The sequence below is a fragment of the Erythrolamprus reginae genome, chromosome 5, assembly GCF_031021105.1.
Source record: "Erythrolamprus reginae isolate rEryReg1 chromosome 5, rEryReg1.hap1, whole genome shotgun sequence".
NCBI classification, from domain to species: domain Eukaryota; kingdom Metazoa; phylum Chordata; class Lepidosauria; order Squamata; family Dipsadidae; genus Erythrolamprus; species Erythrolamprus reginae.
In genome coordinates this window covers 111,709,074-111,843,993 of record NC_091954.1, presented here as the reverse complement: position 1 = coordinate 111,843,993, position 134,920 = coordinate 111,709,074, and the positions used below count along the sequence as shown (strand labels likewise).

At 43.3% G+C, this 134,920-nt stretch overlaps 3 protein-coding genes across 3 annotated transcripts; 2 read left to right on the top strand and 1 right to left on the bottom strand.

The window, feature by feature from the left end:
- The first annotated feature begins 20,386 nt into the window (after positions 1-20,386).
- Positions 20,387-31,689, top strand: THPO (thrombopoietin). Its single transcript, XM_070754247.1, has 6 exons — positions 20,387-20,400; positions 20,466-20,755; positions 23,988-24,115; positions 25,881-25,967; positions 27,217-27,381; positions 30,502-31,689. Exons 1-6 carry the CDS (start codon positions 20,387-20,389, stop codon positions 30,679-30,681), a joined length of 864 nt encoding a protein of 287 aa, XP_070610348.1. The 3' UTR covers positions 30,682-31,689.
- Positions 31,689-41,854, bottom strand: POLR2H (RNA polymerase II, I and III subunit H). Its single transcript, XM_070753739.1, has 5 exons — positions 41,322-41,854; positions 39,330-39,413; positions 36,462-36,555; positions 34,766-34,849; positions 31,689-32,916 (listed from the first exon to the last, which is right to left on the bottom strand). Exons 1-5 carry the CDS (start codon positions 41,392-41,394, stop codon positions 32,799-32,801), a joined length of 453 nt encoding a protein of 150 aa, XP_070609840.1. The 5' UTR covers positions 41,395-41,854; the 3' UTR covers positions 31,689-32,798.
- Positions 41,855-47,082: 5,228 nt separating this feature from the next.
- On the top strand, positions 47,083-94,095 carry LOC139168224 (major facilitator superfamily domain-containing protein 8-like). Its single transcript, XM_070753738.1, has 12 exons — positions 47,083-47,764; positions 65,575-65,760; positions 68,737-68,799; positions 70,891-71,010; positions 72,270-72,349; positions 73,346-73,655; positions 79,707-79,780; positions 82,043-82,126; positions 82,299-82,428; positions 84,850-84,972; positions 88,797-88,927; positions 93,422-94,095. The coding sequence occupies exons 1-12, from the start codon at positions 47,689-47,691 to the stop codon at positions 93,509-93,511; spliced, it is 1,467 nt and encodes a 488-aa protein (XP_070609839.1). The 5' UTR covers positions 47,083-47,688; the 3' UTR covers positions 93,512-94,095.
- The last annotated feature ends 40,825 nt before the right edge of the window (positions 94,096-134,920 follow it).

Here is a 134,920-nt window from a genome sequence, read left to right as displayed (position 1 = left end):
GCACAAATCCCAGCGGCCAATAGGGTCCCACAGAGTTGGCCTTCTCCGGGTCCCGTCGACTAAACAATGTTGTCTGGCGGGCCCCAGGGAAGAGCCTTCTCTGTGGTGGCCCCGGCCCTCTGGAATCAACTCCCCCCCAGAGATTAGAACTGCCCCCACCCTCCTTGTCTTTCGTAAATTGCTTAAGACCCACCTATACCGCCAGGCATGGGGGAATTGAAACATTTCCCCTAGGCTTATATAGTTTTATGTATTGCATACTTGTGTTGTATGGTTTTATATAATGGGCTTTTAGATATTTTTTCTTCTTTTAAATATTAGATTTGTTTACTGTATACTGTTTATTATTGTTGTGCGATAGATGATAGGTAGTTAGGTAGGTAGGTAAATAGATAGATAGATAGATAGATAGATGGATGGATGGATGGATGGATGGATGGATAGATGGATAGATAGATAGATAGATAGATAGATAGATGATAGGTAGGTAGGTAGGTAAGTAGGTAGGTAGATAGATAGATGATAGGTAGGTAAGTAGGTAGATAGATAGTTAGATAGATAGATAGATAGATGATAGGTAGGTAGGTAAGTAGATAGATAGATAGATAGATGATAGGTAGGTAGGTAAGTAGGTAGGTAGATAGATAGATGATAGGTAGGTAGGTAAGTAGGTAGGTAGATAGATAGATGATAGGTAGGTAAGTAGGTAGATAGATAGTTAGATAGATAGATAGATAGATGATAGGTAGGTAGGTAAGTAGATAGATAGATAGATAGATAGATGATAGGTAGGTAGGTAAGTAGGTAGGTAGATAGATAGATGATAGGTAGGTAAGTAGGTAGATAGATAGTTAGATAGATAGATAGATAGATGATAGGTAGGTAGGTAAGTAGATAGATAGATAGATAGATGATAGGTAGGTAGGTAAGTAGGTAGGTAGATAGATAGATGATAGGTAGGTAAGTAGGTAGATAGATAGTTAGATAGATAGATAGATAGATGATAGGTAGGTAGGTAAGTAGATAGATAGATAGATAGATGATAGGTAGGTAGGTAAGTAGGTAGGTAGATAGATAGATGATAGGTAGGTAAGTAGGTAGATAGATAGATAGATAGATAGATAGATAGATAGATAGATAGATAGATAGATAGATAGATAGTTTATTTGATTTTTTATGCCGCCCTTCTCCTTAGACTCAGGGCGGCTTACAACATGTTAGCAATAGCACTTTTAACAGAGCCAGCATATTACCAGAGCAGCAGCTATGTAGGATTAAGTTAACAACACTTGAAGCCCTTTTGTTTCAGTGGGCTGTCTACCTGTCTATCTGTCGCTACCTCCCTTTCTTCCCCATCTATTTGCCAGGAATTGAGAGGGCTGGATGCCATGATCTTAGCTTTCTTCGTTTTTAACATTCCAGCCAATTTTTGCACCTCTTCTTCAATTTTCTTCTTCTTCACTTATCTCAAGAGGCTATTTATTTCCTCTTCATTTTCAGCCATTAGAGGGCTATCCACTGCATATCCCAGGCCCTGATTTGGCCCCAGGAGACCCAGCTTCCAGGTTCAGAGGAGATCAAAGGAGCCAGCTGTTTCCCCATCATCTTGTCAACATCTCCAAGCCCCTTGTTGGTGTAGCCCAGGAAAGGGAGGAGAAAGCATGTTTGGCCAAAGGATTATTGAATGCATTAGAAAGGGAAGATTTAATGACACCGGCTATACATCCCCTGAAGGGTGTTTGAAAACCCGGGGTTCGCTAGCACCACCTCCCCGGGAGGGTGGCCTGCCACACAAGGAGGTCAGGAGATGGAGGGGAGCAAATATTTGCGGCAGGTTTCGCAGAGCGGTGAGAAAGAATCCCACTTCTTGGCCCAGCTGGTCTCCACATTACCCGCCCAGTGCAAACTGGTGTGCGGGGCTGAAGATCTAACAGTTTGTCCGCGATCTTTTATTGGGTTCGTTTATCTCGGTTCTCTGCTACTGGTGGAGACTCAGAGGTTCACAAGAAGAGGGAAACAAGCGAGGAAGGGCACACCCAACGGGGGCATCCAAAGCAGAGCCGATTTATTGGGCAAAGGACGCCATCGGATGCCACAAGAGCTGTCATCCTTCCGGTGTCTGTGTGTGTACAAAGAAAGACCATCTAAATATCAGTGGATTATCTTTTCACCTATCCCCTAATTGGTGGAATGACCACAAGAGGTCCCAAAGGCTATCTCTCTCTCTCTCTCTCTCTCCCCCTACCTACCTATCTTCTATCTATCTATCTTTCTATTTATCTATCTATCTATCTACCTACCTACCTATCTTCTATCTATCTATCTATCTATCTATCTATCTATCTATCTATCTATCTATCTACCTACCTACCTACCTACCTACCTACCTACTTATCTACCTATCTTATATCTATCTATCTTCTATCTATCTATCTATCTATCTATCTATCTATCTATCTATCTATCTACTTATCTACCTATCTTATATCTATCTATCTTATATCTATCTATCTATCTACCTACTTATCTACCTATCTTCTATCTATCTATCTTCTATCTATCTATCTATCTATCTTTCTATCTATCTATCTATCTATCTATCTATCTATCTACCTATCTTATATCTATCTATCTTATATCTATCTATCATATCTATCTATCTTCTATCTATCTATCTATCTACCTACCTACTTATCTACCTATCTTCTATCTATCTATCTTCTATCTATCTATCTTTCTATCTATCTATCTATCTATCTATCTATCTATCTATCTACCTACCTACCTACTTATCTACCTATCTTCTATCTATCTTCTATCTATCTATCTATCTATCTATCTATCTATCTATCTATCTATCTATCTATCTATCTATCTACCTACCTACCTACCTACCTACCTATCTTATATCTATCTATCTTCTATCTATCTATCTATCTATCTATCTATCTATCTATCTATCTATCTATCTATCTATCTACCTACCTACTTATCTACCTATCTTATATCTATCTATCTATCTATCTATCTATCTATCTATCTATCTATCTATCTATCTATCTATCTATCTATCTATCTATTATTTCTCTAACACTAGAAGGTTTAAAGGAGATGTTGGATAACCATTTGTGTGAATTAGTGTAGGGTTTGCAGCCTAAGCAGGGGGGTGGAGTAGAAGACCTCCATGATCCCTGTTGTTGTTGTTGTTGTTGTGTTTTTTTCTTCTTCTTCTTCTTCTTCTTCTTCTTCTTCTTCTTCTTCTTCTTCTTCTTCTTCTTCTTCTTCTTCCTCTTCCTCTTCCTCTTCTTCTTCCTCTTCTTCTCTTCTTCCTCTTCTTCCTCTTCTTCCTCTTCTTCCTCTTCTTCCTCTTCTTCCTCTTCTTCCTCTTCTTCCTCTTCTTCCTCTTCTTCCTCTTCTTCCTCTTCTTCCTCTTCTTCCTCTTCTTCCTCTTCTTCCTCTTCTTCCTCTTCTTCCTCTTCTTCCTCTTCTTCCTCTTCTTCTTCTTCTTCTTCTTCTTCTTCTTCTTCTTCTTCTTCTTCTTCTTCTTCTTCTTCTTCTTCTTCTTCTTCCATCCTAGCTTTCTCCCAGCAGGCACTTCCTTCACCAAGGAGGCCTCCCTGCTTGTCTGTCTGTTTGCTGAAAGATTAGCCTTTTGTTTCCCCACTTTGTCCAGCTTCAAAAGAACCTCCTTCTCCCACCCCCACCTCCCAGACCCCAGTTTCATCCTGACCTCCTGCAGGCACTGCTAATAGGTCTCCTTTAATGTCAGGATGATGACCCAGGGGTTTTGAAAAGGGGGGAGAGGGGGCAGACGGTCCAAAGAATTGGGGACAATACCAGAGGGATGGGTTCAGTGTCTGAAAACTTTAATTTGAATTCTTTAACAGTTTTTATTTTATTTATTTATTGGATTTCTATGCCGCCCCTCTCCGTAGACTCGGGGTGGCTAACAACAGCAATAAAACAGTATACAGTGTTCCCTCGATTTTCACGGGTTCGAACTTAGCGAAAAGTCTATACAACGGTTTTTCAAAAATATTAATTAAAAAATAATTTGCGGTTTTTCCCCCTATACCATGTTTTTTCCTGCCCGATGACGTCATATATTATCACCAAACTTTCATCCACCTTTAATAAATATTGTTTTTAATAAACTTTAATAAAGAAACATGGTGAGTAATAATCTAAAAGGTTGCTAAGGGAATGGGAAATTGCAATTTAGGGGTTTAAAGTGGTAATGGAAGGCCTGTGATACTGTTCATAGCCAAAAATAGTGTATTTAATTCCGCTACTTCGCGGAAATTCAAATTTCGCGGGCGGTCTCGGAACACATCCCCCGCGAAAATCGAGGGAACACTGTATAACAAAATCCAATACTAAAAACAGTTAAAAACCCATTATATAAAAACCAATCATACATACAGACATACCATGCATAAAATTGTAAAGGCCTAGGGGGAAAGAGTATCTCAATTCCCCCATGCCTGGTGGCAGAGGTGGGTTTTAAGCAGCTTTCGAAAGGCAAGGAGGGTGGGGGAAATTCTAATCTCTGTGGGGAGTTGGTTACAGAGGGCCGGGGCCGCCACAGAGAAGGCTCTTCCTCTGGGTCCCGCCAAGCGACATTGTTTGTTTGACTTGACCTGGAGAAGGCCCACTCTGTGGGACCTAACTGGTCGCTGGGATTCGTGCAGCAGAAGGCGGTCCCTGAGGTAATTTGGTCCGGTGCCATGATCCCACTGTATAGAGCGCTGCTGAGACCACATTTGGAATACTGTGTTCAGTTCTGGAGACCTCACCTACAAAAAGAGATTGACAAAATTGAACAGCTCCAAAAATAATGGAAGGTCTTAAGCATAAAACTGATTAGGAAAGACTTCATGAACTCCATCTGTATAGTCTGGAGGACAGAAGGGAAAGGAGTGACATGATCGAAACATTTAAATATGTTAAAGGGTTAAATAGGGGGCACAATCTGAGGTTAGTTGGGGGAAAGATCAGAAGCAACAGGAGAAAATATTATTTGACTAAGAGTAGTAGTTGCTTGGAACAAACTTCCAGCAGACGTGGTTGGTAAATCCACAGGAACTGATTTTAAAGATGCTTGGGATAAGCATATATCCATCCCAAGATAAAATACAGGAAATAGTATAAGGGCAGAATAGATGGACCATGAGGTCTTTTTCTGCCATCAATCTTTTACGTTTCTATGTTTATTTTTTTATTTTTAAATTTACTTCGCACATGCTGCAATTGATTTAACAGCTACCTCAGGAGGAGGTGTACAGACTCAAATAGGCAGGAGAATTATGGATTCGATGGGCAGAATGGATGTTGGGCTGATCCAATATCCAGAATTTTTTTGAAGGGAGGAAATAGTTATGATGAGTTTCTGTTCAATGCGTATAGTCAAGGTGTTCTGCCAGCGTGTTTCAACCACCCGTAATTACAGGGTAATTAGTCCAGGAAGACACACACCACACGATAAAAGGAAAACCCAAAAGTTTTTATAAACAGAAAAACAGAAACAGCTCCCTTTTTAAATGTCAAAGGGATTTTCTGGTACACACAAGGCACAGGTTAAATGCAATCCAATTGCTCACCCAATAACTGGGAAATTGAGTCCAATTCCAAAGTCCAGAGAGTCCACTCACAATCTTGAACAGCACAAAAACCACGATCTTGACAAAAACAATGAATCAGATAAACTGCCATGAGGCTAAAACGCCAGGTTGCACTTTTATCTGTAGCACTAATTACAGCAGCCCCACCCAACCACAGGTGGCCTCATTTTCTCTTGTAATAATCCTTCAGTTGTTGTCTCCTATGCATCACTCTACGCATGCATGGATGTGTCATTGATTCTTGTTCAGAATCCAAGGATGATACAGATGGTTGATCTCCTCCTGGGCTGTCTGCCAAACTCCCCTCTTCCCTGTCACTCACTCTTCCTTGGTCAGAGGAGGCTTTGTCGGCAGATTCCATCGGGAGCACAACAGGCCTGCAGCATGTGGATGTCTCCCCTACATCCACCTGCACATTCCTTGGGGCAGGAGCTGGGCCAGAGCTAACCACAACAGATCTCAGAGATCCGATCTTGTCCAATTTTTCCTCTTTTTCTTCTTCTCTTCCTCCTCTTCCTCCTCCTCTTCCTTCATTCCCTCCCCCTCTCCTTCTCTCACTCCTCTTTCTTTCCCTTCCTCCTCCACCTCCTCATTTAATGCTCCTTCCCCTTCCTTCTCCTCCTCCTCCTTCTTCCCCCTTCCTCCTCCTCCTCCTCTTCCTCCTCTTCTCCTCCTCCTCCTTCTTCCCCCCCTCCTCCTCCTCCTCCTTTAATGCTCCTTCCCCTTCCTCCTCCTCCTCCTCCTCCTTCTTCCCCCTTCCTCCTCCTCCACCTCCTCCTTTAATGCTCCTTCCCCTTCCTCCTCCTCCTCTCCTCTTCTCCTTCTTCCCCCTTCCTCCTCCTCCACCTCCTCCTCCTTTAATGCTCCTTCCCCTTCCTCCTCCTCTTCTCCTCTTCTCCTTCTCCTCCTTCCCCCTTCCTCCTCCTCTTCTCCTCTTCTCCTTCTCCTCCTTCCCCCTTCCTCCCCCTCCCTCCTCCTCTTCTCCTCCTCCTCCTCTTCTCCTCCTCCTCTTCTCCTCCTCCTCCTTCTTCCCCCCTTCTTCCCTTCCTCCTCCTCTCACTTCCACCTCACATAGTTGGCACTCCCCAGGATCTTTTAGCCCCCCTGCAAACAGAGTGCAAAGTGGTGCCATCCCATCAACAGAACAATCCCATCAGCAGGCCCACATTTGCTGCCTCTTTCTCCTGCCCCCCTCTCACCCCCACCCCCGGAAAAACAATCAGCCACAAAAGGGGACCAAACTATGCAGATTTCTTTTGTTTTTGCAAGGGAAATTCAACTCTGTGCGCTAATGTCTGGGTAGAGCCGATTTCCATGTAGAGATGCAAATTTGGAAGAGGGGTTTCCATGCCTGGCATGGGGTGGGCCATCCTGCAGGTGATGAATGGATTAAATAGAAGAGCCATTTATTTATTGTTTGTTAGTTTTGTCAAGTATATGTATTGATAGTATACAAGGATATAATAATATTTATATGCATGATACTAGTAAAAGAGAAACATGAGGACAGGGGATGGAAGGCACTCTGGTGCACTTATGCACGCCCCTTATTGACCTCTTAGGAATTGGAGAGGTCAACAGTGGACAGTCTAAGGGGTAAAGTTTTGCAGGTTAGGTGATGATACTACAGAGTCTGGCAGCGAGTTCCATGCATCAACTCCTTGGTTACTAAAGTCACATTTCTTGCAGTCGAGTTTAGACCTGTTTACTTCCCATCCCATCCCCAGTCCATTATATGCAGTTCTGTGTTAACAAAAACTTCAGAAGAAAAGGATTTAGGGGTAGTGATTTCTGACAGTCTCAAAATGGGTGAACAGTGCAGTCAGGCGGTAGGGAAAGCAAGAAGGATGCTTGGCTGCATAGCTAGAGGTATAACAAGCAGGAGAGAGGGAGATTATGATCCCGCTTTATAGAGCGCTGGTGAGACCACATTTGGAATCCTGTGTTCAGTTCTGGAGACCTCACCTACAAAAAGATATTGACAAAATTGAACGGGTCCAAAGACGGGCTACAAGAATGGTGGAAGGTCTTAAGCATAAAACTTATCAAGAAAGACTTCATGAACTCAATCTGTCTACTCTGGAGGACAGAAGGAAAAGGGGGGGACAGGATCGAACATTTAAATATGTTAAAGGGTTAAATAAGGTCCAGGAGGGAAGTGTTTTTGAATAGGAAAGTGAACACAAGAACAAGGGGACACAATCTGAAGTTAGTTGGGGAAAGATCAAAAGCAACATGACAAAATATTATTTACTGAAAGAGTGGTAGATCCTTGGAACAAACTCCCAGCAGACGTAGTTGGTAAATCCACAGGAACTGAATTTAAACATGCCTGGGATAAACATAGATCCATCCTAAGATAAAATACAGAAAATATGAAAATAGTATAAGGGCAGGACTAGATGGACCATGAGGTCTTTTTCTGCCGTCAGACTTCTATGTTTCTATGTGTACATTCTAGCAATTATAGTTTACTTATATAGCATACGTTGAGTGGGGAAGGAGAAAGGAAGGAAGGGAAAGGAAGGGAAGGATTTAGAAAGAAGGGAAAGAAATACAAGAGGAGGAGGGATAGAAAAATATTGCAAGAAAAGAGTAGTAAGAAGAGTGTGGGGGGCCAGCGTTGGAGCTGGGGCTTCCATGTTTTGCGGCCTGTGGTTTAGGCATATAGGTGGTATAGATTTTCCTGAAGTTTTATCCATATGTATTTGACGTAGTTGCTAGTGCCATCATTTATCAGTGATTTATAAATTTATTCATTCAGTTCTTTGTAGTACAAAATTTGTGTCAATCGATATTTGCAGTTTATCGTTTCAATTTGATATTACGATTCATGTCGTAGTTTACTGGTTTTACACGTTGTTTTAGTTGGGACTTTTTTCTTGATGAATAATTTTTAAGTAATTTCTTTTTTTTAACCAATGGTACCATTTGCCCCATGCTTTGTAGAAATCTGTCTCATCCTTATTTTGCAGTTCCATTGTTAGCTTGGACATTTCTGCACATTCCATTATTTTAATCAAAAGAGATAAAACGTAGTAGGTGAGTTCCATGCATCAACTACTCGGTTACTAAAGTTGTATTTCCTGCAGTCAAGTTTAGAGTGGTTTACTTCCCATCCCAACCCCAGTCCACTGTATACATTCCCCACCTCCTTAATTAGCTATTTCTCTCTTCATTTTAAGCTTCCGTTTATTGTCTGACTATTTTTAAACAATCCACTAAGATGATTTAGAACAACCAAAATGAACTAAATCCTGGAATATTTCACAAGATGAGTCCTCCGCTCCTCCGCTCGCAGTAAAATTCCTTATTCCACCAGATTTGAAATACTGCGATTAGACAATTTGCAACTATGTCGCCTCCGATCTGTAGTTCATAAAATCATATACCAAAATGTCCTTCCTGTTAATGATGACTTCACCTTCAACCACAGCAATACAGGAGCACTAATAGGTTCAATTAAATGTAAACTGTTCTAAACTCGACTGCAAACTTCAGCAACAGAGTGATCAATGCCTGGAATGCACTACCTGACTCTGTGGTTTCTTTCCCCAAACCTCCCAAAATATTGCCCCCCACAATGTGAGTCCTCATTTTACCCAACTCGGAAGGATGGGAGCCGAGTCAACCTTGGGCCGGTGGTGAGATTTGAACTGCTGAACTGCAGCTAGCAGTTAGCTGAAGTAGCCTGCAGCGCTGCACACTAACCACTGCGCCACCCCGGCTGGGAGAGATAGACTGGAAGGGACCTTGGAGTAGGGGTGAGCTCCACTTATCTTCACAGCTGGTTTGTATCTGGACAAGTTGCACAGGCCTTCAGTTCCCTTTGTGTTTTGTATCACTGCCCTGAGCTCAGATCAGGAGTGTAGCTGAAGCTAAAGAGAGGCCCATCAGCTTTCCATTAGCTGCTAATAGCTGCAGGCCATGCCGTTAGTTAAAGGGGTGTGTTTAGGAACCAGTAGAGAGGACCTGACTTTGTGGCCCACTGGTTAAATCTTCCTTAGTTGCACTTGAGGTCTCGCCTTGGAGGGGTGAAGTTGAGGCACGGAATTGGTCTTGATAAAGGAGAACATTTGTAGATTGAAAAGAGCGGATTCTTGGGTTTCTTCTGAGATTGGTTCTTTTCTTGCAAACGTTTCATGACCCAAATTTAAGCAACATCATCCATGCTGGGATTTGCTCATGTTTATATTCTGTTAGCATTGAAGATGTTACTTGGTTTGGGTCATGAAAAGATCTTAATTTTTAAGTGCTGTGCATCGATTCGATGATGGAAAATTGGGAGATTCTGGTATCCATCATGTAATCAATTAACCAATTTGTATAATAATAATAAAAACTATAACAATAACATATGCACCAAGACAAATTCCTTTTGTGTCCAATCACACTTTGTCAATAAAGAATTCTATTCTATTCTATTCTACTCTACTCTACTCTACTCTATTGTTATTGCTATTGTTATTGTTATTGTTATTCAATTCAATCCAATTTCAATTTATTCTATTTGTATGCCGCCCCGAGTCTTCGGAGAGGGGCGGCATACAAATCTAATCTAATAAATAAATTGAAATTGAATTGAATTGAATAGCAATAACAATAACAATAACAATAACAATAACAATAACAATAGCAATAGCAGTAGCAATAGCAATAGCAATAGCAATAACAATAACAATAACAATAACAACAACAGAGTCGGAAGAGACCTTGGAGGTCTTCTAGTCCAACCCCCTGCTTAGGTAAGGAAATCCTAGACCAGAGGTAGGCAAGGCTGGCTCTTCTATGACTTGTGGACTTCAATTCCCAGGATTCCTGAGCCAATCATACTAGCTCAGGAATTCTGGGAGTCGAAGTCCACGTGTCATAGAAGAGCCAACTTTGCCTACCCCCGCCCTAGATTCATTTCAGACAAACGGTTAGCGAACATCTTAAAAACTTCCAGTGTTGGAGCATTCATAACTTCTGGAGGCAAGCGGTTCCACTGATTAATTGTTCTAAATGTCAGGGAATTTTCTCCTTAGTTCTAAATTACTGATCTCCTTGTTTAGCTTCCACCTTTGCTTTTTGTTCTAACCTCAGGAGCTTTGGAGAATAGGTTGACTTCCTCTTCTTTGTGGCAATACAGATTAATAGTAGTGCAGACCTAGTAAATAGCTTGACACTGTCGAGGGAAGGTTATTTATTGAGTGATGGTTATTCTACAATAACCAAACAATGTTAATTAGCTAAACTCAAAGTTAATATTATTTTTCCCTGTCTCCAGAAAAAAAAAATTCCATGATAAAACCAAATCTGGGTGGTCTAAAGCCGAATCGATTAATTATTATTATTTTTGTAATTAAAGGAGTCCATTCTTGCCATCTCTTGTCAGCTTCATCTCTTTTTCCATACCATTCTTCCTTGATGAGGCTAGAGGAATTTTTCCATTTCTGTTTTGGGTGTGTGTGTGAATCACTGAGTCTGTCATCTGCACCTCTATAAGTGTCGGGTTGGGTTCTGCAACCCAACAAGACCGACACAGACTTCAGAGGAGAATCAGAACTGCAGAAAAAACAATGGCTGCCAACCTGCCTTCCATTGAGGACCTGTATACTGCAGGAGTCAAAAAGAGGGCAGTGAAAATATTTACTGACCCCTTGCATCCTGGACATAAACTGTTTCAATTCCTACCCTCAAAACATCACTACAGAGCACTACAAACCAAGACAACTAGACACAAGAACAGTTTTTTCCTGAACTCCATCACTCTGCTAAACAAATAATTTCCTCAACACTACTAAGTCTGCACTACTATTACTACTACTTTTTGTCATCATTCCTATCACCCATTTCCTCCCACTTATGACTGTAACTTGCTGTTTGTATCATTGAGATTTTTAGTAACATTGATTGTTTCTTCATTGCTTATTTGACCCCTATGATAATCATTAAGTGTTGTCCCCCATGATTCTTGACAAATGTATTTTTTTCTTTTATGTACACTGAGAGCATATGCACCAAGACAAATTCCTTGTGTGTCCAATCACACTTGGCCAATAAAAATTCTATTCTATTCTATTCTATATGCACCAAAGACAAACTCCTTGTGTGTCCAATCACACTTGGCCAATAAAAATTCTATTCTATTCTATATGCACCAAAGACAAATTCCTTGTGTGTCCAATCACACTTGGCCAATAAAAATTCTATTCTATTCTATATGCACCAAAGACAAATTCCTTGTGTGTCCAATCACACTTGGCCAATAAAAATTCTATTCTATTCTATATGCACCAAAGACAAATTCCTTGTGTGTCCAATCACACTTGGCCAATAAAAATTCTATTCTGTTCTATTCTATATGCACCAAAGACAAACTCCCTGTGTGTCCAATCACACTTGGCCAATAAAAATTCTATTCTATTCTATATAGAAACATAGAAACATAGAAGTCTGACGGCAGAAAAAGACCTCATGGTCCATCTAGTCTGCCCTTATACTATTTTCTGTATTTTATCTTAGGATGGATATATGTTTATCCCAGGCATGTTTAAATTCAGTTACTGTGGATTTATCTACCACGTCTGCTGGAAGTTTGTTCCAAGGATCTACTACTCTTTCAGTAAAATAATATTTTCTCACGTTGCTTTTGATCTTTCCCCCAACTAACCTCAGATTGTGTCCCCTTGTTCTTGTGTTCACTTTCCTATTAAAAATACTTCCCTCCTGGACCTTATTTAACCCTTTAATATATTTAAATGTTTCGATCATGTCCCCCTTTTTCCTTCTGTCCTCCAGACTATACAGATTGAGTTCATTAAGTCTTTCCTGATACGTTTTATGCTTAAGACCTTCCACCATATGCACCAAAGACAAATTCCTTGTGTGCCCAATCACACTTGGCCAATAAAAATTCTATTCTATTCTATATGCACCAAAGACAAATCCCAAAGACAGATCACACTTAAAGAATAAAGAATTCTGTTCTGTTCTGGTGGTGGAGGGAAGCTCCCAAATTTGGCTAGATGCAGGTGAATCTCACAAAAGGGTTTGTCTACATGAGAATGCTCCTCTCTCTGGGTGTATGTGTATATCTCTACATCTGATAAAAGAGGGAATAACCATCCAACAGGAGGGACTGACTGCTCTGCTTATTTGGTGCTTATCACTACATTAACCTGAAATTATTGCCCTGAATAGAACACATCAAGGCCATTTCCCCCACCCACCCCAATGTGGATTGACTCCATCCCTCAGCCCTGGGGGCTTTCCCCCACACCAGCCAAGGACTTGAAACCTTGATTCTGACACCTCCAGTTAAATGGAGGGTATAAATCCAATGCCCCCAGATCATTAACAGCTGTCTTTGCTTTTTCTCTCCAGGGGGCTGTGATGCCAATTAGTAGCCAATCAAGGGCTGCCAACTTTGGGATGGAAGAGGCAGCTGGACCTTAATTGCAGTTTGAGAGGCTGGCATTAACAGGTGATAAGGTGTGATTTATTTTCTGATTTTCAGAAAATGGTAGGGGGTGGGTAGGAGCTAAGAATATCCATTGTTAAAGGACTTTTAGTCTGGGAAAAGGGGGGGGAGAGTGATTGGGTGGGGGAGAGAAATAATAATAATAAGGGACCTTAGAGGTCTTCTAGTTCAACCCCTCTGCTGAGCAAATCCTATACCATTTTCAGACAATATAAATGATATTCAATTTATTCTATGCCTTAGTCCTTTAATAGCTGCCATTTAGTCCTTTAACAGCTGCCACTGACATATCCCCCAACTATCTTGGTTTGTGTATGGTTTGAATGGATTGTGTGATTATTTTACTATAAGGGTTTTTTAATTGATTTTAAAAAATATTGGATTTGTAGACTGTTAATTATTGTTGTGAGCCGCCCCAAGTCTTCGGAGAGGGGCGGCATACACATCTAATAAATTATTATTATTATTATTATTATTATTATTATTATTATTATTATCAGAAAATGGCAGTAGAATAGAATTCTTTATTGGCCAAGAGTGATTGCACACACAAGGAATTTGTCTTTGGTGCATAAGCTCTCAGTGTACATAAAAGAAAAAGATACATTGGTCAAGAATCATGGGGTACAACACTTAATGTTTGTCATAGGGGTCAAATAAGCAATGAGGAAACAATCAATATTAATAAAAATCTTAAGGATACAAGCAACAAGTTGCAGTCATACAGTCATAAGTGGGAAGAAATGGGTGATAGGAATGATGGGAAAAAACTAGTAGAAATAGAAGTGCAGACTTAGTAGATAGTTTGACAGTGTTGAGGGAATTATTTGTTTAGCAGAGTGATGGCGTTCGGGGAAAAACTGTTCTAGTACAACCCCTTGCTTAGGCAGGAAACCCTACACTACTTCAGACAGATGGTTATCCAACATCTGCTTAAAAACTTCAGTGTTGGGGCATTCACAACTTCCGGAGGCAAGCTGTTCCCCTGATCAACCATTCTGACTATCAGGAAATTTCTCTTTGGTTCTAAGTTACTTCTCTACTTGTTTAGTTTCCATCCATTGCTTCTTGTTCTACGCTCAGGTGCTTTGGAGAATAGGTTGACTCCCTCTTCTTTGTGGCAACCTCTGAGATACTGGAACACTGCTATCATGTCTCTCCTGGTCCTTCTTTTCATTAAAGTAGCCTTGCCCAGTTCCTGCAACCCTTCTTCATATGTTTTAGCCTCTTGTCCCCTAATCATCTTTGCTGCTCTTCTCTGCACTTTTTCTAGAGTCTCAACATCCTTTTTGCATCGTGGCAACCAAAACTGAATGCAATATTCCAAGTGTGGCCTCATCAAGGCCTTATAAAGTGGCATTAACACTTCACGTGATCTTGATTCTATCCCTCTGTTGATGCAGCCTAGAACTGTGTTGGATTTTTTGGCAGCTGCTGCACACAGCTGGCTCTATTTATATGGTTGTCCACTAGGACTCCAAGATCCCTCTCTCAGCTACTGCTATTGAGCAATGTACCACGTATTATTATTATTATTATTATTATTATTATTATTATTAATTAGATTTGTATGCCGCCCCTCTCTGTAGACTCGGGGCGGCTCACAGCACACAATAAGACAATTCATAACAAATCTAATAAATTTAAAAAACATTTTAAAAAAACCCATTATTAAACCAGACATACACACAGACACACCATACATAAATTATATAGGCCAGGGGGGGGAGGGGGAATGCCTCAATTCCCCCATGCCTAACGGCAGAGGTGAGTTTTAAGGAGTTTATGGAAGGCAAGGAGGGTGGGGGCAGTTCTAATCTCTGGGGGAAGCTGGTTCCAGAGAGTCGGGGCCGCCACAGAGAAGGCTCTTCCCCTGGGACCCACCAGATGACATTGTTTAGTTGACAGGATCCTGAGAAGGCCAACTCTGTGTGACCTAATCAGTCACTGGAATTCGTGCGGCAGAAGGCCATCCCAGAGATATACTATACATGTGCATTTTGTTTTTGTTGTCTAAATGTAGAACCTTACTTTTTTCACCATTGAATTTCATTTTGTTAGATAGTGCCCATTGTTTATGTTTGTCAAGTTTGTATTTGTCCCCTATGACAACCATTAAGTGGTGTACCTCATGATTCTTGACAAGCATATATGTTCTTTTATGTACATTGAGAGTATCTGCACCAAAGACAAATTCCTTGTGAGTCCAATCACACTTGGCCAATAAAGAATTCTATTCTATTCTAATAAGATTGGGGAACATTACAGTTTTCTAATTGAACCACAGCTGGAGGATTTTTAAAAAAAAATGAGAATGGAAAATGATTAAAGGAGTGCTTGCCTCAACTTTTCATGAAATCGCTGTGTGCAAATGGGAGCTTAATTTATTCAAGATTACGTTTCAATTTGAAAGGAAAATGCCCCTCGTTTAAACTGGAAAACGAATTTTGTATTTGCCAAAACAAGAAAACAAATGAACATAAGGAAAGTGTTTGATGGAATGATATACTTCAACTTTATATATATTTTTAATTTTTCCCTTCTTCTGTAAATGTATTAGTATTGTTATGTGTATGTGTTTCTCTTTCTTTTTTTGTTGCTGTTTGTATGTATGTTTTGTTTTCTTTTAAACTTTTAAATTTCAATAAAAATTATTTTCTAAAAAAATAAACTGGAACCAGTGATGGCCTCACTTGAAAAAAACTGTTCCTTTGCTGCCCTCTGCTGCCTGTCCTTTGGCACTGCAGATCAGATTAAACGTTTTGCTGCCTTGCCATGCAAGAAAGAGCAGGCTACAGGGAGTGCTCGATTTTAGCGACCGAAATTGGGATTTTCAACTCCCTTTGGTAAGGGATGCAGTGCCCCCTAGCTACCATGGATAGTTTCATGTATGGTTGGTTCGGTTGTGTGCTTGTTTTTTATAATAAGGGTTCTTTTAACATTAGATTTCTACGTTATGTATTGTTGTTGTGAGCCGCTCTGAGTCCTGGGAGATGGGTGGCATACAAATCTAATTTTTTATATTATTATTATTATTATTATTATTATTATTATTATTATTATTATTATTATTATTATTATTATTATTATTATTATAGAAACATAGAAACAAAGAAACATAGAAGTCTGACGGCAGAAAAAGACCTCAGGGTCCATCTAGTCTGCCCTTATTACTATTTCCTGTATTTAATCTTAGGATGGATCTAAGTTTATCCCAGGCATGTTTAAATTCAGTTCCTGTGGATTTACCACCCACGCCTGCTGGAAGTTTGTTCCAAGCATCTACTACTCTTTCAGTGAAATAATATTTTCTCATGTTGCTTTTGATCTTTCCCCCAACTAACTTCAGATTGTGTCCCCTTGTCCTTGTGTTCACTTTCCTATTGAAAACACTTCTCTCCTGGACCTTATTTAACCCTTTAACATATTTAAATGTTTTCGATCATGTCCCCCCTTTTCCTTCTGTCCTCCAGACTATACAGATTGAGTTCATGAAGTCTTTCCTGATACGTTTTATGCTTAAGACCTTCCACCATTCTTGTAGCCCGTCTTTGGACCCGTTCAATTTTGTCAATATCTTTTTTGTAGGTGAGGTCTCCAGAACTGAACACAGTATTATTCCAAATGTGGTCTCACCAGCACTCTATATAGCGGGATCACACTCTCCCTCTTCCTGCTTGTTATACCTCTAGCTATGCAGCCAAGCACCTTACTTGCTTTTCCTGTCACCTGACTGCACTGTTATTATTATATTGTTATTGTTATTGTTACTAATACTACCACGGTTCCATTGAAATCAATGTAACTTTTATATTTGTTAAATTCTCTTGCAGTCAGTTAGCCCAACGGTGAGCGGATCATGGCAAGTTGTTGCATTCTGTACGTACCTAAAGATTTGTATGACCGCCCGTCTTGAACGCAACTCTGGGCAGCTCACAACAATAAAACCAATAACAGTAGGATTTTAAAAAATATTATTATTATTATTGCTTCTTGTCCTGCCCTCAGGTGCTTTGGCGAATAGCCAAATAGGGTTAATGATAAGGAAGGTCAATCCTGAGCAGCTGAGCACCTGCCAGAATCCCTCCGGGTCATGTGAGAGGATATTCACCGGTCATAATGGGATTTCCGAGCAATGCATGGGCTTTGGCGTGAAATCAGCTTGTTTCCAGCTGCAGGAAGCTGGTTAGCGGCTCCATTCCTGTGAAGTTCTTTGGAAATTATGACCTAACAGTGGGTCGGCAAAGCTGGCTGAGGAATTCTGGGAGCTGGCGTCCACCTATCTTAGATTGCCAAAGTTGGAGATGACCAATAGGGGGTGTTCTGTCGAGCTCTCTGGTAGAATCCTCCCAAAAATGCACAGATACAATTTCAGACACACACACGTTTGAAAATTCAAAACAATGTTCTTTATACCGAAAATGCAAATAAACAGAGCACTCTTTTTGTATAGCAAAGAGCACTTGTCTCCAAACAAACTGGTAATTTGTACAAGTCCCTTATCAGTTCTGTGATACTTAGCTTGCAGCTGTGAGGCAATTCACAGTCCTTCTTCTTTCACAAAGTGACACACACTTTGCTCTGGGTTAGTTTCAAAGCGGGGAAAAATCAGCACACAAAAATCAAAGTCAGCAAAGCAGTCATGAAACACAACGATCAGATAATTCTCCACAATGGCCAAACCCACAGGCTGCTCTTTATAGCAGCCTCACTAATGACCACAGCCCCACCCAACCACAGGTGGCCTCATTTTCTTTGATAATAATCTCTCAGTTGTTGTTGCCTATGCATCGCTCTCCGCATGCGTGGCTGTATCATTAACTTTTGTTCTGAATCCAAGGAGGAGCTAGATAATTGATCTCCTTCTGAGCTGTCTGCCCCACTCTCCTCCTCCCTGTCACTCATGTCTTCTTGGTCAGAGGAGCCTTCATCAGCAGATTCCACCGGGGGCAAAACAGGCCTGCAGCATGTGGATGTCTCCCCCACATCCACAGTCCTTGGGGCAGGAGCTGGCCCAGAGCTAACCACAACAGGGGGGCTTTTCCGTGGACAGACGGATGCGCAGTCCCAGTTGGAAAAATTGGGATGCGCACTCAGCCCACATGAGATGTTGCTTCTGTCCGTGCGCAGGAAGCGAAATCTCATGTGCGGACGCTCGCATAGATTTTGGTGATTTTTCCCCATTTTTTTTTTACTTCCGTGCATGCGCGGAAGCAAAATGATCGAAACATTTAAATATATTAAAGGGTTAAATAAGGTCCAGGAGGAAAGTGTTTTTAATAGGAAAGTGAACACAAGAACAAGGGGACACAATCTGAAGTTAGTTGGGGGAAAGATCAAAAGCAACATGAGAAAATATTATTTTACTGAAAGAGTAGTAGATTCTTGGAACAAACTTCCAGCAGACGTGGTAGATAAATCCACAGTGACTGAATTTAAACATGCCTGGGATAAACATATATCCATCCTAAGGTAAAATACAGAAAATAGTATAAGGGCAGACTAGATGGACCATGAGGACTTTTTCTGCCGTCAGTCTTCTATGTTTCTATGTTTCTAAAAATATCGGCGAAAATTGCCAAACTCTCGCTTGCGGCATGTCCTCACACCAATGTCACTTTCAGCGCATGGACAGGAGCTGAATCTCAACTTGATGCATGCCCGCGCCCACACCAGCCAGTGAAGGACGGCATTTTTTTTTTTACTACTGCACTATGGGCATGGCTTATTTTGTGGGTGTGGCTTGCTGGCCATGTGACCAGGCGGGAGTGGCTTGATGAGCATGTGACCAGGGGGTAGCTTAAAGGTCAAGTGACTGGCTTAAAGGTGGCCGACTTGATGTCACTCACTTCAAGGGTTAGGGTTAGGGTGCCTGGCCTCTCCTCGCCTCAAAGAGATTCAATTTCCCTCTCTATTCACTATTACTGAACATCCAAAATATACTATTTAATTCTATGTATATATATATGCCCTGTGTGCACATACATATTACACACAGACACAGAAAAATATACGTTGTCTACTATATAAACTGTATGTGTATGTAGACACACACACATACATGCACAGCTCTTCTAAAATTATACACATTCAACCTCATTTACTGCAATAGGAAAAACGTACCCAGATCCCAGAAGGGAAAAGCATACGCACCAAAGATAGATTCCTTGTGTGTCCCATCACACTTGGCCAATAAAGAATTCTATTCTATTCTGTTCTGTTCTACTCTACTCTATTCTATTCTATTCTATTCTAATCTTTTCTTTTATGTACACTGAGAGCATATGCACCAAGACAAATTCCTTGTGTGTCCCATCACACTTGGCCAATAAAGAATTCTATTCTATTCTATTCTATTCCATTCTACTCCATTCTATTCTATTCTATTCTTTTCTTTTATATACACTGAGAGCATATGCACCAAGACAAATTCCTTGTGTGTCCCATCACACTTGGCCAATAAAGAATTCTATTCTATTCTATTCTACTCCATTCTATTCTATTCTATTCTATTCTAATCTTTTCTTTTATATACACTGAGAGCATATGCACCAAGACAAATTCCTTGTGTGTCCCATCACACTTGGCCAATAAAGAATTCTATTCTATTCTATTCTATTCCATTCCACTCCACTCCACTCCATTCTATTCTAATCTTTTCTTTTATATACACTGAGAGCATATGCACCAAGACAAATTCCTTGTGTGTCCCATCACACTTGGCCAATAAAGAATTCTATTCTATTCTATTCTGTTCTGTTCCGTTCCATTCCATTCCATTCTACTCTACTCTACTCTACTCTATTCCATTCTATTCTTTTATGTACACTGAGAGCATATGCACCAAGACAAATTCCTTGTGTGTCCCATCACACTTGGCCAATAAAGAATTCTATTCTATTCTATTCTATTCTATTCCATTCCATTCCACTCCACTCCATTCTATTCTATTCTAATCTTTTCTTTTATATACACTGAGAGCATATGCACCAAGACAAATTCCTTGTGTGTCCCATCACACTTGGCCAATAAAGAATTCTATTCTATTCTATTCCGTTCCGTTCCATTCCATTCCACTCTATTCTATTCCATTCCATTCCATTCTATTCTTTTATGTACACTGAGAGCATATGCACCAAGACAAATTCCTTGTGTGTCCCATCACACTTGGCCAATAAAAAATTCTATTCCATTCCATTCCACTCCACTCCACTCTACTCTACTCCATTCCATTCCATAATTTAATTCACATTTGGTCTTTAACCATCTCTTTTGTGCAAAAGTCTGGCTGTAACCAGCGATGGGCTCCTATGGGTAGGGTCATTATTACGGTTATTATCACAGTTATTATTCCCCCAAATCTCTCTGCCTTTCTGCAGGGACCTGGGGGCTGCAGGGCAGTGCCTGGAAGCCTTTGAGGCTGGAACGTGCTTGCAAGATCCCTGCGGATGGCTTCTCCTGGCTTCCTCGCCTGGGCTGCCCTCCTCCATCAGCTCTGAGCCAAGACGGAAATATCTGGAAGTGAGAAGTTTTCCTGATGGCCGGCCGTGTTCCCTTCTCCAGTGCGTTGGCCCAGAGGTCAGCACTACCAGTAGCAGCAGCAGCAACACAACAGGAAGCGACACAACCCCGACTTGGAAACGCTGGGAATTACGCAGCAGAGTGCCTGGCAAGAGGAGCCAACAAACCTCAGGGCTCTCCCCTCCGTGCAGCACTGCACACTCGCTGGCTTGCGCATGGTCTAGTCGTCTTCAATGGATGCCGGGCAGGAGCTGGAGACCAGATGTTGTCCCCCAGCGGAGCGAGGAGGTGACCCGATGGACAGAAGGGCATGGAGTTGAACCGTGAGTGCCAGCCTGGAAGGAGAGGGCAGGGCAGGGCACCCCAAAGCCAGGGATCCTTGGTCCTCTCTGAACATGGTTGGTTTAGAATAGAATAGAATAGAATAGAATTTTATTGGCCAAGTGTGATTGGACACACAAGGAATAGAATAGAATATCAGATTTGGAAGGGACCTTGGAGGTCTTCTAGTCCAACCCCCTGCTTGGGCAGCAAACCCTGCACTACTTCAGACAAATGGTTATCCAACATCTTCTTAAAAACTTCCAGTGTTGGAGGATTCACCACTTTTGGAGGCAAGCTGTTCCATGATTAATTGTTCTAACTGTCAGGAAATTTCTCCTTAGTTCTAAGTTGCTTCTCTCCTTGTTTAGTTTCCACCCATTGCTTCTTGTTCTACCCTCAGGTGTTTTGGAAAATAGGTTAACTCAGTGTTTTCCAACCTTGGCAACTTGAAGATATCTGGACTTCAACTCCCAAAATTCCCCAGCCAGCGTTTGCTGGCTGGGGAATTCTGGGAGTTGAAGTCCAAATATCTTCAAGTTGCCAAGGTTGGGAAACACTGGGTTAACTCCTCCTTCTTTGTGGCAACCACTGAGATATTGGAAGACTGCTATCCTGTCTCCCCTGGTCCTTCTTTTCATTAAACCAGCCATGCCCAGTTCTTACAACTTTTCTGCATATATTATAGCCTCCAGCCCCCTAATCACCTTTGTTGCTCTTCTCTGCATTCTTTCTAAACACCCTTTTTGCATCGTGGCGACCAAAACTGAATGTGGTATTCCAAGTGTGGCCTTACCAAGGCCTTATAAACTGGTATTAACACTTCATGTGATCTTGATTCTCTCCCTCTGTTAATGCAGCCTAGAACTGTGTTGGCTTTTTTGGCAGCTGCTGCACACAACTGGCTCATATTTAAATGGTTGTCCACTAGGAGTCCAAGGTCCCTCTCACAGTTACTACTGTTGAGCAAGGTACCACATATATTGTACCTGTGAGTTTTATTTGACTGAATACAACTTGGCTAGCCAGAAAGGAGGAGGAAGGTAGGGGAACGAAAGGGTCTATGGCCACCCTTAGTCCCAAGCAGATGGGAGGGTGTTCATTGCTGGAACTGGGCATGGCTAGTTTAATGAAAAGAAGGACCAGGGGAGACAGGATAGCAGTGTTCCAATATCTCAGGGGTTGCCACAAAGAAGAAGGAGTCAAACTATTCTCCGAAGCACCTGAGTATAGAACAAGAAGCAATGGGTGGAAACTAAACAAGAGGAGAAGCAACTTAGAAATAAGGAGACATTTCCTGACAGTTAGAAAAAATAACCAGTGGAACAGCTTGCCTCCAAAAATTGTGAATGCTCCAACACTGGAAGTTTTTAAGAAGATGCTGCATAGCCATTTGTCTGGTAAATCCACAGTCACTGAATTTAAACATGCCTGGGATAAACACAGATCCATCCTAAGATAAAATACAGGAAATAGTACAAGGGCAGACTAGATGGACCACGAGGTCTTTTTCTGCCGTCAATGTTCTACGTTTCTATGTTTCTAACTAGTGTAGGGTTTCCTGGCTAAGCAGGGGATTGGACTAGATGACCTCCAAGGTCTCTTTCGACTCTGTTGTTGTTGTTGTTGTTGTTGTTCTTATTCTTATTGTTATCATCATCATCATCATCATCATCATCATCAAAATACACTAATACATAGCAAACAAGATTGATATGCTGGATTTTGTATCACAATATCACAAGTCGAACACTTCCCAAGCATCTAGGACTGTGTGATGTATTTTTATGTGATGCGAACAGACCCAAGTATGGGGCACGTTTGCAACTGACAGGTCGTGATTTTGTCAATGTTTACTGTTTTCAAATACTGGCTGAAGCCTTTTGGCACAGCACCCAATTACTACTGTGACCACCATTATTATTATTATTATTATTATTATTATTATTATTATTATTATTATTATTACTTCAACAATACAACATAGCAAATGAGATCACTATGCTGGATTTTGTATTTCATCACCAGTCGGGCGCTTCCCAAGCACCTAGGACTGCGTGATGTAGCGGCGAATTATGTTTGCCGATCTCAGTAAAGTGGCCTTTTGCAATTGACAGATGGAGATTTTGTCAATTCCAATGGTTTTCAAATGTCCACCGAGATCCTTTGGCACTGCGGCCAGAGTGGCAAGGACCAGTGGGACCACTTTCACTGGCTTATGCCAGAGTAATTGCATTATTATTATTATTATTATTATTATTATTATTATTATTATTATTATTATCAACCATACAACACAGCAAATGAGATCACTATGCTGGATTTCGTGTTTCATCACCAGTCGGGCGCTTCCCAAGCACCTAGGACTGCGTGATGTAGCGGCGAATTATGTTTGCCGATCCCAGTAAAGTGGCCTTTTGCAATTGACAGATGGAGATTTTGTCAATTCCAATGGTTTTCAAATGTCCACCGAGATCCTTTGGCACTGCGGCCAGAGTGGCAAGGACCAGTGGGACCACTTTCACTGGCTTATGCCAGAGTAATTGCATTATTATTATTATTATTATTATTATTATTATTATTATTATTATTATCCATACAACACAGCAAATGAGATCATTATGCTGCATTTCGTATTTCATCCCCAGTCGGGCGCTTCCCAAGCACCTAGGACTGCATGATGTAGCGGCGAATTATGTTTGTCGATCCCAGTAAAGTGGCCTTTTGCAATTGACAGATGGAGATTTTGTCAATTCCGAGATCTTTTGGCACTGCGCCCAGCGTGCTAAGGATGATGATGATGATGAAAAAACAATGAAAATCAGACAAAGGTCAGTTGTGGTGTTATCGTAAGAAGACCATCTATTGATGGAAGCCACCAACAAAGTGTATCTTCTAATAATTCAATGTAAACTCGTGACTGTTTGCCCCTGTACATTTTAGCTACTTGTGGAATCGGGCACAAGCCTTTCTGTTTTGTGAGCGTGACCCCCATCAAACTCTAGCAGAAGATCCGTTAGTGAGTCCTTCCTCTGGTCTGTGTCCTTTGTCTCCTCCAGGGCTGCTGGTCTGTGTTGTATTCCTGTTCCAGATGAGACTCTCTGGGATGTGGCCCACGGAGCTTGTATGTGACAGGCGGCTGATCCAGAAATACGTGGCTGACGCTGTGGAAATGGAAGAAACGTTGGTGAGAAAGCAGCTGTCCAAGGGCACCGAGTTCGAAGGGAACTAGTTGCTCCTTCTTAGCCTGTTTCAGATGCTTTGGGGACTAGAATCACAGAGATGGAAGGGACCTTATAGGTCATCTAGTCCAATCCCCTGATCAAGCAGGAGACCCTATACCAGGAGTGTCAAACTCAAGGCCCGTGGGCCACATCCGGCCCACCAGGTGCTTAGATCTGGCCTGCAGGGCTGCCCTGGATTATCTATCTATCTATCTATCTATCTATCTATCTATCTATCTATCTATCTATCTATCTATCTATCTATCATCTATCTATCTATCTATCTATCTATCTTTCTATCTACCTATCTACCTATCTACCTATCTACCTATCTATCTTTCTATCTATCTTTCTTTCTATCTATCTATCTTTCTATCTATTATCTATCTATCTATCTATCTATCTATCTATCTATCTTTCTATCTATCTATCTTTCTATCTATCTATCTATCTTTCTATCTATCTATCTATCTATCTATCTATCTATCTATCTATCTATCTATCTATCTATCTATCTATCTATCTATCTATTAGATTTGTATGCTGCCCCTCTCCGCAGACTCGGGGCGGCTAACAACAATAGTAAAACAGCATATGACAAATCTAATATTTAAAATAGTTTTAAAAAACCCGTATTAAAAACAAAACACACAAACATACCATGCATAAATTGTATAGGCCCAGGGGGAAGGAATATCTCAATTCCCCCATGACTGACGACAGAGGTGGGTTTTAAGGAGCTTACGAAAGGCAAGGAGGGTGGGAGCAATTATGATCTCTGGAGGGGGATGATTCCAGAGGATCGGGGCCGCCACAGAGAAGGCTCTCCCCCTGGGCCACACCAACCGACATTGTTTTGTCGACGGGACCCAGAGAAGGCCAACTCTGTGGGACCTAATCGTTCACTGGGATTTGTGCGGCAGAAGGCGGTCCCGGAGATATTCTGGTCCAATTCCATGAAGGGCTTTATCGGTCATAACCAACACTTTGAATTGTGACCGAAAATTGATCGGCAACCAATGCAGACTGCGGAGTGTTGGTGTAACATGGGCATACCTGGGGAATGGCATACCAAGTTAACGTTCATATCAGATAGCATCGTAATCATATTAATATTATTGAAACGCCTTCTGCCGCACGAATCCCAGCGACCGGTTAGGTCCCACAGAGTGGGCCTTCTCCAGGTCCCATCAACAAAACAATGTCGTTTGGCGGGGCCCAGGGGAAGAGCCTTCTCTGTGGCAGCCCCGACCCTCTGGAACCAACTCCCCCCGGAGATTAGAATTGCCCCCACCCTCCTCGCCTTTCGTAAGCTCCTAAAAACCCACCTCTGCCGTCAGGCATGGGGGAACTGAGATATTCTTTCCCCCTAGGCCTTTACAATTTATGCATGGTAAGTTTGTTTGTATGTATGTTTGGTTTTAGAAATAAGGGTTTTTTAGCTGTTTTAGTATTGGATTTACATGTTGTTTTTATTCTGTTGTTAGCCGCCCCGAGTCTGCGGAGAGGGGCGGCATACAAATCCAATAAATAAATAAATTATTAATTGGATTCATATTATTGCTCTGTTTTTGTACTTGCCCCGAGTCCTTGGAGAGGGGCGGCATACAAAATCCAATTAAACGAATGAATGAAAGAATGAATGAAAGAATGAATGAAAGAAAGGCAGAAGTGAAATTTAGCCAGTCTCGAATTGATTTCTCTTCCGCTTTTATCCTGTTTTTGCAGAGCCAATGTGAAGAACTTCCTTTGCTCCTGGAACCTGTGCATTTACCCTTGGTGGGATTCAACCTTAGGTTGTGGAAAACAAAGACGGTAAGAACGTAGGCTATATGGATGTTATGGTTCTTTGGGCTGCATTGTCTGGGCCGCAAAGGTACTTTTCCAAAAGGCAACTGACTTTCTTCTGTGTTTTTTATCCTTGAAAACATTTTACTTCTCATCCAAGAAGCTTCTTCAGTTCTGACTGAATGGTAGGAATGGAAGGATTTATATTCTTTGCAGTCCTATAGTTGTTAGCAGATATGGCTTGCAGCTGGTACAGGCACTCTATAGAGCAGTGTTTCTCAACCTTGGCAGGTTGAAGATGTGTAGACTTCAACTCCCAGAATTCCCCAGCCAACAACACTGGCTGGAGAATTGTGGGAGTTGAAGTCCCAACATCTTCAAACTGCCAAGGTTGAGAAACACTGCTATAGGGTGTTAGCAAAAAGTTCAGAAGAGAAGGATTTAGGGGTAGTGATTTCTGACAGTCTCAAAATGGGTGAACAGTGCAGTCAGGCAGTAGGGAAAGCAAGTAGGATGCTTGGCTGCATAGTTAGAGGTATCACAAGCAGGAAGATGGAGATTGTGATCCCGCTATATAGAGCGCTGATGAGACCCCATTTAGAATCCTGTGTTCAGTTCTGGAGACCTCACCTACAAAAAGATATGGATCAAATTGAACGGGTCCAAAGACGGGCTACAAAAATAGCGGAAGGTCTTAAACATAAAATTTATCAGGAAAGACTTCATGAACTCCATCTGTATAGTATGGAGGACAGAAGAGAAAGGGGAGATGTGATCGAAACATTTAAACATGTTAAAGGGTTCAATAAGGTTCAGGGGGGAAGTGTTTTTAATAGGAAAGCGAACACAAGAACAAGGGGGCACAATCTGAGGTTAGTTGGAGGAAAGATCAGAAGCAATGTGAGAAAAAATTATTTTACTGAAAGACTAGTAGATCCTTGGAACAAACTTCCAGCAGACGTGGTTGGTAAATCCACAGTAACTGAATTTAAACATGCCTGGGATAAACATATATCCATTGTAAGATAAAATACAGGAAATAGTATAAGGGCAGACTAGATGGACCATGAGGTCTTTTTCTGCCATCAATCTTCTATGTTTTTATGGTAGTAAAACTGAAGATGTGTGCGCAACTGTGCATGAGTGATGGGTATATGCCCCCCCCAATGAAATTTGGCTTCTGCGCATGCACAGGAGTTGAAGTCCACCCCTCTTAAATTTGCTAAGGTTGCAACACAGTGTCCCTGAGATGGCACAATTACCGATTCTGTTTCAGAATGAAGTCAAGACACAGGAAATTCACCAAGCGCTGATCAAACTGATGGAGGGCATAGCCGCAGCCCAGCGATTGACCAACGCGACCTGCGTCCTGGTACGTCTTCAGCAGCTTTATGAGAAAGCCAACTTCTTCCTTCTGCATGTAAGGAGCTTCCAAGGGCAGGTGAGCCAAGCCCAGAATTGGTGGGAGCGGGTGGGACTGGTCTCTGAAGAAGCCACAGCATCATACGAGAAAGAGAATTCTATAGGGAATTAGAGCAGGGATCTCACACTCAATTTCATTGAGGGGCGCATTAGTGTTGTGTTTGGCCTGGGTGTTGGTGGGAGGGGGGGACAGGCGTGGCTGAGATAGGTATGGCCAGCTTGAGGTCACTTGTGTCAGGGGCACCTGTGAGGGCCAAGTGCTAAGGCAGGACCTTCAGGACCACAGACCTTCCGTCATTTTCATTATAATCTTCCTTCCTGCCTCCCACCCCTCTCTCCTTCCTTCCTTCCCTTCCCTCTCCTTCCTTCCCTCTTCCCTTCCTTCCCTTCCTCCCTTCATTCCTTTTCTTCCTTCTCTCCCTTCCTTTCCTTTCCATTGTTCCCTTCCTTCCTTCCCTCCCTCTTTCTTTCCTTCCCTCCCTCTCCTTTGTTCCTTTCCTCCCTTCTTCATTCATTTGTTCCTTTCCCTCCCTCCTTCTCTCCCTTCCTTCCTTCCCTTCCTTTTCTTTTTCCTTCCCTCTTCCCTCTTCCTTTTTCCTTCCCCCCTTTCCTTAGTTTTCCTTCCTTGCTCTCTTCCTCTCTTTCTTTCTTTTTCTTTCCCTTTCTCTTTCCCTGTCCCCTTTTGCATGCTCAATTTATTTTATTTATTTATTTTATTTATTTATTTATTAGATTTGTATGCCGCCCCTCTCCGTAGACTCAGGGCGGCTAACAACAATAATAAAACAGCATATGGCAAATCTAATATTTAAAATAACTAAAAACTCTTATTAAAAGCCAAACATATACACAAACATACCATGCATAAATTGTATAGGCCTGGGGGGGAAGGAATATCTCAATTCCCCCGTGCCTGACGACAGAGGTGGATTTTAAGGAGCTTATGAAAGGCGAGGAGGGTGGGGGCAATTCTAATCTCTGGGGGAAGCTGGTTCCAGAGGGTCAGGGCCGCCACAGAGAAGGCTCTTCCCTTGGGACCCGCCAGACGATATTGTTTAGTCGACGGGACCCAGAGAAGGCCTACTCTGGGGGACCTAACTGGTCGCTGGGATTCGTACGGCAGAAGGCGGTCCCGGAGATATTCTGGTCCGGTGCCATGAAGGGCTTTATAGGTCAAAACCAACACTTTGAATTGTGATGGGAAACTGATCGGCAAGCAATGCAGACTGCGGAGTGTTGGTGTAACATGGGCATACCTGGGGAAGCCCATGATTGCTCTCGCAATACAAAAAGAGGAAACATTTCTCCTCGTTTTCTTTTTAGTTTCTTTTGCTAGCAGGGGGCAGGGCGCACATGTGACCTCCCTGAGCTCAATTTTGGCTAGCAGGGGCACCACAGGGCTGGTCCTTTGCTGCTTCCAAGGTGACTCCACAAGCCAGATCTCAGCATCCCGTGGGCCAGATCCAATCCATGGGCCCTTTTCCCTCCGACACCCCTGATTTAGATAATGCAGAGAATTATGTAAAGCAAAACCAGGCATCGGTGTATTTGATGAATGCATGAAAAGTCAGGCTTAAATAAACCACGCCTGAAAATAAATTGGATGGCAGCTAATGAGTCAACATTGAACAGGAAGAATGGGTGGACAGTTCTCCTGAACTATTTAATGCAGTGCTTCTCAATTATTTTCCGCTAGCCCCCCCCCCAGTAAAAAGTAAACATTTCATGCCCTCCCAACTCTACTGGCCATCTGGTGGGACCCAGGGGAAGAACCTTCTCTGTGGTGGCCCCGGCCCTCTGGAATCAGCTCCTCCCAGGGATTAGGACCGCCCCACCCTCCTTGCCTTTCGAAAATTCCTGAAGACCCACCTTTGTCGCCAGGCATGGGAAAACTGATATACCCCTAGCTATTATGGTTTATGTAGTCTGTTAGGTTGTGTGATTGCTTTTCTTTTTATAATAAGGGTTTTAAATTGTTTTTAATATTAGATTTGTACATGGTGTATCGTTGTTGTGAGCTGCCCCGAGTCTTCAGAGAGGGGTGGCATACAAATCTAATAAATTATTATTATTATTATTATTATTATTATTATTATTATTATTATTATTATTATTATTATTATGTCAATACAACACAGCAAACAAGATCACTATGCTGGATTTCGTATTTCATCCCGTCGGGCACTTCCCAAGCACCTACGACTGCGTGATGTAGCGTCGAATTATGTTTGCTGACCCCAGTAAAGCGGCCTTTTGCAATTGACAGATGGAGATTTTGTCAATTCCGATGGTTTTCAAATGTCCGCCGAGATCCTTTGGCACTGCGCCCAGTGTGCCAAGGACCACTGGGACCACTTTCACTGGCTTATGCCAGTCGTTGCATTATCATCATCAATAATAAGTTATTATTATTATTACTGGGACAATTGTGCAATATTTGGCATGTTTTTGCTGAAAAAGCTCAAGCGACTTATTAGTGTGATTGGGGTGCAATGTGTTTAAGTGATGCCTTAATTTATTTGGCTTCATGCTGTCCGCTGCCAACATTTTTAGACACAGTAAACATACCGGTTTTTCTCCTCTCCCACAGTAGTCACAGTGAAGCCAAGCGCTACATATGCTTCGCCATCCTACTTTCAGCGGCAAAAAAAGCATGTTCCCCAGGGGTCATGCCCCCCACCCCTGGAATTGCTCCGCGCCCTCCTAGGGGGCCCGCCCTACTATTTGAGAAATACTATTCTAACCACATGAAGGTTGCTTGGTAGATGGTCTGACTGGTTTCTTCCAGGGGGAGATTCCCTTAACCACCGCTACCAATGCGCTGTGTGCGCAGCTTCAGGTCTATTGCGTGCGCGCGACCCATCGTGTTTTTGCTTCTGCACATGCATGGGAAGCAAAATCTCACAAGGGACGTGCGTGTGCAATTTCGGTGACTTTTTTTTGCTTCCACGCATTCTATTGCGTGCGCGCCCCCTCACGAGATATTCCGCGCATTCTATTGCGTGCGCGCCCCCTCACGAGATATTGCTTCCTGCGCATGCTCATAAGCTGGGACGTGCACACAAGAGAAAATGTGCAGTCCAACGCTCGCTACCGCTGCGCCGTCCTCATGCAATACTTGTTTCTTCTCTTTTTGTAGGAACGAAGCGTAACTACACAGCCGGAAAACGTCCCCAAACTGATTTCGACGAGAAGTCTTAGGACTGTCTTCTGGACCTACGTACAGCTTTTGCAAGGACAATTGAACTTCCTGTTCTATGACCTCCGGGAAGACGCCTGTACGGAGGACCATCAACCTGGGGTCGCCGTTTTTCCTTAGCACCTTGGCCACATCAAGCGGGCACTGACTGACCCTTCAGATTGGCTGGCCAGAGACACCTTACAAGTGCAGCTATTGGAGGGGGGAAATAGCCATCTGGACACGGGGCTGACCGAGCCCTCAACGTGGGGAGGGCTGGTACTACAAGGTGGGGGAATGGAGAAAAAGAGGAGGGGGCGTTGTGTTATCTCTGGAAATCACTGTTGGACAGCATCTGGTGCGCCCCAGTGCTCCGTTCCGGTAAGGAATTCTGGGATATATGCGCAGCTGCACGCCCCCGCCTGAGATTTGGCTTCTGCACATGCACACCAAACAAAATCTCGTGTGAGGAGGTGCGAGCAAGATTTCGGCAATTTTTGCCGATTTTTTTTTGCTTCTGCACATGTGCAGAAATATCGGTGAAAATTGCCAAAATCTTGCTCCTGCACGCATCCTGAGATTTCACTTGCTGCGCATGCGCGCAAGCCAAATTTCACGCCGATGCGCCCATTGAGCGCCCGTGACAGCTTTGGAGGTAGGAGGTAAGGCGCGCAACCCTTCGCTCCTGGAGATCCCAATTCTCTCCATCAAGTACCAGTTTGCTCCAGATGCCTGCAAAAAACTTAAGAAACCAAACTCAAGGCTTACGGAATTGGGCAAGTCTGGCTCTACTGCCTAAAATGGAACCCAAAACGTCAACATCTTTCTGGTGGGTGTTATCCCGGAATAAGCAGCTCCAATGAACTTCTTAAAATATTCATGACTAGGAGAGCCAGGGGTAGAAAGGTCAGCCAATAGACCTAGCAACTCACGTCAGCCAATGGGAGCTAACTACTGAATCTGTGCAGAGAATCGAAACTGAGAAACCTAAGGTTGGGTGTGACTCCAGTCTCTACTCTGCATTCTGAACTAGAAGCTGCTTGTCTTTTACCTTTTAACTGTTGCTATATGGAAGGAGAACTCTGCTAATGGTATTGTATATATATATGTGTGTGTTTATAAAGAAGTTATTGAATCTAACCGAGTCATTTGTGCGCGCTTCTGGTTTTATTTTACAACAAACTTTAACAGAACTCTACCAAAACTCAATGAAAAAGTTGAGGGCCTTCGGCCCATTTTATTTGACCAATTCCAGGCCATCAAGTCAGAATCAGCAGAGGGACCCCATTAATATCTCTTGTGTAAACCAACTTATTCGTAATGAAGGTGATTCTCTTATTAAATAGTTATGAAGGATGAAGAAGATATTTGGGCTTTATAAGGGCCCATTATTATTACGGTTGTTGTTGTTATTATTATTTCAACAATACAACACAGCAAACGAGATCCCTATGCTGGATTTCATGAGGCAGGATCAGATTCATGGATGACAAGTGTATCAGTGGTTATTGAAACGGATGTCCATGTGCCACCTCTATGTTGGTTGAGGCAGGCAGGGTTCCCTTTGGGTACCATTTGTTGGGGGTCAGGGAAAAGGGAGGGTTTTGCCTTTTCCTTCTGCTCAAGATCCCCATGGACAATTGGTGGGCCACTGTGTGACACAGAACGCTGGACTCGATGGGCTTTGGCCCGATTCAGCATGGCTCTTCTTAGGTTCTTATGTTCTAAAGAGATACAGAAGCTTCTTCTGGTACATAGCCCAGACAATCATAAAAATCCCTAAAAAACATTTATTTGAGTTTTTTAAAAAAAGAATATAGATTATGCCTATAGGAGTTAGGTTCAGGAGTTAACTTCTTTTGCTTTGCGATTTAGACCAAAACATTATTTTAAAAAATAAAGCCCAGTTTACCAGAAACGTCAGTGTTGCTTTTGTAGAAAAATACACTGTAAAACAGACCACCTCGTCAAAAGCGTATAGTTTTCGGCACCAGGAAGTAACACTCTTCAGCTTTCAAAGGGATGTTGCCATGTAGCCTGGCAGCTTCTTCTTAAAACCATGAAGGGCCCTGGGAAAATGCCATGGGGAAAACAAATTATCCATGCAGGGGCTGCTGAGACGGTGGAGAACATCAGAAGGATGCTTCGAATTCGTTGCCCAACGCTTCTGAAGCAGAGGAACCAACGGAGCTGTGTGGTTTTCGGAAATGTTCCACGGTGCTCATCGAGCCTCCCACCATTTGGTGGCAGAAGCTGCTTCAGAAGGCTAATTTCTTCATCAGAAGGTAGACCCTTGAATCCACTTCAAAGCCGTGCAGATTGTTGGCATCTCCCTGGAGTCTCATGAGGAGGCCGCCGTAGGAGACGTAGGCAGAGCTGGACGAACGGAGAGAGAGAGAGAGAAGGATGAGATGGAAGAACGGCACCCGTCTTGCAATTGCAAAGAGATTAAATGTCCTGAACCGGTCAAACTGCCGGTGCTTCTAGAGTGGTGCTTCTCAACCCTGACTGCTTGAAGATGTGTGTGGACTTCAACTCCCAGAATTCCCCAGCTGGGGAATTCTAACAATTGAAGTCCACACATCTTCAAGCTACCAAGATTGAGAACAGGGTGTCCAGGGGGAAAGCATTTTGAAATTCCCTGACATTTTCCCTGTAATTTGCGATCTAGTTAAGGTGTGGTCATAGATGACGTCATACCAAACGGCTAACCAATCGCTAGCTGAGGAAGCAAGTTGTTGCCAGTTATGCTCATTTTTGCTTGACTCTGCCAGGCAGTGCGATCCATTTTACGTGATTTTTCCCTGACTTTTAAATATTTAAATATTTTATTAAATTTTATTTTATTTAATTTATTTATTTATTATATTTATTTATTTATTTATTTATTTATTTATTTATTATTTAGATTTGTATGCCGCCCCTCTCCGCAGACTCGGGGCGGCTCACAGCAAAAAACAACAAATCATGACAAATCCAAATAAATTTAAAAGATTTAAAAAGATTTAAAAAGAACCCCATTTACTAACATACACACACACAAACATACCATGCATAAATTAGACATGCCCGGGAGAGGTGTTTCAGTTCCCCCATGTCTGACGACAAAGGTGGGTTTTAAGGAGTTTACGGAAGGCGGGGAGAGTAGGGGCAGTTCTAATCTCTGGGGGGAGTTGGTTCCAGAGAGTCGGGGCCGCCACAGAGAAGGCTCTTCCCCTGGGGCCCGCCAACCGACATTGTTTAGTTGTTTATTTATTTATTTGTTTGTTTATTGATTGATTTATTGGATTTGTATGCCGCCCCTCTCCGCAGACTCGGGGCGGCTAACAACAATGATAAAAAACAACATGTAACAATCCAATTAATAAAACAACTAAAAACCCTTATAGTAAAATCATACATACACACAAACATTCCAAGCATAACTTGTAATGGCCATGGGGAAAAGAATATCTTAACTCCCCCATGCTTGGCGATAAAGGTGGGTCTTGAGTAATTTGCGAAAGACAAGGAGGGTGGGGGCCGTTCTAATCTCTGAGGGGAGTTGATTCCAGAGGGCCGGGGCCGCCACAGAGAAGGCTCTTCCCCTGTTTGGTCAGCGGGACCCGGAGAAGGCCAACTCTGTGGGACCTTATCGGCTGCTGGGATTCGTGCGGTAGAAGGCGGTTCCGGATGTATTCTGGCCCAATGACATGTAGGGCTATAAAGGTCATTACCAACACTTTGAATTGTGACCGGAAACCGATCGGCAGCCAGTGCAGGCCACGGAGTGTTGCAGAAACGTGGGCAAAATCTAGGAAGCCCCACGATGGCTCTCGTGGCCGCGTTCTGCTTGATCTGAAGTTTCCGAACACTCTTCAAAGGTAGCCCCATGTAGAGAGCGTTGCAGTAACCGAACCTCGAGGTGATGAGGACATGAGTGACTGTGAGCAATGACTCCCTGTCCAAATAGGGCCGCAACTGGTGCACCAGGTGAACCTGGGCAAACGCCCTCCTTGCCACAGCCGAAAGATGATGTTCCAAAGTCAGCTGTGGATCGAGGATTGTTTTTTTCCCCTGATTTATTCCGGGTTTTTTTTTCAGAAATTCTCTGATAATTCCCTGATATTTCCCGAACCGCCGATTTCCCTGAAGAGCTTAGAAAAAGCTACAGAGTATAAGGTGCGCCCAAATTTTCAGCCTCTTTTAGGGGGAAAAATACAGTGTTTCAGAAAAGGACACTTACAGGCGCGTGGCTGCTTCCGTTGATGTCTCGTCGCCCTCAATCCTGTATACCTTCCCATACATCACGTATTCAAACTGGTCCGCCCTGTGGATAAGAAGACCCAGTCAAAGAAGGGAACAAACATTAAAATACCAGAAACACCAAAAACGAAGGACCGCGTTCCGCATCAATCCAAAATTCAAGGCTTCCCTCTATGACATACAGAAATCAAAGTATTCTTTGAGGAAGAGCAAAAAAATCCCTAGGAGTTGAATTCTTATGTTATCATTCTATGGCTCTGCACATTTACGACTGGATTACACAGAGTCCTTGAGTTACGACCACCACTGAAGTCAACATTCATATTGCTAAGTGAAAGACTTAAGTGAGTTTTGTCCCACTTTATCACCTTTCTTAAGTGAATCACTGCATTTGTTGTTAGTAACATGGTTGTTAAGTGAATCTGGATTTCCCCATTGCCTTGGCTTGTCAGAAGGTCGCAAAAGGGATACTGTAACCGTGATAAATATGAATCAGTTGCCAACAGTCTGAATTTTGATCATCAATGGTTGTAAATGTGAAAAACGGTCATAAGTCACTTCTTTTCCAGTGATGTTGTAACTTGAACAGTAACTAAATGAAATGTTGTAAGTCGAGGACTACCTATATTTCAGGTTCTATTGTCGTTCATTGTGATCGAGTAATGGAACTCAAGCACATCATTAAGCACAACTAAACAAGGAGAAGCAACTTAGAACTAAGGAGAAATTTCCTGACAGTCAGAACAGTTGATCAGTGGAACAGCTTGCCTCCAGAAGTTTTGAATGCCCCAACACTGGACGTTTTTAAGAAGATGTTGGATAACCATCTGTCAGAGGTAGTGTAGGGTCTCCTGCCTAAGCAGGGGGTTGGACTAGAAGATCAGCAAGGTCCTTTCCAACTCTGTTGTTGTTATTATTATTATGGGACTGGAGGTTAAAACACATGAAAAATCATTACAGGAACTGGGTAGATCTAGTTTAATGAAAAGAAGGACCAGGGGAGATATGATAGCAGTGTTCCAATATCTCAGGGGCTGCCACAAAAAAGGAGTCAAGCTATTCTCCAAAACACCTGAGGGTAGAACAAGAAGCAATGGGTGGCAACTAAACAAGGAGAGAAGTAACTTAGAACTAAAGAGACATTTCCTGAACAATTAATCCATGGAACAGCTTGCCTCCAGAAGTTGTGGATGCTCCAACACTGGAAGTTTTTAAGAAGATGTTGGATAACCATCTGTCTATAGTGTAGAGTTTCATGCCTAAGCAGGGGTTGGACTAGAAGACCTCAAGGTCCCTTCCAATATTCTATTCTACTCTATTCTATTTCTACTCTACTCTATTCCATTCCCAGCTTGACCTACCTCACAGGATTGCCATGAAGATTTGAGGTAGAGGAGGGGAAGGCATACATTTTCAAACTAGCCTGACATCCTAGAATCATGGTAATATTTGTTCCTCTACATCAGAGGTCTCCAAACTAGGCAACCTTAAGACTCGTGGATTTCAACTCCCAGAATTCTCCAGCCAGCGAGGGAGAAGCCCCTTATGATTACTTTAGACTAGATTTAAAAACTCAAAGTTTGGATGAGACCGAAAAAAAATTAGATCTGTGACAACCGCTGTATTTTCTTTACACTGGCCTCCACCCTGGGCTCTGCAGAAAAGGCTTTGGTCACCTGGAGGGTCTATCATCTGTAGGATTATATTCGCCGTCATCCAACGTCCCATCTTCGTACAGAGTGCTGGCTATCACAAGGCGGAATTTGTCTCCTGCAATGCAAGAAATGATAAAAACATTAGAGGTGAAATACAAAATGCAAAAGAAAAAAAAAAAGAAAAAATTGTCTATGAATCAGACTCTCCAGATTTAATCCTCAGTGGAGGAAATGTGGAAGTCCAGGTATGTTAAGGTCCCTAATAACATTTGGGGAAAATCCCAGTGTAGGACTTGAAAAGAATTGTGCACGAATGACCAGAATAGGGTTTTCTTGAGTTAAACACCTCAAGAAACATTGGAAGACAAACCCCGGAATCTATTACTTGACATAACACTTATTTACTGCATATGGAAATGCTAGATCTGATCAGGGTTTTCTAAATAGGACTTGGCATGCTTTATTGTGTCAAGTCTCTTTGATTTGTTATTACATTTATTAATTTTTATGCCACCGATCTTCCCTTACTAGGGATCCTGGGCAGCTTTAATTCATGATTCAATGCATCACTACTCAGTTACTCATCCCAGTGACCAGTTAGGTCCCACAGAGTTGGCCTTCTCCGGATCCCGTCGACTAAACAATGCCGTCTGGCGGGACCCAGGGGAAGAGCCTTCTCTGTGGTGGCCCCACACTCTGGAACCAACTCCCCCCAGAGATCAGAGTTGCCCCCATCCCCCTTGCCTTTCGTAAGCTCCTTAAAAACCGCCTCTGTTGTCCCCCATGACTTATAAAATTTATGCTTGGTATGTCTGTATGTATGATTGGTTTCTCAAATTAGGGTTTCTTAATTTAACTTAAACTTAAATATTAGATTTGTTTATATTGTCTTATTATTGTTGTGAGCCGCCCCGAGTCTACGGAGAGGGGCGGCATACAAATCTAATAAATAAGTAAGTAAGTACCGTAAGTAAGTAAGTAAATAACGCAAACCTAGAATATTCTAATTCAGTGATGGCAAATCTTTTCGGCACCAAGTACCCAAACTGGAACTCATATGCATATATGCACACGTTGGAGCACCAGAAACCCAAAGACCAGCTGGCCGGTGTGCACATGCCTTTTTTTGGAGCATTTTTTGGGCTGTTTTCAGGCACTCAAGCACCCACGAAGACCAACTGGCTGGCGCTCATCAGAAGAGCAGCTGGCGACAGTGAGCGTGCCCACATAGAGGGCTCTGCATGCCACCTCTGGCACGTGTGTCATAGGTTCACCATCATGGCTATAGATGTTGCTATTGTTCTTCTAATAATAAGCAAAAATATTTACGAAGTGTCCTTGGTGCTTTTAAACAGGGTGTCCAGGGGGAAAGCATTTTGAAATTCCCTGATATTTCCCTGGCATTTCCCTGTAACTTGAAATCTAGTTAAGGTGTGGTTGCAGATGAAGTCATACCAAATGGCTAAGCCATGGAGAAATATCAGTAGCTGTGGAAGCAAGTTGTTGCCACAGTTATGTTCATTTTTGCTTGACTCTGCCAGGCAGCGCAATCCGGGTTTTTTTAATATGATTTCCCCTGACTTTTAAACATTTTAATACAGTTTGTCCCCCCCTCGATTTATTATTATTATTATTATTATTATTATTATTATTATTATTATTATTATTAATTAGATTTGTATGCCGCCCCTCTCCGTAGACTCGGGGTGGCTCACAACAGTGATAAAAACAATACATGGTAACAAATCTAATAATTAAAATCTAAAATAGCAGTTTTACATTAAAAAGTCTAAAAAGAAAAGGGAAAAAAACCCCCAATAGATAAAATAGATACACACAGTCATATCATGCACATATTCCGTTTTGTTCACGAATTCCCTGATAATTCCCTGATATTTCCAGAACCACCGATAATTCCCCGATTTTCCTGTTTTCCAGGTTTGCTGGATACCGTTTAAAGCTTTGTTGTTTGCCCTCAAGATAAATCATTTATCTTTTACATACCATTTAAGAAAAAGGAAACAGACACAAACACACCCTTTTCAGCAGCCAACTCCCAAATAAGTGGGGATTAACCCCAAGCCACCAAGCAAAAACGAATGCCCTAATTAAGGAACTCCCAAGGAGAAAGCCACACCTCATCAACAGGATATTGTCTTATTAACAAAGAATAAAGCAAGCTACTGTATATAAAGATTATACAGTGTACTGTATATTGAGATTGGATCAACATTTCTCATCTGTAGCTCTTCACACGGTCACTCATGCCCTTATTACGGCTCAACTACTGCAATGAGCTCTACATGGGGATACCCCTGAAAAACGTTTGGAGACTTAGTCCAGAATGCAGCCGGGCAAGCTGTTGTGGTTGCACCTAGGTACACCCACATCACACCAACTCTCCGCAAGCTTGCACTGGCTCCCAATCAGTCTCCAGACACAATTCAAGGCGTTGGTCATCACCTATAAAGCCCTACATTGCTTAGGGCCAGACTATCTTCGAGACCACCTCCTATTGTATTTTTTTTGTTTTTATTTGTTGTAAGCTGCCGAGAGTACTTGAGGAGTTGGGCGGCATATAAATTAGATTAATAAACAAACAAAAAAAACAAACAAACAAACAATAAAGCAAGCTACTGTATATAAACAAATAATAAAGCAAGCTACTGTATATAAACGAAAAATAAACTCCACTCTGAATAGTACTGATGGTGTTACTTAGTTGGATAATGAAAAGTTTGCAAACAATCAAGCTCAGAGAGCACCAAAACTTCACATTTCAACCTGAGGTACATATATCAGTGAAAATCTTATGTTGCAGGGGGAAAAAAACACCATCCAAATGTATTTAATAAGGATATAGGAATTCAAGAAACATTGCTAGCTTACCGAGATCGACTGGATAGATCTGTACATTCACATCGAGGATCAGATCCATTTTGAAGGACTCGCTCTCACAGTGCAGCCGGGAAACTAAAGATATACCAGGATATTAGTGGTAGAAAGGTAAAATCTTGAAGAAAGATGTTTAAATGTCACTCAAAAAGTGTGTGAGGCTTATGGGAAAGTCTCCAGTTCATCCAAATTTTCTACGGCGTGCTGAAAATTCTTCAACACTGTTGAACTGAATAATATATATGTGTGTGTGTGTGTAACATATTTTTGCTGAATTGAAAATGAAGGGAGACTAGTATAGATCTATTTCGAGGTTGTTTCCCGTCCTTTGACAGAAAAAACCCCACACACATATATATATGGTTATATATTTTTGCTGATAAGTGAAAAGGAAGGTTCGATAGAAAATCAACCAATATATATATAATTATGGGTTTTTAGCTTTTTTAAATATTAGATTTGTATTTTACATTGTTTTTACTATTGCTCTGAACTGCCCCGAGTCTGCGGAGAGGGGCGGCATTCTAATTAATTAATTAATTAAATACATAAATATATACATAAATAAAATATATAATTTTTATGCTCAAAACAACCCTGTGAGGCAGGCTACACCAAGAATCAGAAAATATTCTACGCGTTGTGCTGCATAAATGAAGCCAGTCCCTGTCCCCCCCAAATCTCCTGTATTTCCAGAATGTATTTGCCCCAAAAGTCATGTTTTTCCAAACTTGAGTTGCGTTCACGGGGGGAGGGGGGGATTTCACAGACAACGAACCCATCAACAACTTCCCCATTTAGATTAGATTATTTATTAGAGTTGGAAGGTACTCATAGGTCATCTAGTCCAACCCCCGTGATCAAGCAGGAATCCCTACACCATTTCGGATGATTTTTAAAGCACTTGCAACTTCAATTTGCAATAGCAGCTCGCCTCCAATTGAAAAATCGAGAGATGCGACGCTCTCCTTTGGAGGACCTGCGGCTGCACACAGGGTATCCAGGGAGAAAGCATTTTGAAATTCCCTGACATTTCCCTGTAACTTGCGATTTAGTTAAGATGACGTCATAGCAAATGGCTAAGCCGTGGAGAAATATCGGTAGCTGAGGAAGCAAGTTGTTGCCACAGTTATGTTCATTTTTGCTTGACTCTGCCAGGAAGCAGGATCCTGGCAATTTTTACATGATTTTTCCCTGACTTTTAAATATTTAAATATGCTAAAGGGTTAAATAAGGTTCAGGAGGGGCGTGTTTTTAATAGGAAAGTGAACCCAAGAATAAGTGGGCACAATCTGAGGTTAGCTGGGGGAAAGATCAGAAGCAACGTGAGAAAATATTATTTTCCTGAAATAGTAGATGCTTGGAACAAACTTCCAGCAGACGTGATTGGTAAATCCAGTCACTGAATTTAAACATGCCTGGGATAAACATATATCCATCCTAAGATAAAATACAAATTTATTTATTTATTTATTTATTTGATTTTTATGCCGCCCTTCTCCTTAGACTCAGGGTGGCTTACAACATGTTAGCAATAGCACTTTTTAACAGAGCTAGGCTATTGCCCCCACAGTCCGGGTCCTCATTTTACCCACCTCGGAAGGATGGAAGGCTGAGTCAACCTTGAGCCGGTGATGAGATTTCAACCACTGACCTTCAGATCTTCAGTCAAAATACAATATAGGGGCAGACTAGATGGACCATGAGATCTTTTTCTGCCATCAATCATCTATGTTTCTATGTTTAATAGTTTGTTCCCCCCCCCAATCTATTCAAGTTTTTTCCTGATAATTAATAAATAAATTCCCTGATAATTCCCTGGACACCCTGTGCTCAGCAGCGTGAAAGCCTGTCCTACCTCACAGGGCTGTTGTTGGGGGATGAAGGGAGAGACGGGGCAGAACCACTTAGGCCTCTTGGGAAGCCCAACGGAGGGATAATTGGGGGAGGAAGAAAGGGAAGGAAGGAAGGCGAGCGGAGCCCCACCCCGGTCGAATTTCTTGCCCTCGGGGTCGATATCCTTCACGTCGAAGATGTCTTCGAAGAGGATGCCCGCCATGTCGACGAGGAAGAGAAGGCCGAACGAAAAGATTCAAAAGCAAGGGAGGGCAGAGCCGAGTGTCGCCCCAGCCCTCTGCTAGGAGCCAGAGCCGGTCACACAATTCCACGCGACCGCACGTGAAGCATCCACACGTTCCAGACGATGCGTGAAACGCCGGGAAATTCGCGCTCTTCCGCTTCCGGCGCAGGCGCCCGATGATGACATCGGAGGACCGAAGTCGCCTCAGCCGCCATGTTGTTCCCGGGAGAAAAGGCCGTGAAGGGAGGGGCGGAAAGGAGGAAATAAAAAAAAACGAACAGCGCTTTAACACTGTCAAACTATTTACTAAGTCTGCACTGCTACTAGTTTTTTTCCCATTGTTCCTATCACCCATTTCCTCCCACATGACTGTAACTTGTTCCTTGCATCCTTAAGAGTATTAATATTGTCTCCTCATTGCTTATTTGACTCCTATGACAATCATTAAGAGTTGTAATTCATGATTCTTGACAAATGTATCTTTTTCTTTTATATACGTACACTAACAGCTTATGCACCAAGACAAATTCCTTGGTGTCCAATCACACTTGGCCAATAAAATATTCTATTCTATTCCTATTCTATTCTTCTCTATTCTATTCTTCTCTATTCTATTCTTCTCTATTCTATTCTATTCTAATTCTATTATTGTATTGTTATATCTTACATATATCTTAGGTACTTGACAAAACAAGTAAATAAATAAAAAATGCTGTTATCGCTGCAAAGTAGCCCTCAACTTTAGACCACAACTGAGTCCCCAAACTTCTGTTGCTAACCAAGACAGTCATTCAGTGAATTTTGACCCATTTTACCACCTTTTTTTGCCACAGTGGTGAAGCGAACCAGCATAGGTGTTAAATGAGTCATACGCTTGGTAAGGGAATTCCGGCTTCCCCATTGATTTTGCTTGTCAGAATGTCACAAAAAGGGATCACATGACAAATCCCCACCCCACATTGCAACCTTTATAAATATGAATTGCCAAGCATCCAAAGTTTGATCATGTGGGATGCTGCAATGGTCCTAAGTCACTTTTTTCCAATGCCATTGTAACTTTGAATGGTCACTAAATGGAACTGTTGTAACTCGAGGACTACCCAGCTGAAGCCTCCTCCAAATCTCTTCTGGCAGGTCATTCATTCCTGACAGGCCAGGAATAAATCAGAATCGGAATAGACCAGAAAGGGACCTTGGGGGTCTTCTAATCCAGCCCTCTGCTCAAACAGGAAACCCTGATTTATACCATTTCAGATATTATTATTATTATTATTATTATTATTATTATTATTAATAATAATTTATTAGATTTGGATGCCGCCCCTCTCCTTAGACTCGGGCGGCTCACAACAAAATAGTGACAGTGTAACAAATGAATAGTAAAAACATTCTAAAACCCAACATTGGAACCATACAACACAATCATACCATGCGTAAACTGTATAAGCCTGGGGGATATCTCAGCTCCCCCATGCCTGGCGACATAAGTGGGTCTTTAGTAACTTACAAAAGGCGGTTCTAATCTCCGGGGGGAGTTGATTCCAGAGGATGGGGGCCACCACAGAGAAGGCTCTTCCCCTGGGGCCCACCAGACGACATTGTTTAGTCGACGGGACCCGGAGAAGGCCAACTCTGTGGGACCTTATCGGTCACTGGGATTCGTGCAGCAGAAAATGGTCCCGAAAGTATTCTGGTCCAATGCCATGTAGGGCTTTATAGGTCATTATCAACACTTTGAATTGTGACCGGAAACTGATCGGCAGCCAGTGAAGGCCGCAGAGTGTTGGAGAAACAAGGGCAAATCTAGGTAGCCCTATGATAGCTCTCCTGGCTGTGTTCTGCACGATCTGGAGTTTCTGAACACTCTTCATAGGTAGCCCCATGTAGAAAGCGTTGCAGTAGTCGAACCTCGAGGTGATGAGGGCATTTGAAAAAGTGAAGCCTCTTCTTAAAAACCTCCATTAATGAAGCAACCCAGAGAAGGGCCACATTTACCTTTCCCTACCGGATCAGTCCCGGAGGCTGGCGTGCGTTTGTGTGTGTGTGGGGGGTGGGTGGGGGGGTGGCAGGCATAGAAACATAGAAGACTGACAGCAGAAAAAGACCTCATGATCCATGTAGTCTGCGCTTATACTATTTTCTGTATTTTATCTTACAATGGATCTATGTTTATCCCAGGCATGTTTAAATTCAGTTACTGTGGATTTATCTACCACGTCTGCTGGAAGTTTGTTCCAAGCATCTACTACTCTTTCAGTAAAATAATATTTTCTCATGTTGCTTTTGATCTTTCCCCCAACTAACTTCAGATTGTGTCCCCTTGTTCTTGTGTTCACTTTCCTATTAAAAACATTTCCCTCCTGGACCTTATTTAACCCTTTAACATATTGAAATGTTTCGATCATGTCCCCCCTTTTCCTTCTGTCCTCCGGACTATACAGACTGAGTTCATGAAGTCTTTCCTGATACGTTTTATGCTTAAGACCTTCCACCATTGGCATGTGCACCCCCAGGTGAGAATTTGCTTCTGCACATGTGAAAATTGCTGAAATCTCACGCGAGGAAGGCCGAAAATCACAGATTTTCACTGATTTCTTTGGTTCCGCGCATGAGCGGAGGCAAATTCCTGCACGGCAGGCATGCGCAGATGTGCATGCATTGCCATTTCCACTAACGGATCGGGCGATCCCAAGCGTACCTGGGTCAGGTCAATACTGAAGCATCCACAACTTCTGAAGTTTCCACTGGTTAATTGTTCTCGCTGTTAGAAAGCTTCTCCTTAATTCCAGGTTCCTTCGCTCCTTGACCAGTTTCCATCCGTTGTTTCTTGTTCTGCCCTTTGGTGCTTTGGAAAATAAGTTGATCTCCCTTATATTTGTGGCAGCCTCTCAAATATTGGAATACTGCCATCATGTCCCCCCTAGTCCTTCTTTTCTCTAGATTAGCCAAACCCAAATTCTGCAATTGTTCGTCATAGGTTTTAGCTTCCAGTCCATCATCTTAGTTGCTCTAATGCAGTGTTTCCCAACCTTGGCAACTTGAAGATATTTGGACTTCAACTCCCAGAATTCCCCAGCCAGTAGCTGGCTGGGGAATTCTGGGAGTTGAAGTCCAAATATCTTCAAGTTGCCAAGGTTGGGAAACACTGGTCTAATGGGCTCATTCTCCCTTGATCTTAAAGGCTTTAACCATAGATTTTTCCCGTCACCCTACTAGGTTTTTTTTAAGAGAAAGGGCTAAAATTGAAAGTCTCCCTGTAGAGCTAATTATTGTTTTTCTCCCTTGAATTTCTGCTCAGGCAGAAACCTATCAAGAAAACAATGCATTATGGAGTGATACCAAAATATTTCTCCGTATTGAATTTTTACATTGGGACTAGTGTCTTCTGGGTGGGCATAATTAAAACCGTTCTGTATCATTAACCACATTGCCAAAGTTCTATACACCTCTGAAAGGTCTCAATTATAAAGTACAAAACAGGAGAGGTAGATTTGCACATCATAATTTCCCAATGTGGAGTTTTACGGGTTATAATTTAATGTGAAGTGTGATCTCCCTGCAGGACTGATTTATTCCATAGTAAATGCAATAAACCTACCTTTTCAAAGTGCTTCCCCCCCCCCTCAGGCATTGAGGATATTTATGAGCCCATCTTGAATGCTTTACTTTGGTTGTTGAATAGGCCTTTTATTATGTTGGATCTGCATTATTTATATTTGTTATATTTTCAACCTGCTTTTTTAATGTATAATTTTGGTCAGGGTTTAATGTAGAATTTTGTGTTTTCTCTACAACAATGGTAGGTGAGTTAGGCTTTAAAGTATGTGGACTTAAGTCCCAGAATTTCCCAGCCAGAATGCTAATTAGGGAATTCTGGGGGTTGGAATGCACATACTGTATCTTAATGTTACTAAAATTGAGAAACACTACATCTATGTACTGTATCTACAGATCTATATTTATTTTTGGTGGTGTGTTTACATAGTGTGTATATACAGACACCCAAGTAGTAGTAGTAGTAGTAGTAGTAGTAGTAGTAGTAGTAGTGGTAGTAGTAGTAGTAATAATAATAATAATAATAATAATAATAATAATAATAATAATAATAGATTAGATTAGATTAGATTAGATTAGATTAGATTTATTGGATTTATATGCCGCCCCTCTCCGCAAACTCGGGGCGGCTCACAACAATGGTAAAAACAATACATAATAACAAATCCAATACTCACCAATCCAATTACAATTTTAAGCTAAAAAATTCATAAAAAACAACCCCAGAATATTAAAAAACAAGCACACAATCAATCTAACACCAAAACAACATGGGCAAGGGGGAGATGTTTTAGTTCCTCCATGCCTGACGGCAGAAGTGGGTTTTAAGGAGTTTGCGAAAGGCAAGGAGGGTGGGGGCAATCCTAATCTCAGGGGGGAGCTGGTTCCAGAGGGTCGGAGCCGCCACAGAGAAGGTTCTTCCCCTGGGTCCCGCCAGACGACATTGTTTAGTCGATGGGACCCAGAGAAGGCCAACTCTGTGGGACCGAACCGGTCGCTGGGATTCGTGCGGCAGAAGGCGGTCCCGAAGGTATTCTGGTCCGGTGCCATGAAGGGCTTTATATATAATAATAATAATAATAATAATAATAATAATAATAATAATAATAATAATTTATTAGATTTGTATGCCGCCCCTCTCCGAAGACTCATATACCCATATACACAAATATTATCCATATACATTAGACACACATAAATATACCCATAATACATTAAATATTGCACACTGCCTACAGTCAGTTTTGTGAGATGCAACTATACAAATTTAGAGTAGAACAGCAGAGTTGGAAGTGGGGTCTTGTACTCCAACCCCCTGCTTAGGCAGGAAACCCTATAGCATTTCAGACAAATGGTTATCTAATCTCATCTTTAAAACTTCCAGGGTTACAAAATGTGCAACTTCTGCAGGCAAGCTGATTATTGTTCTAACTGTCAGGATATTTATCTGAAATGTTCTAAGTTGCTTCCTCCTTGTTTAGTTTCCACCCATTGCTTCTTGTTCTATCCTCAGGTGCTTTGGAGGATAGTTTTACTCCCTCTTATTTGTGGCAACCCTTGAGACTTCTTTTCATTAAATTAGACATTGGGAACTTAATAATATAAATTTGGGAACAAATTTCTCGTGTGTCCAATCACACTTGGCCAATAAAGAATTCAATTCAATTCAATTCCATATTCAATTGCATATGTTTGTGCATTATATATATATATATATATATATATATATATATATATATATATATATATATATGTGCATTTTATATATACTGTATATATATAATATATGCATTTTATATATATATATATATATATATATATATATATATATATATATATATACACACACACACACACACACACACACACACACACACACACACACATAAATTGTCTGTCTGTATGTGTAAATGTACATATGTATATACGGTACATTGCTCCAAAAAATAAAAAATAAAGGGAACTCTCAAAGAACCCATCCTAGATCTGAATGAATGAAATATTCTCATTGAATACTTTGTTCTGAACAAAGTTGAATGTGCTGACAACATGTGAAATTGATTGTCAATCAGTGTTGCTTCCTAAGTGGACAGTTTGATTTCACAGAAGTTTGATTTACATGGCGTTATATTGTGTTGTTTAAGTGTTCTCTTTATTTTTTGGAGCAGTATATATTATATGTATCTCTGTATGTATATAAATTTATATCCATACATATACTACAAATGTATTTTATACAGTAAACCACACAGACACACACAGTAGAATAGGTTTTGGCATTAACCTATTCCGAATTCCTGTGCTTGTCGTCCTTTCGGTCGTTTCCGCTCTTCGCCTTCTCGGGAAGCAACAGAAACGGAAGCCGCCAAGTCTGGGGAAGGTCGTTTTTCCTCCCCCCGTTTCCAACTTAGTACCTTCCATTCGCTCCCGCTTCCAGGGGCCTGCGGGCCGGCCCAAAGTGCTCCCGCGGGGGTGGGGGGTGGGTTGGCCGTCCAGCCAAGCCTCCGCTCCCAGCCCCGGTCATTCCAAGGCCGCCGGGTCGCAGGGGAAGTACTCGCCGGCCAAGCCAGGTGCGCCGCCTCAACTAGCCGGAGGAGGTGCGAGGTGGGCCGGGCGGGGATGCTTGCGTGTGCCGGCCTATAAAGGAGGACCGGCTGCAGCTCCTCCCCGGACCCCTCGCTCTGTATCTGTTACCTGGGGACGGCCGGGAGCGCATGGATGGATTCCCAACGGAAGAAGAAACGGACCGGCTTCACCATCGGGCTGCTTTTCCTTTCCGGAGGGATCGAGTATGGTAGGTTGGCCCGGAGGTCGGTGAACGGGATCACCTGGGAGGAAGGTTGGTGGGTGGGGAGAGAGAGGGAAAGGGCACCACGGGGTGGTCTGAGGGGGGGAAACCTCGGTGCATCTTTTCCTAGGGTTTTCGCCTCGGGTATATTTTTATTTATTTACTTGTCATACAAATATAGTACTGCAGTATGTTTAGCATAATATAAGTATCAAGTAGAGATAGAAAAGATAAAAAGACATTAGGACAGGGACGGTAGGCACGAAGGTGCACTTATGCACACCCCTTACAGACCTCTTAGAAAAGGGGAGAGGTCTATTGTAGATAATGTAAGGTTGAAGATTTTGGGACTGGGGGGAGGAAACAACAGAGTCCGGTAGTGAATTTCAGGCATTGACCATATTGCTAAAATCGTATTTCCTGCAGTCTAGTTTGAAGCAATTTATATTTAGTTTGTATCTATTGTGTGCTGTTGTGTTGTTGTTGTTAAAGGTGAAGTAGTCGCTATCTGTCTGTCTGTTTGTCTGTCTGTCTGTCTGTCTGCCTGCCTACCTACCTACCCACCCACCCACCATTCCATCCATCCATCCATATATGTATATGTATATTGTGTATATATAGAGTATACTGTATATCTATATATGTCACATATTTTTGCTGAATTTGAAAATTAAGGGAGACTAGGATAGATCTATTTTGGCCTATACTGTATATACTGTATATATATATAGCTCAGAAGTCAATCAAACTGTGAAATCAAACTGTCCACTTAGGAAGCAACACTGACTGACAATCAATTTCACATGTTGTCAGCACGTTCAATTTTGTACAGAACAAAGTATTCAATGAGAATATTTCATTCATTCAGCTCTAGGATGTGTTCTTTGAGAGTTCCCTTTGTTTTTTGAGCAGACACACACACACACACACACACACACACAATTAGAGTTGGAAGAAATCTTGGAGATCATCCAGTCCAACCCCCCCCCTCCAAGCATGATTCCCTCCAACATTCCAATCTCCCTTTAAAAAGGAGTTGTTATTTTATTTTCAAGTTTTTATTTTTTATTTATTTATTTACTCAAGTAGGTATTGGTGGTATACAAAGATATAACAATGTTTATATACAGTGGTCCCTCGATCATCGCGAGGGTTCCGTTCCAGGACCCCAAGCGATGATCGATTTTTCGCGAAGTAGCGGTGTGGAAGTAAAAACACCATCTGCTGTGGCTCCACGCGTGCACGCCGCTTGGAGCCCTGAGATTGAACTTGGAAAAGGGCTCACGAGGCTTCTGTCCCGCGGCTGCCCTTCTGGACTCTGGGGAGATGCCTTCGGGAACGCGACCCTTTCAATTTTTTTCCAATGTAAGACATACCCCGAAAGTAAGACGTAGTGGGGCTTTTGGGGGTAATACCGTGTTTCGGGGAAACACGGTATTAGGAGTTTGGAGAAAACACTACTCAAAACAAACAATGCTTCTTACAACACACATAAACACCGCAACGAGAATTGCGATAGCACAACTCTTTTAAAATGACCAGACCCCAACGGAAGAATTAATTATAGATAAGATATATACATGTGTGGAGATGGATGAACTCACTAACTCAATTAAGGGAAACAAAATCACGGAATCAAAACGAACATGGCAAAAATGGCATGAATGGGTTCAAAAGAGAATATAGAAACAATATAATAAGAAGCAACAGTACAATGGAAACAATCTACAGCTACCTTGTGAAAAGTTTTATTTACCAGTTATTGAATATAATAAATATTAGAATATAAAAGTATGAAATATAATGTATATAATGGAATGTAATAGGTAAAAATTTATTTTAAGAATTTTAAAAGAGATGGTTTATAATCTGTAAAACAGAATAATGTGTGATTTGAACTATATGTGAAAACTCAATAAAGAAATTTATTTAAAAAACAAACAAACTGCGATTTTTAAAGAGGCTGGGCAGCCATTTGTCCAAAATGGTATATAGGGTCATATGTTAAGAGACCTCCAAGGCCTTTTCTCGCTCTATTCTGATTTATTAGATTTGTATGCTGCCCTTCTCTGAAGATTGTGTTCAGTTCTGGAGACCTCACCCACAAAAAGATATTGACAAAATTGAACGGGCCCAAAGACGGGCTACAAAAATGGTGGAAGGTCTTAAGCAGAAAACGTATCAGGAATCACTTAATGAACTCAATCTGTATAGTCTGGAGGACAGAAGGGAAAGGGGGGACATGATCGAAACATTTCAATATGTTAAACGGTTAAATAAGGTTCAGGAGGGAAGTGTTTTTAATAGGAAAGTGAACACAAGAACAAGGGGACACAATCTGAGGTTAGTTGGGGGAAAGAGCAGAAGCAACGCGAGAAAATATTATTTGACTGGAAGAGTAGTAGATGCTTGGAACAAACTTCCAGCAGACGTGGTTGGTAAATCCACTGTCACAGAATTTAAACATGCCTGGGATAAACATATATCCATCCTAAGATAAAATACAGAAAATAGTATAAGGGCAGACTAGATGGACCATGAGGTCTTTTTCTGCCATCAGTCTTCTATGTTTCTATGTTTCTAAACCAGGGGTCCCCAAAATTGGCAACTTGAAGACTTGTGGACTTCAACTCACAGAATTTTCCAGTTGCCAAGTTTGAAGACCTCTGTTCTAAACATTCTAGATTGCCAAAAGATTTGGATCTGTAAGTGAACAAACAAGTTTTTTTCTAATAATAATAATAATGATGATGATGATGATGATGATGATGATTTATTTATTTATTTATTTATTGGATTTGTATGCCGCCCCTCTCCGTAGACTCGGGGCGGCTAACAACAGTGACAAAAAACAGAATGTAAAAATCCAATATTACAACAGTTAAAAACCCTTGTTATAAAACCAATCATACATACAAAGATACCATGCATAAATTGTAGAAGCCTAGGGGGAAAGATTATCTTAGTTCCCCCATGACTGACGGCAAAGGTGGGTTTTGAGGAGCTTACGAAAGGCAAGGAGGGTGGGGGCTATTCTAATCTCCGGGGGAAGTTGGCTCTTCCCCTGGGCCCCGCCAACCGACATTGTTTAGTTGACGGGACCCGGAGAAGGCCCACTCTGTGGGACCTAATTGGTCGCTGGGATTCGTGTGACAGAAGTCGGTCCCTGAGATAAACTGGGATTATTATTATTATTTATTAGATTTGTATGCCGCCCCTCTCCGAAGACTCGAAGACTATTGCTTTTCCAAACTGAGCTCTGAATATTTTATACTTAATATTTTATTTTCATCCCGCCTTTATTATTATGTTCCTAAATAACTAAGGTGGCAAACATTCCTGGTGCTCCTTCTTCCTCCTATTTTCCCCACAACAAACCTCGTGAGGTAAATTGTGCTGAGAGATAAGGACTTGCCCAAAGTCGCCCAGTCAGCTTTCATACCTCAGGCAAGGACTAGAACTCACAGTTCCTGGTTTCTAACCTAAAGCCTTCACCACTGGAACTAATTGACTCTCTTTTCCCCGGGAATTCATTATTATCCTGCGTTTTCGTGTTTTCACCTGTGGCGTCCTGGGTGTTTTGATGATGTTATCTAGTTCGGTAATTAAAAGCTTGTAAATTGAAATAATTGAACACGGGGGGGGGGGGGAGACTTTTATGTGCAAAATAAACAAATATGCATCAATTTTTCCAGTTCAATTTTCATATCATTATGTTCAGAAATGTTCAAGCTACCAATCCCACACCTAGTTTAGTAAAACCTATCCATAAATTGAAAAATATTTCACAAAAACAGGGGGGGGGGGCGCATTTTATCAGCAAAATAAACCAATAAGCATCAATTTGTTCATTGCAATTTTCATTCCAATGTGTACAGAAATGTTCAAACTTGTTTCCAAGTGAAAAAAGCTTTCAAAAAGACCAAATATAAGTACCTAAAATGATCAATTTGTGGTCCGGGTCAATGAATGTTCAAGCTACCATTTTGCAAGCAAAGCTATCCATAAATTGAAAATAAATTCACAAAAACGGGGGGGCGGGCGCATTTTATCAGCAAAATAAACCATTAAGTATTAATTTTTTCATTGCAATTTTCATTCCAATGTGTACAGAAATGTTCAAACTTGTTTCCAAGTGAAAAAAGCTTTCAAAAAGACCAAATATAAGTACCTAAAATGATCAATTTGCGGTCCGGGTCAAATAGACCCGGGAACATAACATTAGGGAGTTTTTTTGAACAGAAAAGCAGGGTTAAAAAACCATACAGCACATACATACCAAACATAACATATAAGAAAGCCTGGGGGAGAGGTCTTAATTCCCCCATGCCTGGTGATATAGGTGAGTCTTGAGTGACTTGCGAAAGACAAGGAGGGTGGGGGCCGTTCTAATCTCCGGGGGGAGTTGATTCTAGAGGGCCGGGGCCGCCACAGAGAAGGCTCTTCCCCTGGGGCCTGCCAAACGACATTGTTTGGTCGACGGGACCTGGAGAAGGCCAACTCTGTGGCACCTTATCAGCCGCTGGGATTCGTGCGGTAGAATGCGGTTCCGGACCAAAGATTTCCCAGTTCACTCCTGACCCTCTGATATTCTGTTCCTGTCACCCTTAATCTGCACCAGGCGCGGGTTCCAACTTACCGCCGCTACCGGTGCTGATGCGAGCGTGCGTCGGAGCGAGATTTGGCTTGCAGGAAGCAAATCTCACGAGAAGACGTGCGGGCGTGTGAGGTACGATCTCACATTGTGCTGTTTGATGGAAAACGAAGGAGGAGAAGGAAAACTGAGGAAAGAAAAGGGGTGAATTCTCCCCCACAACAGGGGCCCAGGTCGCTCCCTGGCTGACTCAGTCAGGTTGCAAAAGCAGGAGCCTGTTTTACAGTGCCGTGTTTTGTTCAGATTGCAAACCAGCAAGCTTCTACTTGTCCCTCTGAAGGAAGGTTTCGCAGTTGAACAGGCAGAAGCGTTAACATTTCCATGAGTTTGCGAGTGTCAGAACAGGTATTATGACTTCCTTTCCGACTTTCTGAAAGGTGGAAGTAATTTGTCTGTCTTCAAACTTGTCCCCTATCCGAAGATGTTATTTTATTTTATTTTATTTTATTTTATTTTATGTTATTTTATTTTATTTTATTTTATTTTATGTTATTTTATTTTATTTTAATTTAGTTTAGTTTGTTTTGTTTTATTTTATTTTATTTTATTTCATTTTATTTTATTATTTTATTTTATTTTATTTTATTATTTTATTTTTTCTTTTCTTTTCTTTTCTTTTATGATATTTTATTTTATTTTATGATATTTTATTTTATTATTTTATTTTATTTTATTTTATGATATTTTATTTTATTTTATTATTTTATTTTATTTTATTTATTTTATTTATTTTATTTATTTTATTTATTTTATTTATTTTATTTATTTTATTTATTTTATTTTATTTTATGCCATAATGGAAGGAAGTTGGGAGACAGATGTGAAAAATAAATAATCGATGAAAGTCTCTCAGGCTAATTAGCTCAGAGAGAAGTAAACGGAAGTTGGAGGAAGAGGATCCAGCCTTCTTAAATTGTAAATGGAGCAGAGAGAGTGGACTGAAAAAAAAGTTTTGTTTTTCTCTGTTAGTACTTGAAAATGGGATGCCACCTGTTTCCCCTCAACCAGAAATCAAGAACTGCTTTGTATATCTTCGGAGAGAGGCAGCATACAAATCTAATAAATAATAATAAAAAATAATCTTATCTATCTATCTATCTATCTATCTATCTATCTATCTATCTATCTATCCATCCATCCATCCATCCATCCATCCATCCATCCATCCATCCATCCATCCATCCATCCATCCATCCATCCTGTTAAAAAAAAATAAAGGGAACACTCAAATAACACATCCTAGATCTGAATGAACGAAATATTCTCACTGAATATACTTTGTTCTGTACAAAGCTGAATGTGCACAACACAATGTAAAATTGATTGTCAATCAATGTTGCTTTCTAAGTGGACAATTTGATTTCACAGAAGTTTGATTTACTTGGAGTTATATTGTGTTGTTTAAGTATTCCCTTTATTTATTTATTATTATTTTTTGAGCACTGTATATAAACGCCAAATACCACTCACTCATCACGAAATCTCCAGAACTGTAAAATCTTCAAATTTGAAACTGGGCATGTATATTCCTCTTGGCTTCTAGTTGCTCACTAAGAAAGGATTTTTTGAAATGACCATCACATCATTAGTATTCTTTATACAGTATAGTATTATATAAATTAATACGCTCTGGAGTTAGACCGTCTACTCCCCCTCCCCACCTGAAAAGAACTCTGTTCCAACTGCCAGTTGCCTTATATTAACAAGCTCTGATGCTACTCCTTTGCTAAACTGGGCGTGGCCAGTGACTCATCTGGCCTATGGGCTGGGAGTTTAGACATTCTACTCCCCCAACCCCCACCTGAAAAGAAATGTGTACCAACTGCCAGTTTCCTTATGTTAACACACTCTGCAGTTGCCAGTTGCGTTAACACCTTCTACATAATTTTTCAAGATTTAAGTGTCAATGTATCAAGTCCAATCATAACTACTCATTAACTTTCATGCTTTAACTGTCAGTTTATCAAGCCTGATCACGCAGTTTCCCAACGAAGCACAGGTATCCAGCTACTAGTGTCTAATAAATCATTGGCCATTGCATAATGAAGGAAGGGAGCAAAAATTTTTCTTTTAAATGTTATTTATGGCCACAGGTTCCAAATAGAAAGTTGAAAATAAAATCTAAACTTTGGCATTTTATGTAATAAATATTATAGAAAACATTTTAAACTCCAACTTATTTGTTTAAAATCCAACTTATTCCTAGGTATTGCATTTTTATTATTATTATTATTATTATTATTATTATTATTATTTATTAGATTTGTATGCCGCCCCTCTCCGAAGACTCGGGGCGGCTCACAACAGCAATAAAAAACAGTATAATAATGAAACAAATCTAATAATAAAATTACATTAAAAACCCCCAACAATTAAAAACCATACAACACATTCATACCAAACATAAAATATAAAAAAGCCTGGGGGAGATGTCTTAGTTCCCCCATGCCTGGCAATATAGGTGGGTCTTGCGTAACTTGCGAAAGACGAGGGTGGGGGCCGTTCATTGCCTTTGGGGTCAGGATACTTGAAGAAGGATTGAGTGGGGCACGTCCTGTTTCTGAATTCTGCCCTTATCTGGGTTAGCACGGTTTTTCTAATTGTGACAAGATAATAACCGAGTAGTTTCAATCATCTTTATGCAACCTACTTAGATTTAGTGTATTGTGGAGTACACCCAAAGAATGGGTTAAGCTGGTAAATCCATGACAATGGGACAATGCAGCTTTCTTGAAACTTAGGGCTGACATGATAGGAGTGTTCCAACATTTGGGAGGCTGCCACAAAGAAGAGGGAGTCAAGCTATTCTCCAAAGAACCTGAAGGCAGGACACGAAGCAATGGGTGGAAACTAATCAAGCAAGCTAGAACTAAGGGGAAATTTCCTTAAAGTGAGGACAATTAACTAGTGGAACAGCTTGACTCCAGAAGTTAGGGTTGGGTGCAATAGGGTTGATATTCTTGGAGGCGTCTGTAATATGGCAAATGATTTAGCTTTACTAGATAAATGGTCAAAGCAATGGAAACTGCAGTTTAATGTTTCCAAATGTAAAATAATGCACTTGGGCAAAAGGAGTTCTCAATCTGAGTATTGTATTGGCAGTTCTGTGTTAGCAAAAACTTCAGAAGGATTTAGGGGTAGTGATTTCTGACAGTCTCAAAATGGGTGAACAGTGCGGTCAGGCGGTAGGGAAAGCAAGTAGGATGCTTGGCTGCATAGCTAGAGGTATAACAAGCAGGAAGAGGGAGATTGTGATCCCTCTGTATAGAGCGCTGTGAGACCCCATTTGGAATACTGTGTTCAGTTCTGGAGACCTCACTTATAAAAAGATATTGATCAAATTGAACGGGTCCAAAGATGGGCTCCAAAAATAGTGGAAGGTCTTAAGCAGGGGTCCCCAAACTTTTTACACAGGGGGCCAGTTCATGGTCCCTCAGACTGTTGGAAGGCTGGACTATAAAAAAAACTATGAAAAAAATCCCTATGCACACTGCACATACCTTATTTTAAAGTAAAAAACAAAGTGGGAACATACTATTTAGAGGGGGAGGGAAGTCTGAAATTCACAAAAGTTTATGTTTTGTTTTTAATTTTCTTTTGTTAACATCTGATTGGCTATACAAGGGTTTTTTGGTTTATAGAAAAATGTATAAAGAAAGAAAGAAGCACTTTGTAATAATGGTTAATACATTAGAAATATAATTGGTGTACTTTTTGAAGGAACATTAAGGAGGGAATTTAATTAAAAGAAAAGTATGTACCTGGATGACAACTTTTTTAAAAAAACATTTGCAACTTTTTTGATGGTTGATATTAGTTACTAACAAAATACCGCATTTTATTAGAAACATAGAAACATAGAAGTGTGATGGCAGAAAAAGACCTCATGGTCCATCTAGTCTGCCCTTATACTTTTTTCTGTATTTTATCTTAGGATGGATATATGTTTATCCCAGGCATGTTTAAATTCAGTTACTGTGGATTTATCTACCACGTCTGCTGGAAGTTTATTCCAAGGATCTACTACTCTTTTAGTAAAATAATATTTTCTCATGTTGCTTTTGATCTTTCCCCCAACTAACTTCAGATTGTGTCCCCTTGTTCTTGTGTTCACTTTCCTATTAAAAACACTTCCCTCCTGGACCTTATTTAACCCTTTAATATATTTAAATGTTTCGATCATGTCCCCCCTTTTCCTTCTGTCCTCCAGACTATACAGATTGAGTTCATTAAGTCTTTCCTGATACGTTTTATGCTTAAGACCTTCCACCATTCTTGTAGCCCGTCTTTGGACCCGTTCAATTTGATCCATATCTTTTTGTAGGTGAGGTCTCCAGAACTGAACACAGTATTCCAAATGTGGTCTCACCAGCGTTCTATACAGCAGTATCACAATCTCCCTCTTCCTGCTTGTTATACCTCTAGCTATGCAGCCAAGCATCCTACTTGCTTTCCCTACCGCCTGACTGCACTGTTCACCCATTTTGAGACTGTCAGAAATCACTACTATTCATGGAAAATTAGATGGTACACTGTATTGTTTGAATGTATGTTGAGAGAAAATTTAAAATAATTTACACCCCCCAAAAAATTCCTTCCCTTCTCTGCCCCTCCATTCATTTCATTCTTCCTTTCTTCCTTCCTTCCTTGTTCCCTCCATTTCTCCTTCCTTCCTTCCTTCCTTCCTTCCTTCCTTCCTTCCTTCCTTCCTTCATTTTCCCTCCATTTCTCATTCCTTCCTTCCTTCCCTCCCTCCTTTCTTCCTCTCCTTTTCTCTCTCTCTTGCTCTCTCTCTTTCTCACTATCTCTCTTGCTATCTCTCTTCCTCCCTCCCTTACTCTCTCCTTCTCTTTCTCCCCCTTCCTTCCTTCCCTCTCTCCTTCCTTCCTCTCCATTTCTCTTTCCCTTTTGTTTCTTTCTTTCTCCCCACTTCTCTCTCTGAAGTTCGCGGCGGAGTGCTCAGCCTCCCCACCCCCCCAGCTGCATGGCAGGCTGGCAGTAGAATGGGGAGCTCACGCACATAGGAGCGTGCGAACCTTCACTGGTGCAAGACTTCCCCACACTTTCTTTGTTGCTCCCCGCCCCAACTCCGATGCCCAGCTCCCCAGTGCAGCCTTGGAAAAGACTGCATGGAAGGTTGTTTTTATGGGCATGGCAGCACGCCTTACAGGGGACATTGCTGTGGTTCCCGGACACAGCCGGAGAAGCTGGGTGGGGCTCAGAGCCCATGGGGGTTTCTCCAGGCCGACAGACTCACCCGCGGGCCAGATAAATGGCCTCAGCGGGCCGCATCCGGCCCCCAGGCCGTAATTTGGGGACCGCTGGTCTTAAGCATAAAACATATCAGGAAAGACTTCATGAACTCAATCTCTCTGGAAGCCAAAAACGCCCTCCCAGAGCCTCTGCGCGAGCCAAAAATCAGCTGGCTGGTACACACATGCACATTGGAGCTGAGCTAGGGCAACGGCTCACGTTCCAGCAGATTTGGTCCCACATGCCACCTGTGGTATCCGTGCCATAGGTTCTCTATCACTGGTATAGTATATAAGCATGAAACGTTTGGCTGTTTAAATGCTATTGTGAGCTGCCCTCATAGGGAAAGTGGTTAGATGCCTATGTGTTTACCTGTAGGGAGTGTTTCTGGTTCTAATTATTAGAGGGATTAATCAATTCCCGAATCCCGAGCCATAATGGGTGTTACTATAAAGAATATCCTACGAAAATAGACTAACAATCCTGGACCTAGAAAGCCGAGAACTACGGCGCCTAAAACACGATTTGAGTATTGCCCACAAGATCATATGCTGCAACGTCCTACCGGTCAATGACTACTTCAGCTTCAACCGCAACAACACAAGAGCACGCAACAGATTCAAACTTAATACGAACCGCTCCAAACTTGACTGTAAAAAATATGATTTCAACAATCGAGTTATCGAAGCGAGGAGCTCATTGCCAGACTCAATTGTGTCAACCCCTAACCCCCAACATTTCTCCCTTAGACTCTCCACGATTGACCTCTCCAGGTTCCTAAGAGGCCAGTAAGGGGCGTACATAAGTGCACTGGAGTGCCTTTCATCCCCTGTCCAATTGTCTTTCCTTTCTTTCACCTATCATATATATTCTCTTCCTTTCATATATCCTCTCCTCTAAGTTCACTTTTACCCTTATATATATTACTAGATGTCTATTTTTCTTCCTATGTATTTGTGTATTGGACAAATGAATAAATAAATAAAATAAATAAATGCGTGGACTCTAGCTAGTACGTTAAACATCTGATAGCTATTGAAATAAAAGCTGGGTGCATTAGCTTTATTTGTATAGGATATTCAGATAAGCCCAATAAGACCAAAGGCTTTAATATTTTATGGTAAATGCTGGCAGTATAGCTGATAGCGGTCATTTATAAAATTAGACATAGGAAATACCTTACTGTCAATCTAGTATATGACGTAGGCTCAGTTCAAAAATGGAGAGGTTAGTTGTAGGTAGGGCTGTTTAAACGCTGTTGGTAATGGTGGTGATAGGACAAATGGGTACTAAGTGAGGGTGTGATGTGTGTCTTAGAAAAGTTAGCTGCCCTCATGGGGAAGGTGGTAGATAAGCTAAGTCTCTCTAGACTGGTGGGTACAGTGATACCTCGTCTTACGAACTTAATTGGTTCCAGGACGAGGTTTGTAAGGTGAAAAGTTTGTAAGATGAAAAAATGTTTCCCATAGGAATCAATGGAAAAGCGATTAATGCGTGCAAGCCCAAAATTCACCCCTTTTGCCAGCTGAAGCGCCCGTTTTTGCACTGCTGGGATTCCCCTGAAGCTCCGCTCCATGGGAAACCCCACCTCCCAACTTCCGTGTTTTTGTGATGTTGCAGGGGAATCGCAGCAGAGGAATCCCAACAGCTCAAAAATGGGTGCTTCGCTGGCAACAGAAGTCCGGAGGTGGGGTTTCCCAGCGAGGGGAGCCTCACCAAAATTGCAGCATCGCAAAAACACCGAAGTCCTTGAAACCCCACCTCTGGACTTCCATTGTCAGCAAAGCGCCAGTTTTTGTGCTGCTGGGATTCCCCTGCAGCATCGCAAAAACACGGAAGTCCGGAGGTGGTGTTTCCCATGGAGGGGAGCCTCAGGGGGATCCCAGCAGTGCAAAAATGGGTGCTTCGCTGGCAACAGAAGTCCGGAGGCGGGGCATCCCAGTGGTGGTGGCTTGGGTTTGTAAGGTGAAAATAGTTTGGAAGAAGAGGCAAAAAAATCTTAAACCCCGGGTTTGTATCTCGAAAAGTTTGTATGACGACGGGTTTGTAAGACGAGGTATCACTGTATATGTTTAATGAATATCTTTTCCCCCCTGCATTTATTGTTAGAAATATAGTGACTTATGTTTATATTGGGCTTAATGGTGGTGATAGGACAAATGGGTACTAAGTGTGGGTATGATGTGTGTTGTAGAAAAGTTGATGGACCAGCTAGACCAGTGAGGGCTAACTTTTTTTCCCTTGCATGCCGAAAGCAAGCGGCAACCCTCCAGAGTGCAGAGTCCGCACTTCCTGTTTGCCCGTTGGGTGTTTTTTTTCATTCTGGGGCTTCCCTGAAGGGCGAAACGGCCTTCCCCAAGGCTGAAAATGAAGCTGATATAGGGCAACCCTCTTGCGTGCCCTCTGATATAGCTCTGTGTGCCGTCTGTGGCATGCGTGTCATAGATTCTCCATCACGGGTCTAGGATAACTCAGTATGGCCAGCTCAGAGCAGAGGACCCCTCTCTCCCATTCTGGTAGGAACCCAATACTGGTTGTAAGTGTGGAAAACTAATCATGCCAATTTTTTTCAGTGCCGCTGTGACTTTTAAGTATAAACAATAATTACTGTATTTTTCGGAGTATAAACGCACCTTAGTTTTGGGGGAGGAAAAAATCTACCTGCCAGGTATTTATCTGTCTGGCATCCTTAGTCTGGTTAGCTTCAGCACATTATTTTATCCCCTGGTTAGGGCTGAAAAAAATCTTTGAAGGGAGCAGGAATGAAAACAAACCTGCATACAAATCTAATAAATAAGTAAGTAAGTAAGTAAGTAAGTAAGTAAGTAAGTAAGTAAGTAAGTAAGTAAGTAAGTAAGTAAGTAAGAGACTTAGGGCTGGAAAAAAACCTATTTTGGAGGGTGTAGGAATAAAATTTCCTGCAAGATGGGAAGATCTTTAGCAGGTCTTTAGGGCTGGAAAAAAAAAAGCTTAGAAAAAGCTACATTCGGAGTATACGACACCCCAAAATTTTCAGTCTCTTTTAGGGAGGAAAAAGGTGCGTTTTTATGCTCTGTGAAATATGGTAAGTGAATGATTGCAAGTAACCTATACAGTGTATAGTGGCACCTCTACTTATGAACTTAATTTGTTCGGTGACCAGGTCCTTAAGCAGAAAAGTTTGTAAGAAGAAGCAATTTTATTATTATTATTTATTATTTATTGGATTTGTATGCCACCCCTCTCCGCAGACTCGGGGCGGCTAATAACAATGATAAAAAACAACATGTAACAATCCAATTTAATAAAACAACTAAAAACCCTTATTATAAAAACCAAACATACACACAAACATACCATACATAACTTGTAATGGCCTAGGGGAAGGAATATCCTAACTCCCCCATGCCTGGTGACAAAGGTGGGTCTTCAGTAATTTGCAAAAGACAAGGAGGGTGGGGGACGTTCTAATCTCTGGGGGGAGTTGATTCCAGAGGGCCGGGGCTGCCACAGAGAAGGCTCTTCCCCTGGGGCCCGCCAAACGACATTGTTTGGTCAACGGGACCTGGAGAATTTTCCCCATAGGAATCAATGTAAAAGCAAATAATGCATGAGATTGGGGAAACCACAGGGAGGGTGGAGGCCCTGTTTCCTCCCAGGAGATTCCTTGAGAGGCACAACAGAGGCTTCTCCCTGCCTTTTCTGGCCCTGTTTCTTCCCAGGAGATTCCTAGAGAGGCCCCACGGAGATTACTCCCGGCCTTTTCCGGTCCTGTTTCCTCTCAGGAGATTCCTAGAGAGGCCCCACGGAGGCTTCTCCCCACCTTTTCTGGCCCTGTTTCCTCGCAGGAGATTCCTAGAGAGGCCCCACGGAGGCTTCTCCCCACCTTTTCTGGCCCTGTTTCCTCCGAGGAGATTCCTAGAGAGGCCCCACGGAGGCTTCTCCCTGCCTTTTCCGTTTACAGTTTCGGAGGCTCGGGTTTGTAAGTGGAAAATGGTTCTTGAGAAGAGGCAAAAAAATCTTGACATCCGGTTCTTATCTAGAAAAATTCGTAAGTAGAGGCGTTCTTAGGTAGAGGTACTACTGTATCTCGGTCCATCCTAATCTATAGGGTGGCCTTTGTGGGGAGCCCATCTTGTACTGCCCTTAAATATAAGCACATACCAAAATAAAAAAAATACTTCCCACGCAGATGTATGTATACATCCTCAGTTTTATTTCTGGGGTACCCCTCTCATTAGTTGTGGTTTCACACGACCACATTACTGGCAATAGAAATGAGGGTTCGGAGGTGGGGGTGGTTTGGTAAGGGAAAACAAGCAAGATAAGACGCCGATTAAGACGTTGGCATTAAACTGTAATGTGGGTTTGTTGTTCTTGGTTTTGGGCTTAGCCTTTTGTGTCATCCCAGCCAACCCAACTTCAAAGGAGACACCCAGCCTGGTTCAGAGCCTGTTGAGAAATTGCGGCTAACCACAGCAGCTGCGCTGCTGGGATCAAAGGTTTTGCAATCCTTAAACTCGGATTTAGCAAAGTTGAACTTGTCATCCAGCCAGGAAAGAAAACCAGAGATTTCAAAAATGAGAAAGGAAACAGATTTGGGCAGAAGACTAGAAACCTATCCTTGGTGGTGTTCTGCCGGGCTCTCTGATAGGAGCCTCCCAAAAATTCAAGGATGCAAATTTCAGACACACACACATGTTTGAAAATTCAAAACAATGTTCTCTATCACAAAAGTCAAAATAAACTAAACACTCTTTTTGTATTGCAAAGAGCACTCTTCCCAAAACAACCAGATAGTCTGTACAATGTCCCTTAAGCAGTCATTAAGTACTTAGCCAGCAGCTGTGAAGAAACTTCACAGCCCTTCTTCTTCCATCGAAGGGAGACACACACACACACGCTGCTCTGCTTTGGTTTCAAAGGCGTGAAAAAGCAACAAAATCCAGCACACAAGATTCCTGACGAAACTGCAACAGATATTCTTCCACAGTGGCCAAACCCAGCTGCTGCTATTTATAGCAGCAGCCCTAATTACTGGAGCCCCACCCAAACACAGGTGGCCTCCCTTATTTCCTGTAATATGTTGTTACTTGGTCTCTTCTACTCATAATTCTGCGCTTGCGTGGGTCCAACATGTCATCATCTGAAGGTATAGAAGATAAGGAAGATTGACTGCCTTGGCTGTGTGCCAAGCCCTCCTCTGCCGAGTCACTCCCACTTTCTTCTTCATCCGAGGAAACTAAACTCTGATCTGATTCTGTCGGCAATAACACAGGCCTGTGACATGTTGAATTTTCCCCTGTATCCACCTCCCCATTCCCTGGGGCAGGAGCTGGGCCAGAGCCAATCACAACAGGTGGGAATCTGCTGTTAGCCTTCTTTCAAGAGGATGGAGGTCCTATGATTGCCTCGGTGGCACAGTGGTTAGAGTGCAGTACTGTAAACTATTTCTGCTGATCATCGGCTGCCAGCAGTTTGGCAGATCGAATCTCACCAGGCTCAAGGTTGACTTCCATCCTTCCAAGGTCGGTAAAATGAGGACCCAGATTGTTGGGGGCAATATGCTTATTGTCTGTAAACCACTTAGAGAGTGCCTTAAAGCCCTGTGAAGTGGTATATAAGTCTAAATGCTATTGCTATTACTTTCCACCCTTAATGACCTTTGCAGCATTTCCATGGTTACGTGATCAAAATTTGGACTCTTGAAAACTGGCACGTACCGTATTCTTCGGAGTATAAGACGCACTTTTCTTTCCCCTAAGAGATGATGAAAATGTGGGTGCATCTTGTTCTGGTTTCTGGTAGAAAATTAGCAATTACAAATAACTCTTATTAAATGCATCATTTCATGAATAAAGAAACTCCATTTATTTCTCTGCTCTCCTGTAATTCAAACACATTCCATACAAGCATTAGGTCCTTATCTCTCTTAGCTGCATTCCTCACATTCCTTCTCCTGCTCCACTTAACAAGATTTATTTTCCTAACAGCATGACTTTAAAAAACAACAGAACTGACGATTAACAACACAGAATCCTTTTGCTTACTTTAACATGGCAAAAAGCACATCCATTTTCCCTTCGGCAACGTTGAAACTCCACCCTTCTTCTCCACTGACCCCCTGACGTGCCAAATACATCACTACAGTATTTAACCCATTCCTCTCCTTAATATCTTCTTCCAGACCTCTGTTCTCTACGTTTTTGGACCCTTCTGAATTTAGGGTTAACCCAGCGAGCGTCTGATTCTCCCTCGCTAGATCCTGAACTCATAGCCCCATCCTGTGGCTGGCCTCCCACCTGTTCTACTACCTGTAAACCCCACCCCCTCACTAATTCATAAACACTATCTGAATCCGAGTCCTCAATATCTTCATCATCCTCCCACTGATCAGTAGCATGTACAACACATCTTATACTCCGAATGTAGCTTTTCAAAGCTTTCCCCCCCAGCCCTAATGAGGTGCTAGCGATATTCCAAGCTTGCAGGCTTGTTTTCATTGCTACTCCCTCCAAAAAAGGTTTTTCAGCCCTAACAAGGTGCCAACATTTTTCTCTGCTTGCGGGATTTTTCCATTGCTACTCTTTCCAAATAAGTTTTTTTTCCAGCCCTAAGTCTTTGCAGGCTTGTTTTCATTGTTACCCCCTCCAAAGAAGATTTCCCCCCCCCAACCCTAACCAGTGGATAAAATAATGTGCTGAAGCTGACCAAGACTAAGGACACTAGCCAGATGAATACCTAGTAGGCAGATTTTTCCCATGTTCCTTCCCCAAAACTAAGTTACATCTTATACACTGGTGCCTCTACCTACGAAAGCCTCTACTTATGAACTTTTCTAGATACGAACTGGGTGTTCAAGGTTTTTTTTGTCTCTTCTCACGAACCATTTTCCACTTATCAACAAAGCAGGGAGAAGCCTCTGTGGGGCCTCTCTAAGAATCTCCTGGGAGGAAACAGGGCTGGAAAAGCCGGGGAGAAGCCTCCATGGGGCCTCTCTAGGAATATCCTGGGAGGAAACAGGGATGGAAAAGCCGGGGAGAAGCCTCTGTGGGGCCTCTCTAGGAATCTCCTAGGAGGAAACAGGGCCTCCACCCTCCCTGTGGTTTCCCCAATCGCAGGCATTATTTGATATTACATTGATTCCTATGGGAAAAATTGCTTCTTTTTACAAACTTTTCTACTTAAGAACCCGGTCACGGAACGAATTAAGTTTGTAAGTAGAGGTCCCACTGTACTCTGAATAATATGGTACTTTGGGGGGGGGGTTTGTCACATGATTCCCCTTTTGTGACCTTCTGACCAGCAAAGTCAACGGGGAAGCAGATTCACTTACCAATGGTGTTACTAATTTAATAACTGCAGTGATTCACCTAACGACTGCGGCAAGACTGGGGCCCAGGGGAAGAGCCTTCTCTGTGGCGGCCCCGGCCCTCTGGGACCAACTCCCCCCGGAGATTAGAATTGCCCCCACCCTCCTCGCCTTTCGTAAGCTCCTTAAAACCCACCTCTGCCGTCAGGCGTGGGGGAACTGAGATATTCTTTCCCCCTAGGCCTTTACAATTTATGCATGGTATGTTTGCTTGTAGGTGTGATTGGTTTTAAAATAAGGGTTTTTTAGTTGTTGTAGTATTGGATTTACATGCTGTTTTTATTATTGTTCTTAGCCGCCCCGAGTCTACGGAGAGGGGCGGCATACAAATCCAATAAATAAATAAAATAAATAAATAAATAAGAAAGGTCATAAAACGAGGCAAACCCCGCTTAATTGTTTCGCTTTGCAACAGAAATTTTGGTCAGAATTGCGGCAAAGTGTCGAAGTGCTGCTGTAATTTTGGCTATAGGAGAGCACCTTCTGATGCACCTTTTTGTTCTTGATGTGTTTCTTATTTCTCTCTCTCTTTCCTTCCTCCCCTTCTCCACCACCCAGCGGTGATCCTGCCAACCATTTGGGCCTATCTGCAAAAGCTTAATGCCGAACCGTACTACTTGGGCCTGGCTCTCTCTGCCTTTAGCTTTGCTGGATTAATCACAGGTCCCTTCTTTGGATACTGGTCCGACCGCACCCGTCGCACCAAGGGGAGCATCATGTTTGCCAACTTGTTTCAGATAGCAGGTGAGTGGACCCTACCGGGGGAAGGTTGGCACAGGTCGCCCTCACAAGATAAATTTGCCATCTTCTGTCCCTTCAGATCTCCAAGGTCCCTTTGTTGGGGTCTGGATGGGTGTCAACAGATTGAAACTCAACCTGGATAAGACGGAGTGGCTGTGGGTCCTGCCTCCCAGGGACAATTCCATCTGTCCGTCCATAACCCTGGGGGGGGGGGAATTACTGACCCCCTCAGAGAGGGTCCGCAACTTGGGCGTCGTCCTCGATCCACAGCTCACATTAGAGAAACATCTTTCAGCTGTGGCGAGGGGGGCGTTTGCCCAGGTTCGCCTGGTGCACCAGTTGCAGCCCTATCTGGATCGGGACTCACTGCTCACAGTCACTCATGCCCTCATCACCTCGAGGTTCGACTACTGTAATGCTCTCTACATGGGGCTACCTTTGAAAAGTGTTCGGAAACTTCAGATCGTGCAGATTGCAGCTGCGAGAGCTATCATGGGCTTTCCCAAATATGCCCATGTTACACCAACACTCTGCAGTCTGCATTGGTTGCCGATCAATTTCTGGTCACAATTCAAAGTGTTTGTTATGACCTATAAAGCCCTTCATGGCATCAGACCAGAATACCTCCGGGACCGCCTTCTGCTGCAGGAATCCCAGTGACCGGTTAGGTCCCACAGAGCTGGCCTTCTCCGGGTCCTGTCGACTAAACATTGTCGTTTGGCGGGACCCAGGAGAAGAGCCTTCTCTGTGGCAGCCCCGACCCTCTGGAACCAGCTCCCCCCGGATATTAGAACTGCCCCCACCCTCCTTGCCTTTCGTAAAGTTCTTAAGACCCATCTCTGCCGTCAGGCATGGGGGAACTGAGACATCTCCCCCGGGCCTATACAGTTTATACATGGTATGTTTGTGTGTGTGTTTGCTTTTAATAATGGGGGTTTTAGTGTTTTTTAAATTATTAGATTTGTTCTTACATTGTTCTTGTTATTGTTGTGAGCCGCCCCGAGTCTACGGAGAGGGGTGGCATACAAATCTAATAAATAATAATAATAATAATTTGTAAAGGCCTGCCTCTCCTCTCCGTTCAAGAAAGTAGAACTCTTGAAACAATTGGCATTTCAAAAGGAGCCTTTTATTGAAGGAAAGAGATAGCAAAACAAAGGCAGCAGGATCTGAGTATTGTTGTGGTTTGCCACACGGTTAATCACAGGTCCAGAATGGATTTGGCATTTGTTTACCAGGTCTGCGTGGCCTTACGGAAGGCCAATAGGGTGGGAACAGTACGGACATCTGGGGGGAGTTGATTCCAAAGAGCCGGGGCGGCAACAGAGAAGGCCCTCCCCGCAGTCCCGCCAGCCTGCATTGCTTGGTTGACGGGACCTGGAGGAGACCAACTCTGTGTGCTGTTTTAGGTCTCTGGGAGATATATGGCAAGAGACGGTCCCGTAAATAATCTGGTCCTGAACCATATAGGGCTTTATAGGTAATAACCAACACCTTGAATTGTGCCTGGAGAATAATAGGATACCAGTACAGCTCGTGGAGCATAGGTGTTATATGGGTATATGAAGGTACACCCAGGACGGCACGTGTGGCTGAATTCTGGACAATTTATAGTCTCTGAACACCCTTCAAGGGTAGCCCCATGTAGAGAGCATTGTAATTTATTTATTTATTTATTTATTTATTGGATTTGTATGCCGCCCCTCTCCGAAGACTCGGGGCGGCTAACACAATAACAAGACAGCATACAATAATAATCCAATACTAAAAACAAGTAAAAACCCATTGTTATAAAAACCAAACATACATACAGACATACCATGCATAAAATTGTAAGGGCCTAGGGGGAAAGAGTATCTCAATTCCCCCATGCCTGGCGGCAGAGGTGGGTTTTAAGTAGCTTACGAAAGGCAAGGAGGGTGGGGGCAATTCTAATCTCTGAGGGGAGTTGGTTCCAGAGGACCGGGGCCGCCACAGAGAAGGCTCTTCCCCTGGGTCCCGCCAAGCGGCATTGTTTAGTTGACAGGACCCGGAGAAGGCCCACTCTGTGGGACCTAACTGGTCGCTGGGATTCGTGCGGCAGAAGGCGGTCCCTGAGATAACCTGGTCCAGTTCCATGAAGGGCTTTATAGGTCATAACCAACACTTTGAATTGTGACCGGAAACTGATCGGCAACCAATGCAGACTGCAGAGTGTTGGTGTAACATGGGCATATTTGGGAAAGCCCATGATTGCAGCTGCATTCTGCACGATCTGGTAATAATCAATATGGGAAGTGACGAGGGCCGGAGATTGTTCCACTGGTCCATTGTTCCAACGGAAATTTTATTCCAATAGTGAGTACGTCCAGTAATGGGCAGCCAAAATTTTTTACTGCCACACTGTGGGCGTGGCTTATTTTGTGGGTGTGGCTTGATGGTCATGTGACTGGGTAGGACTGGCTTGCCGGCTATGTGACCAGGTGGGAGTGGCTTGAATGATCATCATCGTTCAAGTGAACTGTGAAGTCCTCGACTTACAACCTCACCAGTGTCGCTTACTGCAGTGACAATTTGCTTCGCATTTCCCGCGCTCTTCTTCTTGGGTTGCCCCCAGGAAGGCGAACGGTTGCCGATCAGCAGTTGAGAAAAGATGGGGGTGGGAATGGGCCCCCTGCAACTCCTGCCGGTGCTGGTCTCCCTGCCGTTTTCCGAGGAAGAGGAGGAGGATGGGAGGGGGGGATAGTCATCTGGAGCTTCATTTCTGCATGTGGAACTGCTCTCCACCCCGTCCTGCCTGCTGCCCTCCCCTGAGTACGTCACTCCGTCCAGGTTTAGGAGAGACATCTACCCATACTTCACTTGTTCCCCTGAAAATAGTGAGAGAGCTGTTCCACAGGGCAGCCTCACTCCAGCTGGGTTCTCAATCTTGTGACGTAGGGCTGAGCTCCACCAAGCCATACTTCTTTCCGTCTTTCTTACCGTTGTCTTTGTCTTTAGGAAACTTCATGTACTTCGTTGGTGGCTCCAAATGGATGCTTCTCAGCAGCCGACTAGTAGCAGGTAAGGACAGGGGAGGATCACCTTCCGGAGTCTAACTCAACTCAACCCAACCCAACTCAACTAATTGAGCTTTGAGGTCCAAATTATCTTATCTTATCTTATCTTATATTAATCTTATTTTATCTTAGCTTTATCTTATCTTTATCTTTATCCTTATCTTCTCTTATCTTTATCTTATCATCTAATCTTTATCTTATCTTTATCTTATTTTATCTTATCTTTATCTTATCTTATCATCTAATCTTTATCTTATCTTTATCTTATCTTTATCTTATCTTTATCTTATCTTTATCTTATCTTTATCTTATCTTTATCTTATCTTTATCTTATCTTATATTAATCTTATTTTATCTTATCTTTATCTTATCTTTATCTTATCTTATCTTATCTTACTTTACCTTACCTTACCTTACCATACCTTACCTTACCTTACCTTATTGTATTTTATTTGTACCGGGTTTTGTGTTGTGAGCCGCTCCGAGTCTCCAGAGAGGGGCGGCATACAAATCTAATAAATAATAATAATAATAATAATAATAATAATAATAATAATAATACACCGAATGTAGCCCCACCCAGCCGCCTCCACTCTTTGGCTTCTACCTCTCAGCAATTTGCCTCTTTGCAGCAAACATCAGCTGATTCAGGCTGCAGGCAGGTGGCAATAAGCTGTGGCAGCGATGGCGAACCTATGCCACGCATGCTACGGGTGGTACGCGGAGCCATATATGCTGCCACACGAGCCATTATCCGAGCTCAGCTCCAGCACGCTGTTTTCCAAGCCCCAAGTCTTTCCAGGGTTTTTTTCCATTGCTCTCCTTGCTCCAAATGTTTATTTCCAGGTGCTAATTGAAACATAGAAGATTGACGGCAGGAAAAGACCTCATGGTCCATCTAGTCTAATGATGTTCCCAGTTCTTACTGGCTTGCAAGCTCTTTCATTGTTACTTTCTCCGAATATTTTTTTTTAAAGCCCTAACCAGGGGATAAAATAATGTCCTGGCTAAGGACGCTAGCCAGATGAATACCTGGTAAGTGTTCTGTCGGGCTCTCTGGTACAATCCTCCCAAAAATTCACAGGTACAAATTTCAGACACACACACGTTTGAAAATTCAAAACAATGTTCTTTATAATGAAAATTCACTTAAACCAAGCCCTCTTTTGGTATAGCAAAGAGCCCTCGTCTCCAAACAAACTGGTAATTTGTACAAGTCCCTTATCAGTTCTGTGATACTTAGCTTGCAGCTGTGAGGCAATTCACAGTCCTTCTTCTTTCACAAAGTGAAACACACTTTGCTCTGGTTTAGTTTCAAAGCGGGGGAAAATCAGCACACAAAAAGTCAAAGGCAGTAAAGCAGTCATGAAACAGAACGATCAGATAATCCTCCACAATGGCCAAACCCACAGGCTGCTATTTATAGCAGCCTCACTAACGACCACAGCCCCACCCAACCACAGGTGGCCTCATTTTCTTTGATAATAATCTCTCAGTTGTTGTTTCCTATGCATCGCTCTCCGCATGCGTGGCTGTATCGTTAACTCTTGTTCTGAATCCAAGGAGGAGCTAGATAATTGACCTCCTTCTGAGCTGTCTGCCCCACTCTCCTCCTCCCTGTCACTCATGTCTTCTTGGTCAGTGGAGCCTTCATCATCAGATTCCACCGGGGGCAAAACAGGCCTGCAGCATGTGGATGTCTCTCCCACATCCATAGTCCTTGGGGCAGGAGCTGGGCCAGAGCTAACCACAACAGTAAGCAGATTCTTTTCCCTATTTTCCTCCCCCAAAACTAAGGTGCATCTTATACTCCGACAAATACGGTACACATGAGCCACCTATAAATCCATATTTCAAATGCTCCTTGTCTCTTCAAGTGGCTTTCTGCCAGAGAACAACTCTGCACTCCGTAGAGCAGGATAGAAAAAGATGTACAATCTGACACACCTGATTGTCAGTCTTCAGTGTCAAGGTTTCAGACAACAGGGGGGGCGAAAGTGGATAAGGTGCTTAGGGTGGGTGGAGGAGGGAAGAGGTGCTCAGTTTGCCATTTCTTTCCTGTTTTCAACGGGCTTTTCCGCCTCCCCCACTACAGGTGCGGGAACTGGAGCAGGCGCCTCCATCTTCGGCTACCTCACCCGTTCGACCACTTCGCAGGAGAGGTCCAAGGTCTTTGCGGCCGTCATGGCATGCCGCCAGGTTGGGCTGCTTATTGGTAAGGACTCTAGTTTTGGCAAACCCTCCCCGACAAGAACTTGCTTTCTCTTTCGGCAGTGATGGGCCGACAGTGGCCACCGTGCACGGTGCGCTCTGAGCGCAGCAACCGAAATCTAGCGTGAATGTCCTGGCGCAACTGAGATTTGGGCAAAAATTGCCAGCATCTTGCCGGTTGCATGTGTGCATGGTTCCAGACTTACTGGAGCCACGCGCTTGGGCGTACAAGACCTACTGGAGCCGTGCACCTGGGCACATGAGATCTACCGGAGCCATGCACCTGGGTGCACGAGACTTACCAGAGCCACACACCTCGATGCATGAGATCTACCGGAGCCGCGCACCTGGGCGCATGAGATCTACCGGAGCCATGCACCTGGGCGCATGAGATCTACCGGAGCCACGCACCTCGATGCATGAGATCTACCGGAGCCCTGCACCTGGGCACACGAGACTTACCAGAGCCACACACCTAGGCGCACGAGACCTGAATGCTAAGGGCATGAATGCTGCTGTGATGGGTGCCTAAAATTACTGAAGTGCACAACATTGACATAGTCAGTGCTGCCCGAGAATTTCTTGACCGTTTTTAGATTGAAGGCGAGGCTTTTCTCTACTGTATAGTGATGGGAGATGAAACTTCCATTCCATTCCATTCCATTCTATTCTATTCTATTCTATTCCTGATTCTATTCTATTCTAATCCTTATTCTATTCTGTTCTATTCTATTCCTTATTCTATTCTATTCCTTATTCTATTCTATTCTATTCCTTATTCCATTCTATTCTATTCCTTAGTCTATTCTATTTTATTCCATCCCATCCCATCCTAATATCCTATCCTATCCTATCCTAATATCCTATCCTTTCCTATCCTAATATTCTATTTTATTCTCTCCTCTCCTCTCCTCTCCTGTCCTAATATTCTATCCTTTCCTATCCTATCCTAATATTCTATTGTATTCTATCCTCTCCTCTCCTCTTTTATCCTATCCTATCCTAATATTCTATCTTATCCTATCCTATCCTAATATCCTATCCTATCCTATCCTATCCTATTCTATTGAGTCATTTTCTTGTAGCTGCCATTCTATAGGGAAAGGAAGATTGATCAATTGATCGATTGATTGATTAAATTTCTGTATAGCAACTCTGGGTGGTGTGGAGGTTGAAGGAAGATCCCTGCAGAAGATGCTGTTGTCCTGGCAGGTAACCTGCAGGGCCTTATTCACACCCTTGTTCTGTCCCATTTGCTTCCAGGCCCAGCTTGTAATCTTTTCCTGCGCCTCTGCAATTTCCACCTGGGGCCCTTCGTGGTCAATAAGTTTACATCCCCTGGGGTAAGTCACAGGAATTTGTTCTTTCTGGGAGCATTGTTTATTTATTCAAGGTACCATATTTTTCGGAATATAAGACGCACCTTAGTTTTAGGGGAGTAAAATAAGGAAAAAAAGGTCTCTGGCTCCGAGGGATTTGCCAAACAGCAAACAGATGATGTGCATTGTTTGCTGTGTATTTATGTGCATGTGTGCTGACCCATAGAAATAACAAAGAATTGGAGAAATGTACATTATGGCAGTATATTAATGCCAGAAAGTTTTCTTAAACGTAATCACACTAACGCCACCCAATTATTTAAATAGAAGTACTGCAAACATGACAAAGTTAGGGTTTAACTCATTTGCCTTTTCTTAATACTAATATTTAATACTAAAACAGTGATACCTCATCTTACAAACCCCTCGTCATATGAACCTTTCGAGATACGAACCCGGGGTTTAAGGTTTTTTGTGCTTCTTATTCCAAACTATTTTCAGCTTACAAACCCAAGCTGCCACTGCTGGGATGCCCCACCTCTGGACTTCCGTTGCCAGCAAAGCGCCCATTTTTATGCTGCTGGGATTCCCCTGCTGGGTTTCCCCTGCAGCATCGCAAAAACACGGAAGTCTGGAGGTAGGGTTTCCCATGGAAGGGAGCCTCAGGGGAATCCCAGCAGTGCAAAAACGGGTGCTTCGGCTGGCAAAAGGGGTGAGCTTTGGGCTTGCATGCATTAATCGCTTTTCCATTGATTCCTATGGGAAACATTGTTTCATCTTACAAACATTTCACCTTACGAACCTCATCCCGGAACCAACTAAGTTCGTAAGACAAGGTATCACTATACTTAATACTAAAATAGGACATTTCAGATTATACTTGTACAGATGCTGTCAAATTTGATGTGGCTTTCTGTAAGTATACATTATTCTCTGCTAGGATACATTATTCACTCCATTCTGTGTTACGCAAAAGTGCTTTCTGTTTTTCTGTTCTCCGCTCTTGACTCCTGTCGACAGCTCTTCATGTGTCTGGTGTGGATTCTGCTGCAGTTGATTGTGATGACGATGTACTACGACATACAGACCCCGACTCCCACGGCAAGGATCGTATCCGCGGATGCCTTGGAAGAGGAACAGAAGCCGCTTATAGAGCACGAGGGCGGCCAAGGAGAGGCCACGGGCGGGAGCTGCTACGGTAGCACTCCCGTGGCACTTCCGCAACCTTCGCTTGGCGATGAATGCAGATATGTGCCCAATGGACACTTGGCAGACGAGGAGTCGACGGAAGAAAACATCAACCCCTTCCGTCAATTTAGCTCTGTCAAAGGTGAATAATAATAATAATAATAATAATAATAATAATAATAATAATTTATTAGATTTGTATGCCGCCCTTCTTCAAAGACTCGGGGCAGCTCACAGCAACGATAAACAATGTACAACAAATCCAATAATTATAACTATGGCTAAAACCCCCTACCATTAAAAAAGAGACAATGCTACTCAATCAAACCATATATAAATCTTACTAGCCATAGGGATACGTCAATTACACCATGCCTGGCAACATAGATGGGTTTTCAGAGTCTTGCAGAAGGCGAGGAGGGTGGTGACAGTCCGAATCTCCGGGGGGAGTTGATTCCAGAGGGCCGGGGCCGCCACAGAGAAGGCTCTTCCCCTGGGTCCCGCCAGATGACATTGTTTAGTCGACGGGACCCGGAAAAGGCCAACTCCGTGGGACCTAATCGGCCGCTGGGATTCGTGCGGCAGAAGGCGGTCCCGTAGGTATTCTAGTCCAATGACATGTAGGGCTTTATAGGTCATTACCAACACTATATCAGGGAATTTCAAAACACTCTGGAATTGGAAGGGACCCTGTAGGTCATCTAGTCAAACCCCTGGCTGTTGCAGGAGACCCAAACCACCCCAGATAAATGGCAGCCCAATCTCCTCTTGAACGTATCTAGTGTTGGAGCCTTCACAACCTCCGCAGGCAGGGCGTTCCACTGGTTGATCGCGCTCACCGTCAGAAAGTTCTTCCTTATTTCCAGGTTGAATTTCCAGCTTTGTCTCTGTCTTAAGTACAGGATAATTACAATGCTTAGCATCGCTCGGAAAAAAATAACTTTAAATCTCCGGGTGGGGCAAGATTAAATTTTATAATAGTGACTGATTCATAAAGATAGTCCAATCTGGTCACCGAACATCTTGCCAAGTGTCAGGGCAGCCCTGGTAAATGATTCCTTTGGTTCCAGAGACAATGAACGCTTCAGGAAATAAAGGGATTTTAAGCTTTATTATTAACTTAAGTAAAGAGGGAATCCAGAGCATGATACAGAATCCAGAGGGTTAAAAGCATACATCACCAAGAAAGGGTGGTACCCAAATGTCTTATAAGTTGCCAGGAGTTCTTTAATAAGGGCAGCAAAGATATTCCCAAGTGACATTTTTTCTATAGTGCTAGGTCCCAGTCAGAAGCTCCAACTAATAACAATAACACCTGGTTTTATTGAAACCTGGAACCGTGACTTCATGGCCCAGCTACAGTCTGGAGACTGTAAGACTTGGCCTTGATAGAATAGAATAGAATTTTATTGGCCAAGTGTGATTGGACATACAAGGAATTTGTCTTGGTGCATATGCTCTCAACGTACATAAAATAAAATATACATTCGTCAAGAATCATGAGGTACGACACTTAATGATTGTCACAGGGGTCAAATAAGCAACGAAGAAGCAATATTAATAAACATCTTAAGGATATAAGCAACAAGTTACAGTCATACAGTCAACATGGGAGGAAATGGGTGATAGGAATGATGAGAAAAACTAGTAGAATAGAAGTGCAGATTTAGTAGAAAGTCTGACAGTGTTGAGACTTTCTACTAAATCTGCACTTCTATTCTACTAGTTTTTCTCATCATTCCTATCACCCATTTCCTCCCATGTTGACTGAATTATTTGTTTAGTAGAGTGATGGCGTTCGGAAAAAAACTGTTCTTGTGTCTAGTTGTCTTGGTGTGCAGTGCTCTGTAGTGACGTTTTGAGGGTAGGAGTTGAAACAGTTTGTGTCCAGGATGCGAGGGGTCAGTAAATATTTTCACCGCCCTCTTTTTGACTCGTGCAGTATACAAGTCCTCAGTGGAAGGCAGGTTGGCAGCCATTGTTTGTTCTGCAGTTCTGATTCTCCTCTGAAGTCTGTGTCGGTCTTGTTGGGTTGCAGCACCAAACTAGACAGTTATAGAGGTGCAGATGTATGAGATATGCCTCTGAGATGGGAATTGAAAGGCTGATGAGATTTTTCACAGTATAATATATAGAACATAGAATCACACAGGAAGGGACCTTGAAGGTCATCTAGTCCAACTCCCTGCAGAAGCGGGGTAGTCTATACTATTTCAGACCAGTGACTGTCCAGTCTCTTATTGAAAACCTTCAGCGACGGGGCACCCACAAAGGCGAGGCGTTCCACCGGTTGATTGTTCTCACCGTTAGAAAATTTCTCCTTAATTCTACATTGAACCAGCTAAATTAGATTTGGTAAAATACACTGCTCAAAAAAGTAAAGGGAACGCTCAAATAACACATCCTCTATCTGAATGAATGAAATATTCTCATCGAATGCTTTGTTCTGTACAAAGTTGAATGTGCTGACAACAAAATGAAATCGATTGTCAATCAGTGTTGCTTCCTAAGTGGACAATTTGATTTCACAGAGGTTTGATTTACTTGGAGTTATATTCTGTTGTTAAGTGTTCCCTTTATTTTTTTTGAGCAATATACAATAACATGAACCAGATGGCTAACCAAGATTAAAACTTGGTATGCTTATAGTATACATAGCAATTTAATGCCCACGTTACACCAACACTCCGCAGTCTGCATTGGTTGCCGATCAGTTTCTGGTCACAATTCAAAGTGTTGGTTATGACCTATAAAGCCCTTCATGGCACCGGGCCAGATTATCTCAGGGACCGCCTTCTGCTGCACGAATCCCAGCGACCAGTTAGGTCCCACAGAGTGGGCCTTCTCCGGGTCCCGTCGACTAAACAATGTCGTTTGGCGGGACCCAGGGGAAGAGCCTTCTCTGTGGCAGCTCCGGCCCTCTGGAACCAACTCCCCCCAGAGATTAGAATTGACCCCACCCTCCTCGCCTTTCGTAAGCTCCTTAAAACCCAACTCTGTCGTCAGGCATGGGGGAATTGAGATGCTCTTTCCCCCTAGGCTTCTGCAATTTATGTATGGTATGTTTGTATGTATGATTGGTTTTTAAAATAAGGGTTTTTAGCTGTTTTAGTATTGGATTGTCGCATGTGGTTTTTACCACTGTTGTTAGCCGCCCCGAGTCTACGGAGAGGGGCGGCATACAAATCCAATAAATACATACATTAAATAAATAAATAAATGAATGAATGAATGAATGAATGAATGAATGAATGCAGAAGAATATTTTGGCCACTGTAGATGAACACGGTTTTCCTCCTACAATGATTTTAATTACGGAATTAAATTATTTGGCACCCACGTTATAGATTAACCAGATAAACAGAGTTTGCATACCGCAGTAAAGTTTAGAACTCCTTAACCAAATCTTTTGCAGTGATGAAATCTAAAAATTTTCCCTACCACTTCTGTGGGTGTGGCTTTGAAAAAACCAACTTTCACACTTCACACACAAACAGCACAAAAGCCACACAGCTGACACACACACAATGCAAAAATAGTTGACTTTGCACAAAATGGTCCCTGCACAACAAGCAGAACACTCACAGAGCTACTGAGAACTCAAAAGCTAACTTTACACAAAAATAACACAAAAGCCACACGACCGACTCACACACAGTGCAAAAGCACACAAAATGGCCCTTGCAACAAGCAGGAACCTTACAGAGCCACAAAGAGCTAAAAAACCTACTTTACACAAAATAACACAAAAGCTACACAACTGACCCCTACACAATTGATTCACGCATAACGCAAAACACACACAAAATGGCTCTTGCAACAACAAGCAGGAAGTTTACAGTGTCACAGAGAGCTCAAAAACCAAGTTTCACACTTTACACAAAAATAACAAAAACTACACAGCTGATTCCTGCACAACTGACTCACACATGAGTCCGCGGAGAGGGGCGGCATATAAGTTCAATAAATAAATAAATACACACAATGCAGAAGCAGCTGGACTTCACACAACATGGTCCCTGCAACAAAGACCTGCATCTCACCAAGTCACAGTTCCAGTGAATAAAAAATATGCTTAAATTTTTTTTTTTGAAAAAAGGTTCCAGTGCTGACTGTCAAACAGCTGAGAATTGAGACTTTTTAAAAACAAAACTTTTTAAAGCATTTTTTTACTATGTATTTCCCTGAAAATAAGACCTGATCTTATATATGTACTGTAATGCTCTCTACATGAGGCTACCTTTGAAAAGTGTTCGGAAACTTCAGATCGTGCAGAATGCAGCTGCGAGAGCAATCATGGGCTTCCCTAAATATGCCCATGTTACACCAACACTCCGCAGTCTGCATTGGTTGCCGATCAGTTTCCGGTCACAATTCAAAGTGTTGGTCATCACCTATAAAGCCCTTCATGGCACCGGACCAGGGTATCTACGAGACCGCCTTCTGCCGCACGAATCCCGAGACCGGTTAGGTCCCACAGAGTTGGCCTTCTCCGGGTCCTGTCAACAAAACAATGTTGTTTGGCGGGGCCCAGGAGAAGAGCCTCCTCTGTGGCGGCCCCAGCCCTCTGGAACCAACTCCCCCCGGAGATTAGAATTGCCCCCACCCTCCTCGCCTTTCGTAAGCTCCTTAAAACCCACCTCTGCCGTCAGGCATGGGGGAACTGAGATATTCTTTCCCCCTAGGCCTTTACAATTCATGCATGGTAATGTTTGTGTATATGGATGTTTGGTTTTACAATAAGGGTTTTTAGTTGTTTTAGTATTGGATTTACATGCTGTTTTTTATTACTGTTGTTAGCCGCCCCGAGTCTACGGAGAGGGGCGGCATACAAATTCAATAAACAAACAAACAAACATACATACATACATACATACATACATACATGCATACATTTATTTGCACCCTGAAATAAGCACTTGGCCTCATTGACATGCACTCAAAAGCCCAAATTAGGCTTATTATACCAGGGGATGTCTTATTTTGGGGAAAATAAGGTAATTCTGGGGAAAAGGCAGTAAAAATGCTTTTTAAAAAGTTTTTAAAAAAGAGGTTCGTCAGCTGTGATAATTAGATGTGCCCAGTGATTATGGAAAACTTTTTTTATTATTATTTTTTTAAACATTTTAAAAGCATTTTTACTACTGGTTCATAGAACCGGAAGTATTTGTTACTAATGGTTTGGTCGAATAGGCCCAAAGCGATAGTATTTCACCCCTGGTCTTTTGTTAGCCTGATTCAGAGGGTTGTGTGAATCCAACCTTGAACTTTGCCAAGTAGATCTCTCAAAGATCCAGAGGGATGGTTTCGGTGGTGGGCTGCTGCTAATTGCGTGCAGCTCTGTGGCTTTGGTGCGCGAGTGCGGGACCGAGCGCAATTTTACTTCCTGCAAAATTGCATTTCCGTGCGTTTCCGTGTGAGATTTTGCTACCTGCACAGATGCGGTAAGCAAAATTGCGCTCGATCCCACGCTCAAGAAGCAGAGCTGCGGAGCTGCGCGCAATTAGCCGTGCCAGCAGCAGCCCACCACTGGATGCTTTTATGATTAATCCTTCATTTCTTTTTCAACTGGTTGCCGATCGGTTTCCGGTCACAATTCAAAGTGTTGGTTATGATCTATAAAGCCCTTCGTGGCATCGCACCATAATATCTCCAGGACCGTCTTCTGCCGCACGAATCCCAGCGACCGGTTAGGTCCCACAGAGTTGGCCTTCTCCGGGTCCCGTCAACTAAAAAAAAAGTCATTTGGCGGGACCCAGGGGAAGAGCCTTCTCTGTGGCGGCCACGACCCTCTGGAACCAGCTCCCCCCAGATATCAGAGTCGCCCCCACCCTCCTTGCCTTTTGCAAGCTCCTTAAAACCCACCTCTGCCGTCAGGCATGGGGGAATTGAGACTTTCCCTTCCCCCTAGGCTTATAAAATTCATGCATGGTATGTCTATATGTATGATTGGTTTCTTAAATAGGAGTTTTTTACATTACTTTTAATATTAGATTTGTTCATATTGTTTTTTTTACTGTTGTTAGCCGCCCCGAGTCTATGGAGAGGGGCGGCATACAAATCTAATTAATAAATAATAAATATAAAATAAATAAATAAACTCCGCCCCGCCCTCCACTCCCGGAGTAAAAATGGGCTCCTCAGCCTCAATGAGGTTCCTCCGGACTCAATGGTGGTTGTGTTTTCATTTCAGAATATTTGCGGGAGGAAGTGGTGGTTCTCCTCACTGCCCAGTTCATTACTCTCTTCAATCAAACGGCATTGGAGGTAGGTAGGCCCAGCTGTGCGTTGACCTTGGGGTTATTTGGGAACTCTGAAGCTGAAAGTGGAAGACTTAATGTTAAGGTATTTAAATTTAATAGCTGGGAACGGCAGGGTGGTGCAGTGAGCCAGAACGCAAAATAACAAAATAATAACAAAAGATTTAAGTGCCAAAGCCCACTGCAACAACATAGCCAAGAAGGCTTCAAGAGTTGTAAACATAATCCTACGTAGCTTCTGCTCTGGCAATCTCACACTGCTTACCAGAGTTTACAAAACTTTTGCCAGACCCATCCTCGAATACAGCTCATCTGTTTGGAGCCCATATGACATCTCAGACATCAACACCCTTGAAAATGTCCAAAGATACTTCACCAGAAGAGCCCTTCACTCCTCCACTCGAAACAGAATACCCTATGAGACTAGACTTTCAATCCTGGGCCTAGAAAGCCTAGAACTAAGACGCCTTAAACATGATGTAAGTATTGCCCACAAGATCATATGCTGCAACGTCCTGCCTGTCGGCGACTACTTCAGCTTCAACCACAACAACACAAGAGCACACAACAGATTTAAACTTAATATTAACCGCTCCAAACTTGACTGTAAAAAATATGACTTCAGTAACTGAGTTGTTGAAGCGTGGAACTCATTACCGGACTCCATAGTGTCATCCCCAAACCCCCAACACTTTACCCTTAGATTATCTACGGTTGACCTATCCAGATTCCTAAGAGGTCAGTAAGGGGCGAGTACAAGTGCACTAGAGTGCCTTCCGTCCCCTTTCCTATTGCTCTCCTATATCTCCTATACCTTTCTTCTATTCCTATATGTCTTCTTCTACTCTTTCATTGATGTGTTCTATTCCTATATCTTCTTTTCTATTCTTTCATAGATATATTTTACTATGAGTATCTCCTCTATAACCTTCATCATGTATTTTACTATGTGTATATAGATATATACCCACTAAAACCCACATTGTGTATTGGACAAAATAAATAAATAAAAATGAACACAACACTCTAAGCAATAGCGCTTTGATTTATGTACTGCTTCACAGTGCTTTACAGCCCTCTCTAAGCGGTTTACAGAGTCAGGCATATGGCTCCTGACAATTTGGGTCCTCATTTTAACCTGAAGGATGGAAGGCTGAGTCAACCTTGAGCTGGTCAGGATTGAACTCCTGACAGTGAGCAGACTTGGTCTGCAATACTGCATTCTAATCACTGCGCCACCCAAGGCTCTGGATGTAGATTACTGGCTCCTATATGAGGCAATCTGTGCTGTGATTGGTTGCTTCGGGTGTGGAGGGGGAGTTTCTCTTTCCCGCCATTTTTTTTGCCCTGTGTGAGCTCTGTATTTTACCTCATGACGTTCCTGCCATGTTGATTTACCTCATGATTTTCCTGTTTGCCCAGCTATCTATAGAATTTTGCTGTGCATATACAGTGATACCTTGTCTTACGCACTTAATTGGTTCCAGGACGAGGTTCGTAAGGTGAAATGTTTGCAAGACAAAACAATGTTTCCCATAGGAATCAATGGAAAAGCGATTAATACGTGCAAGCCCCAAATTTACCCCTTTTGCCAGCCGAAGTGCCCGTTTTTGCGCTGCTGGGATTCCCCTGAGGCTCCCCTCCATGGGAAACCCCACCTCCGGACTTCCGTGTTTTTGCGATGCTGTTTTTGTATGCTGCCCCTCTCCAAAGACTCGGGGCGGCTCATAACAACATAAACAGTGTACAAATCCAATTTTTAAAAATACAATTGAAAACCCTTATAATAAAATAATCACACAATCCAATCAAACCATACACCAACCTTGGGCTGTGTGTTAATTTCCCCATGCCTGGCGGCAGAGATGAGTTTTTAATGACTTACGAAATGCGAGGAAGGTGGGGGCAGTCCTAATCTCTGAGGGGAATTGGTTCCAGAGGGCCGGGGCCGCCACAGAGAAGGCTCTTCCCCTGGGACCCGCCAGACGACATTGTTTAGTCGACGGGACCCGGAGAAGGCCAACTCTGTGGGACCTAACTGGCCGCTGGGATTCGTGCGGCAGAAGGCGGTCTCGGAGGTATTCTGGTCCGATGCCGTGTAGGGCTTTGTAGGTCATGACCAACACTTTGATTTGTGTCCGGAAATTGAGAATTGAGAATGTTGAGAATCAAAACCAGGAGTATTGAAAGTTGCTGCTTTTTTGTGGTGTTGGAGGTCATTCTAAGAATAGGTAAACAACCTGAAACCTGTATTGATTTCCCTCTACAGACCATGGTGACTCCAATTACGCAGAAGTATTTGAACTTTGGAGAACTGGAGAACAGCATCATGTATTTCCTGTGCGGTGTGGAGGTAAGGGTGAGAAAGGGGCCGATCCTGTAACTGAGCCACTTTAACAAGGTAGAGTGTTAAATTGTCCTGTGGCAAGTTGGCCACAGGCATTTGATCGCAGCGAGTTGTCCCATTCCTTGCTCTGAGAGTCACTGGGTCCAATTACGCTGTCGTTGTGCTTCTTCCTTTGCAGGTCATCGCTGGCTTCTTCCTGGTGCGCTTTCTCAGTGCCCGGCTATCTGATCGGATCCTCTTGCTCCTCGGTCTGATCATCTGCAACGTGGCCTGCGTCTGGTGCCTGCTGTTCCTGGCACACCCCCAGGGTAATGAGGTTGGACGGCTGGAGAAAGAGCGTGAAAGGTGTCTTCGCTCCCTTCCTCTCGGTTCCCAGGCTCTGGAGACTTAGAGTTTCTACTGGAAGAGAGTACAGTGGTACCTCTACCTAAGAACGCCTCTACTTACAAACTTTTCTAGATAAGAACCGGGGGTTCCAGATTTTTTTTGCCTCTTCTCAAGAACCATTTTCCACTTACAAACCCGAGCCTCTGAAACTGTAACTGGAAAAGGCAGGGAGAAGCCTCCGTGGGGCCTCTCTAGGAATCTCCTGGGAGGAAACAGGCCCAGAAAAGGCGGGGAGAAGTCTTTGTGGGGCCTCTCTAGGAATCTCCTGGGAGGAAATATGGCCGGAAAAGGCAGAGAGAAGCCTCTGTGGGGCCTCTCTCGGAATCTCCTGGGAGGAAACAGGGCCAGAAAAGAAGGGGAGAAGCCTCTCTGCGGCCTCTCTAGGAATCTCCTGGGAGGAAATATGGCCGGAAAAGGCAGAGAGAAGCCTCTGTGGGGCCTTTCTTGGAATCTCCTGGGAAGAAACAGGGCCAGAAAAGAAGGGGAGAAGCCTCTCTGCGGCCTCTCTAGGAATCTCCTGGGAGGAATCTCCTGGGAAAAGGCGGGGAGAAGCCTCCTTGGGGCCTCTCTAGGAATCTCCTGGGAGGAAACGGACTCCACCCTCCCTGTGGTTTCCCCAATCACACACATTAATTGCTTTTACATTGATTCCTATGGGGAAAATTGCTTCTTCTTACAAACTTTTCTGCTTAAGAACCTGGTCACGGAACGAATTAAGTTCGTAAGTAGAGCTTCCACTATACTTGTAGCTCAGGGTTGAACCATGAGATGCTTGGTGCAGAGACTGAACTTGGTTGGTTTCTTGTGGATTGTCAGGGTTTCAGGTAATACACCCATAGCAGACAAAACCCAGAAGCCAGTCAGGTCCCACAGGGTCGGCCTTCTCCAGGTCCCATTGGCCAGGCAATTTCGTCTGGCGGGGCCTAAGGGAAGAGCCTTCTCTGTGGCGGCCCCGGCCCTTTGGAACAAACTCTCTCAGGAGTACTGCCCCCTCCCTCCTGGCCTTTCACAAAGCCTTGGAAGACCCATCTCTGCCGGCGGGCATGGGGGCACAGTGAGTGTTGAGAGCTAACTCCGGCCAATGCTGTGTTGTATGACAATCATTAAGTGCTGTACCTCATGATTCTTGACAAATGTATCTTTTCTTTTATGCACACTGAAAGCATAAAAATTGAATAAATAAATAAAATAAATATTCACCAAAGACAAATTCCTTGGGTGCCCAAACATACTTGGCCAATAAAGGATTCTATTCTATTCTATTCTATTCTACTCTACTCTACTCTACTCTACTCTACTCTACTCTACTCTACTCTACTCTAATGTATCTTTTCTTTTATGTACACTGAGAGCATATGCACCAAAGACAAATTCCTTGTGCGTCCAATCACACTTGGCCAATAAAGAATTCCTATTCTATTCTGTTCTATTCTATTCTATTCTATTCTATTCTATTCTATTCTACTCTACTCTAATGTATCTTATCTTTTATGTACACTGAGAGCATATGCACCAAAGACAAATTCCTTGTGTGTCCAATCACACTTGGCCAATAAAGAATTCCTATTCTATTCTGTTCTGTTCTATTCTATTCTATTCTATTCTACTCTACTCTACTCTAATGTATCTTATCTTTTATGTACACTGAGAGCATATGCACCAAAGACAAATTCCTTGTGCGTCCAATCACACTTGGCCAATAAAGAATTCCTATTCTATTCTGTTCTGTTCTATTCTATTCTATTCTATTCTATTCTATTCTATTCTATTCTACTCTACTCTACTCTACTCTACTCTAATGTATCTTATCTTTTATGTACACTGAGAGCATATGCCCCAAAGACAAATTCCTTGTGTGTCCAATCACACTTGGCCAATAAAGGATTCCTATTCCTATTCTATTCTATTCTATTCTATTCTATTCTACTCTACTCTACTCTACTCTACTCTACTCTACTCTACTCTAATGTATCTTATCTTTTATGTACACTGAGAGCATATGCACCAAAGACAAATTCCTTGTGTGTCCAATCACACTTGGCCAATAAAGGATTCCTATTCCTATTCCTATTCCTATTCCTATTCTATTCTATTCTATTCTATTCTACTCTACTCTACTCTACTCTATTCTAATGTATCTTTTCTTTTATGTACACTGAGAGCATATGCACCAAAGACAAATTCCTTGTGTGTCCAATCACACTTGGCCAATAAAGAATTCCTATTCTATTCTAGTCTAATTCCTATTCCTATTCCTATTCCATTCCATTCTATTCCACTGGTAGGATCTGCTGTGAACTTTCTCCTTACCTTGTTTCCCATGTCTCCATCCGTTCATGCAGGTACCTTTGCCGTCCTCCTCACAGAGCTGGTCATAGGTGTCTTCTTGCAGGTTTTGGGCCTGCCCTTCGTTGCTGTGTCCCAAGTGTCGCTCTTTTCTAAAATCACAGCAGAGAGAACGCAAGGTAAGCCCCACCCCATTCCTGATCCCAGCCACCTCCAATCTCCCAAGTGTTGGCACGGCTATTCAAAACCTGGCTCTAGAGTTGGGGGGGAAAAAAAGCTACCGTATATTTTGGAGCATAAGACCACATGCATTATTTGCTTTTACATTGATTCCTGTGGGGAAAGTTGCTTCTTCTTACAAACTTTTCGACTTAAGAACCTGGTGATGGAACGAATTAAGTTCGTAAGTAGAGGTACCACTGTATTAGATTTATTTTTTAAAGACTGCTTTATTGCTGTTCTGGACAATGTAGTAAAATGAACAAGCTTTTTAAAATAAATGCTTGATCTGAAGAAGCCCAGTGGTATTGTATCTTCTTTTAAATATTATAAGAGATAATATAAATATATGGCTTGGTATTGAAGGTATATGTGTTTTTATGTATGCTTTTTTCAATGTGGAGAAAAATTTAAAAAACTTAAAATATATACAGGGTGCGTTCCAAAAGTATTATTATTATTATTATTATTATTATTATTATTATTATTATTATTATTATTATCATCATTATCATCATCATTATCATTTTTCCAGATGTCATCATTATTATTATTTATTAGATTTGTATGCCGCCCCTCTCCGTGGACTCGGGGCGGCTCACAGCAATGATAAAAACAATATACAATGACAAATCTAATAGTTAGAATCTAAAATAACAATAATACATTTAAAAAGTCTAAAAAACAAGAAACCCATATACAGTGATCCCCCGATCATTGCGAGGGTTCCGTTCCAGGACCCCTCACAATGACCGGTTTTTCGCGAAGTAGCGCTGCGGAAGTAAAAACACCATCTGCGCATGTGCAGATGGTGTTTTTACTATCGCCGCAGCAGCGAGGAGCCAAAGATTGGGGTTTCCCCGCCGCCCGCCGTTCGCTCGCGCTGCTTCCCAGCTGGGAAGCAGCGCTGGGGGTCTTACCGGCCGCCCACTCCTCGCTGCTGCCGCGCCCGCCGCTTGTCCGCCGCCTGCCTGCCCGCGCGCCGGCCCTTCGCCCGCCCACGCCATTCGCTCGCGCCGCTTCCCAGCTGAGTCCTGAAGCGAATGGCGTGGGCGGGCGAAGGGCGGGCGCGCGGGCAGGCAGGCGGCGGACAAGCGGCCGGTAACACCCCCAGCGCCGCTTCCCAGCTGGGAAGCGGCGCGAGCGAACGGCGTGGGCGGGCGAAGGGCGGGCGCACGGGCAGGCAGGCGGCGGACAAGCGGCCGGTAACACCCCCAGCGCCACTTCCCAGCTGGGAAGCGGCGCGAGCGAATGGCGTGGGCGGGCGAAGGGCGGGCGCGCGGGCAGGCAGGCAGCGGACAAGCGGCCGGTAACACCCCCAGCGGCGCTTCCCAGCTGGGAAGCGGCGCGAGCGAACGGCGTGGGCGGGCGAAGGCTGGGCGAGCGGCAGCGAGGAGTTTGCGTGGGCGGTGGGGAAACTCCTCGCTGATGCCCGCCGCTCGCCCTCCCGCCAGCAATAGGGGGAAGACCCAGGGAAGCCGCCCAGCAGCTTATCTGCCCGGCGCCATCTACGCATGCGTGCCCATAGAAAACAGGGCGCGCATGCGCAGATGGTGTTTTTACTTCCGGGTTTAAAAATCGCCATATAGCCATTTTGCAATGATCGGGGTCGCAATACCCGGGGGATCACTGTATATAAAAACATACATACAGTCATATCATACACAAATAACTACATAGGCAGGGGGAGATGTTTCAGTTCCCACACGCTTGATGGCAGAGGTGGGTTTTAAGGAGTTTACGAAAGGCAAGGAGGGTGGGGATAGTTCTAATCTCTGGAGGGAGCTGACTGCAGAGGGTCGGAGCCGCCACAGAGAAGGCTCTTCCTCTGGGTCCCGCCAAACGACATTGTTTAGTTGACGGGACCCGGAGGAGACTAACTCTGTGGGACCTAACCGGTTGCTGGGATTTGTGCGGCAGAGGGCGGTCTCGTAGATAACCTGGTCCGGTGCCATGAAGGCTTTATAGGTGATGACCAACACTTTGAATTGTGACCGGAAACTGATCGGCAACCAATGCAGACTGCGGAGTGTTGGAGTAACATGAGCATATTTGGGAATGATTGCTCTCGCAGCTGCATTCTGCACAATCTGAAGTTTCCGAACACTTTTCAAAGGTAGCCCCATGTAGAGAGCATTACAGTAGTCGAGCCTCGAGGTGATAAGGGTATGAGTGACTGTGAGCAGTGAGTCCCGGTCCAGATAGGGCCGCAACTGGTGCACCAGGTGAACCCTGGCGAACGCCCCCCTCGCCACAGCTGAAAGATGTTTCTCTAATGTGAGCTGTGGATCGAGGAGGACGCCCAAGTTGCGGACCCTCTTCGAGGGGGTCAATAATTTCCCCCCAGGGTAATGCAATTGAATTTTCCGCACCGCTCTTATTGGTCGGAATGGGACCGAAGCACATGGAGTAGGTGGGGGGGGGACGCTAAGCTTTGCCGCGAAACGGTCTCAGTGCTCTCCAAGCTGTGGAAACGGCAGGACGTCAGTTATTGTAAACCTCTGCACGCCGACCGTGTTACGAAAAGACCAACCGAGCGGAAATTTAAAGTGAACTTTTGCAACCTATAGCAATTGAACCTGATTATTTGGACAACGTCATCCCTGGTGATGAAACCTGGGTTTTTGAATACGACCCAGAAACAAAACGCCAAAGCTCTGAGTGGCACACCGACCAGTCCCCCGAGCCCCAAAAGGCACGAATGAGCAAATCAAAAGTGGAAACAATGCTCATTGTCTTTTTCGACAGCAAAGGAGTGGCCCCTAAGGAGTTTGTTCCTCAAGGAGAGACAGTTAACGCTGCCTACGACGTGGATGTGCTGGAAAGACTCCGAAAAGGGGTCATCAAGACAAGAACAATTTTTTGGACTGTGCAGAGATGGATATGATGTCAAGAAGGCTAAATGACCAAGAAGAATCCGAATTTTATATTATTTGCACTAAAGTTTAAACATGGATAGACAAAAATAGAAATAAAAATTAAGGCTATGAGAAATGTATGAATATATTAAAATGATATTAGATTTTTTTGTTGGTTTTTTTTATTAAGTTAATCTTATGTTTATTAGAATGTGTAAACAAAATTCTTCTTTTCATCAAGAATACTATGTCGACTTAATGATTTAAGAATTTATTCTTTTTCCTGTATTAAAAATTGACTTCAAGAAGAGAGGGGTAATTGTAACCCCCATTGTGTGTTTAAATGTTTGTGAGTCTGTATGTTTTTTTATTGAAAATTAATAAAGTATTAAAAAAAAAAAAGACAAGAAAAGACATCTCCGCTACCTGGGAACGACATAACGACAAAGCGCCTTGCTACAATGCGCTACAAATCTGTATGTTCCTGGCCAAACACTAGGTGCCAACGCTGCCTCATCCCCCCTATAGTCCTGACGTTGCCCCAGCAGACCTCTTTTTGTTCCCAGCCCTGAAAGGAACCCCTTTTTCGTCCATAGAAGAGATCCAATCAGCTGTGACGAAGACCTTACGAGAGGTCCCCGAAGACGTCTTCCAGGGCACGTACTGGTCATGGCACAGTCCCTGGAAAAAAATGTGTAGAGGCCCAAGGACAGTACTTTGAAGAATTTTAAGTGTTTGTGCAAATCTGTTCAATAAATTACTTTTTTTCTTCGGAGTCTTCGGAGAGGGACGGCATACAAATCTAATAAATTATAATAATAATAATAATTATTATTATTATTTAAAAATAATTGCATTACTTTCGGAACGCACCCTGTATACATATCAGGATTTATTTCCCTCTTGTTCCTTTCTTCTTTTGGTAGGTTTCAGCCAGGGTCTCCGTCGCTCCGTTGGGGGCATTGCCACCATCCTTGGGCCTTTGTGGGCTGGAGGATTGACCGATAACCTGTACATCATGCTAGGTGTGATGATGGCGCTCCTCAGCCTCTTGACGGTGAGTGTGCGAAGGGCTTTCCACCCCCCCCAATTCTCTGCCTTTAGCTGGAGCTTCTGAGATCCCACATTTCTCTGTTCTGTAAACTTCTCTGTTCTGAATAGAGCAGTGAAGGTGGACCTATGGCACAGGGGCCACAGGTGGCACATGGAGCCATATCTCCCGGCATGCGAGCTGTTGCCCTAGCTCAGGGGTAGGCAAAGCTAGCTCTCCTATGATTTGTGGACTTCAACTTCCAGAGTTCCTGAGCCAGTCATTGTAGCTCAGGGATTCTGGGAGTTGAAGTCCATATGTCATAGAAGAGTCAACTTTGCTTACCTCTGCCCTAGCTGAGCTCCAGTGTGCATGATTCTCACCTTCAATCATCTTCATTTTTATTTCATTAGAAAGAGCACATTTTTTTCCTATCATATATGTTGTTTTTGTGATGGTTTCTTTTCAAATAAGGCTTCAATTTCACCTGGTCCACTTGACAAAGAATGATTCCATTCACTGTTACTGCTGTAGTAAGAACTGTGTGTTCAATCACAGTTTATGCATTTGTAAGCTGTACAAGTAAGTATTGTGAATATATTGAGAGTTATTGACTGATTTGACTGCATGACTGTTGCGAAAGCCTGGAACGAGGCTGCAGCAGAGGCTCTTGACCGGATTGCGCCTTTGCGACCTCTCCGTGGCGCTAGACCCCGTAGAGCTCCATGGTTCAACGAGGAGCTCCGGGAGTTGAAACGCCAGAAGAGACGTCTAGAGAAGCGATGGAGGAAGAGTAGGTCTGAATCTGATCGAACACTTGTAAGAGCTTTTATTAAGACTTACAAAGTGGCGCTCAAGGCGGCAAGATGCGCGTACCATGCCGCCTTGATTGCATCAGCGGAATCCCGCCCGGCCGCTCTGTTTAGGGTGACCCGCTCCCTTCTTAATCAGGGGGGAGTTGGGGAGCCCTTGCAGAGTAGTGCCGAGGACTTTAACACGTTTTTCGCTGATAAAGTCGCTCGGATTCGGGCCGACCTCGACTCCAATTGTAAAACAGAGTCGACTGACAACGAGTCAGTCGAGGTGACTGGGGCACGTACTTGTCCACCTGTCTGGGAAGAGTTTGATCTGGTGACACCTGATGAAGTGGACAAGGCCATTGGAGCTGTGAGTTCCGCCACCTGTTTACTGGATCCGTGTCCCTCCTGGTTGGTTTCGGCCAGCAGGGAGGTGACACGGAGCTGGGCCCAGGAGATTACCAACGCTTCCTTGGGGAGGGGAGTTTTTCCATCACTCTATAAAGAAGCGCTTGTGCGCCCCCTCCTCAAGAAGCCCTCCCTGGACCCAGCCGTACTTAACAACTATCGTCCAGTCTCCAACCTTCCCTTTATGGGGAAGGTTGTCGAGAAGGTGCTGGCACTCCAGCTCCAGCGGTCCTTGGAAGAAGCCGATTATCTAGGTCCCCAGCAGTCGGGTTTCAGGGCCGGTTACAGCACGGAAACCGCTTTGGTCGCGTTGATGGATGATCTCTGGCGGGCCCGGGACAGGGGTTTATCCTCTGTCCTGGTGCTCCTTGACCTCTCAGCGGCTTTCGATACCATCGACCATGGTATCCTTCTGCACCGGCTGGAGGGGTTGGGAGTGGGAGGCACTGTCCTTCAGTGGTTCTCCTCCTACCTCTCTGGCCGGTCGCAGTCGGTGTTAGTGGGGGGTCAGAGGTCGACTCCTAGGTTTCTCCCTTGTGGGGTGCCTCAGGGGTCGGTCCTCTCCCCCCTGCTATTCAACATCTACATGAAACCGCTGGGTGAGATCATCCAAGGACATGGGGTGAGGTATCATCAATATGCGGATGATACCCAGCTTTACATCTCCACCCCATGCCCAGTCAACGAAGCGGTGGAAGTGATGTGCCGGTGCCTGGAGGCTGTTGGGGCCTGGATGGGTGTCAACAGACTCAAGCTCAACCCGGATAAGACGGAGTGGCTGTGGGTTCTGCCTCCCAAGGACAATCCCATCTGTCCGTCCATCACCCTGGGGGGGGAATTATTGACCCCCTCAGAGAGGGTCCGCAACTTGGGCGTCCTCCTCGATCCACAGCTCACATTAGAACAACATCTTTCAGCTGTGGCGAGGGGGGCGTTTGCCCAGGTTCGCCTGGTGCACCAGTTGCGGCCCTATCTGGACCGGGACTCATTGCTCACAGTCACTCATGCCCTCATCACCTCGAGGTTCGACTACTGTAATGCTCTCTACATGGGGCTACCTTTGAAAAGTGTTCGGAAACTTCAGATCGTGCAAAATGCAGCTGCGAGAGCAGTCATGGGCCTACCTAGGTATGCCCATGTTTCACCATCACTCCGCAGTCTGCATTGGTTGCCGATCAATTTCCGGTCACAATTCAAAGTGTTGGTTATGACCTTTAAAGCCCTTCATGGCATCGGACCAGAATATCTCCGAGACCGCCTCCTGCCGCACGAATCCCAGCGACCGATTAGGTCCCACAGAGTGGGCCTTCTCCGGGTCCCGTCAACTAAACAATGTCGGTTGGCGGGCCCCAGGGGAAGAGCCTTCTCTGTGGCGGCCCCGGCCCTCTGGAACCAACTCCCCCCGGAGATTAGAACTGCCCCTACTCTTCCTGCCTTCCGTAAACTCCTTAAAACCCACCTTTGCCGTCAGGCATGGGGGAACTGAAACATCTCCCCCTGGGCACGTTTAATTTATGCATGGTATGTCTGTGTGTGTGACTGTTAGCATATGGGGTTTTTTAAATATTTAAATATTTTAAATTTGTCTGATTGCTTATGATTTGTTTTTACATGTTGTGAGCCGCCCCGAGTCTTCGGAGAGGGGCGGCATACAAATCTAAGTAATAAATAAATAAATAAAATAAATAAACTTGACTACGATATTTGCTAAAGCAAATACTATATTATTATTATTATTATTATTATTATTATTATTATTATTATTATTATCATCATTATCATTATCATTATCATTATCATTATCATGTCAATACAACACAGCAAACGAGATCACTATGCTGGATTTCGTATTTCATCACCAGTCGGGCGCTTCCCAAGCTCCTAGGAATGCGTGATGTAGCGGTGAATTATGTTTGCCGATCCCAGTAAAGCGGCCTTTTGCAATTGACAGATGGAGATTTTGTCAATTCCGATGGTTTTCAAATGTCCATTGAGATCCTTTGGCACTGCACCCAGCGTGCCAAGTACCACTGGGACCACTTTCACTGGCTTATGCCAGAGTCGTTGCAGCTCGATTTTTAGATCTTCGTATTTCACTCATTTCTCTAGCTGCTTCTCCTCAACTCTGCTGTCCCCTGGGATTGCGATGTTGATGATCCATACTTTCTTTTTCTCCACAATCACAATGTCTGGTGTGTTATGCTTCAGAATTCGGTCAGTCTGAAGTCGGTAGTCCCACAGTAGTTTTGCTTGCTCATTTTCGACCACTTTTTCGGGCTGATGATCCCACCAGTTCTTTGCCACTGGTAAATGGTAGTTCTGGCACAAGTTCCAGTGGACTTGTTGTTGTTATTATTTATTATTTATTTTTATTTTTATTTTTATTTTTATTTATTTTTATTTTATTTTCATTTATTTATTTTTATTATTATTTTATTTTTATTTTTATTATTATGCCACCCCTCTCTGAGGATTTATACACTTTAATGTATCTGGTTTGTGTGACTGAAGCATTACTCATATCTCCTGACTATCTGCTGGACATCTGCTAGAATTCCATGTTTCCTTTGCGTATGTGTGTCCTTGATAACTCATGGGTTACTCTGCATACTCCTTAACAACCTCCCCTCTTAGTATGCTCTCTAAACACAAATTATTTAGTTCTTTTTATTTAATTTTTTGAGCAAAGCGTTGTATAATCATACGAGGCAAAATTAAAAAAAATCTTAAATGAAAAAAAGTGAGAGATTATGATCCCGCTATATAGAGTGCTGGTGAGACCACATTTGGAATACGGTGTCCAGTTCTGGAGACCTCCCCTACAAAAAGATATGGATCAAATTGAACGTCTCCAAAGACGGGCGACAAAAATGGTGAAAAGTCCTTCAGCATAAAACGTATCAGGAAAGACTTCATGGACTCAATCTGTATAGTCTGGAGGACAGAAGGAAAAGGGGGGACATGATCGAAACATTTAAATATGTTAAAGGGCTGAATAAGGTTCAGGAGGGAAGCGTTTTTAATAGAAAACTGAACACAAGAACAAGGGGACACAATCTGAGGTTAGTTTGGGGAAAGATCAAAAGCAACATGAGAAAATATTATTTGATTGAAAGGGTAGTAGATGCTTGGAACAAACTTCCAGCAGATATGGCTGGTAAACCCACAGTAACTAAATTTAAACATGTCTGGGATAGATCCATCCTAAGATAAAATACAGGAAATATCATAAGGGCAGACTAGATGGACCATGAGGTCTTTTTCTGCCATCAATCCCTAATGTTTTCTTATGTTTCTATGTTCCTTTCCCCTGCAGGTCATGGTGGGGCTGTCCTACAAGTACCTGGTCGAGATCCCGAGTCAACCCCCTTTGCCACAAACAACCCAGGAGGAGCCCCACTCCTGAGGATCCAATGAGTTGCCCTCAGAGGGACGGAGAAGCCCAGGTGAAGGATCCACCAGCTGGCTGTCCACGCCAAGGGGGAAACCACTTTGGCTTTCAAATCCCAGACTCGGGAACGCCAGGAGAAGCCGGGAATAGCTCTGTCCACACCTTAGAGATGGAGGAGTCAGACGGAATTCCTTTTGGCCTCTTCTTCCCACCGGGATGTTTCTTTCTCTCTCTCTCCCCCCTTCACACCGATAGGAACCCAACAGAACATAAAACTGTACCCCAAAAAGATGCGCTTAACCCTTCGGTGGAGCGAAGATCCGTGCAAATCTCACGTGTTCCGTTTCTTGCAGAAGAGAAGAAACCAGCTCCTCGGGGAATTGGAAATCCTACTACCAAAAAAAAAAAAAAAAAGAGAGAGAGAAAATGCCAGCCTTTACTCGTTATTTTCTTATATAATTTTATGACTGTAATTTATTATGACATTTGTGGCGACCCATCATTTTGCTGCTGCTGTTCTCACAGTTCCGACTTTGATGATTGTTAAATTGCGCTGGGAGGGATGGATGTTTTTATTTATTAAAAGTATTTCCACCCTGGCTTTCTTTTCCATCTTTCGGCTCAGGACTGAACGGGGCAGAGGAAATATTGAAGTCGGAAGGGACTCCAGAGATAGAAACAATAGAAACATAGAAGATTGGCGGCAGAAAAAGACCTCCTGGTCCATCTAGTCTGCCCTTATACTAGGATGGATATATATTTATCCCAGGCATGTTTAAATTACTGTGGATTTACCAACCATGTCTGCTGGAAGTTTGTTCTAAGCATCTACTACTCTTTTCAGTAAAATAATATTTTCTCACGTTACTTCTGATCTTTCCCCCAACTAACCTCAGATTGTGTCCCCTTGTTTTTGCGTTCACTTTCCTATTAAAAACACTTCCCTCCTGAACCTGATATAACCCTTTAACATATTTAAATGTTTCGATCATGTCCCCCCTTTTCCTTCTGTCCTCCAGACTAGACAGATTGAGTTCATTAAGTCTTTCCTGATACTTTTTGACCTTCCACCATTTTTGTAAACATAGAAACATAGAAGACTGACGTCAGAAAAAGACCTCATGGTCCATCTAGTCTGCCCTTATACTATTTTCTGTATTTTATCTTAGGATGGATATATGTTTATCCCAGGCATGTTTAAATTCACTTACTCTGGATTTACCAACCATGTCTGCTAGAAGTTTGTTCTAAGCATCTACTACTCTTTTAGTAAAATAATATTTTCTCACGTTGCTTCTGATCTTTCCCCCAACTAACTTCAGATTGTGTCCCCTTGTTCTTCTGTTCCCTTTCCTATTAAAAACACTTCCCTCCTGAACCTTATTTAACCCTTTGACATATTTAAATGTTTCGATCATGTCCCCCCTTTTCCTTCTGTCCTCCAGACTATACAGATTGAGTTCATGAAGTCTTTCCTGATACGTTTTATGCTTAAGACCTTCCACCATTCTTGTAGCCCGTCTTTGGACCCGTTCAATTTTGTCAATATCTTTTTGTAGGTGAGGTCTCCAGAACTGGACACAGTACTCCAAATGTGGTCTCACCAGCACTCTATACAGCTCTTCTAGTCCAGTGTTTCCCAACCTTGGGAACTTCTAGTGTTGGAGCATTCACAACTTTTGGGGGCAAGCAGTTCCACTGATCAACCATTCTGACTGTCAGGAAATTTCTCCTTAGTTCTAAGCTGTTTCTCTCCTTTAGTTTCCACCCATTGCTTCTTGTTCTACCCCCAGGTGCTTTGGAGAATAGCTTGACTCCCTACTCTTTGTAGCAACCCCTGACATATTGGAAGACAGCTATCATGTCTCCCCTGGTTTTTGTTTTCATTAAAGTAGCCATGCCCAGTTCCTACAACCGTTCTTCATATGTTTATCCTCCACTCCCCTTAAGTCTACAAGTCTTAAACCTGCCAGGTTTGGGGACCCTTGACTTAGGTGAACAATTCAAATATAAGCGAGGCTTATCTGACCTACCCAAAGGTCACTGAGGAATTGTAGCTGCTCATAATGTGACAGGCCTATGAATGAATGACAATTGCCAGCAATATGAGCACCAGTTTTGACTGTTTCCATGGAAGATGTTTTTTTCCAAAACTTCAGGAACGACAGCTCCCATTTCATTCCTAAGGGGTTAGATCTTGCCCCGAGGTCCGTATCCAGTTCTGATCATGATCCAGTTGGATTCAATGCCTGGCCCTGTGAAAAGTAGAACAGGAGCTGGGAAAGTTTAGCCGTGAGAAAGTAGGACAACCACTCCGACAGTTGATGGACTTTCCTTTTCGAGAGGAGACAGCTGTGAATCTTTTGAGCTTGAGTTTCTCATGGAGAGAGAGAGAGAGAGAGAGAGATGTCCATACTTGATGCCTTCAGCCCCTCCCTGCCTGCCTTACATATCTAGGTTTCTGTTCTATGAATATACAACCGCTTATTAAAATTGGGGTTGATTTTATATTGGAGGAGATGCAAGATAGCAATTGTTCCAGCAGGGGGCACTGTGGTTCCATCAACATCAAGGTGGGTTACAGAGGATTACTAACAGGATAACAGAAAAATATAGTTGGGAGTAGACTGAGGTCTTTTAGCCAACTCTCCCCCATCCCCAAGCAGAAGATCCTATACCATTTCAGAGGAATAGTTGTCCAATCTCTTCTTAAGAACATCTAGTGCTGGAACACCCATAACCTCTGGAGGCAAGCTGGAGGCAAGCTGTTCTTTAATATGTTAAAGAGTTAAATAAGATTCAGGAGGAAAGTGTTTTTAATAGGAAAGTGAACACAAGAACAAGGGGCCACAATCTGAGGTTAGTTGGGGGAAAGATCAGAAGCAACGTGAGAAAATATTATTTTACCGAAAGAGTTGTAGATGCTTGGAACAAACTTCCAGCAGACGTGGTTGGTAAATCCACAGTAAATCTGCGGAGAGGGGCGGCATATAAATCCAATAAATCTAATCATATAAATCAAATAAATCTAACTCATGCCTCGGATAAACATATCCATCCTAAGATAAAATACAGGAGATGGTATAAGGGCAGACTAGGTGGACCATGAGGTTTTTTTCTTCCATCAATCTTCTATGTTTCTACTGATTAATTGTTCTAACTCTCAGGAAATGTCTCCTTAGTTCCAAGTTGCTTCTCTCCTTGTTTAGTTTCTATCCTTTGCTTCTAGAGCAGTGTTTCCCAACCTTGGCCAGTTGAAGATATCTGGACTTCAACTCCCAGAATTCCCCAGCCAGCATTCGGTGGTTGGGGAATTCTGGGAGTTCAAGTCCAAGTATCTTTAAGTTGCCAAGGTTGGGAAACACTGTTCTAGAGGACTACTTGTATTCCATTTCCCAACTCCACGTAATCATAAGAAGAACCAGGGTGATGCAGTAGTTAGAGTGCAGCACTGCAGGCTACTTCAGCTAACTAAATTTAAGCTATTAAAAATTAAACTTAAGCTAACTAACTAACTAACTAACTAACTAACTAACTAACTAACTAACTAACTAACTAACTAACTAACTAACTAGAAACATAGAAACATAGAAGTCTGACGGCAGAAAAAGACCTCATGGTCCATCTAGTCTGCCCTTATACTATTTCCTGTTTTTTATCTTAGGATGGATCTATGTTTATCCCAGGCATGTTTAAATTCAGTTACTGTGGATTTATCTACCACGTCTGCTGGAGGTTTGTTCCAAGGATCTACTACTCTTTCAGTAAAATAATATTTCCTCATGTTGCTTTTGATCTTTCCCCCAACTTCAGATTGTGTCCCCTTGTTCTTGTGTTCACTTTCCTATTAAAAACACTTCCCTCCTGGACCTTATTTAACCCTTTAATATATTTAAATGTTTCCATAATGTCCCCCCTTTTCCTTCTGTCCTCCAGACTATACAGATTGAGTTCATGAAGTCTTTCCTGATACGTTTTATGCTTAAGACCTTCCACCATTCTTGTAGCCCGTCTTTGGACCCGTTCAATTTTGTCAATATCTTTTTGTAGGTGAGGTCTCCAGAACTGAACACAGTATTCCAAATGTGGTCTCACCAGCACTCTATATAGCGGGATCATAATCTCCCTCTTCCTGCTTGTTATACCTCTAGCTATGCAGCAAAGCATCCTACTTGCTTTCCCTACCGCCTGACTGCACTGTTCACCCATTTTGAGACTGTCAAAATGGGTGAACTAACTAACTAACTAACTAACTAACTAACTAACTAACTAACTAACTAACTAACTAACTAACTAACTAACTAACTAAATGTCCACCGCTCTAAACTAGACTGCAAAAAATAGGACTTCAGCAATAGAGTGATCAACACCTGGAATGCCCTACCTAACTCTGTGGTTTCTACTCCTATTCCCCAAACCTTCAACCTTAAATTATCTACAATTGACCTCTCCCCCTTTCTAAGAGGTCTGTAAGGGGCGTGCATAAGCGCACCATTGTGCCTACGGTCCCTGTCCTCCTGTCCTATTGTCTTTTATCATTACTTTTCTAATGTCATGCTTATACAAATTACCATCCTATAATTGTCTGGCAAATATAAATAAATAAATAATAAATCAATAACTGCTAGCTGTAGATCAGCAGTTCAAATCTCACCACTGGCTCAAGGTTGACTCAGCCTTCTTCCGAGGTGGGTAAAATTGAGGACCCAGATTATTGGGGGCGATATGCTGATTCTCTAAACCAGAGGTCCCCAACCGCCGGTCCGCGGACCGGGACCGGGCCGTTGGGGTTTTCCAGCCGGTCCGCGGCGGCGCTGCCCTCCCGGCAGAGGACATTATGCAGGACAGGGTGGGGCGTCAGGCAGGGCGGGGAGAATCAGGAGGCTCCTTTGGCGGCTGGGGGCTGCCTGGCTTTGTGATTTTGGCTGGGGGGGAGTTAGGAAGGTCCTACTTCTCCCCCCCCCAGCCAAAAACTCAAAGCCTACCTGCTGGATACGGGCGATGAGCGGGACGAGCGGCGCCGAAGCCGGTGGCTGTGGCAGCTGCTGCAAGAGGCTTCCGCGCCGCTCTGTCCCACTCATCGCCCGTATCCAGCAGATAGGCTTTGAGTTTTTGGCTGGGGGGTGGAGAAGTAGGACCTTCCTAACTCCCCCCCCAGCCAAAATCACAAAGCCAGGCAGCCCCCAGCCGCCAAAGGAGCCTCCTGATTCTCCCCGTCCTGTGGAGAAGTGTGGAGGGCTGCGTCACTAAGCTCCACCCCTCCATAACCCCACCCCCATATGACCAAAGCCCCGCCCCCGGGGCCGTGGAAAATTGGTCTAGCTTAAAGCCGGTCCCTGGTGCAAAAAAGGTTGGGGACCTCTGCTCTAAACCGCTTAGAGAGGGTTGTAAAAGCACTGTGAAGCAATATCTAAATCTAATTGCTATTGCTATTAGATCCTCTTATTTTAAAAGGAGACGATGGTGGCTGGGTAACATATACAGGGGGTGGACAAAAAAATGGAAACACTTGACCTTTTGGCATCATAATGTTTGAACATGTTCAAATCAATCAAAACTTGACATATTTTAATGTTTTTTTAAAATTCTGTTATTTGATATGTTTTTTAAAACTGCCTTTTTTTTTTACAGAAATTTAAGGAAATGGGTTATAACCTTCTAGAAATGGCAGAGCTCTCAGACTTTCAAAGAGGCCAAATTGTTGGTGCTCGAATGGCAGGCGTTAGTGTAACAGAAAGTGCCCGAATGTTTGGCGTTTCAAGAGGTCATTACAGTCAAAAGTAATGACTGCATTTGAAAGAGAAGGGAAAACGTCCTCAGCCAAGCACAGGTCTGGTCGAAAGTCGAAGTTGTCTGAGAGAGACCGTCAGACTCTAAAGCGAATTGTTTTGTTTGTTTGTTTGTTTGTTGATTGATTGATTGATTGATTGATTGATTCATTCATTCATTCATTCATTCAATTTTTATGCCGTCCTTCTCCTTAGACTCAGGGCGGCTTACAACATGTTAACAATAGCAGTTTTTAAACAGAGTTAGGCTATTGCCCCCACAATCTGGGTCCTCATTTTACCCACCTCGGAAGGGTGGAAGGCTGAGTCGACCTTGAGGCGGTGATGAGATTTGAACCGCTGACCTTCAGATCTACAAGTCAGCTTCAGTGGCTACAGTACAGCACTCTACCTGCTGCGCCATTGTTAGAGTGGATCGCGAGACCGCAGCTCCTAAAATCACTGCAGAGCTCAATAGACACGTACAGAACCCAGTGTCCACAAAAACTGTTCGAAGGTAGCTTCACAAATCTGGATTCCACGGAAGAGCTGCAAGGTGTTTCCATTTTTTTGTCTACCCCCTGTAGCTCACCAGGAGATCTATAAATGCAGAAACACTGTGTAGATATCCCAAATGTGCTTTTTTCAAGAGGCAACAGGACTTTCTGATTTTTCTTTGAAGACGTTTTGCTACTCGTCCCAGAAGATTCTTCAGTTCTGACTAGATGGTAGGGAATGGAAGGATTTATACACCTTGCATTCTTTTAGTGGGTTTATAGAATTTTTTGAAACAGATGTCCAAGTGCCGCCTCTATGTTGGTTGAGGCAGGCAGGATTCCCTTGGGTCCCATTTGTTGGGGGTCAGGGGAAAGGGAGGGTTTTTCTTTCTCTTTCTGCTCAAGATCCCCATGGACAATTGGTGGGACACAACATGCTGGACTCAATGGGCTTTGGCTCGATTCCGCAGGGCTCTTCTTATGTTGAAAAAAGCACTTTTAATTTAATTTTCAATTTATTTGACTTAGATGCTGTCCAATCCTGTGGGACTCCCTGGATGACTGAGGATCTCCATAGACATCACTGTATAGATGCTTCTCGGAAGCCCACCCACCCACCCCCCTGCCCCAAAGAAACCAAGTGTGCAGATTGACCCACCTGGCAAGAGGTCCATCTGTCTAACATGTCATTAGGGATTTAATAAGCTTCTGGGGTCCCTTGATTATATCAAAAGATTCCTGCTTGACAATTCCACAATGCTGTGGACGGGGAATTTTAATTAAGGGGGGGTGGAATTTGGCATGTTCTTAACTCCTGGCGCCTCCCCAGGGGCTGCCCACGCCAGCTGGGAATTCTCAGAGCTCCTCCTTGCAAACCTTGTGGAGGCCAACAAGCTTGGAGTAGGTGAGCCCAAGGATTCTCCCTTAGGTGGATCAACCAGGGAAGGCTGAACTGTAGGTAGATCCTGTTCAGCGATGGTGCCACTGCACATGTGTGGGATTCAACTTTTGTGCATATTTGGGATACCTTCAGTTCTGGAGACCTCACCTACAAAAAGACATTGATAAAATTGAACGGATCCAAAGACGGGCTACAAAAATGGTGGAAGGTCTTAAGCATAAAACTTATCTGGAAAGACTTAATGCAGTGTTTCCCAACCTTGGCAACTTGAAGATATTTGGACTTCAACTCCCAGAATTCCCCAGCCAGCATTTGGTGGTTGGGGAATTTTGGGAGTTGAAGTCCAAATATATTCAAGTTGCCAAGGTTGGGAAACACTGACTTAATGAACTCCATCTGTATAGTCTGGAGGAGAGAAGGGAAAGGGGGGGACACAATCGAAACATTTAAATATGTTAAAGGGTTAAATAAAGTTCTGGAGGGAAGTGTTTTTAACAGGAAAGTGAACACAAGAACAAGGGGGCACAATCTGAGGTTAGCTGGAGGAAAGATCAGAAGCAACATGAGAAAATATTTGACTGAAAGAGTAGTAGATGCTTGGAACAAACTTCCAGCAGACGTGGTTGGTAAATCCACAATAACTGAATTGAAACATGCCTGGGATAAACATAGATCCATCCTAAGGTAAAATACAGGAAATAGTAGAAGGGCAGACTAGATGGACCATGAGGTCTTTTTCTGCCGTCAATCTTCTATGTTTCTATGAATCTTGCACAAGGACGTGCGATTTCCGGCTTTTTTTTGCTTCCGCGAATGTGCAGAAGTAAAAACGCTGGAAAGCAAAAATTAAGGTAAGTTACCTCTGCCGCGTGCCCTGCCCGTTTGCCTGTCCCCCCCGCCTGCCCGGCTGTGAGCAGTGGGTTATTTTGTGGGTGTGGCTTTCTGGCCATGTGACCAGGTAGGAGTGGCTTAACCATCATGTGACCGGGGAGGGGGTGGCTTAAAGGTCATGTGACTGGAGAATTCTGGGAGTTGAAGTCCACGAGTCTTCAAGTTGCCAAGTTTGAAGACCTCTAATCAAAAGACCTTTTGTGGTTCTCCTGTGTGAGGTCACTGGAGATGCTGAAGGCCGTGGGACGCGGCAATAATTCCCCAGCTTGCTCTGCCAGCTCTAAGTCCACCCGTTTTCCGCCTGGCAAGGTTTCCACCCCTTCATTCTGGTTCACTTGCAGGCCACCAATGAATGGCCTACCAATGCCCTCCTGTAATTTCTCTCCCCCCCATCCCCAATTCATCATTCCCAGGGTTATTTTTAGCACACATTCAAAGCTGGGTCAGTGGATAGAAGCAGGGATGGGTGATCCAGAGGGCAAGGCAGGGGTCTGTGCCAACCCCCTGACCCTTTTCTTTGCTAGGCTGCCTTGCTACTGGCCTGGATCTCTCCGTCGGGAGTGAGGAAGGCTTGCGTTCACACAACTCACTGGACCAGTCAAGGATCTAGTCATTTGTTGCTCGGTGACTAAGTTCTTTTAACAGACGAGAATTGGAAGGGACTTTGTAGGTTCAGGGGCCAGAGTGCATCCAGTTCCCCACTGCTCCACTGTCTCCCATAGTTTGCCCTAATTCCTGTTCGTTGCATAAATGACTCTTATCTAGTCACCTTTTCAACGGTCTTTGCTCACTGTTATACTTCCCTAATCCATCTCTCTTGCTTTCTTGCGTCTTTTATTCCCTTCTTTTCTTTCTTTATCCATTTTGCTCCTTCCTTCCTTCCTTTTTATTTTCTCTCTCTTTTTCTCTCCCTTCCCTCCTTCCTTTTCACCTTCCTTCCTTCCTTCCATCCTTCCTTCCTTTTTATTTTCTTTCTCTCTTTTTCTCTCCCTTCCCTCCTTCCCTTTCACCTTCCTTCCTTCCCTCTTTTTCTCTCTTCTTCCCTCCCTCCCTCTCTTTCACCTCTCTCCCTCCCTTCCTCCTTTCATCTTCGCTTCCTACTTTATCCTCCCTCCCTCCTCCCTCCCTTCCTTTCTTTTTACTTTCTCTCTTCTTCATTCCCTCCCTCTCTTTCACCTTTCTTCCTTTCTCCCTCCCTCCCTCCCCACTTTCCTCCTTTCCATCCTCCCTCCTTCCATCCCTTCCTTCTTTCCTTTTTACTTTCTTTCTCTCTTTTTTCTGTCTTCTTCCTTTCCTCTCTCTCTTTCACCTTTCTCCCTTTCACCTCCCTCCCTTCCTTCCTCCTTTCATTCTCACTTCCTTATTTATCCTTCCTTCCTTCCTTCCTGCCTGCCCTCCCTCTCTCCCCCCTTCCCTTCCCTCCCACCATTTTTCTGAGCTGCATACAAGATCAAAACCAAATTAAAAACCTTAATTTCTATACAACAGGAAATTATTAAAGCAGCAAACGTAGCCGCTTATAAAAGCAATGCTGGTGCTTTCTGAGCCGAGAGGGTAGAAAGTTATAATCTCCCAACCATAATCAATAATGCAGAGAGCGCAAGGAACAGATTCGGCCCACGGAAAATGCTAAACCGCAGCCGCGTGCAGAGATTAAAAATGTAATCCTTTGTTTTGCTGCTCCTCCTCATCTTTAAACAACTTAAGCAAGGGAAGGCAATCACAGACAAGGCTGTTGGCTAAGGAGCAGTGAAGAACTAAAAAAAGAAAGGCTTCACTCCAAACTTTACTTCAATTCCCAGCTTTGCTGGGGAATTCTGGGAATTGAAGTCGGGAGAGGAGGCGGGGCGGGGAAAACGGGCAAGCAAAGACCCTGCACAGCTGGCCGGAAGTAAGCGCAGAGACCTCCGGCCAAGCTGGGTTGGGGTGGGGAGGGCAAGGCAGCAGCGGAGAGCTCAGAATCCCCTCCCTCCAGCCTCTTCCCAAGGGGGCTGGTTGGGAGGAAGAAAAAGCGGGACATTTTTCAAATAATGAAAAATAATAACAAATAATGAAAAAACCGTGACTGTCCCATGGAAAGGAGGACGTCTGCTCAGGCAATCTCACACTACTCACAAGAGCCTACGAAACTTTTGCCAGACCCATCCTAGACTACTGCTCATCTGTCTGGAACCCATACCACATCTCAGACATCAACACCCTTGAAAATGTCCAAAGATATTTGACCAGAAGAGCCCTTCACTCCTCCACTCGAAACAGAATACCCTACGAAAGCAGACTAACAATCCTGGGCCTAGAAAACCTAGAACTACGGCGCCTAAAACACGATTTGAGTATTGCCCACGAGATCATATGCTGCAACGTCCTACCAGTCAATGACTACTTCAGCTTCAACCACAATAACACAAGAGCACGCAACAGATTCAAACTTAATACGAACTGCTCCACATTTGACTGTAAAAAATATGATTTCAACAATCGAGTTATCGAAGCGTGGAACTCATTACCGGACTCAATTGTGTCAACCCCTAACCCCCAACATTTCTCCCTTAGACTCTCCACGATTGACCTCTCCAGGTTCCTAAGAGGCCAGTAAGGGGCGTACATAAGTGCACTGGTGTGCCTTTCGTCCCCTGTCCAATTGCCTTTCCTTTCTCTCACTTATCATATATATTCTCTTCCTTTCATATATCCTCTCCTCTAAGTTCACTTTCACCCTCTTTTATATTATCACATGTCTATTTTTCTTCCTATGTATCTGTGTATTGGACAAATGAATGAATGAATGAATGAATAAATGAATGAATAAATGAATAAATGAATAAATGAATAATAAAATAAATAAATAAATAAATAAATAAATAAATTAAAAAAACTATGCTAGGGGCACTTCCCTCAAGGCCCCGGAGGCCCTCTGGTGGCCGGAATTGGCCTGTTTCCCAATTTTTGGTGGGCCCTGTAGGCTTGTGTTTCACCCTCCCTGGGCTCCAAAGGTTTCCCTGGAGCTGGAGGAGGGTAAAAACACCTCTCCCATCCCCCTGGAGTGCTCCCTGGAAGCCAAAATCGCCCTCCCAGAGCCTCTGTGAGAGTCCAAAATCAGCTGGCTGGCACACACATGCACACTGGAGCTGAGCTATGGCAATGGCTTGCGTGCCAGTAAATATGGCTCTGCATGCCACCTGTGCCACCCGTGCCATAGGTTCGCCCTCACTACTCAATATCATTTCATACAAATGGTTGTCCAGTCTTGAACAGCATTCTCCGTCAGGAAAGAATTCTCCTTAAAAAAACAAAAACAAAACCTAAGTCTTCTTATTGTTAAAACAAAAACATAGAAACATAGAAACATAGAAGACTGACGGCAGAAAAAGACCCCAAGGTCCATCTAGTCTGCCCTTTTACTATTTCCTGTATTTTATCTTACAATGGATATATGTTTATCCCAGGCATGTTTAAATTCGGTTACTGTGGATTTACCAACCACGTCTGCTGGAAGTTTGTTCCAAGGATCTACTACTCTTTCAGTAAAATAATATTTTCTCATGTTGCCTTTGATCTTTCCCCCAACTAACTTCAGATTGTGTCCCCTTGTTCTTGTGTTCACTTTCCTGTTAAAAACACTTCCCTCCTGAACCCTATTTAACCCTTTAACATATTTAAATGTTTCGATCATGTCCCCCCTTTTCCTTCTGTCCTCCAGACTATACAGATTGAGTTCATGAAGTCTTTCCTGATACGTTTTATACTTAAGTCCTTCCACCATTCTTGTAGCCCGTGTTTGGACCCGTTCAATTTTGTCAATATCTTTTTGTAGGTGAGGTCTCCAGAACTGAACATAGGATTCCAAATGTGGTCTCACCAGCGCTCTATATAAGGGGATCACAATCTCCCTCTTCCTGCTTGTTATACCTCTAGCTATGCAGCCAAGCATCCTACTTGCCTTTCCTACCGCCCGACCACACTGCTCATCCATTTTAAGACTGTCAGAAATCACTACCCCTAAATCCTTCTCTTCTGAAGTTTTTGCTATCACAGAACTGCCAATGCAATACTCTGTGATAGCAAAAACTTCAGAAGAGAAGGATTATTTATTTCATCATTATTTAGTCATTGTCTTCCCCCACCGGCTGCAACAGGGAAGGGGTCGGCCTTCTTACCCGTCACAGCTTTTTCAATATTTGTAGCCTGCTATTATCATTCTCCTCAGTTTTCATTTTTTTGCAAGCTAAACGCCCCCCCTCCCCAATCTTCTTTTATGTCAGAAAGTGCCACGGGAGGATGTTCATCTGAAATGATGCTTGACACCCTTCCTAGAAAAATGCCATAGCTGTCACACTTCTCAATTTACTTTGTTTCTTAAAATAAAATAAAATAAAAATGGAGTTTTTACAGGAAGTCGGCCCAGATGATCTGTGTCGGGTAGTTCTGTTTGTATTTGCTCAGTTACAAATCTTGAATTAGGAAAGCCATCAAGGTTTCCTATCCAGTTCATAACGATGACATCTGGAAAAATGATAATAATAATCATAACAACAACAACAACAACAACAACAGAGTCGGAAGGGACCTTGGAGGTCTTCTAGACCAACCCCCTGCTTAGGCAGGAAACCCTACACTACTTCAGACAGATGGTTATCCAACATCTTCTTAAAAACTTCCAGTGTTGGGGCATTCACAACTTCTGGAGGCAAGCTGTTCCACTGATCAACCATTCTGACTGTCAGGAAATTTCTCCTTAGTTCTAAGTTACTTCTCTCCTTGTTTAGTTTCCACTCATTGCTTCTTGTTCTACCCTCAGGTGCTTTGGAGAATAGGTTTAGTTGTGGGACGTCCCAAGGGGATAATCAAGGCGATGAGTGTGTTTTATTTTATTTTTTTAATCTTTTTGTTATTGGTTTTATTGTTGTGAGCTGCCCAGAGTTGTGTTCAAGATGGGCAGCCATACAAATCTTTAGGTAAGTACAGAATGCAACAACTTGCCATGGTCAACTCACTGTTGGACCAACTGACTGCAAGAGAATTCAACAGATATAAAAGTTGCATTGATTTCAATGGAACTGTGGTAGTAGTAGTGGTAGTAGTAGTAGTAGTAGTAGTAGTAGTAGTAGTAGTAATAATAATAATAATAATAATAATAATAATAATAATAATAATATAATAACAATAATGTTGTGATTCCGTCTGAGGCCCCTCAGAGAACGGCTGACCCTCTGCCGGCTCTCTGCTCAGGGGGGGAGGATGAGGAACAGGAGGGAGACGAGGAGGAGGAATCTCAGCCCGAGGGGGAGCTCTCCCCAGCAAGCAGCCTGGATTCTTTAGATGACCAGGCACAAGGAATAATAGATTTCCGGAAGAAGTGCAACCCAACGAAGGGGACAATTAGCCAGGTACTTCAAGCACTGAATGGGCAACAGCTGGGTTTGGGTGTGGTGCTCTCCGGAAAGGCTAAAAAGGCAGACCCACCCTTCCTGGTTTGTGGAGAATTATCTTTGGGAGTCGTGAGACCTGGCTGTGATCTTTGGCGTCTTGGAATTCTGGCTTGTGACTTTGAATACTGAAACCTTGAGGGGAAAAGGTGGGTGTGCCAGCAAGAGGTCTGCTGTGAAGGCTCATAGCCTGCCTGTGGGGAAGAACAGGTTTTCCTCTGTGTTTATTTTCAAATTATAAAGTGCTTTTGTTTCTACCAGCGTGTCTGGCTGTTTTTTCCAGTTGGTGCTGAAGTCTGCGGGCACCCAGACAGAACAAATAATAATAACAATAATATCAAGAAAGTCGATCCAGAAATAGTGGAGGTGGGTTCCTCCTGGTTCGGACCAATTTGCCTAAACCAGTAGGAAGCTGCTGGTGATGATGCGATGATGTCACGGAACGGGTTCTGTTAGTCTTGGTGCATAGATGCCACCATCTTTTTTTTAAAAAAAAATTTTGTGCCCAAATGCCCAAACAGACAAACCCGAAGTTCAGAAAAACGTACTTCCGGTTTGTCGTTGTTTCAAGTTTCAAGTTTTATTGGATTTATATGCCGCCCCTCTCCGAAAACTCGGGGCGGATAACAGCAATCATAGACAGTATACAATAATAATCCAATACTAAAAGCAAATTAAAACCCCTTAATATAGAAAATCAAACACACATACAAACATACCATGCATACCATTGTAACGGCCTAAGGGGAGAAGAAATCTTAATTCCCCCATGCCTGGTGGCAGAGGTGGGTTTTAAGTAGTTTACAAAAGGCAAGGAGGGTGGGGGCAATTCTAATCTCTGGGGGGAGTTGGTTCCAGAGGGCCGGGGCCACCACAGAGAAGGCTCTTCCCCTGGGTCCCGCCAAGCGACATTGTTTAGTTGACGGGACCCGGAGAAGGCCGACTCTGTGGGACCTAACTAGTCGCTGGGATTCGTGCGGCAGAAGGCGGTCCCTGAGATAATCTGGTCCGGTGCCATGAAGGGCTTTTTTTGTGCTGTTTTTTTCCACTCCAGAGGGTTTAGGGAAGCTTCCTGAAGCTCCGGAGTGCAAAAAACAGCACAATGGGCAAACAGGAAGTTCAGAAAACACACTTCCGGTTTGCCCATTGTGCTGTTTTTTCCACTCCAGGGCTTCAGGAAGCTTCCCTGAACACGCCGGAGTGCAAAAAAACCCAGCACAACGGCAAGTGCGTTTTTCCAAACTTCCCGTTTGTCCATTGGGTGATTTTTTTTGCCTCTGGGGCTTCAAGGAAGCTTCTCTGAAATGGAGGTTGAAACAGCCTTTCCAAAGGCCAAAAACCAGCTGGCCAGCACATGCATGTACTCTGGAGTTGACACAGGGCAAAGTCCTCCAATATGGCTCTATGCATTATATCAATGTTCACTTCCAGACATATTTCTTTTTTGTTTTTTCTTTGATCCCCAGCCAGATGACCAGAGAAGGTTGGTTTAGTCGGGAGATGCATAAAACTGTCCATTAAGGAGTTTATTCATTCTGTTCACATCACTTTATCATTTTTTTTAAATGGCTTTTTAAAAAATATGCCCATATCTCCTAATGTAAGCAGGCTTGTATACCTTTTCCATAATCTATGAATTCTTTTCATCCTACTCCTTACTGAAGAATGTAAACTAAAAGATCATAAAAATTGATTTTTGAATAACAGTTGTCGGTTGTTTCTGGAAAAAGCAAATTAGTTTTGTTTGCATTAAAATGCAAGCAGAACCAATTTCTCTAAAGTTTTACAATGATTATCTAAACTATGTTGGGCCGTTTTCATCATACCAAATACTCTCTTTTCTTCACTCCCCTTTTTAATTTTTTTTCTATCGCAGAGGGAGGGAGTGAAACCGTTCCAGTAAACTTGAAAGCTTTCGTGCGTCTTATAAAATTTATTTTAGAATGTATAGCCTATTTTTCATTCCCTTAATGAGCTTCGGTTTCCAATAAAAACAGATCAAGTTATAATTTTTAAAGAGAGCATTTCAAACCACCGAAATTATTTCCATGCAATAAAACCGCAAACACGTCTAAACATTTCAAAATAAAAAGAGGTCTGAAGTCTAACTCATAAAGTGACCTCTGCTAAATGAACATCGCTTAGCTTTTATAAGAAGGCAGGACAAAGAGGCAATGGATAGAAACTCAACAAGGAGAGAAGCAACTGAGAACTAAGGGGAAATTTCTTGACAGTTAGAATCATTAACCAGTGGAACAGCTTGCCTCCAGAAGGTGTGGATGCTCCATCATTGAAGGTTTGTAAGGAGAGTTTGGACAGGCACCTGGGGAGTCTGCCTTGTAAGGCAGTAATTTTAACCTCTAGATCACAGGTTCTTCTCCTCTTGGGTGAAATTATATATACTGCTCAAAAAAAATAAAGGGAACACTTAAACAACAGAATATAACTCCAACAGAACATAACTCCAAGTAAATCAAACTTCTAGGAAATCAAACTGTCCAATCAGTGTTGCTTCCTAAGTGGACAATTTGATTTCCTAGAAATTTGATTTACTTGGAGTCAAAGGGCTCACTTTCAAAGCAAACAGACTTGAATGCAGTGAAATAACAAAAAACCCCAAACTCAAAGCAATTAACAAGTAGCTGTGAAGTCGTCACAGCTACTCTCCTTCAGACCCGTTGTCCAAACTCACACATTTAACTATGATTTATGTTCAGAGTCCTGATATCAAAGCACAGGGTCCTTGGAGAATCCGGGGAGTCAAGCCACATCCACTATCACGAACAGATAATCTTCCACACTGCTGTCCATTTAACAGCAGCCCTAATTAGTTGAACCACACCCAACCACAGGTGAACTCCCTTATCTCTTGTAATAATTACGTAGCTGCTCTCTTCTATTCATGGCCCTTCGCCTACGTACATCAACAACTGCTTCCTCATCAGAGTCCAGTGAAGATAAGGAGGAGGATGAATTGGTTCCTAATGGGCTGCCTGCCATGACCCCCTTTGAGGGTCCCACTTCACCGTCACTCCCTGCTTCCGACAATACTTTGCTGTCCAAAGCAGTCGGCGAGGGGGGGCATACAAATCTAATAAATAAGTAAATGAATGAATGAATGAATGAATGAATGAATGAATGAATCAGGCCTTTGACACTGGGAAGATTCACCCACATCCACCCCCACAGTTCTTGGGTCAGGATCTGGCTCAGAGCCAACCACAACACCTACCGGTTCTCCAGAACTGGTCAGAACCTGCTGAAACCTACCTCTGGTACATATCTTTCTCTTTGATTGAAATGTTTATAACTGTTTCCATCTACAAATATTTGCAAAGAAGTGTTGATGTTTTGCAGCTGTTTGCATGTGGGTTTATGGGGACTGACATGCTATAAACCTAAAGTTTGTCTTAGTTGCATTAGACATCAATGCACAAGCATAGAGCCTCGGTGGCGCAGTGGTTAGAGTGCAGTACTGCAAGCTACTTCTGCTGATCACCGGCTGCCAGCAGTTTGGCAGATCGAATCGCAATAGGCTCAAGATTGACTCAGCCTTCCATCCTTCCAAGGTTGGTAAAATGAGGACCCAGGTTGTTGGGGGCAATATGCTTACTCTCTGTAAACTGCGTAGAAAGAGTTGTAAAGCACTGTGAAACAGTATACAGTGGTACCTCTACCTAAGAATGCCTCTACTTATGAACTTTTCTAGATAAGAACCGGGTGTTCAAGATTTTTTTTGCCTCTTCTCAAGAACCATTTTCCACTTCCAAACCCGAGCCTCCGGAACTGTAACTGGAAAAGGCAGGGAGAAGCCTCCGTGGGGCCTCTCTAGGAATCTCTTGGGAGGAAACAGAGCTGGAAAAGGCAGGGATAAGACTCCATGGGGCCTCTCTAGGAATCTCCTGGAAGGAAACAGAGCTGGAAAAGACAGGGAGAGCCTCCATGGGGCCTCTCTAGGAATCTGCTGGAAGGAAACAGAGCTGGAAAAGGCGGGGAGAAGCCTCTGTGGGGCCTCTCTATGAATTTCCTGGGAGGAAACAAGGAGAAGCCTCCATGGGGCTTCTCTAGGAATGTCCTCGGAGGAAACAGGGCCGGAAAAAGTGGGGAGAAGCCTCTGTGGATCCTTTCAAGGAATCTCCTGGGATGAAACAGGGTCTCCACCCTCCCTGTGGTTTCCCCAATCACACTCATTATTTGCTTTTACATTGATTCCTATGGGAAAAATTGCTTCTTCTTACAAACTTTTCTACTTAAGAACCTGGTCACGGAACGAATTAAGTTTGTAAGTAGAGGTACCACTGTATAAGTCTAACTGCTATTATTATTGCTAATGCTATTGCTTTGTAAGGGCAAGATTTGCACGGTGGGGTCATCATATACCAGTCCCTTTTCCATCCCTGTGGCTTCCTATGGCTGGAGTAGAGAACGTTAACCTAATCTAGATGAATCTTTTACATCTAAGAACGGAAGAAGCTTCATGGGTAAGAAACAAAACATTTTCAAAATTAAAAAAAAAACCCAAGAAAGTTCAGTTGTCTTTTGAAAAAGCACTTTGGGGACAACCATGGCCGGGGTGACTGAAAATCTCCACTTTTAACGAAAGTAGCCAACTCAATAACAACGTTGATATATATATAAAAGATTAGGAATAACCAGGTGTCGTTTTTTGCGGGCAATAAGAGCAGGCACCCAGAACAAATTCCTGGGACCTGAAATCTCTTAAGTGGAAAGGCATGACTTTTCCATCTGGTTCCAAATTGGCAGATCTGGAAGTTTTAGTCAAAATTGAACTTGACCCCTACCAGCTGCAAACCTGCCCACTTCTGATTTTGGGCTGGTGGCAGGGCGACTTGGTTTCTTTCAAAGAGGGAGTTTAAATTGATCACGAGAAAAGTTCTCCTTCCATCTGGATCCTTTCGCCCTGCTAAATTCAGTCTCTCCCTCCTTTGCAATCACATTACAAGCAACTGCGCTCTCTGCATTGGTTGCCAATCAATTTTCCGGTCACAATTCAAAGTGTTGGTTATGACCTATAAAGCCCTTCATGGCATCGGACCAGAATATCTCCGAGACCGCCTTCTGCTGCACGAATCCCAGCGACCAATTAGGTCCCACAGAGTGGGCCTTCTCCGGGTCCCGTCAACTAAACAATGTCGTTTGACAGGCCCCAGGGGAAGAGCCTTCTCTGTGGCGGCCCCAACTCTCTGGAACCACCTCCCCCCAGGGATTAGAACTGCCCCCACCCTCCTTGCCTTTCGTAAACTCTTCAAAACCCACCTTTGTCGTCAGGCATGGGGGAACTGAGATATCTCCCCCGGGCCTATACAATATATGTATGGTATGTTTGTACGTATGTCTGCTTAATAATGGGGTTTTTAAAATATTTTAAATTGTAAATTATTAGATTTGTTATGAACTGTTTTATTGTGTTGTGAGCTGCCCCGAGTCTACGGAGAGGGGCGGCATACAAATCTAATAAATAAATAAATAAATAAATAAATAAATAAATAAATAAATGAATGAATGAATGAATGAATGAATGAATGAATGAATGAATGAATGAATGAATAACCAAACAAACAAACAAACAAACAAACAAACAAACAAACAAACAAACAAACAAATGTAAAACTTTACAACACCACTGATAACACAGCTGCTCTCCAAAAAGACCTTGACTTTGTGTCTGAATGGTCAAATACCTGGCAATTTCAAATCTCAAACAAAGAATGTCCTTAAAATTGGCAAAAAGAATTGGAACACCAAATACAAGCTGAATAAATAAGACCTTACAGACAACCCTCAGTCCGTAAAAGACCTTGGAATTCTCATATCAAATGACCTAAGGGCCAAAGCCCACTGCAGCAACATCGCCCAAAAGGCTTCAAGAGTTGTTAACCTAAACCTACATAGCTTCTGCTCCGGTAATCTCACACTACTAACTAGAGCATACAAAACTTTCCCCAGACCAATCCCTGAATACAGCTCATCTGTCTTGAACCAACACCACATTTTGGACATAAACACTCTAGAAAACATCCAGAGATACTTTACTAGAAGAGTCCTCCACTCCTGTACTCATAGCCCTACACAAGTAGACTTAAAATCCTAGGTTTAGAAAGCTTAGAACTATGTCGACCTAAGCACAGCCCATTAAATCATCTGCTACATCGTCCTTCCTGTCAATGACTACTTCAGCTTCAACCGCAACAACACACGAGCACAACAGATACAAACTTAAAGTAAACTGCTCCAAACTTGACTGCAGGAAATACGACTTTAGTAAGCGAGTAGTTGATGAATGGAACTCACTACCAGACTCTGTAGTATCATCACCTAACCCCCCAAACTTTACCCTTAAACTATCCACTGTTGACTTCTCCCAATTCCTAAGAGGTCAGTAAGGGGCGTGCTTAAGTGCACCAGTGTGCCTTCCGTCCCCTGTCCTAATGTTTCTCTCTTACTAGTATCAGGTATATAAATACTGTATTATTATATCTCTGTATACCATCAATACATACTTGACAAAAACAAAACAAATCCCAGCGACCAGTTAGGTCCCACAGAGTGGGCCTTCTCCAAGTCCCATCAACTAAACAATGTCGTTTGGTGGGACCCAGAGGAAGAGCCTTCTCTGTGGCGGCCCCAGCCCTCTGGAACCAGCTCCCCCCAGAGATTAGAATTGCCCCCACCCTCCTTGCCTTTTGTAAGCTCCTTAAAACCCACCTCTGCCGTCAGAGATATTCCTTCCCCCTAGGCCTTACAATTTATGCATGGTATGTTTGTGTGTATGTTTGGTTTTATAATAAGGTTTTTTTTAGTTGTTTTAGTATTGGATTGTTACATGCTGTTTTTATCATTGTTGTTAGCTGCCCCGAGTCTACGGAGCGGGGTGGCATACAAATCCAATTATTATTATTATTATTATTATTATTATTATTATTATTATTATTATTATTATTATTAATAAAATAAATAAATGAATGAATGAATGAATGAATGAATGAAAAGAAACATGTCAAAAGACAGCATTTGCCAAACTGTGTAATGAACGTGTTTTACTCCGTACAGCGGGCTGCGGTGTGTTTGCCTTGAAGTTAAGCAATGCACTTAACCTGGTTTCTGAATGAACCATCAATGCACATTATACTCACCATTTGCTGGGTGGCTGCACTCAGAACGTAATCATGAATATTTTTATCACAGCTCAGAGAGTGGTTTTGAGTGGCTCTATGCCGGGCCCTGTGCCATTCAAAATTATTTTTATTAATAACATCGATGGAGGTAAGGGAATAATGATCAGATTTGGAAATGACACAACATTCAGAGGGTTTTGGAGAGAAAAGACACAATTCAGAAAAAGCTAGACAAGCTTGAGCCCTGGACTGTAATGAATTAGATGGAATTTGATAGAAAGAAATGTCAGAATCTGCACCTGGGGAGAATCTGGTAGTTGGGACCGACTTTAAGGGGAGGTGCCATCCCAGTTTCTTAAGCCAAAGAACCAGCATTGTTCTGCTGGTGAGAAATTTCCGTGGTCATATGTCCAGCATCCCATTAAACCACAGAGCAGAACATATAGAATAGAACAGAAGAGAAGAGAAGAGAATAACAGAGCTAGAAGGGACCTTGGAGGTCTTCTAGTCCAACCCCCTCCTTAGGCAGGACAATTGGGTGATCCCCAATGGCATCTATCCTATATGTCTTCGGTCTGTCTATCTGTGTGTCTGCCTGCCTATCTGTCTCCATGTCTGTCTGTCTCTCTATTCTGTAATTGCGTGATTCCCTATCTACCCTATAAGCATAAAATGTATCAGGAAAGACTTAATGAACTCAATCTGTCTAGTCTGGAGGACAGAAGGAAAAGGGGGAACATGATCGAAACATTTAAATATGTTAAAGGGTTAAATAAGGTCCAGGAGGGAAGTGTTTTTAATAGGAAAGTGAACACAAGAACAAGGGGACACAATCTGAAGTTAGTTGGGGGAAAGATCAAAAGCAACGTGAGAAAATATTATTTCACTGAAAGAGTAGTAGATCCTTGGAACAAACTCCCAGCAGACGTGGTTGGTAAATCCACAGTAACTGAATTTAAACATGCCTGGGATAAACATATATCCATTGTAAGATAAAATACAGGAAATAGTATAAGGGCAGACTAGATGGACCATGAGGTCTTTTTCTGCCGTCAGTCTTCTATGTTTCTATATGTCTGCCTGCCAGCCTGCCTGCCTGTCTCTCTCCATATCTGTCTGTCTGTCTGCCTCTCTCTCCTCCATGTCTGTTGTTATGCCGGGCTTCCTGTTACGAGCCCCAATTAAGTCAGGAATGTAAATTCAAACACACACGCTGTTGTAAAGTAAACAGAAAAGCAGTTTATCCAAAATAAAGCTGTGCACACATACACTTTAAACTGAGCAAATTAGCTCACATGGAGATAACAGTCCTTGAAAGCTGTGAGAGACCAAAACAAATAGAGCAGATAAGAGCAGCTTTCTTTCTTTCTTTCTTTCTTTCTTTCTTTCTTTCTTTCTTTCTTTCTTTCTTTCTTTCTTTCTTTCTTTCTCTATCCTATCTGTCTGTCTGCCTGCCGGCCTGTCTCTCTTGATGTCTGTCTGTCTATTCTGCAGTTGCGTGATTCCCCCAATGGCATGGAAGTTTCTTAGCAAAAGCAAATTGGATTCAAAACCAGAAGTGGATTCTCTACCCAAGGTGGGGAGTGGGAACGAAATGAAAGGCACGGGACCGAGTCAGATCAAAGCCCCCTATGGATACCGCCTCTCCAAACCACCCATGTGAGGAAGGGGCATAAAAACGTGGGAGGGAGGGACGCGGGGCGAAGCCAGGATCGCAGAGGGAGAAGCTCCCCTTGTCAGCTTGTCTTGTTCCTCCGAGGGCCAAGGTCTCCAAAATGCCAAGCTGTCAACGTTTCCGCCACGAGGCAGCCCCTTCTCTCCCTCGCTTGGCTGAGCATCCGAAGCCATGGAAATGAAAAGACCTAGATAACTAGAAGAAGAATATAGATATATATATCTATGGGAAAAGTTTGTGTTATTTTTATTGCACTGAAAGCCAATTCAAGCCTACAGTATTTTTGCCGACGGGACTTTTCCGTCCCTTTGGCACCCTCCAAGTTGCATTGTACCACAGCTCCCATCATTCCCAGCCATCATCTAGAGCAGGGGTCTCCAACATACATTTATCGGGGTCGCAGGAGTCATCATGCACAGATGAACAGGAGGGGCCCACATTACATTACGAGTCTGCGGAGAGGGGCAACATACAAATGTAATAAATTATTTTTATTTTTATTTTTATTTTTATTTTTATTTTTATTTTTATTTTTATTTTTATTTTTATTTTTATTTTTATTTTTATTTTTATTTTTATTTTTATTTTTATTTTTATTTTTATTTTTATTTTTATTTTTATTTTTATTTTTATTTTTATTTTTATTTTTATTTTTATTTTTATTTTTATTTTTATTTTTATTTTTATTTTTATTTTTATTTTTATTTTTATTTTTATTTTTATTTTTATTTTTATTTTTATTTTTATTTTTGTTATGGGTGCTATCATGCGCGGGTGCTGTCATGTGCGCACACTTGCACTTTCGACACACAATGACAAAAAGGTCATCCATCCCTGGTATAGGGCTTCCTGCCTAAGCAGAGTGTTAGACTAGAAGACTCCAAGGTCCCTTCCAACTCCTGTTATTCTGTTTCATTCCTAATTACTGCCACACAATGCCCAGCGACCGATCAGGGCCCACAGGCTAGACAATGTCAGTTAGCGAGGCCACATGGGAGGGCCTTCTCTGTGGCGGCTCCAGCTCTCTGGAACCAACTGCCCCTGAAGATCCACACAGTCCCTACCCTCCTGGCTTTCTGAAAGGCTGTGAAAACTTGGCTTTGCCGGCATGCCTGGGTCCGATGAGCTATACCATCCAGCTCCATCCATAGATACAAATGATTTATTTGGAGGTTTTTATTGTTATTACATTGTTTTAAAATGTTATACACCACCCAGAGCCCGGTAGGAGTTGGGTGGCTTATAAATCAATTGAATTAAATTGAAGGTTGCAGGAACTGGGCATGGATAGCCTAGCAAAGAGGAGGTCTAGGGGGGACATGATACCGGTAGCAATCTTCAAATACTCGAGGGGCTGCCACAGGGAGGAGGGGAACACATTATTTTCCAAAGCACCAGAGAGCCAGATCAGGAGCAACGGTTGGAAGCTGTCCAAGGAGAGGTTCAACCTGGAAATAAGGAGGAACTTTCTGACAGTGAGAGCGATCAACCAGTGGAAGAGCTTGCCTGCAGAGGTGGTGAACACTCCAACACGAGACTTTTAAGAAAAGACTGCACTGCTATTGGACGGTCTCCTGCACCAGCAGGGGGTTGGACTAGATCAGGGGTCCCCAACCACCGGGCCGCGGACCAGTACCGGGCCGCGAGGCATGTTGCACCGGTCCGTGGAGTCAGCAGCTGCCGGCCCTCATACCGCCACCCCCTCCCTCCAGCGCTTCGCCTCCCGCCGGGCAAGAGGCCTCGGGAGGCAGGTTCTGCCGGCCACAGGACGATGGACGGGACAGAGGGGCGGGAAGGACCGAGAGGCTCAAGCCTCTTTTGGCTTCTGCCGCGGGGCGCTTTTGCATTTTTGGCTGGGGGGAGGCAGGAGGGCCAGCCTGACCCCCTGTCTCCAGCACTTAGCTCCCGCTGGGCAAGAGGGCTTGGGAGGCAGGTTCTGCCGGCCACAGGGCGATGGCGGGAAAGGGGGGCGGGGAGGACCAGCACCCCCATGCTTAATCCCGCCCCCAACCACACCCCTTTCCGCCCCCACCGGGCCGTAGAAAAATTGTCTTGCTGAAACTGGTGCCTGGTGGAAAAAACGTTGGGGACCACTGGACTAGATGACCTGCAAGGTCCCTTCCAACTCTAATAATAAATAAAAATAAAATAAAATAAAATAATTCTGGGATGGAGCAAGCCCAGAGAAGAGATGCTCTTCTTTAGAAGAATCATCTCCATACATTCATAAGAACATAAGAAGAGCCATGCTGAATCAGGCCAAAGCCCATTGACTCCAGCATTCTGTGTCCCACAGTGGCCCCCCAATTATCCATGGGGATCTTGAGCAGAAAGAGAAGGCCCTGACCCCCAACAAATGGACATTTGTTGACACTATTGAGTCCGGTAATGAGTTCCACGCTTCGACAACTCGATTGTTAAAGTCATATTTTTTACAGTCAAGTTTGGAGCGGTTCGTATTAAGTTTGAATCTGTTGCGTGCTCTTGTGTTGTTGCAGTTGAAGCTGAAGTAGTCATTGGCCGGTAGGACATTGCAGCATATGATCTTGTGGGCAATACTTAGATCGTGTTTTAGGCGCCATAGTTCTAGGCTTTCTAGGCAGGCCTTTCAGCGACGGGCTTTTAATCGTTTTTCTTTTAATCAATTAAATGCAGTTAACGTCGTCTCCTGCCGAGAGGCAGTTTCTCCCTTGTGCAATGGAAGTCCCTCTCCCCCCTTCGACCTCAAACCCGATCTGAACTCTGGAAGGAAAGAGTTAACCTCCATCCTCAATCTCTGGCTTCTTCCAATGCTGGAAAGCATCCGTCTCCCTTGCCGTTTTACATCTGTCTTTCCCAAGACCTGCACCCGTTAAATGCAAAGATGCCTTTGACATCAGATGCTGCTTGGCTCTTAATAAACATCTGATGAAAAGAAAGAGCAGAGGACCATATGCCAAGGATTATAAATAGGTTATGCTTAGAGTGGCCACTTTGATTTCAAAGCTGTTTTGTCTGAATACGTCAGATTCTGCAGAGGGGCCTGGCTAATGGGCCGGGGGACCATATCCTTGATCTTTCCTTTGTCCAAGAAGGCTCCGCATGGATACCGTCAAGGCACTTTCCAATAATTAAAACTCTATCGCTTCTTTCCCTTTCTTCACGGAGCGCAGAAAACCCATTTTCCCCTCTCCTTTTGTGTGAACTATCTCTCTCTCTCTCTCTCTCTCTCTCTCTCTCTCTCTCTCTCTCTCTCCTATCCTATCCTATCCTATCCTATCCTATCCTATCTATCTATCTATCTATCTATCTATCTATCTATCTATCCATCTCTATCTATCTATCTATCTATCTATCTATCTATCTATCTATCCATATCTATCTATCTATCTATCTATCTATCTATCTATCTATCTATCTATCTATCTATCTATCTATCTATCCTATCCTATCCTATCCTATCCTATCTACCTACCTACCTACCTACCTACCTATCTATCTATCTATCTATCCATCTCTATCTATCTATCTATCTATCTATCTATCTATCTATCTATCTATCTATCTATCTATCCTATCCTATCCTATCCTATCCTATCCTATCCTATCCTATCTATCTATCTATCTATCTATCTACCTACCTACCTACCTACCTACCTATCCTATCCTATCCTATCCTATCCTATCCTATCTATCTATCTATCTATCTATCTATCTATCTATCTATCTATCTATCTATCTATCTATCTATCTATCTATCATCTATTATCTATCTATCATCTATGTATCTATCTATCATCTATCTATCTATCTATCTATCTATCATCTATGTATCTATCTATCTATCTATCTATCTATCTATCATCTATGTATCTATGTATCTATCTATCTATCTATCTATCTATCTATCATCTATCTATCTATCTATCTATCTATCTATCTATCTATCCTATCCTATCCTATCCTATCCTATCCTATCTATCTATCTATCTATCTATCTATCTATCTATCTATCTATCTATCTATCTATCTATCATCTATTATCTATCTATCATCTATGTATCTATCTATCATCTATCTATCTATCTATCTATCTATCTATCTATCTATCTATCTATCTATCTATCTATCATCTATGTATCTATCTATCTATCTATCTATCTATCTATCATCTATGTATCTATGTATCTATCTATCTATCTATCTATCTATCTATCTATCTATCTATCTATCTATCATCTATGTATCTATGTATCTATCTATCTATCTATCTATCATCTATCTATCTATCTATCTATCATCTATTATCTATCTATCATCTATGTATCTATCTATCATCTATCTATCTATCTATCTATCTATCTATCTATCTATCTATCTATCTATCTATCATCTATGTATCTATCTATCTATCTATCTATCATCTATGTATCTATGTATCTATCTATCTATCTATCTATCTATCTATCTATCTATCTATCTATCATCTATGTATCTATGTATCTATCTATCTATCTATCTATCATCTATGTATCTATGTATCTATCTATCTATCTATCTATCTATCATCTATCTATCTATCTATCTATCATCTATTATCTATCTATCATCTATGTATCTATCTATCATCTATCTATCTATCTATCTATCTATCTATCTATCTATCTATCATCTATGTATCTATGTATCTATCTATCTATCTATCTATCATCTATCTATGTCTATCTAGAGGAGATAGAAGAGAAGAGAATAATAGAATAGTAGAATATAGGAAATAATTATTTAGACTAGACTAGACTAGAATGAATAAAATAAAATAAGAAATAGAAGAGAATTAGAAGAGAAGACATAAAAGAGAAAAGAATAATAGAATATAGAAAATAATTAGTTACAATAGAAGAAGAGATTAGAAGAGAAGAGAAGACACAGGATTGAAGAATAGAATATAGAAAATAATGAATAAAATAAAATAAAGTATAGAATAGAATATAGAAAAAATGAATAGAATTAAATAAAATTATAAAAGAGAATACAATACAAGAGCTAGAAGAGAAGAGAATAATAGGAGAATAGAATATAGAAAAGAATTAGACTAGAGTAGAATGAATAGAATAAAATAAAAAATAAAGAGAAGAGAAGAATAGAATATAGTAAATAATTAGTTACAATAGAATAGAACAGGAGAACAGAATAGAATATGGGAAAAAAATAAATAGGAAAGGATGAGATAAGAGTTTTGGCATTTTGGGATGGGGTTTTTTTTTGGGGGGGGGTGTTTGGTGTTAGAACACCATAGGCTACCATTTTGCTTAACAACTACGGTGTTGGATGGAAGCCCAGTCCGAGCCTGCGACCCACCCTTAGGTAAACCTAGCATACAGTTAGTCCTTAACTTCCAACCGTTTGTTTCAGGAGCACTGGAAATAACAACACAAATGAATCACCATGGAAATTACCAATTGCGACCTTTTTTCCACACTTAACGACCATTGTAGCACCTCCCGTGGGGGCCTGTGATAATTATCATCATTAAAAAAATGTTTGTGTCCAATCAAACACCATGGTCATTTCCTACTCTGTCATTTGCTTTCCCTGAGTAATATGAGCGATCGCATTTCATTAGAGAAGCAAATGTATTGCTGGCAAATCTCCCAGGGGCTCCCATGGTCCACCCTCTCCCCATCTTTGCCCTTTTCACCGGCAAGCTGTCATAAGAGCCATTCAACCTGCAATCTGTGGAGGGGGGTGGGGAGGGGCGTAGGGTAAGGGAGAACCTTCATGAACCATTCAAGTCACCCCCATTGCTGGACGCTGAAGAATAAGCCTGGAGCTGGTCCTATCTCCATCAGCAGGAGGGGGAGAGAGAGAGAGACCGGAGGCTGGGACAATATCCAGGCACATTTTGATTGATTGATTGATTGATTGATTGATTGATTGATTGATTGATTATTTATTTATTTATTTATTTATTTATTTATTTATTTATTTATTTATTTATTTATTTATTTACTTATTTTGTCCAATACACAATAATACACAATGAAGGTTATAGAGGATATAGTAGAGAAGAAATACGAGATATGGGAGAGACTATAGGACAGGGGACGGAAGGCACTCTAGTGCACTTATGTACGCCCCTTACTGACCTCTTAGGAATCTGGATAGGTCAACCATGGATAGTCTAAGGATAAATTGTTGGGGGTTAGGGGATGATACTACGGAGTCCGGTAATGAGTTCCATGCTTCGACCACCCGATTACTAAAGTCATATTATTTACAGTCAAGTTTGGAGCGGTTAATGTTAAGCTTGAATCTGTTGTGTGCTCTTGTGTTGTTGTGGTTGAAGCTGAAGTAGTCTTTGACAGGCAGGATGTTGCAACATATGATCTTGTGGGCAATACTTAGATCGTGTTTAAGGCGTCGTAGTTCTAAGCTTTCAAGACCCAGGATTGTAAGTCTAGTTTCGTAGGGTGTTCTGTTTCGAGTGGAGGAGTGAAGGGCTCTTCTGGTGAAGTATTTTATCAGGCTGGCAAGGGTGGAATTGTTGGGCTTGGGAGCCAAAGCTGGAGGTTGGCATCAGAGGGATGGGGGCCTCTGTCCATCCGAAGAAGTCCAACCTGGGCAGAGGTGGGTGGAGAAACTGGGGAGGGTCTGTTATTTGTCTCTTATTTCAGCCCTCGATTCACCGACAGTGTTCAAGCACATCCTTCACCGTCAGGTGAAGGCCTGGCTAAAACATTTGTCTGAAAGGCCGGGATTGCTTAGGGTTAACCTGGATAGTTTGCGAATACAGTTTGTCTTGGTCAGTTTAGAATTCAGTGGATTGGTTCCAAAAACGGGGTTCGTTCTATAATCAGGTTAAATATGCCATGTGATGGTAGCTATCCTTAGATAAGCTTTCCTTCCTTCCTCCCTCCCTCCTTCGCATTCCTTCCTTCCCTCCGTCCTTCGCATTTCCATTTCCTTCCTTCCTTCCTCGCCTCCTTCCCTCCCTCTCCATTCCTTCCTTTGTCCTCTCTCCCCTCCTTCCTTCCCTCCCTCCTTCACATTACCATCTCCTTTTTCCTTCATTCTTTCCCTCCCTCCCTCTCTCCCCTCCTTTTTCCCTCCTTCCTTCTCATTCCAATCGTCCTCCCTCCTTCATTCCTCTCTCCTACTTTTCATTCCCATCTCCTTCTTCCTTCCCTTCCTTTCTCTCTCTTTCCTACTCCTATCTCTTTCCTTCCTTCCTTCTTTCCTTCCTCCATTCCTCCCTCCTCTCCCCTCTTTCCTTCCTTCCCTCCCTCCTTCACATGTATCATTCCCATCTCCTTCCTCCCTTCTTCTCATTTCCATCTCCTCCCTCCCTTCTTCCCTCCTCCTTCTCCTTCCTTCCTTCCTTCCTCCCCTCCCCCCTCTTTCCTTCCTTCCCTCCCTCCTTCACATGTATCATTCCCATCTCCTTCATCCCTTCTTCTCATTCCCATCTCCTCCGTCCCTCCCTTCTTCCCTCCTCCTTCTCCTTCCCTCCTTCCTTCCTTCCTCCATTCCTCCCCCTCTCCCCTCTTTCCTTCCTTCCCTCCCTCCTTCACATGTATCATTCCCATCTCCTTCCTCCCTTCTTCTCATTCCCATCTTCTCCCTCCCTCCCTTCTTTCCTCCTCCTTCTCCTTCCCTCCTTCCTTCCTTCCTTCCTCCATTCCTCCCCCCTCTCCTCTCTTTCCTTCCTTCCCTCCCTCCTTCACATGTATCATTCCCATCTCCTCCCTCCCTCCTTCCCTCTTCTTCCTTCCTTCCTTCCTCCATTCCTCCCCCTCTCCCCTCTTTCCTTCCTTCCCTCCCTCCTTCACATGTATCATTCCCATCTCCTTCCTCCCTTCTTCTCATTCCCATCTCCTCCCTCCCTCCCTCCCTCCCTCCTCTTTCTCCTTCCCTCCTTCCCTCCTTCCCTCCTCCCTCCCTCCCTCCCTCCTTGTGGAAATTGGCTGCAAAATTGGGTCAATCAAAACTTTTTTTAACATGTATTACATGAGTGATGCATATAATAAATTGATGGGGCTTCAATTACTTTACCTAGGCACCATTTTGACTTTTTTGACCACATCCTGCAGATCACCCTGACTCTACCCACACCTGAGTCATGGATCACCAGTGTTCCTCCAAGCCAAAGCCTCTGTGCATTTTCAGAAAGAGCACATTCCAAAAACAGTGACGGGAGCTGGTTTAAAAACCAAAGCCGCTTTAAATTCACTGAGTTTTACAGCCTGATAAATTCTTATTAAATTCGGAGATATTGCAGGTTCAGTTCCAGGCTACTGCAGTAAAGCGAATATTGCAATAAAGTGAGTCACACAAATTTATTTTTATTTTTTGGTTTTCCAGTGCATATAAAAGTTGTGTTTATTCTATATCATAATCTATTAAATGTGCAATAGCATTAGGTCTAAGGAAAGCACATGCCTTAATTAAAAATACTTCATAGCTGAAAAATGCTAATCGTGACCTGAGCCTTCAGCGAGTCGTAATCCTTTTTTGCTGCTGGAAACTCTTGTAAAACAAAACAAAATATCTGTGAAGGGCAAGAAAGCAAAACGCAATAAAACCAGGGGTGCCTTTATTGTGGAGCTAAACTAGAGGTGTTTACAGGGAAGTTCAAAAGGGGAGCAGTAATGGTCTGCCAATGCGTGCATGCACGCCCTCGTGCGAGATTTGCACACACCAGGAATTTGTCTTGGTGCAGATGCTCTCAGTGTACATAAAATAAAAAGATGCATTTCTCAAGAATCATGAAGTACAACACTTAATGATTGCCATAGGGTCAAAGTCCAGAGAATCCACACACAATCTTGAACAGGGAAACAGCAAAACCACGATCTTGACGAAACTATGAATCAGATAAACTTCCACAAGGCTAAACCAGCACGCTGCTCTTTTTATCTGTAGCACTAATTACAGCAGCCCTACCCAACCACAGGTAGCCTCACTTATCTCTGTAATAATCCTTCAGTTGTTCTCTCCTATGCATCACTCTACGCATGCGTGGGTCTGTCATAAGTTCTTGTTCAGAATCCAGGGATGATACAGATGACTGATCTCCTCCTGGGCTGTCTGCCAAACTCCCCTCTTCCCTGCCACTCACGCTTCCTTTGTCAGAGGAGCCTTCGTCGGGAGATTCTATCGGGAGCAAAACAGGCCTGGGGCATGTGGATGGTTCCCCAATATCCACCTCCACATTCTTTGGGGCAGGAGCTGGGCCAGAGCCAACCACAACACTGAGTATGCGTGGAAGCGAAATTGCAAGAGGGGGCGTGTTGCACACTGATACATAACGAATACATAATCAGCAGACCAAGTAAAAGCCAGGTTGCCTTTTGTCCGTTGCTGATTTCACGTTGTCTTTTTGTAGCCTTCAAACCTGTGACTTTCTGGGTTTTCTCTTTTCCAAAGTTTTAATCAGCTCTGACTCAGCCGAGCATTTCAAGATCAGCCAAGGTTGGCCTTGGATTAATCTCCAGGTTGAAATATTTTTTTCCCCGTTCTGTTGAATTATACACTGCTCAAAAAAAATAAATAAATAAAGGGAACACTCAAAGGACACATTGTGGGTCTGAATGAATGAAATATTCTCATTGAATACTTTGCAGAATGTGCACAACAGCAGGTGAAATTGATTGTCAATCAGTGTTGCTTCCTAAGGGGACAGTTTGATTTCACAGAAGTTTGATCTACTTGGAGTTATATTGTGTTGTTTAAGTGTTCCCTTTATTTTTTTTTTGAGCAGTATAGATCATTATTAAGTAAATGAGGTTGTGAGCTATGCCCCAGGCTTTTGGGAACTCACAACCAGCCTGGATTTTAAATCTGCCCTTCTGTGCTGATAAAATAGCAAATGCATTTAGCATTTAGACTTATATTCTGCTTCACAATGCTTTACAGCCCTCTCTAAGCGGTTTACAGAGAGTCAGCCTATTGCCCCCAACAATCTGGGTCCTTATTTTACCCACCTTGGAAGGATGGAAGGCTGAGTCAACCTTGAGCCTGGTGAGATTCGATCTGCCAAACTGTTGGCAGCCAGTGATCAGCAGAAGTAGCTTGCAATAATGCACTCTGACAACTACGCCACCCAGGCTCTATATGGGAGGCCTGTCTACTGGAGGGGTGTGGCAGGTGAGAGTAGCAAAATCCACCTGGCTGTAGGAATTCTCTACATGGGGCTACCTTTGAAAAATGCTTAGAAACTTCAGATCGTGCAGAATGCAGCTGCGAGAGCAATCATGGGTTTCCCCAAATATGCCCATGTCTCATCAACACTCCGCGGCCTGCACTGGCTGCCGATCAGTTTCCGGTCACAATTCAAAGTGTTGGTTATGACCTATAAAGCCCTTCATGGCATCAGACCAGAATATCTCCGGAACCGCCTTCTGCCGCACGAATCCCAGCGACCGATCAGGTCCCACAGAGTTGGCCTTCTTCGGGTCCCGTCGACTAAACAATGTCGTCTGGTGGGCCCCAGGGGAAGAGCCTTCTCTGTGGTGTCCCCGGCCCTCTGGAATCAGCTTCCCCTGCAGATCAGGACTGCCCCCACCCTCCTCGCCTTTCGCAAACTATTGAAAACCCATCTATGCCGCCAGGCTTGGGAGACATAATGGACCTTTAGCTGTTTCATTTTATGCTTGGTTTAGTATGGTATTTATTTATTTATTATTTAGATTTGTATGCCGCCCCTCTCCACATGACTGCTTTATAGTGGGTTTTATAACTGTTTTTAATATTAGATTTGATCTTTGTATTTTTGTTGTGAGCCGCTCCGAGTCTTCGGAGACAGGCGGCATACAAGTGTAATAAATTATAATAATAATAATAATAATAATAATTACTATTACCATTACCATTACCATTACCATTACCATTACCATTACCATTACTATTACTATTATTATTATTCAGATTGCAAAAAAAATAAGAGGTGCAGCTGGTGGGTTTCTGGGAAGGATGCCTCCATCCAACCCGCCTGTGGATTATTCTTGCTGGCCTAGGAGGGATTGTGCCAGATAAACACCTGCCCCCCTCCACATGGGACATGGCTGCCCCCCCCGGCACTTATCTCCAGGATTGAATGGCTGCTATTCACTTCTGGAGCAGAAATATTACCCCCCTCCTCTTCCGACAAAAATTTAAACTAATAATATTCAATTTGGTGCACTTGGGGGAAACAATGTTTTGGATGGTGGGAAAGAGGACCACACTGTCGGGGAATTCTGGCAAATATCGAAATGGGAAGATTTAATGCAGTGCTTCTAACATCTTTCTTTCCCTTCCCTTCCTCTTTTCTTCCAGTCTACCAACAACCGACCCATCCATCTGTCCATCCGTCTGTCCAACCATCCATCACTTTCCTTGCTTCCTCTCTCCCTCCTTTCTTCCTTTACCCCTCCAACTTTCCTCCCACCCAACTACTTACTCACTAATCTTCCTTCCTTCCTTTCTTCCTTCACCCTGCCATCTTTACTCTTTCCTTCCACCCATCCACTCATTCACTCATCTTCCTTCCTTCCTTCCTTCCTTCCTTCCATCCTCCCTCCCTTCCTTCCTTCTTTCCTCCCTCCCTCCCTTCCTTCCTTCCACCCCTCCATCTTTACTCTTTCCTTCCACCCATCCACTCATTCATTCATTCATTCATTCATTCATTCATTCATCTTCCTTCCTTCCTCCCTTCCTTCCTTCCATCCTCCCTCCCTCCCTTCCTTCCTTCCTTCCTTCCATCCACCCCTCCATCTTTACTCTTTCCTTCCACCCATCCACTCATTCATTCATTCATTCAGTCAGTCAGTCAGTCAGTCATCTTCCTCCCTCCCTCCCTCCCTCACTCCCTCTCTCCCTCCCTCCCTTCCTCCCTTCCCTCCCTCCCTCTCCCTGCTCTTCACTCCAGGAAGTAAGACCCTCCAGCTTCCAGCAGTTACGGTTCCAGAACCTTTGCGGAATCCATCCCCCCAAAACCCACCTGTCTGTCCAAACCCCATTCTTGCTCCTCTTGTCCTGAACCTTCCGCCCTTCGGCCTCTTTAGCCAAGACCCTCCCTTTCCTTCCAGTCTCCTCTTTGCCCAACCAGAAAAACAGTCCTGGAGAGTCAAACGAGAGCCGAAGGAATCCAGGCGGCCAGACGGATTCCACGAGGGCAGACGGTGGGGCCTCTGGCGTTGCCTTCCTCCGTGGGTGCTTCTGGATGCTTGTCAGCTCCGCTCGGTGGTGCTGACAGAGCTGCCCCAGACTTGGGCCTTGGCTGCCCTGCCGGACCCTTTCCTGGCCAGCCGTTTGTCTGGTCCCCAAGCCCTTGCGGCCTCTCTCGTCTCCCCTGACAGCCGTGGAATCTCATGGAAACTGGGCCCAGGAGGAAGACAAAGGGCCTTCACATCCCCACAGGCGCCCTTTGAAGGATGCCCACCTCGGCGTGGGGCCGGTCCCCCCCTCCCTTGCCCTCCTGGGAGAGCTGGAGGTTTGCCCAGCCCATAATAGTCCTCGCTTCTTCCCCTGCGGAAGAGAGCTGCGGCTCCTCTGAATGAGGCCTTGGTTCGTCTGTAGGATGAGGAGGACGACACCGGTGTGGCCGAGGAATGACCCTCAACGCACGGCAAGGGAATGCACACCTGCCCAAGGCCCATCCTGGGCGGGAGACGAGGACTCCAAGGGGGCTGGCAGCAGAAGGGCAGGGCCAGGCGGCAGTCGAAAGCTCAATCTGACCTTTCGGATTCCTTCGCTATCGTCTCCGGCGAGATTGGAGGCAGGACAACAGAGTCGCTTCTTTTAACATCTTTTGAACAAGGAGATCATGGTTGAACGGGAGGCAGCTGAGGGGGAGAACCTGCAAAAGGGCCCCAGAAATGGAGGCTCAAACTCTTGCTTCAGTTTTTAGAAACATAGAAGTCTGACCGCAGAAAAAGACCTCATGGTCCATCTAGTCTGCCCTTATACTATTTCCTGTATTTTATCTTAGGATGCATATATGTTTATCCCAGGCATGTTTAAATTCAGTGACTGTGCATTTACCAACCACGTCTGCTGGAAGTTTGTTCCAAGCATCGACGACTCTTTCAGTAAAATAATATTTTCTCACGTTGCTTTTGATCTTTCCCCCAACTAACCTCAGATTGTGGCCCCTTGTTCTTGTGTTCACTTTCCTATTAAAAACACTTCCCTCCTGGACCTTATTTAACCCTTTATTTAAATGTTTCGATCATGTCCCCCCTTTCCCTTCTGTCCTCCAGACTATACAGATTGAGTTCATTAAGTCTTTCCTGATACGTTTTATGCTTAAGAGCTTCCACCATTCTTGTAGCCCGTGTTTGGACCTGTTCAATTTTGTCAATATCTTTTTGTAGGTGAGGTCTCCAGAACTGAACACAGTATTCCAAATGTGGTCTCACCAGCGCTCTATATAAGGGGATCACAATCTCCCTCTTCCTGCTTGTTATACCTGTAGCTATGCAGCCAAGCATTCTATTTGCTTTCCCTACCGCCTGACCGCACTGTAGAGGCTTGGAACAAACTTCCAGCAGACGTGGTTGGTAAATCCACAGTCACTGAATTTAAACATGCCTGGGATAAACATATATCCATCCTAAGATAAAATACAAGAAATAATATAAGGGCATATACAATCTGTATATTCACCGTGACTAAGCAGTTTTACATTGTGAAAGTCATTACATTGATTAGAATTCTTCTCTCTGCAATTTGGAATACAGTGGTACCTCTACCTAAGAACGCCTCTACTTACGAACTTTTCTAGATAAGAACCAGGTGTTCAAGATTTTTTTGCCTCTTCTCAAGAACCATTTCCCACTTATAAACATGAGCGTCTCAAACTGTAACCGGAAAAGGCAGGGAGAAGCCTCTGTGGGGCCTCTCTAGGAATCTCCTGGGAGGAAACATGGCTGGAAAAGGCAGGGAGAAGCCTTCATGGGGTCTCTCTAGGAATCTCCTGGGAGGAAACAGGGCCGGAAAAGGCAGGGAGAAGCCTCCGTGGGGCCTCTCTAGGAATCTCCTGGGAGGAAACAGGGCCAGAAAAGGCAGGGAGAAGCCTCTGTGGGGCCTCTCTAGGAATCTCCTGAGAGGAAACATGGCTGGAAAAGGCAGGGAGAAGCCTTCATGGGGCCTCTCTAGGAATCTCCTGGGAGGAAACAGGGCTGGAAAAGGCAGGGAGAAGCCTCCATGGGGCCTCTCTAGGAATCTCCTGGGAGGAAACAGGGCCTCCAACCTCCCTGTGGTTTCCCCAATCAGACGCCTTATTTGCCTTTACATTGATTCCTATGGGAAAAATTGCTTCTTCTTACAAACCTTTCCACTTAAGAACTTGTCATGGAACGAATTAAGTTCTTAAGTAGAGGTACCACTGTATTACGTCAGGTAGGGCCCTGATCCTGACAAACCATTTGTCTGAAGTGATGTAGGGTTTCCTTCCTGGCTGAGGGTTGGACTAGAAGACCTCCAAGGTCCCTTCCAATTCTGTTATTAGTATTATTATTAGTAATACAGTGTTCCCTCAGTTTTCGCGGGGGATGCGTTCCGAGACCGCCCGCGAAAGTCGAATTTCTGCGAAGTAGAGATGCCGAAGTAAATACACTATTTTTGGCTATGCACAGTATCACAAGCCTTCCCTTAACACTTTAAACCCCTAAATTGCAATTTCCCATTCCCTTAGCAACCATTTAGATTATTCCTCACTGTGTTTATTTATTAAAGTTTATTCAAAAAAATATTTATTAAAGGCGAATGAAAGTTTGGCGATGACATCATTGGGTGGGAAAAACCTTGTTATAGGGGGAAAAAACCGCAAAGTATTTTTTAATTAATATTTTTGAAAAACCATGGTATAGACTTTTCGCGAAGTTCAAACCCGCGAAAATCAAGGGAACACTGTAGTATAAAAAAACAAGAAAGTTGAGTTGAATTGAAAAAAAAAGCACTTTTGGGAAAACCGTGACCTGGGTGGCTGAGAAAGGGGTGAATGTTGATGCTCCCTTCTGACCTAAACCCTTCCTTCTCCCCCCAGCGTCACTGGGTGGCACCACTTGCCTCCTATGCCAAGGCTACAGTCCTCTTAGCATCCCCGATCACCCAGCTGGTGCAGGGCAAAAGCTCCCAGCCGGTGTGCTGTTCCCACTGGCATCCATCATTCACAAGAATTAGCCGGCCATCTGTTTCGTAGCTGTTGGAACCGCTGTCACCAGCTGGTCCTCTACAAATGGCATGATGTTGGACATGACCTCGCCTGGCTCTGGCACGTGGCCATTGCCCACCCCGGGCCGAGGCCTAGTCTTGTCTCCAGGAAGACACCCTTGAACAACAAGAAGAGGAAACCTGAACTTTGATTATAGAGGTCTAAGAAGGATAGTAGCCCCCCCCAAAAGCTACGTGAACCAAAATTTTAGACAGAAAGTAGTACCTCTACCTGAGAATGCCTCTACTTACAAACTTTTCTAGATAAGAACCGGGAGAAGCCTCTGTGTTGCCTCTCTAGGAATCTCCTGGGAGGAAACAGAGCTGGAAAAGGCAGGGAGAAGCCTCCGTGGGGCCTCTCTAGGAATCTCCGTGGAGGAAATAGGGCCAGAAAAGGCAGGGAGAAGCCTCTATGGGGGCCTCTCTAGGAATCTCCGTGGAGGAAACAGGGCCAGAAAAGGCAGGGAGAAGCCTCCGTGGGGCCTCTCTAGGAATCTCCTGGGAGGAAACAGGGCCAGAAAAGGCAGGGAGAAGCCTCTGTGGGGTCTCTCTAGGAATCTCCTGGGAGGAAACAGGGCCTCTGCCCTCCCTGTGGTGTCTCCAATCGCATGCATTATTTGCTTTTACATTGATTCCTATGGGAAAAATTGCTTCTTCTTACAAACTTTTCTACTTAAGAACCTGGTGACGGAACCAATTAAGTTTGTAAGTAGAGGTACCAATGTATTTGTAACCTTGTTGAGCTGTTGCTTTGATTTTGCCAAGTATGTACCGTATTTTTTTCAGAGTATAAGACGCGCCTTTTACCCCTCCTAAAAGAGGGTGAAAATTTGGCTGCCTCTTATACACCGGATATAGCCGTCTTTTGCTTCTGTCCATGTGCAGAAGGCAAAATATTGGGGAAAAAAGCCAAAATCTTGCGAGATTTGGTTTTCTGCACATGCGCAGAAGCTGAATCTCACATGGGGCAGCATGTGTCCACGTTGGGAGCACACGCACCCGTGCCAGTCACCGAGGACCATCCGGGCAGCGAGGTAAGTGGCTGCCCGCCACTGCCGAAGACACAGAAATGTAAACAGTGGTGGGCCCCAGCCTAAACGTTCCGCCCCGAATGTGGTTCCGGTGGTGGTGGCCATGTAGCACGTAGCCTAGATCCGGTGGCGATGCCGGGCGTGCATGTGCCACCAACACTTCCCCGGACCTACGCCCCGCCCTGCCCCACTGCGAGCACTGCCTTCCCCCACCGTTCGCCCCTCACTCACCTTTCGTGCCCGCTCTCTCCATCGCCCATGCAGAAATGGGCAAGTAAGTGTATGTTTGCTGCTGCCTGCCGTTGTTTGCCCCACCACCACCCGCTTATTTTTATTTATTTATTTATTTATTTTATTTATTTATTTTGTCCAATACACAATGAGAGTTTTAGTGGGGAGATATATATATATATATATATATATATATATATATATATATATATATATATATACATACATACATACATACATACATACATACATACATACATACACATACACACACACACACACACACACACACATATAGTAAAATACATGATGAAGGTTATAGAGGAGATACTCATACTAAAATATATCTAAGAAAGAATAGAAAAGAAGGTATAGTAATAGAACATATCAATGAAAGAATAGAAGAAGAGATATAGGAATAGAAGAAAGGTATAGGAGATATAGGAGAGCAATAGGACAGGGGATGGAAGGCACTCTAGTGCACTTGTACTCGCCCCTTACTGACCTCTTAGGAATCTGGATAGGTCAACCGTAGATAATCTAAGGGTAAAGTGTTGGGGGTTTGGGGATGACACTATGGAGTCCGGTAATGAGTTCCACGCTTTGACAACTCGGTTACTGAAGTCGTATTTTTTACAGTCAAGTTTGGAGCGGTTAATATTAAGTTTAAATCTGTTGTGTGCTCTTGTGTCGTTGTGGTTGAAGCTGAAGTAGTAGCCGACAGGCAGGACGTTGCAGCATATGATCTTGTGGGCAATACTTAGATCTTGTTTAAGGCATTTTAGTTCTAGACTTTCTAGGCCCAGGATTGAAAGTCTAGTCTTGAAGGGTGTTCTGTTTCGAGTTGAGGAGTGAAGGGCTCTTCTGGTGAAGTATCTTTGGACATTTTCAAGGGTGTTAATGTCTGAGATGTGATATGGGTTCCAAACAGATGAGCTGTATTGGAGGATGGGTCTGGCAAAAGTTTTGTAAGCTCTGGTAAGTAGTGTGAGATGGCCGGAGCAGAAGCTACGTAGGATTAGGTTTACAACTCTTGAAGCCTTCTTGGCTCTGTTGTTGCAGTGGGCTTTGGCACTTAAATCTTTTGTTATTACTATACCAAGGTCTTTAACCGAGTGGGGATTATTTGTGATAATTTGATTATCACAGATAATTTGCTTCACTCATCTCTCGCTCACCTCTCGTGCCGGCTCCCCCACCACTTGCACGGCCACCGTTCACCCCACGAGTGAGAGGATGCGAGGCGAAAGGCGGCAAGTGGGAGGTGGGGGGGGGGCAAATGGTGGTGGGCAGCAGCGAAAGGGCAGTTTCTTATTTGCCCATTTCTGGGTTTTTCGCTTCTACGCATGGGCAGAAACAGAAAAACCCGGAAATCGAAGCGGGGGTGCAGTCCCGGCCCGTTCCGGTAGGGCCGGGAATGGTAGCCCGCTCCTGCATCTAAATATGCTTATGTGTTTTACCTTTGTTTTTGTATTTCTCTTTATTATTTTAAAAATGGAATAAAATTTAACTTTAAAAAAATATTTCAAGAGCCACTTTCCAGGGGAATTCCAGGAAGCAGCCAAGAGAAACCCGAAACGCCAGCTCTTTGCTGCCCTCTGCTGCACGCCTGGATTATTTCAAGCCCCGTCTGGCTCCTCTAGATTTGATTGTGGGCAAAAATGTCAGAGAAATGAAAAAAGTAGTGCAGAAACAGCTCGCTGAGAACAATCAAATTGTCTTAAATCACTTTTATATATTCCCATGAAAAAATATAGATTTTCCCCCCTCTCCTCCTAGTTTTGGAAGGTTTAGGATTGTATGTGCCAGCAATTATATTCACAGAGCAGGGAAACATATATTTGGGGGGCGGGGGGGAGGACGTTGCTTGTTACTGCAATGAGTATCAAGGACTTGGAGTTGCTTCCCCCCACCCCCCACAAATTCCTATGTGCAGGCTTGGAAATGAGCTCCAAAGTGTAAAATATTTCCATCTGGAAGGCCAGTGCAAAGGATCTGGAGCCCCAGTCTCAAAGCCAGTCACTAAATACCGTGTTATGTGAAGATGGAGCAGTGCATGACCATTGTAAGTCCATGCAAAGCAGTCTTGAGAGGTGGACCTAGTGGTGGGCTACTACAGGTATGCAGAAGCGCTGCAAAAGTTTTGGGCAGGTATGCAGAACCAGTAGAAAAATGTTGATATTTTTGTTCTTTTTTTCCCTTCTAGGCTCTGGGTATGTTTTTTCTATCGCAGTAAATTTTATTTATTTATTTATTTATTTTGTCAAACAATTATAGGGTGATAATTTGTACAAATAAAACATTAGATAAGTAATGATAAAAAGGAACAAAAGAAGACAATAGGACAGGGACGGTATGCACAGTGGTGCGCTTATGCACGCCCCTTACAGACCTCTTAGAAAGGGGGAGAGGTCAATTGTAGATAGTCTAAGGTTAAAGGTTTTGGGGTTAGGAGTAGAAACCACAGAATCAGGTAGTGCATTGCAGGCGTCGATTACTCTGTTGCTGAAGTCGTATTTTTTGCTGTCAAGTTTGGAGTGGTTGACATTTTCGTGCTCGTGTGTTGTTGCGGTTGGAGGTTGAATGTGTATAATTTTAGAAGAGCTGTGCGTGTGTATGTGTGTGTTTGTGTGCATACACTTTATATACAGTAATTCCTCGCTACTTCGCAGTTCATCTTTTGCAGATTCGCTA

What these genes read in the sequence shown, in the direction of transcription:
- POLR2H (XM_070753739.1), bottom strand. Translation starts at nt 41,394, where the DNA reads ATGGCGGGCATCCTCTTCGAAGACATCTTCGACGTGAAGGATATCGAC. An exon ending in GGGCAAGAAATTCGACCGGG is followed by an intron (nt 39,414 to 41,321) that starts GTGGGGCTCCGC and finishes GTATATCTTTAG; the next exon opens with TTTCCCGGCTGCACTGTGAG. An exon ending in ACGGAAGCAGCCACGCGCCT is followed by an intron (nt 32,917 to 34,765) that starts GTAAGTGTCCTT and finishes CCGTTCGTCCAG; the next exon opens with CTCTGCCTACGTCTCCTACG.
- LOC139168224 (XM_070753738.1), top strand. Translation starts at nt 47,689, where the DNA reads ATGGATTCCCAACGGAAGAAGAAACGGACCGGCTTCACCATCGGGCTG. An exon ending in ATAAGTTTACATCCCCTGGG is followed by an intron (nt 72,350 to 73,345) that starts GTAAGTCACAGG and finishes TCCTGTCGACAG; the next exon opens with CTCTTCATGTGTCTGGTGTG. An exon ending in GTTCCTGGCACACCCCCAGG is followed by an intron (nt 82,429 to 84,849) that starts GTAATGAGGTTG and finishes CCGTTCATGCAG; the next exon opens with GTACCTTTGCCGTCCTCCTC.
- THPO (XM_070754247.1), top strand. An exon ending in TGGAAATGGAAGAAACGTTG is followed by an intron (nt 24,116 to 25,880) that starts GTGAGAAAGCAG and finishes CTGTTTTTGCAG; the next exon opens with AGCCAATGTGAAGAACTTCC. An exon ending in GGTTGTGGAAAACAAAGACG is followed by an intron (nt 25,968 to 27,216) that starts GTAAGAACGTAG and finishes ATTCTGTTTCAG; the next exon opens with AATGAAGTCAAGACACAGGA.